General features: G+C 39.2%; 6 protein-coding genes and 2 long non-coding RNA genes across 10 annotated transcripts; 5 read left to right on the forward strand and 3 right to left on the reverse strand.

Annotated features, from left to right (window-relative positions):
- Positions 1-30,440: 30,440 nt before the first annotated feature.
- LOC121755642 (golgin candidate 6-like) lies at positions 30,441-39,070 on the forward strand. Of its 2 annotated transcripts, XM_042150966.1 has the most exons (20): positions 30,441-30,574; positions 30,693-30,764; positions 30,913-30,965; positions 31,346-31,473; positions 31,570-31,622; positions 32,565-32,711; positions 32,776-32,849; positions 32,932-33,001; positions 33,083-33,136; positions 33,244-33,339; positions 33,742-33,792; positions 33,888-33,974; positions 34,083-34,196; positions 34,311-34,382; positions 35,378-35,563; positions 35,807-35,910; positions 35,990-36,038; positions 37,180-37,245; positions 37,383-38,150; positions 38,366-39,070. In XM_042150966.1, the coding sequence occupies exons 2-20, from the start codon at positions 30,741-30,743 to the stop codon at positions 38,930-38,932; spliced, it is 2,763 nt and encodes a 920-aa protein (XP_042006900.1). In that variant the 5' UTR covers positions 30,441-30,574; positions 30,693-30,740; the 3' UTR covers positions 38,933-39,070. The 2 variants fall into 2 exon arrangements, with proteins under 2 accessions (XP_042006900.1, XP_042006901.1); XM_042150967.1 differs by lacking the exons at positions 30,441-30,574; positions 30,693-30,764; positions 30,913-30,965 and having other exon boundaries at positions 31,340-31,473; positions 31,565-31,622.
- Positions 39,071-39,303: 233 nt separating this feature from the next.
- LOC121754971 lies at positions 39,304-41,867 on the forward strand. 2 transcript variants are annotated; one of them, XM_042150256.1, is made up of 6 exons: positions 39,304-39,690; positions 39,771-39,891; positions 39,970-40,051; positions 40,133-40,184; positions 41,399-41,453; positions 41,528-41,867. In XM_042150256.1, the coding sequence occupies exons 1-6, from the start codon at positions 39,361-39,363 to the stop codon at positions 41,695-41,697; spliced, it is 810 nt and encodes a 269-aa protein (XP_042006190.1). In that variant the 5' UTR covers positions 39,304-39,360; the 3' UTR covers positions 41,698-41,867. The 2 variants fall into 2 exon arrangements, with proteins under 2 accessions (XP_042006190.1, XP_042006191.1); XM_042150257.1 differs by lacking the exon at positions 41,528-41,867 and having other exon boundaries at positions 41,337-41,412.
- Positions 41,868-47,678: 5,811 nt separating this feature from the next.
- LOC121755975 (putative RING-H2 finger protein ATL21B) lies at positions 47,679-54,095 on the forward strand. The gene is made up of 2 exons (XM_042151428.1): positions 47,679-48,468; positions 53,500-54,095. The coding sequence occupies exons 1-2, from the start codon at positions 47,757-47,759 to the stop codon at positions 53,961-53,963; spliced, it is 1,176 nt and encodes a 391-aa protein (XP_042007362.1). The 5' UTR covers positions 47,679-47,756; the 3' UTR covers positions 53,964-54,095.
- Positions 50,803-53,154, reverse strand: LOC121755976. The gene is made up of 2 exons (XR_006040887.1): positions 51,904-53,154; positions 50,803-51,810 (listed from the first exon to the last, which is right to left on the reverse strand). It is a non-coding gene; the product is annotated as an uncharacterized LOC121755976 (long non-coding RNA).
- Positions 54,096-63,105: 9,010 nt separating the features above from the next.
- On the forward strand, positions 63,106-92,541 carry LOC121755590 (mitochondrial inner membrane protein OXA1-like). Its single transcript, XM_042150912.1, has 7 exons — positions 63,106-63,357; positions 72,037-72,084; positions 72,278-72,336; positions 89,594-89,725; positions 91,488-91,586; positions 91,846-91,900; positions 92,001-92,541. The coding sequence occupies exons 4-7, from the start codon at positions 89,603-89,605 to the stop codon at positions 92,297-92,299; spliced, it is 576 nt and encodes a 191-aa protein (XP_042006846.1). The 5' UTR covers positions 63,106-63,357; positions 72,037-72,084; positions 72,278-72,336; positions 89,594-89,602; the 3' UTR covers positions 92,300-92,541.
- On the reverse strand, positions 64,554-66,749 carry LOC121754488. The gene is made up of 3 exons (XM_042149836.1): positions 66,581-66,749; positions 65,699-66,259; positions 64,554-65,623 (listed from the first exon to the last, which is right to left on the reverse strand). Exons 1-3 carry the CDS (start codon positions 66,747-66,749, stop codon positions 64,554-64,556), a joined length of 1,800 nt encoding a protein of 599 aa, XP_042005770.1.
- An 8,385-nt stretch (positions 92,542-100,926) lies between the features above and the next one.
- On the forward strand, positions 100,927-104,660 carry LOC121754489 (protein FAR1-RELATED SEQUENCE 5-like). The gene is made up of 3 exons (XM_042149837.1): positions 100,927-101,158; positions 102,679-103,405; positions 103,535-104,660. The coding sequence occupies exons 1-3, from the start codon at positions 100,927-100,929 to the stop codon at positions 104,658-104,660; spliced, it is 2,085 nt and encodes a 694-aa protein (XP_042005771.1).
- A 5,284-nt stretch (positions 104,661-109,944) lies between these two features.
- Positions 109,945-111,045, reverse strand: LOC121755499. Its single transcript, XR_006040760.1, has 3 exons — positions 110,760-111,045; positions 110,422-110,502; positions 109,945-110,012 (listed from the first exon to the last, which is right to left on the reverse strand). It is a non-coding gene; the product is annotated as an uncharacterized LOC121755499 (long non-coding RNA).
- Positions 111,046-129,074: the final 18,029 nt, after the last annotated feature.

Here is a 129,074-nt window from a genome sequence, read left to right on the forward strand (position 1 = left end):
GAGAGTCGACTGGGGTTGGTTGATAATGCGCCTGGGGATACCGCGGCCGGCAGCAGCGAGAGAGGAGGAGGAGGAGAAGAAGAAGAAGAAGAGGAAGACGACTCCGACACCGAGTAGACGGTGGCGGAGTTTTGTAGTTGTATTTTATTTTAATTATTCGTTGTATAATTTTACTTGTTTGCAATACAATGAATATTCGGCCCTAATTACCTCGTATTCTAGTTATTTACACTGCGATTATTTAAATTACACTTGATTGAAACTAAAAATACTTAAAAATGAAAATTGATTATAAAATTTGGGGGCTAATGGAGGTGTCCACTATAGTGGCGAAAATAGAATTTTGGGGCTATGGACAATAAAATTGGGGCTATGGACAAAAACTGGAGCGGGCCTATTGGGCGTGTCCGCCTTATAGTGAACACTCTTAGAGCAAGTAAACTCGAATCCTTTATTATTCATGCGATGATGAAAAATCGAAATGTGTTTTGCTGGAAGAATCAATGCCTCAAATCTTGTCCAACTTCTATCCGCTAGCAGGGAGGTACAACAAGGACCAACAACACATGGAATGCAACGACAAAGGCGCTCTCTTTTCGATGCGGATCTCTCTCTCTCTCTCTCATCCTGAGGAGCCACGTGGATCCCCATCAGCTGAACCAGCTCCTCCCATTAGACTTGGCTGTCGTCGATAGAAATCAAGGGGTTTGGAAATTGCTGGTGCATCCCACAGGTGATAGAAATCTCATTCTAAAAAGTTTTCTGACAGCAAAGCCATACAGAAACTCCGGTGGTGGTTGTCTCCACCTTCCTCTACTCCGTGCAGACATCAAGCGCCACGGGGAACCCCTAGCCGTCATCATCTGGCAGCTCATCAATATTCGGGAAAGAACTGTCCCGCCCGTCCAAAGCACGCTTTTTGCACGTGGATTACCGCTTCTTCCCTTGAGCTCTCCGCAAAACAAACCGCGGCAGACGCTCAAGGGTAGAACTTTCCCTGTGCAGGCCGACCACGACTGCGCGTGGGTGCTCGGGGACAAAGAGTTTGGTTGGAAACTCTGCTCGTTGGCAATTTCTTCGATGGCGACATGAAAGCCAATACCGACAAACGGCAATTATATGGTGATATGGATGACAGATCTCTCCAAAACCGGTGATTACTAGCTGGATTTTGGGTTCGGAAAGCCGGAAATGGGTCAGCTTCGCAATGCCAACGATGGTGAAGGAGACGGAGGATTATATAATTTTGCTCAACAACAGAAGCAACGACGGTATGGAATGGAAGCTTGTAAATTGATTGATTCTTTCATTACTATTCACTGCTATGGAAGCGTGTAAATTTTTTACCTTTTTCTAAGAATTCTTATTTTACCGAGTTTAATAAATTGATAGATTCTTTTATTACTATTCACTGTATTAGCTAAGTCACAACACCCACCATACTTTTCTCTATTTATATAGGTCTCACTATTCTATTATCTATACATATATAAAAGTTGAGTTTTGGTCTTGGTTTAGAATATTTATGAACTTTTGGATGTGAATTTAAATATTAATAAGTTTTGGACTAATTTGAGTATTTTCTTAATATTGTACCTGCCAATTACTCATAATTGTATTAATGATAATTCAATTAAAAGTTTGACTGTTGCAAGCAATCTATACATATATAAAAGTTGCGTTTTGGCCTTGGTTTAGAATATTTATGAACTTTTGGATGTGAATTTAAATATTAATAAGTTTTGGACTAATTTGAGTATTTTCTTAATATTGTACCTGCCAATTACTCATAATTGTATTAATGATAATTCAATTAAAAGTTTGACTGTTGCAAGCAATAGCATACGTTTAAGCGGTTTAACCATATTAATGTGGAAATCATAATATTTATGTTGATGGGTGCATAAAAATTTATATATAGAAAGAATCGTTTCAATTCCTTTGACAATGGAAAATGGATTCCTTCCTTTTAGCATCCATTTAAAATTTTGACAATTTAATATAAATTTCTTAACAATAATGACATACGTTGTCTAATAAAATTAATAAATTAGAAGATTTATAACTGCTATATTATTATGAATTGTAGTATTAATAATAATTCAATATCAATTTATGGCTGCACCATGCTATAGCTTCATTACATATTTTGTCTATAAATATGTTTGTAGCTAGCTTATTATTCATTTCTCTATTACTTTCTTCCGTTGGATCATTGAATTCTTTGAAGGAAAAAAATTTGTTTTCAATAGGTTTTTGCTCTTCACTAATGCCCAATAGTAGTATATTTATATTCATCTATTTTACACAAATTTTTTGTGTGATTGTTACGTTACTAATATTGTGATCTTCCTAGAAGACGAAAAATTCATCCTCCTCAATGATCTAATTAAGTTTTGGCCTTGGTTCTATACATATATAAAAGTTGAGTTTTGGCCTTGGTTTAGAATATTTATGAACTTTTGGATGTGAATTTAAATATTCATAAGTTTTGGACTAATTTGAGTATTTTCTTAATATTGTACCTGCCAGTTACTCATAATTGTATTAATGATAATTCAATTAAAAGTTTGACTGTTGCAAGCAATAGCATCCTCATACGTTTAAGCGGTTTAACCATATTACTGTGGAAATCATAATATTTATGTTGATGGGTGCATAAAAATTTATATATAGAAAGAATTGTTTCAATTCCTTTGACAATGGAAAATGGATTCCTTCCTTTTAGCATCCATTTAAAATTTTGACAATTTAATATAAATTTCTTAACAATAATGACATACGTTGTCTAATAAAATTAATAAATTAGAAGATTTGTAATTGCTATATTATTATGAATTATAGTATTAATAATAATTTAATATCAATTTCTGGCTGCACCATGCTATAGCTTCATTACATATTTTGTCTATAAATATGTTTGTTGCTAGCTTATTATTCATTTCTGTATTACTTTCTTCCGTTGGATCATTGAATTCTTTGAAGGAAAAAAATTTGTTTTCAATAGGTTTTTGCTCTTCACTAATGCCCAATAGTAGTATATTTATATTCATCTATTTTACACAAATTTTTTGTGTGATTGTTATGTTACTAATATTGTGATCTTCCTAGAAGAAGAAAAATTCATCCTCCTCAATGATCTACATACGGTCTAGCATAACTTCATCAATCATCAAATTTCGAGGCGTTTGTGTTTTTGAAATGACCAAACCTGGAGATAGATCAAATGTAAAATTGAAAGGGAAGATGAGTAGTGTTGGTGGTGCGAGTTTGTGTTTGTGTTTGTGTTTCTCATAGCCGTCGGTGAATTTTCTGGCAATTATGACGGAGGCGTTGGATTCTTCTTTTGGGTTTTTTTGGGGCAAGAATGGATGGTTGATTTAGTTTATTTGTATTGTATCATATTAATGTATTGATTTAATTATTGTATGTTTTTAGTAGGTTTATAACTTATGGTGGTTCATATTATATATGTGGAAAACAGATTTTAACCTAATTGAATTTATTGAAATTTTCATTTTCTTTCTAATCTATAATTTGTTGATTAAAATAGTTTATTAATAGTACTTTATTGTTAATTGATTTTCAATTAATGAAATTCTTAAATGGTAGTAATTGGATTTAGCTTAGAAAGTCTAATCTACAACCACATACTAATATAGTACTATTAATTACCACTTTCAATAATATTGATGTCAATGGGTAAATTTACGTCCTGATTGAAAGATTTAGATCATTCCTTATTCAAATATTGGATGTATAATAAAATATATATTATGCGAATTGTTTTTTTTCAATCAGCATAATGTATTAAAGTGGGATTGACTTTTCTAACTTATAATCACGAATTATTGATGAAAAGTGAGATTGCCTTTTTTTGTTGGGCATTAAAGTGTAATTCATGAGTTGTATTTTTAATTTTCAACATTATTAATAATAATCAATAATAGAATCACTTATGGAAAACTATTTTGAATTTTCAATATTACCAAAAATAATTAATAACATGATCAGTTATAGGATTGTATGGTACGTAATAAAATTGAATTGAGATTAATAATATGGATTGCTTAATAAAATTAATGAGTATGTTATGTGAAAATGCTTTTTATTTTTGTCATTACTTGATTCACAATAATTAAATAAATTTTTAAATATTTTGTTTAATTTTAACTAATTAATTAAAATTGATTCAAAAAGTATTATAATATGTAGTAATTTAATTTAATTTATAGTTTTAATCATATCATAAATACTGAAAAATGAAAAGAGTAATTATTTGTAGTACAATTGGTGGAAAGTTGTAAAATAAAATTTAGCAGTTGCGATTTTTATTTTTATTCAATGCGGCAGTTTCCAAAATAGAGAGTTACTATTATTTTCTAAAACATGAATGACATACATTTAATGAGGAAATTCAAAGGACATGCGTATATTAGTATAATTGTTTAAAGTTGTATAGAGATCAAAAAGTATTATAGTCAAAATATATCGGTGTATGTATTTGCATTATTTAAATGTCAAATTGATTGAGTTTTATGTTTTTTTAAAATTCTTATACATTTTCTTTAGAAGTGATAGTAAATTAATTTAAAAGATTTCTTCAGTTACAATATTATTAGTATTTGATTAAAATGACAAGCCAAAAGCTGAAAATCCCCAATTTAGTAGCATATGAAATGTACACTTAATTCACACAGATTTTTTTTTACATTTTAACGGCATCTCGACCTTCTCAATTCCAACAGTTCTCTTTCATAATTTCCAAAATAAATAATTACACAAGTTATGTAACTGAAGAAATCTTTTAAATAAATTTACTATCACTAAAAACCTTTTCATTTTAATGCTTGGATGAATGCAAGCAAGTTTTTTTTGTTTACCGTTCACATAGCCCTATTGTAAAGCACTTTCTTGATATGAGCATATAAGCAGATTTACAGACAAGATTCAGGTAAAAAACCTCCACTATCAGTAAGGATTATCAATTAGGCTGACCCAATGTAAGATATCAAATACAGATCTAAACCCCCCCCCCCCCCCCCCCAAAATAGAATAAGTGATTAACAAAGTACAATTGAATTGGAACAGAGGGAGAACTGTATTGATATTTGGCTCATTTGTTGGTCATGATGAGTATATTTTGAATAAGTGGTCAACAAAGTAAAATTGAACTGGGGCGGAGGGAGAATTTTATTGATATTTGACTCATTTGTTGGTCATGATGAGTATATTTTAAAGTTAAGGGTTTATGATTTAGGTTTCAAGGTTTGGGTTTTTAGTGTATAGGGTCACTATATTGCAATGAAATGAAGCTCGACTAGGAAGTGTCTCACCAGTGCAATCGTAAATTATTGCAACGTAAACTTGCTCATTCAGTTATAACTCAACGGTTAATTCATATTTTCACAGAATTAAAATGCTTTTTAATTTTAAGTCTGATATTTAAATGTCAAGACAATTTATTAAAATGTCAACATAAATATGTGTTGAAATTTTAATGTGATCGTGTTGATATTTTTAAGAAAAGTTAGCATTTAAACGCACTCTTGTGGCCATGTGGGGTTAATGTAATTGAAACAGTATAATCCAAAGGAAGAGGATGTCGAATATTCTTTTGTTTATCATTTCACAAATTTTATTTCACATAACGAAATAAATATAAAGAAATTAAAATGACCCGTGCAAGGCACGGGCGTGATACTAGTTCAATTTAAACACCACAGTTACTCAAAACATTTCATTAATAAAACTTCATTAAAAAAACCGAAAAAGGCTTTACAAATTCCTAAAAATTAAAACTTACATAATTTCAATCCTAAAAATTTTAAATTGCAAAATTTAAATCCTAAAAATTAAATAAAGGCAAAGAAATAGAAGAATGAGTTCTCTAATGATGATGATGTGCGTCTACCGAAATCAGTAACACTGGCTATCAATAAAATTTTAGGGGAACCGACTACTCGTTGCCGAATTTCGCCCAACTATGCTTGATTAGTTCTTCTTGTAGTTGAAAGTTGGCGTTGGTGCCGCACATCGTTGTTCTTATTTTTAGCCTCTTACGCACTGATGGATACGCACCTCGGCATGGGGGAGAGCTTGCTATTGAGGTTCTGGGGTTATCCTTGTCAAACTAGATTGCCGCATTCGGTCCTTCATCATCAACAATCATGTTGTGCAATATAATACATGCGTAAATGATGTCGGTGAGATTGTTTACGTACCCAATGTGTTATTGACGGCCATTGGCCTTGAAGTCAAATCCTAGTGCTACACCTCTTAAAACATCGTTGAAGAGGGGGAAGAGTGGAGCACGTTCAAGTCATTTTTCGATCCGGTTACACCGAAATATGCATGTCAAATCCATAGGCGGCAGTTGGCGACCGCCTCCATTATAAGTGACGGATGGCTGCCTTTGTGGCCTATTTGGTATGCCGTCGGACAATTCTTCCACTTTCAATACATGCAGTCAATGCTACCAAATATACCGGGAAAGTCATGATGTGCTTCATGAAGACGAAGCAAATTTTGTCAATATTCGGCGTTGGGCGACCCAGGGTATTTCTCGCCGAAAGCTTAGCGAATTCAAGTCCAAAACTTCTTGAGGCATTCGAGTCCATTAGTTTCCCCCACATGCAAATACTCATTGAAAGTATCCGACGTTTGCCAGGTAGCAAGCGTCGGACGACAGACGTACATTTCTACAAAGCCGCGAGACCTGGACGGTTGTTGAAGGGGTTGGCAGCGGAAGCATACATAAATCAATTACATAATAATTCTAATCTATTTAGCAGATTATTTACACAAATTCTATTCGCGCAATTATCACATGTATCATGCTCATAACTTGAATTAAATCATGCTTTAAGTATAATTGAAACCTAAAACATGCTTTCTACGGATTAGCCAATTTATCTTGGGGATTCTCCAAAGAATCGAAGATAACTAGCTCCTTCTCCACGTGAAGATCTTGAGTACTAAACCACAGATCTTCTTACTGGTTCTCGGACTGTATGCTGATATCAGTGTGGGCTGATCTCACTAGAAAACTAGGACTTAAATAAAGAAGATAGAAAAATCGATCTCACGGAGGAGAGTTGAAGAGAAATTTTCGTCCTCTTCTATGTGGAGAGGGGGACGAAATTTTAATGATAAAATTAAGTGTACTTTATGTCTCCTTTATTCTCCTATTTATATTAAGTCACATATTGGGCCCAGTCAGAGATCTATGGAAGGTTTTTGATATGGTCTCCCCCAATTAACTTTTTACTAATTAAATTGACCCCACAATTTAATACAAGCTTATATTGGAATATTACGAGCAGCCACTTCAGAAGTAATATTGCACTGCTCATTCAAATCCAAAATTATAAGCAATTCGGGTTTCCATTTGTTTGTCATTCATTTCCCGTGCTTAAGATCGAAACGTCGATTAATTAATTAGTGTCTGCTATGAACTTAATTAATTAACATCATATTAATTTCAAGAGTGGACTTAGCAAGAAACGCTTATTTATTATTCATAGAGTAATCAAACTCCAACTAACTAGGTTCCATATAATAAAGCCTTATTTCGAGCTCCTCTTGAGGACGTTATCAAACGAGACTCACCTCGCGCATGATTCAATATAATAGAAATCCTAGCACCACTAGATATAAATCACCACTACCCAATATACCATGATTATTGGGTTGCGAAAAACCCGCACCATTTGGTAAGTCAAAGTAGTGCATAACCAATATCGTATGCTCAATGCTAACGTACATTGATTAAGAAATAAATAATTTATCAAGACCTTCGTCTTTCAGTAGATAACATAAAGACTTGTCTCGCTGTTAGATCCAATTTAGTGCTCTATCACACTAATGTCATCTTATTTCAGTAAGGCTTAGAAATATGCAGACTGACATTGCAACTTTTCACGATAGGTAGTCTAGGCCTATCTGGGTTGTGAAATTCTTATTTTTCTTTATTCAGAACTGACCATGTTACCTTAAAGTGGACGACGCCCACAACCAGTCTACTAAAACAAAGACTTAGACTTTGTTAAGTTACTTATACATTTAAACATGCAATAAACATCCATTAAATATAAAACATAACAACATTATGACAAAAAATAATTTGTTTCATCCATTGGAAAATAAATAAAGAGTTTTACAGTATTCAATCACTCGAAAGGTGATTTCTAGTATACAAACTCGAACAATCTCCCACTTAGATTCAAAACAGCTTTCAAGTATACAAAATAAATGTGCACTACGTCTAATTCACCCACTTATACTGAAAGCGAGTTGAGGTCTTGAACGAGTCGAATTCCCATCCCTTCAACGTGACGCTCGAACGGTTTCACCGCCAATGCCTTTGTAAAAGGATGTGCCAGGTTGTTCTCTGATGCAATCTTGACCACTTGTATGTCTCATCTCTGTACTATGTCTCTAATGATATGATACTTCATCTCTATGTGTTTGCTCGCTTTGTGAGCCCGTGGTTTTTTCGAGTTTGCCACATCACCAGAATTGTCACAATAAATGGTGATGCTCTTGGGCAAATTCGTAACCACACCTAAGTCCATAAGGAAGTTTTTGAGCCATACTGCCTCCTTTGCAGCCTCCGAAGCGGCCACATATTCGGCTTCCATGGTACAGTCTGCGATGCATTTCTGCTTCACACTCTTCCAAATTACAGCACCACATCCTAAGGTGAACACATATCCAGAAGTAGATTTTCTCGAGTCCTGATCAGCTTGATAATCTGAGTCAGTATATCCCAAAGGACAGAGCTCGGCTGCATTATAAACTATAGCATAGTCCTTAGTCCGTTTAAAGTACTTGAGTATGTTCTTTACGGCAGTCCAATGTCCAAGGCCCGAATTCGACTGATATCTTGCCACCATGCCAACATCAAAGCAAATATAGGGCCTTTTACAAAGCATAGCATACATGAGACTACCAACTACCGAATCATATGGTATCCTTCTCATCTCTTCTATCTCAGATGGCGTCTTGGGACACATCTCTTGAGATAGATGGATGTCATGTCTAAAAGGTAAGAAACCTTTCTTGGCATCTTGCATGCTAAAGTGACTAAGTACAGTGTCGATGTAAGATTCTTGAGATAAACACAACGTTCTCTTCTCACGATTCCGAAGAACCATGATGCCTAGAATGTGTCCCGCATCTCCCATATCCTTCATCTCGAATTAGTTTGACAACCAAGTTCGTACTAATGACAACATCTTTTTATTGTTTCCAATTAGAAGAATGTCATCTACATATAAAACTAAGAACACAACATTTCCCTTTTCAACCTTCTTGTAGATGCAGCTTTCATTTGGGTACTTTTTGAATCCAAACTTATGAACAGTCTGATCGAAACACTGGTTCCATGACCTAGATGCTTGCTTGAGGCCATAAATGGCCTTCTTAAGCTTCCAAACCATGTATTACTTGCCCTTCACGGCATCTCCTTCGGGTTGTTCCATGTAGATGGTCTCCTCAAAACTAGCGTTCAAGAACGCAGTCATAACGTCCATCTGCCATACATCCCAATCCATGTAAGCTGCTATAGACAGAAGTATCTGGATCGATTTGAGCATGGCCACCGGGGAGAAGGTCTCGTCGTAATCGACACCATCCTTTTGGGTATACCCCTTAGCCACTAGTCTTTCCTTAAAGACTTTAACTCGTCCATCGGGTCCACGCTTACGTTTGTATATCCACTTGCTCCCAATGGCAGTACAGGCCTCGGGTAGGAATGATCCGTCGTAGACGTCTTTGTCTATCATTGATTGTAGTTCCGAATTCATTGCTTTCACCCATTTGCAATGATTGAAATCCGCCTGTGCCTCTGCAAAGTTCCAGGGATCTAATACATTGATGTCCGAGGAGTGATCCATAGATTCCCTCAAACCAATGTATCTATCGGGCTCATGTGAGACCCTTCCACTGCGACGCGGCACTACAACAATTGGAGTAGAAGTTGAAGTTACGGGAATTGTTTGTACACTTGGTACGGGTTTTTGGTTAATGGAACTTGTGACAGAAGTTAGCTCGTCAAGAGCCAATTCACTGCTGGGTTTATGATTCATTACAAAGTCTTCCTCTAATAATGTTGCGTGAGTGCTCACGATGACTTTCTTATCTCGGAGACTATAGAATTCATAATTTTTCGATCCTTTAGGGTATCCTATAAACATACATACCTCTGTCTTAGATTCCAGCTTAGTTCGATCATTTTCGAATACATGAGCCGGACAACCCCATATCTTGAGATGTCCTAGATTGGGCTTGCGCCCAGTCAATAACTCATACAGAGTAGTAGGAACGGATTTTGATGGTAAGTTGTATAAAATATGACTTGCAGAAAGCAAGGCATGTCCCCAAAAAGAAATAGGTAGTCGTGCATAACTCATCATCGATCGGACCATGTTTAACAAGGTCCCATCCCTTCTTTCAGCCACCCTATTCTGCTGGGGCATGGCCGGCGCAGTCAATTGGGATTCAATTCCCACTACCGATAAGTAGTCCAAAAACTCGGCACTAAGGTATTCGCCTCGGTGATCAGATCGCAGGCTTTTGATACTCTTTCCATGTCTCAACATATGTCTTGAATTCTTTGAACTTGTCAAAAGATTCATACTTGTAGTGCATCAAATAGATGTATCCAAATTTTGAGAAGTCATCAATAAAGGTGATGAAGTATTGAAAACTGCCTTTTGCCTCGGTTGACATTGGTCCACACACATCAGTATGAACGAGCTCAAGTACTTCCTTGCCCCTATTGCCTTTTGCCCTAAAAGGCCTCTTAGTCATATTGCCTTCTAAGCAGGATTTGCACGTTTGAAACGGATCCTTCTCTAGACCTTTAATAAGGTCTTGGTCCACAAGAGAATGAATCCTTCTTTCGTTGGCATGACCAAGTCTAAGGTGCCATAAGTACGTTTCGTTCATTGAACTTGAAGGTTCTTTCCTTTTCCTTGAAATTTTCGATATTGTATTGAGTTCTGATTTGCGATCATTAAATTGTGTAGATGTGATTGTGTACAGATCGTTTTCCATGATACTACGACAGAAATAAGAACCATATTTCTTAATAACGCAATTGTCATTAAAAGAAATCGAATATCCATCAAAAACTAATTTAGAAACAAAAATTAAATTTCTTCTAAAAGAAGGTATCAACAAAACATTCTTCAAAATCAAAAATCTATCACTACTAAAACTCAAATAAACGTCTCCCACTGCTATGGCTGCCACTTTAGTAGCGTCGCCCAGTTGGACCTCGATCTCACGATCATATAGCCGCCTTGTCACCTGCATTAAGTCAGGATCAAAACAAATATGATCAGTAGCTCCCGTGTCAATAACCCAAGTATGAATAGACGTCGAAGCCAAACATGACTCGACTACTAGAGCTTGGTGCATACCTGTAGCCTTGCCCTTTCTACGACAGTCTGGCATCCAATGCCCCTTTTGTCCACACTTGAAGCACTTGCTTGTTTGCTTTTTGTTTACCTTCGGACGTAAATCCAGCTGGCACGAGCTGAATATCATAGTATCTGCAGAATTCTTCCAGGAAAGCATACGGACATTCCTTCGAAAGGCCATAGAAATGGGACAAAACGGCCAGTACTCCTGATTTGATTGCGATGGTCCGCATTCCAGGAGTAGCAGCGATGGCATGTGTGGGCTCTCTCTCATCATGAGCGTGTAGAGAGCCAATTCCCGAGTCATCAGCGACAACGACCATCTCTGCTTCCGTTCGTTCTGGTGGTGGTGGTTGTGTTTTCTGCTAGGTGGCTGTTGCTGCTTCTAATGCAGCTCTGTGACGAGTGATGACAACGCCAGCTTCCTGGACTCTCCACTGAGTGTTAGTTCTTCTGTATATCAAGGGTTGATTCCAGTAATCGTCTTGGTGGTACCTTCTCATCAACAGCAGGAAAAACAAAAAAAATGAGAAACAAAATTATATACACCTACGCACTACGCACAAACATAAAATAACACCATGCTTCCCCGGCAACGGCGCCATTTTGGAAGGACTTGGAAAGAGGTCGAAAACACGAATAGAATGCGGATCAAGTTATATGGAATGATAACCGAACCGATTGGATCAGTTAGCAAATGTCGTTGCCACTTAATCAATGCAATCTAGCTCTCGCCCTTTCCGCCTTGCCAAGTAATTTATAACTCCTAATTTTGCACAACTTTAACAGTAAAGCGGCAAGTTCGGGGTCGATCCCATAGAGAAGTTGGTGTGTCGAGTGTGTGAGTAGTGAACAGGGGGTTGGCTACTGCCACGCTTTAACTTGGGAGTTTTTAACTACTGGTTTTAATCTAGACAGAATTAAACAAGCTAGCTTGATCAATGGAAATTTAACTACTGGATCAAGTGAATTGCAGGTAATAACATAAAAGTAAATGCGCGGATTAAAAGCGAAAATAACTTTAATTAAACTAAAAGCTGAGTACAACGTGAAAGTTAAACTAAGCTAACTCTTTGGAATCTAAGAAAGAGGTAAAAACTGAGAAAAATCTCAGCGGGAAACTTAAGATAACGCTAACAGAAATGAGTATTCTGCAGCGCTCCCTTTCGTTCGCCCTTTAAACTAAGCTAGAGAACTGAACTAAACTAAGTTAGAGAGCTGAACTAAACTAAGCTAGAGAGCTAACTACGCTAAATAACTAAGCTAAGCTAAACTAGACGAAAAGTAAAGTCGGATGCCTTCTTGTGGTGGCACACCCTCTATTTATAAGCTCGATTCGGCCACCAGCTGGATAACGATCTTGACAGGGAATATTCGCTCATTCTGAGAGTGAGCAACTCATTGATTGCTACGTGATGTTCTTCTAGAATGACGACGCTTTTTGGTAACAGATTCGTGACTCAGCTCCGTCCTTGCGTCTCATATTCCAGCACGTGTCCCTTTCTAGAACGTTGTCCTTGATAACAGAATGGTGCGCTATATCTAGCTCATTTCCTCACGTGTTCTTCTTCTAGAAGCCAGCGGTCCCCTCCTAACTGCTTGATCACTCCCCCTTGATCAACTCCCTCGATTCTTGGCCTTTTTTCACCGTTTATACTTGTTTGATCAGTTCGGCCTTGCTGCCTTGGTTAAGTGGTATTTCTACACATTTAACACTTGTTTTGCGCGATAAACCGATCAACTAGCATGTATTTCACCCTTAAACCGAGGCATGAAATGAGCCTTATCAAACTGCTCACACTTAAAACATACTTGTCCTCAAGTATAAAGAAAAATAAAAGAAAAAGATAAGGCATATTTCAAGCATGGTTTACTTATTTCACTAGTAAAGGAAAACGAAAAGAAATACAAAACTTTAAGATAAAAACACGTATTCACATGTATGCATTAGACCGAATAATTTTCCAACAATCATACCCGAGGTCGAGGTCAATCCATTTGTCAGTAGCTTGTGTTCCTTCTATTTCGCCTTTGCTTGATCAATGTGTCAGCTTGTCAAGATTGCTCAATTTAAAAACCACTGTTGGATTCACTCAGTCACTCCTTTCTCACCAAAGATGTTAGGACTGTTCACTCGGTGTTGCCACAAATTTAATACTTTGAATCGGACTACACAAGATAGTTCCTTAAGGTCTTTGTTTTGGGTTGTAACGGGCTCAAGGGTAGTAACGTGTTAGGTTAGGGTCCTAGGGGTTCTAAGTTTAAATATAAAATTTTTAAAGAAAAATCACATGAGTCGAAAGGCCAAAGATTTGACTAAACTCGCTGGATTAGAATTGGGATATTTATTTCTTGGTGCTCCCTCTTGGTCAGATTTCGACCTTTAGCCTCATAACCTTCGGCTTATTATTATTTTTACTTTTGATTTCCTGGGTTATGTTACAACTATTTCCTGCCCTTTCGTTTTTTTTTATTCTTTTCATATGATCAACTTGATTGTCTAACTTGATCAACCCGGCTACCCTTTATTCCGACCATTCTTATTGTTATCCCCCTTTTGTTTCCCTTGACAAACTTCATTTCTTTGACCACCTTTCCTCATGTGATATGAAACTTTGAATTTGGTTTTAAGGCTTCAAAGAAAGGGAAATAGTGTATGGTCTCGAATTTGCTACTAGGGGGTGCCTTGACTAATGAGGCGGGTTTGTGGAACGAAAGAAGAACACGGCTCAAATGGTTAAGTCCTAATGCCTTTAGTCATTACTACTTGTGCAATTTTCATCTCAATATTAAAAGTCAGCCTCTCGTAATTTTTTTCTTTTGTAAAAATAGTAGAAAGTGTTCTACTTTTGGCTTATAACTCACATATAGAGAGGCTTCACAGTTGGTTTAGAAATTGAGCGTTTCCATCATACTTGCGTCATTCAAATTGATCAAGTTTTTGCAATCAAGTTTTACATGTGAGCATACTGAATCCTTTTTCTAACTCTCCCAAAAAGTAATCAAGTCTTCCATTTATCCAATTTCATGCATATTGCATATCTATTACTACCTGGAATTTGTTATTTTTGAGAAAAATTTTAGCATGTATGATTTTATTGTAACTAACCCGTCCCCCCTCCCCAGTGCATATGAACTCGTCCTCGAGGGACTGGATGCAGTTGAAAGGAGGGTTAGGCACAGGTGATGGCATAACAACAATCAAGGGAACTTCTCACACTTAGACCAGACATTGGGCTAAGTGTAAGAGAACAAAAGAGCATGAGTATATACAAACCAACAAAAGAAAAATTGTTTGTAAACTTAAAACGAGCGGAGATATGGGGGGATGAACTTCAAAGTTTCCTAGGGGGTGGACTCGGAGACACTGAAGGTGGCCTGGAGGACTGTTAGGATTGGTATACTGAAAAGCACATTTCGAGCATGTTGCACGGATAGAATTGCTTGTATACAATAAACTCTACAATCCACTTTTAACCCAAGGCGAGAAGAAATAATTTTATCGCATTGGTGTTTGCTTATGCATTTATAAGATGTTTCTCAAACATTTAAATGTATAAGAAGCAAATAAGTCTAATTCTTCTGCATAGTAGACTGGTCGTGAACGACGTTCACAGAAGGTGACTCAGTCGGTCCTTTGTAGAAGAGAAATAGAATTTCACAACCTAGATAGGCTTTGGCTACCTATCGTGAAAGGTTGCAGTGTCAGTCTGCATGTTTCCTTACCTTAGGAAATAAACGACACTGGTGTGGTATAGCACTGAAGGATCTAACAGTTGAGATAAGTCTTTCTTGCTATTTACTGAAAGACGAGGTCTCGGTGATTGTTATTTCTTAATCATTATTGACATAACATTGAGCATACGATATTGATTATGCACTACTTTGATTTATCAAATGGTGCGGATTTTTCGCAATCCAAGAATCCTGGTATCTTGGGTAGTGGTGATCAATGTCTAGAGGTGCTAGTATTGTTATTGCAATGAATCGTGTGCTGGGTGAGTCCAGTTTGATAATATCCTCAAGAGGTGTTCGAAAAAGGTTTTATTATTCAGAAACCCGGTCGGTTGGAATTTATTCCAGAATAATAAATAAAGATTTTGAACTAGACAACTCTTGGAAAAAGATATTAATTAATTAAAGTCAAATAGCAGACTTAAATTAATTAATGTATATTTATATCTTAAACACGGGAAATAATAAATTAAAGAGGTAAAGCCCGGATTACTCGTAATTTAGGATTGGACGGGTAGTCAATATTATTATTCTATAGTGGATGATAATAATATTCTATTGGACTTGTATTAAATTGGGGCTCAATTTAATTAGTAAAAGTCCAACAGGTTTGGCCCAAGTCCAACCTCCATGGATCCCTAATCTGGCCCATCATAACTCTATATAAAGGAGACTAAATAGAAGACAAAATGAAGTGATTTGACTCTTAATTTTCGTGCTCCCCAGGGAGTGGACGAAAAATCGGTTTTTGAGAAAACTGATATTCTGTCTTCTTTCTAGTCAAGCCTTTTTCGATTATGACAAGCTTTGCCCACCCAAAGGTCATTATCTGAGTTCGGGATACAGATTAGAAGACTCGTGATTGAGTACGAAGAACATCACGTGGAGAAGGCGCAAGCAATCGTCGATTCTTTGGAGAATCAGATCGGTAATCCTAAACCGTAGAATATCATGAATTAGGATTTTAATTCCTTAAGCATGATTTTTGTGCGTTCTTGTATGCAATTCAATGTTTTACATGTGAATCAATTAATCCCATAATCGGTCAAATAGATCTGTATGTATGATTTATTTGTGAATGCATGACTTCCGCTGTGCAAGGGGCACCAAACCCCAGCAATTGGTATCAGAGCCAATTTTTGGCTCTGATTATGTGGATTAATTTCATGTTATGTGAATTGCTTGAATGTATGAGTTTCTTTGCTGGTTCGTGTGGATTATTTATCTTATCACAATAACGAAGAATGGTTATACGATGACGTTGCCGAATTGGCAAGCCACGCCGTCGAGAATAGCTGGGATGCGTTGGAAATTAATTCTCCACACACATCACTAATTAATGTAATCATTACTTGGTAATTAATACATGTTGAATCAATTCGTACACAATTGTACGTGATTTGAATCAAATCAGAATTCGATCGTTGTGTGGCCGAGGACGGTGGTTTGCACAATTGCACATGTGCATCGCCGGCGGCTGCAAATACGACAGGAACGGTAGCGGAGACCACCGGTGATCCGGCTCGGGGCGATGACGCAGCAGCGTTGTCAACATAGAGACGACGCAGCGTCAGGTGCGTCCTCGAGAGCAGACGGACAGCAACGCAGCAGCAAGGCGGCGGCGAAGTCGACTTCGCAGCAGCGATGACGTCTCAGCAGCAGCGCCAGAGATGCAGCAGCACGTTGATGATGATGGTCACGCAGGCAGCAGCGCCGATTTTCGAGTGGGAGCCCTTCTCGGGCAGTTTCCGGGCTCGGAGAAAGCTGTTGTCGCAGCCACTGCGAAGGCGACGTCGCACCAGCGATGACGCAGCAACAGCAGTTGCGCCGGAGAAGATGCAGCAGCGGCAGCGGCTGCGGGTTCAGTTGGAGTCCAGCCGAGCCATGCAAGGTTTGGTCAACAGTTAGGGTTTCCTAAATTCTTGGAACTAACTTTGGATTTAATTCAAGATATGATTTTGGAATAATATTTGAATATATCTTAGGTGGATTATCTAAAATTTAATTTTTAATTAAATTATGGATTAAATTTGGATTTTGTCCTTATTTTATGGATTTAGATATATTTAATTATATCTGGAGAAATCCTAGATAAATTTGGATAACAATTAATTTTATTGTCTTATGGATTTATATAGATTTAATTCTATGTGAATAAATCCTAGATAGACTAAGATAAACATTAATTAAGTTTATCCATATCTTGTAGATATTGATAGATTTATATCTATCTAGAATATATCTTAGTAGATTTGGATGATTAAAATCCATGTTTATCTTTATCTTGTGGATATTTATAGAATTAATTCTATTTAGAAAATATCCTATTAGATTTAGATAATTAAATGTATCTATATCTTATAGATATTGATAGATTTATATCTATCTAGAATATATCTTAGTAGATTTAGATAATTATTAATCCAGTATTGTAATTATCTTTTGGATTTAAGATAGATTTAGTTCTATCTAGTTAAATCTTAGTTGAATTAATTAATATTAATTCTAGTTTATCTTAATTTTATGGATATAAATAGATTTATTTCTATTTAGAAAATATCCTAGATAAATTTGGATAATACAAGATAATCTTTTTTTTTCTAATTGGATTTTTGATAAAATTAATTTTATATAGAATAAATCCTAATAGATATGATATATTCTAGGTTCTTATTCTAAATAATCTAAGATTTCTTTAAATCTTGGAATGATTGGGTTTTATCTTCGTCTTATGGATTTGGAGAAATTTGTTTTTATCCTGAAATATCCTGGTAAGATTTAGATAATGATAATATAAGGTCAGTTTTATCTTGAATTTTAGGATTTGATTTTATCCATGTAAAATCTAGAATAATCCTAAGAGGATTTAGATAGATTCAACTCTATCTAGATAAATCCTAAATTAATTTGGATAACCATTATCCAAGATAAATTTTAACAAATCTGAAATTCATATTTTGGATAAGATAAGGGATTAATTATTTAATTCCAATAATTATCCAGTGAGATTAATTACCATGAATTAAATGGACTTATCTGTTTATTTGGTGTTAATCTGGTTTAAGTGGATTATCTGCCTTTTCTGATAATTATGCAAAAACCATGTTTAAAATGACTAAGCGATAATTACAACAGTGCGTTGTATATGGTCTCCATAAATTGGTCTATATATGAAGCAGTTTCTATTATTATCGCGACCCACCTTAGTGGGAGCAATAATCCTACGAAATAGCAAGTTCATAAGATTATACTTCTTAATAGTAAATTGTTTAAACTAGAAGCGAGTTTCTAATATTATCGCGACCCACCCTAGTGGGAGCCATAATCCTGTGAAATTGCAAGTTCATATGTGTAAACATATTTATAAGATAGCTATGGAATTTTGTTAGTGGCGTACGACCTTCCCTAGAAGGAGTATCAAAACAGAAATGAAATTCCTAGATGCAAATATTTATGGTAAATGCTTAGGCAATATTTGGCGGCCATGCCACCTTAGTGGTCTCTGGACTATCCGTCGGTATTGTGACCAGGAAATTGTTGGAATCCGAATTTGTATGACCTCCCTAGAGGCGTACTTATTTTGGTTTTGGCAGCTGCGAGATACATAAATTGTTTTGTGGTTGTTTGCAATTATGTATTAAGCATAGTATGTGATAAATATTTTTATTTCTTCTTAGCCAAATTCTTAATAATGTCTGCGAACCTTAATGAAATCAAACTCGAAGGCCAAAATTATGTAGACTGGAAATATTAAATGGATAAGATTCTCATTGCTGAAAACTTAAAGTTTGTACTCACCAATTCATGTCCTCCATTTCCTCGACAAAATTCTATAAAGAAAGTCCAAGAATGCATTTCATGGATGTACTTGACAAGTTCTTTGAGATAGAAGGTCAAACTACTTTCTTTTAAGTAGTAAGACACGTCTTGGTTTATATTGATGAAAGAGGGATATCCAATGAGGACGTTGTCCAGATTCTGTTGAAACATCCAAAAGAGATAGAATGTTTTGAGGAATCTTCTGATTCAGTTACTCAAATAGTTTCTACACTCGGTTCATCGCCAAATATAATAGGAAGTGATTATATGAAGGTTAGTACTTAAAAGTTGGAAACCTTCTACATGATATTCACTTTATTACTAATAGAGGAAGATATCATGATAGATGAAAAATTCGTTAAAGCTGCATCTTTCCTATGTCTTAGTTCAATCGAACAAAAGACTAGTAATTGAAAGAGGGAAGAGCTGAATTGTCATCAATGTCTGCTCAAAACAAGAAAGACAAGAAAAATTTTGGTGAAAATGCAAAGAGAAGATGCATTGTGAGTCGGATTGACCTCTTCTACAGAAGGACAATGACTTAGATAACAATGCAATTTCTAAAAGAGAGATCTAGATCCAGTTGGGCAGTTGTTGCAGTGGGAGCTATTTATTTATGCTCACTTTATTGTTTTGTTTTGATGTTAGAGATTTTGTTTTATTGGTATAGTCTTGTTTAGAATGAATTTATATTCAGTTTCTAAACTCATTTATGATTCTACGATGTTCAATTTCATTTTATAATGCTTGCATTATTGAGAAATGTGGATTGAATATCAATCATGGTACCATAGAAAAACAAATTATACATCATAGTATCTAAACAATGTAATTGCAACAAGATTGAGTTTAACACAACAGTTCAACTTCTTATATAATGAACAATAAAGTATTTATGGCACTAAGACTTAAGGCCAAGAAAGTACTTAGTAATTGTTCAAACTGATTTTGTCTAACTCAAATGACTATCGAGATTTTAACAATTTGCTTGTTAAATAGCTTGAAGGTCAAGAAAGTCTGGTTGATGCACTAAAAGTTAGAATCCTTTGGTGGTTCAAGGGATTCAGAATACTTATAGAGATGCAACATAGAAAGACTAGTAAGTCTCAATGGTTTATACCATGGGAGACGAGCAAATGAGTTAAGATCAGTAGTGGGAGTTAAATCCTAGTTGACTACTCCAAGCATTCTTCTAAAGAATGGGATAGTCATATAAGAAGATATCGAAGTCTCTCGAAGACAAGTTCGATAAGTGAACAATTTTACTCAATAGCACCTTATCATTGATGGGATATACGTTGGAAACAACGAGTTATACCTTAAAGAAACTACCATAACATCACTACCTTCTACAACACACGAGTTGTGGACTAGAGGTAAGTTTAGTCCAGCACATCTCAAGGTGTGGAGTTATTCCAAGACATGTTTTGGAAAAGGTATCCAAGTAATTGGAGTTGTGTACTGAGGTATGTTTTAAGGTTGTCCCAAATGATAGAAAAGGTACAAGTTCTATAATCTTCCACGCAAGATAAGTGTTTGTTTACACGAATACTAGATTCTTTCATGAAGATTATGTGAAGAACTACAAGCCTAACAAGCATGATAATTCTCAAGATAATGAGAATATATATTTTCCATCTTAACCAAGAAGTCATACCATTAGAAACTTATGCACTAAGAAAATCAACTTTTGTACCTAAGATTGTAAGAGTCGTAGTGGGAGCGTTCTTTGCGAACATAATAAGTTCATGGGTCTAGAAGAGTCTTAAGACTCAGTCTTAGATCGACTTGAACATAATCCCTGTAACTACAAGGACGCAATGACTTATTCAGATAATCATTCTTGATAAGATGATAGATTTTGAATAACAATCTTAAATAGACAAGAATGTTTGCAAGACTTGCGATACTACCCATAGACTATTTCAGTCAGTGGGAGCTAGTGGACCTGCAAGTGTAAGCATGGATCTCAAAAGGCTAGAATAATGGCAAAGGGTTATACCCAGAGAGAATTATATTCTCGTCTGCTATTTTTGCCTAAGTCGATCTGTATATTGTCTATTGTAGCCTACATAAATTAGGATGTATGTACTATGATTGTCAAGACATGTTTCTTTGAGTAGAAGTCTTGAGGAGATCATCTGCATGGAACATCTTAATGGTTATGTAATACAGGGCAAGAAAGTTGAAAGTGCACTATATTTGGTATTCTTGGTACTCTACGATGATAACATCTATAAAAGTTGATAAACAACTAAGAGGGTTATCTAGCGTAGCAAACTGGTCGTCTACCCAGTTTAAGGATGATGGATTTAAGATAATCTAGTTACATTCTAAGCATCTATGTCATTAGATTGCTAGAAAAAGAATGTATGTTTTCTTAAAGAATCCTACATCTACACAATACTTAGACACTTTAGCATTGAAAATTCCAAGAAAAGGTTTTTCTTTTTTCTAGACGGAATTATTTTGTCTCTAGTCAAGTGTTTTTCGACATTGAATGAGATCAAGAAGAATGAGACAAGTTCCATAATCGGAAGTCTCATGTATGCTATGATGTGTATTAAGTTAGATATTAGTTTTGCCGTTGGCATAGAAGCATGATATCATTTTAACCATGGCCAAGGACATTGGATTGGGTAAAGAATATACTATAGTACTTGAAGAAGACTAAACGGTATGCTCTAGTTTACCAGATATCCATGTTATGTCCTTTAGGTTACATCGACTCGATTTTATAATTGATCGGTGATCGAGTCATCCTCTGACTATGTGTTCACTCTAGGAGTTGAATACTGAGACATGAAGGAGTGTTGATCAAATCATAGACTCTATCATGAAAATTACAAGTGTGGTTTCATCGGAAACTACTAAGGTAGTTGTTCATCTCAGTAATTTCCTAATAGCTTTGACCGTGATTCCGGGTATGTGTATGAGTATTATATTTTGTTATAATTACTCTAGTCATACGTCTAACTCGAAGGAAACACGATCTGATAAAGCTAAGCAATCACATAGAGATGAAGTATGAAATTAATTAAGGATTAAGTGCGCAGCAAGACGTTATGGTTTCCAAGATATCATCAGAGAACAACCTGGCAGAACTTTTCACAAAATGCCTATATGGTAACATGATTTACACATGAGGTGAAAAGTATGGTAGTTCGATGTATCATGGTTCGAGACCTGCTTAGAGTATAAGTGGGAGAGTTTTGGCAGTGGGTATACTCGAAAGCATGATTTTGAGTATAAGTGGGAGATTGTTAGGATTGGTATACTGAAAAGCACATTTCGAGCATGTTGCACGGATAGAATTGCTTGTATACAATAAACTCTACAATCCACTTTTAACCCAAGGCGAGAAGAAATAATTTTATCGCATTGGTGTTTGCTTATGCATTTATAAGATGTTTCTCAAACATTTAAATGTATAAGAAGCAAATAAGTCTAATTCTTCTGCATAGTAGACTGGTCGTGAACGACGTTCACAGAAGGTGACTCAGTCGGTCCTTTGTAGAAGAGAAATAGAATTTCACAACCTAGATAGGCTTTGGCTACCTATCGTGAAAGGTTGCAGTGTCAGTCTGCATGTTTCCTTACCTTAGGAAATAAACGACACTGGTGTGGTATAGCACTGAAGGATCTAACAGTTGAGATAAGTCTTTCTTGCTATTTACTGAAAGACGAGGTCTCGGTGATTGTTATTTCTTAATCATTGTTGACATAACATTGAGCATACGATATTGATTATGCACTACTTTGATTTATCAAATGGTGCGGATTTTTCGCAATCCAAGAATCCTGGTATCTTGGGTAGTGGTGATCAATGTCTAGAGGTGCTAGTATTGTTATTGCAATGAATCGTGTGCTGGGTGAGTCCAGTTTGATAATATCCTCAAGAGGTGTTCGAAAAAGGTTTTATTATTCAGAAACCCGGTCGGTTGGAATTTATTCCAGAATAAAAAATAAAGATTTTGAACTAGACAACTCTTGGAAAAAGATATTAATTAATTAAAGTCAAATAGCAGACTTAAATTAATTAATGGATATTTATATCTTAAACACGGGAAATAATAAATTAAAGAGGTAAAGCCCGGATTACTCGTAATTTGGGATTGGACGGGCAGTCAATATTATTATTCTATAGTGGATGATAATAATATTCTATTGGACTTGTATTAAATTGAGGCTCAATTTAATTAGTAAAAGTCCAACAGGTTTGGCCCAAGTCCAACCTCCATGGATCCCTAATCTGGCCCATCATAACTCTATATAAAGGAGACTAAATAGAAGACAAAAAGATGGTGATTTTACTCTTAATTTTCGTGCTCCCCAGTGGGAGTGGACGAAAAATCGGTTTTTGAGAAAACTGATATTCTGTCTTCTTTCTAGTCAAGCCTTTTTCGATTATGACAAGCTTTGCCCACCCAAAGGTCATTATCTGAGTTCGGGATACAGATTAGAAGATTCGTGATTGAGTACGAAGAACATTACGTGGAGAAGGCGCAAGCAATCGTCGATTCTTTGGAGAATCAGATCGGTAATCCTAAACCGTAGAATATCATGAATTAGGATTTTAATTCCTTAAGCATGATTTTTGTGCGTTCTTGTATGCAATTCAATGTTTTACATGTGAATCAATTAATCCCATAATCGGTCAAATAGATCCATATGTATGATTTATTTGTGAATGCATGTCTTCCGCTGTGCAAAGGGCACCAAACCCCAGACATTGGGCTCAGAGCCAACCTAACCCTCCTTTTCTATCATTTGGGACAACCTTAAAGGGAACTTCTCACACGTGATGGCATAGGTGAACTTCTCACACTTGTCCCAAATGATAGAAAAAGAGGGTTAGGCACAGGTGATGGCATAACAACAATCAAGGGAACTTCTCACACTTAGACCAGACATTGGGCTAAGTGTAAGAGAACAAAAGAGCATGAGTATATACAAACCAACAAAAGAAAAATTGTTTGTAAACTTAAAACGAGCGGAGATATGGGGGGATGAACTTCAAAGTTTCCTAGGGGGTGGACTCGGAGACACTGAAGGTGGCCTGGAGGACATCAGGTGCCGAGGTGGAGGAGAGCTTGTAGAGGGAGGTGGTTGCAAGACCCTGGATTGAGCGACCAGCTGGACATTTGAATTCTCCACCAGCTGCGTTAGCAACTGCTCCACGCGGAGCCTCCATTCGTTGATAGCGCGTGCAGCTGCATCTGGTTCTGTATGGTTGTTAGCTCCAACCTCTGCCGTGGTTGTCTGTCGGGGCTTGTGTTTGGGTGGTGGATGTGGGGTTTCGGGATATGGAGGCAACGGCCTTGTCCTTTGACAGGATCACTCCCATTTGGGCTTTTACAGCAGCGTAAACCGTCGCAACATCCACGTCAGAGGGGGAACTTCGGAGGATTCTTGTCAAGCGCAGTTGAGCTTCTTCGTCCACCTCGGGTAGTGGAGTGGCGGCGCTTGTTTGGGGTGGAACGGTGGTTGGTGTAGGTGGGCTAGGGTTTTCTATATGGGCTTGTGAGGAGGTTTCTTGGTTATCACTATCAGCACGGGTACTGGAAGAGGAGGATGAAGTCGAGAGTTGTTTAAGCTGTCACTGGTAATGTGGGTAGGTCTTGGTAGAGAAGATGATGTTCTTGAAAAAGGGATTTTAAAATTGGGGAGAATTCTTGATGAGAACAAAAGGCCTGATATGTAGGCGGCTTGGGTAAAAGTGATATACGAATCTGAAATCTGCTTTTTATAATGAAATCGCGGCTGTTGGAATCTTCTACAGTTGAGATCCCTTCAGCTGTTCAGATCTTTGCGACTCTTCAAGTACGGGCACGCCTTTTCAGAGTGCCAGCTGGTAAAGCTTTTCTGATACGTTTCGTCCTTTTAATGCAGCAGTTGGCGCTTCCTGGCACCTCTTAAGTGACTGCGCACTCCCTTTCATCACCTGCCCTGATCAACTCAATCACTGTACCACCAATTAAATTCGAATTGTACTGATCAAGTAGACAATAATTTTTTATGAAAAACTCCAATAGTTTCACTTGATCAGTTTCCTTCCTTACTTCTGACTTTTAATTTTAAATTAAGAAAATAAATTAACATGATAAAAACTATTTACACTAGCTACTTAAGAAGTTGACCAGGCTCTCTCGGGATGTCACTTGATTAAGTCTTTGTCGCCTGATCAAGCAGACTTCCCATAAGTGCCCAGTCAATCATTTTTACCTGTCTACTAGAGAGAGTTAGGCATTAGTAGTGGAATGTCGTCCACTACAAATGCCTCCATTCCTTCTCTGTATGGTTTAACCCTATGTCCATTCACTATGAAAGAAGGTGAATCAAGATCGCCTCCTTGGAGTTCGATTGCACCATTCGCTCGGATGGCGATAATGGTATAAGGACCTATCCACCTAGATCTGAGCTTTCCTGGCATCAATTTCAGTCTGGATTGAAACAACAAAACTTTCTGGCCTATCTTTAGTTCCTTCTTGCGAAGGTCCATGAGGGAATGCCACTTTATGGTCCCTGAGGGAATTGTCCTAGGGCACGTAGTCTTAGAAAGGGGGATACAGGTAGATCGAGCAAAGGTTGATGTGATCTCAAAATTGCCATACCCGACGAATCAGAAAGAAGTGAGAGGATTCCTAGGGCATGCGGGTTTCTATAGAAGATTCATTAAGGATTTCGCAAAGATTGCTCAGCCGCTTACTCATTTGCTGCATAATAAAGTGGAATTCGTTTTTGATGAAGAGTGCAAGAAAGCCTTTCAGCTACTGAAGGATAAACTGGTTTCTGCTCCCATCATTAGAGCGCCCGACTGGAATCTACCCTTTGAAATCATGTGTGAAGCAAGCGATTATGCAGTGGGAGCAGTGCTAGGTCAAAGAGTTGATGGGAAAAGCTATGTGATTTTTTATGCTTCTAAAACGCTCAACCAGGCCCAGAAAAATTATGACACCACGGAGAAGGAAATGCTGGCAGTCGTGTATTCCTTTGAGAAGTTCCGACCATATTTATTGGGGTCAAAGGTGATAGTTTTCACGGACCACGCAGCTATCAAGTACTTACTGGCAAAGAGAGAATCCAAACCGAGGTTAATCCGTTGGGTGTTACTTCTACAACAATTTGATTTGGAGGTTAAAGACAAGAAAGGAACAGAGAACAAGGTGGCTGACCACCTGAGTTGTATTTTCCAAGGGGAGACCGAGGAAGCAATACCAGATGCATTCCCCGAGGAACATTTGTACTATTTGAAAGCATTTCCTTGTCCTATCAGTTGGGAAGAGATTATGGCGTTAATAGGTCCAGGGGATGCCGAGAAAGGGAACTGCCGGATAAATGCTGAACCGTGATTCGCGGACCTAGCAAATTACTTAGTCACTAGAGAGGTGCCCAGTTCACAAGAAATCTCCCGGGCTCAGAAGATGAAACTCAAAAGTGAAGCCAAGTACTACTTTTGGGACCACCCGTATCTATGGAGAATGGGAGCCGATCAGGTAATTAGAAGGTGTATTTCAGAATGGGAACAGAGAGATGTGCTCAATCACTGTCATGCCCTAGCGTGTGGAGGTCACTTTGGGCCTAGGAAGACCGCGAGGAAAGTGTTAGACAGTGGTTTTTACTGGCCTACATTGCATAAAGATGCTTTCGAATGTCAAAATTGTGAAAGATGTCAACAAGTAGGGGGAATTTCCAAGAGGGACGAAATGCCGCAGGTCCTGTGATTGTTTGTGAGATCTTTGATGTATGGGGAATGGATTTCATGGGGCCATTTCCTTCTTCATACGGAAACACATATATCCTTGTGGCGGTGGATTATGTGTCGAAATGGATAGAGGCCAAGGCTACTACCTCTTGTGAAGCTGGTGAGGTGGCCAAATTTCTTAAGTCTAATATTTTTAGTAGGTATGGAGTGCCTAGGGCTGTTATTTCGGATCAAGGAACTCACTTCCGGAACCGAACGATTGAAGCTCTAATGAAAAAATAAGGAGTCCACCACAGGTTGTCCACACCATATCATCCTCAGTCTAACGGCCAGACGGAAATATCAAATAGGAAGATCAAAGCAATACTAGAGAAGACGGTGAACCCGTCAAGGAAAGACTGGAGTAAGAGGCTTGACGACGCACTATGGGCTTACAGAACAGCATATAAAATGCCCATTGGGATGTCTCCTTACAGGTTAGTGTTCTGCAAGATGTGCCACTTGCCGGTTGGACTGGAGCACAGGGCATACTGGGCGGTCAAGGAGATTAACATGAACCCTCAAGCTGGTGAGGAAGAAAGGAAACTGCAACTCCAGGAGCTGGAAGAATTGAGGCTTGAGTCTTACGAGTCCGCGATGTGGTACAAGGAAAAGATTAAGCTCTGGCATGATAAGAATCTCCGGACCAAGGAACTACAAGTTGGGCAGAAAGTTCTCCTATTCCAGTCCACGCTTAAGCTGATGCCTAGAAAGCTAAAGTCCAAGTGGATCGGACCATATACTATCGTTGGCCTTCGCGCAAATGGAGCAGTAGAGATCCAAGGAGGTGCCTCGAATTCTGTGTCTTTCCTCGTCAATGGTCATCGCGTGAAGGTATTTAGGGATAACTCGGAGCCGTGTGTAGTGGACGAAGTGCCTCTATGCGCACTCCCTGATATCGCCTAACCACTCTAGGAAGGAAGTGTTCTTGAAGAAATCCTGGGTCAAGTAAATTGAGAAGTTTTTTTATCCATACCCTGACCCAGGGAATCTTAAGAATACTTGAAAGAAAGTGTAAATATTTAATCGCTTTTCTTTAAACAAGAAAATCCCAAACAAAGTAAAAAATAATAATCTTCCAAAAATATTTTCGAAATACCAGACTCCGTAGGCAACTTGAGTTATCATTTTTTAAACCCTTGACCTGGGAGTCTGGCGTTTCAATTTCGTTTTTTTTTCTTTTCTTTTCTTCTAAGTGTGGAATTGCAGAGAGCATTTACATGGGGCAGGGAATTAAGGAACAAAAAATTTTGGAGGGAGGTGGCGCCGGTTCGAATTTCAAATGATGACTTTATGGGGAGACGTACGGTTGCTCGCGTCATGCCTGCAACCGCCTGCAAAACCGTCCCAGTCCATACCTACCGGCTATTTTCGTGCTTTCACTTTTATTTTCCATTTCATATTCACTCTCTATCTAAAAATTCCCAAAATCACTCTCTATCTAAAAAACACTCTCTCTCGCAATTTCAGTTTTTTTTTACTAACCCTAATCGGAGTATTTTTCTTCCAAGTTCTTGAGAAATTGTTCAGATCCCGATTATGGCCAACGCAGCAAACACAGGAAACTCTTCCACATCCGTTGATTCTGGTGCGGCCTCATTCATGGCCGATTTAATGGAGAAATTTGGCAGCCCAGAAGAGGCAATGAAGGCCTTCGCCATGTTTACGGCGATGATGTGGCAGACTAGGACACCCGCTGCAACAACCTCCGTACCACCGCCCATCTTTCCTGAAGTTTCAGCGACTCCAGGCGACATTATTCCTGCGATTAGAGAATCGGCCACCGCTGCAGTTGAGCAAGACGCCCTGAATGATGAAGGAGCAAGGGGTGAGGCAGATCTGACGGCTAGGCTGGAACAGTTGACGGTCGACGACCAGAGGTTAGCATCTGTGTTTGAGGGGGAAACCCCTGTTATTTCTGTTGGAGTTTCTGCGGGGGAAACCCCTGCTGGCGTAGAGGTTGTTGATGGGGAAGCCCCGAGTATTTCTGATGCTACTGTTGGTACGGGGGAAACCCCTAATTTGTCTGTTACTGGTACTGAAGAGGGGGCAACCCCTAGTGTTGATGTAGAGGGGGAAACCCCAGTTGGAGAGTTGGAGGGGGCGACCCCTGGTATTCTTGAAGAGTTTGCTGGGGAAGAAACCCTAGAAAGTGTTGAGGGCGGCGATGCCCTAACCTCAACTGAGGACGTTGCTGAGGGGAGCACCCCTGTGAAAACTGTGGGCCGCGAAGCCCAGGAGACACATGGACCGGTTGGGGTGGAAACCCCCATTTGTATCGAGGGGACAACCCCTAATTTGTCTGGGGATGCAGAAACCCCCATTACTGAAAACATACTAGAACCCGTTGAGGACGAGGCGAATTTGATTGTGGATTTAACCAAGGTCCCGGAGGAGACAGTTTCACCGGTAAATACCAGAGAAGCCCGAAGACAAGCTCGCCGGAGCTTATTAGATGAAATTGATGACTCCGTCCAGCAGACGGAACAAGGAGCGCTGGGTCCAGAGACCGCAGCAGCAGAGCAGGACAACTCTCCTAGACCTAGTGATGGGGAGAGTGACAAGGAGGCACGCCGCCAAGCGGTTGAGAGAAAAAAGAAGGGAAAGCATGCCGCTCCATCCTTGACCAAGAAACCAAAGGGCAAATCTGTTGAAGCCTCTCTTCCTCCACCCGCTAAAGTCCCTTATGCTGCTAAGTCCGACAGCCCTACTCGACCTAGCGAATCCGAAGAGGAACCTGAGGAGGAGCTCAATTTCGAACCCACTGAAATCTGGTTGACCAAGGAGTTGCTTGATGCAATGAGAAAGTTTGATGACCCCAAACGTGCAGCAACTTATAAAGAAAAGAGTACCCAAGGTAAATATGCAAAGTCGGGAAAACGATATGATCCCGAGGAATTGAGGGAAATAGCTTCCGACGGTGAATTCCGGGAGTACATAGATGCCATCAGTTTCGATTGGTTACTTAAGCATAGCTCTTTTGAAGTTCCAACGGCGTTAGCGCGAGAGTTCTTCTCGACCTTCCACCTGAAGTCAACTACTGATCTGGATGCTGATTCTATCACGTTCCGCATCTTCAACGAGGAGCAGGAAATGAGCATCCGGGAGTGGTCGCTCTGCATGGGACTGTTTACATGCACAGAGGATGATGATGGCCTATGGCATGATAGGATGGTTGGCCCGCCCATGTTTACCCCGGGATTCAAACCACAAGCAGCTTGGGAGTTCATAACCCACCCAAAGGCGGGTCAGTTTAAAACGAGTTGTTCGAAAGCCTCTCACATAGAGAATCGGATCCTGCGATTCGCTCAGACCTTCATCAGTTACAATCTGATGAGAACGGCAAATGCTGCCTTGACAACGTCATATCTCTACTTCACTTGGTGCATGGCCAAGGGAGTCAGAGTACACCTGGGCTACTGGTTAGCCCATGCATGCCATCAGATGACCGCCAACCCTTCCAGACACATGTATACATGCCATCTCCTAGGGGCCTATCTTCAACGCAACATAATACTAAAGATCGCCAAATCTTGCAGTGATGTGGAGATGTGCTTGCCACCGGAAGTTTTTAATGTCGATTATTTTTTCAACAAGGGGCTTTTATACATGCATGGGATAGTTGGGAAGGATGGAGTAAATTAAAAGTAATTAAACCAGACGTGACACTATAAGTCCAGATTTTGTGTCAAGCTCTCAGCCCAACCCAAATTGATTTTCTTGACCCGACCCATTTATATACCATCCCCTTCTCTCTCCGACGATCTCTATCTCTTTCATTCTCCTACTTCTCAAGTTGGGGCTTTTCTCCGGTCTTCACGTGTTTGCTTCTCTTCTTAAATTCTCGGTATACATTCGTGAATTGATGCCATTCTGTTTCCAAATTGGAAGTTTTTTCAAACATCTCTCTTAATGTTGCGATCAAAACCTTTGACTTGTGCAATTGGAATATTCGGTTTGTGCAGTGCATTGCTTGGAGCTCGGGAAGCTTCGATTCGTTCGGGGAGGGCAGGATGGATTTTGTATCGAAGTATCAGGTAATGTTTTGTTTTATAGTCGACTAATCTACTGTTAACCCCTATTTACTCTCTGTCTACGATCTTTTAAAACTAACTTAGGGTTTTTTTTTTGCTTAACTAATTTAGAGTTTTGGGTGCTATTATCTGCATTTGAATGTTGCTGCAGGGTGTGGTGGGGCGCGTTTTTGGGAATGATAATTCGACTTCGGATGATGACAGGTGATTTTATTCATAATGTGTATGTGATGTACTGTATGTCCCACTGAATATGCTAATAACTGCTTTACAATCTGAGTAACATTGATGGATCCTGTCTTTCTCGTTTTCTGCTCAACTTCATACTGAATGCCTCCCCTTAAGATTGGGGTTTCTTTTATTCTGCTTTTTTAGCCGGATTGGCGTTTATGTTCTCCAATTGCCACCTCAATAATCAAATTAGACTGATCAGAGATCATTTGATGAGGAAAATAAAATAGATGTTTTTTTTTCTATCTGTGCTCTCTTTATTATGTACCGTTTGGTTGAGCAGTTTGAAGTTTGTCTTGTTTTGTTTGGCCGCTTCGCAAATTTAATTTTTTCATGGCCATTTTTATTGACAGCTATGTGGAGCGCTTGCTTGATCGCATTAGCAATGGCACACTAGCTGACGACAGGAGGAATGCTATGGCTGAACTTCAGTCTATTGTGGCAGAAAGTTATGCTGCACAATTAGCTTTTGGTGCAATGGGTTAGTTCATTTTTTCTTAATGGAACAGCTAGCCCTCTGATTCTATGCTTTATCATGTAAAATGGGATTTATGCCCTAAGCTCAATTTTAGTGCAGGCTTTCCGGTACTGTTGAGTGTCTTAAAGGAGGAGCGTGATGATGTAGAAATGGTCTGAACTCTTTGCCCCTTGACTTGAGTTTTTCTAAATTCATCACTTTGTTACCTAGTATTTAGTGTTACATTCTGTAAAATATATCAATTGTTGGCAATTATCCATTATACTCAATTTGAACATGCATTTATTATTTGAATAGGACGTGGATACATATCTGTTCTTGAACCAAAGGCTTGACAACTACATATTACTCCCTCCGCCCACCAATAAACGTCCCATTTTGCCATTTCCGTCCACCAATAAATTTCCCATTTGCTTTTTAATGCTTTTGGTAATGGAGCCCACAATCCACTAACTTTATCTCACTCACATTTTATTATAAAACCAATATATAAAAGTATGATACACCTTCCACTATCTTTTTTCATTCCCTTTCTGTTACATTTCTTAAAACCCGTGCCCGGTCAAATTTGGCCTTATAATCGTGTACGAGTAGCTCTTAAAAGCAGTATTTGCAATGTCTTCAACTGATTCGTGGCAGTTTTTGACACCATTCTCAGATTTTTTAAGTACCTCATGTGTAATGGAGTGGCTGTGGACTCTAATATGATATTCTGTCCATAATGTTTTTATGTTAACTTCTATGGCCAATAGATACTGTCCCTAGCCATTAGCTGATACTCCCTCCGTCCACTGAAAATAGTCCCATTTGTGGACGACGCAGGTTTTAATGTGAAATTGGTAAAGTATGTGAGAGAAAGATATGAAGTAGGTAAAGTAGGAGAGAGAAAGAAAATGTGGATAAAGTATGAGAGAGATGAAAAATGAGTAATAAATTGGGAGTAACTTTTCATTTTTAGTATGAGACTAATTTTGGTGGACGAACGAAAATAAAAGGATAGACTATTTCTGCATTGTGTATTATCGATTGAGTATCCACTTTCGTACTGGATTTAAATTTATTATTTATCCTGATTCGGTACTGTATTTATGAAGTTACGGGCGGCTATCGAAACTCTTGTAAGTGCTGTAAGTCCTACTCAGCATCCAAAATTGTCGAAGAATGAGGTTCAGCCAGCTTTGATGAACAGTGACCTACTTTCTAGGGAAGTAGAAAACATCTCTCTTCTACTGTCTCTTCTGGTAAGAGTGCTTTTTACATTGAACTTGTATCTTATCATCAATGACTAATTTGACACTTTTGCAGTCTGAGGAGGATTTCTATATACGATATTACACATTGCAGTTGTTGACAGCGCTTCTAACAAAGTCTCCAACTAGGTATTTTATTTCTTTTTTGTTCATGAAAAGACATTGATCCTCTCAAGCTAGTCTAAGAGCATGCTGTTGGATATTTCCATAGGCTGCAGGAAGCTATTCTAACCATTCCCCGTGGTATAACAAGGCTTGTGGATATGCTCATGGATCGTGAGGTATATTTTTACTGGATTGAAACCTATTTGTTATTCACCATTCAGAATGATATCTAATTGCACCCGTCTGTGTATTTGAAGGTTATACGCAATGAGGCTTTGCTGCTTCTAACATACTTGACCCGTGAGGCTGAGGCAAGTTTGTTTCTATATTAAAATCCATAATATATATCATTGTTATAAGTCACTTTCTCTCTCTCTAATTCTTATTTCTGGCATTCATTGTGACATTTGAAATCCAGGAGATTCAAAAGATTCTGGTCTTTGAAGGCGCTTTTGAGAAGATATTTAGTATCATAATTGAGGAAGGTGGTTCTGAAGGAGGGGTTGTAGTACAGGTGTTCAGCACACTTATTACTGATTGTTTGTATATCTTTTATGATTTTCAATTAAGTATTTGTAGTTAACTATATACTCCTTCCGTCCCATTCAAGATGTCCACCTTTCTTTTTTAGTTTGTCCCATTTAAGATGTCCACTTTCTATATTTGAAAATAAATCTCTCTCACCTTTCTCCTCATTAAATATTCAACTATATTTTTCTCTCTACTTATTCTACCTAACAATTCCTCCTAAAATCTTGTGCCACTCAAGAATATGGACGTCTTGAGTGGGACGGAGGGAGTAAAGTTTTTGACAATCTAGTAAATTTTATCTGTGTGTTGCGACCTGTTTTTTGTTAGATAACATTGTATTTATAAGAGAATATGTAATCAATCTGGTCTTTGATCTTGCAAACAGGACTGTCTGGAACTGTTAAACAATCTTCTTCGAAATAACACCTCAAATCAGGTTCTGCCCAATTATAATTCACCTTTCTCATACGATTCTATATACAGCTATATGAATTTTCTTACTGCTTCTAAGGTGATTGAATTGTGCTATAGGTATTGCTTAGGGAGACAATTGGCTTTGATCCACTGGTATCAATCTTGAAGCTCAGAGGTACCACGTATAAGTTCACACAGCAAAAGGTTAATTCTTTTCTTACTGCCAGCTGGCTCATATTTTCTATTTCCAGCAAATGAGGTTGCTTAAGCGCTCATTCTAACTTTCTCTTGCATTCTACTCATTGCCAATAGACTATCAATCTACTCAGTGTATTGGATACGATAACTTTGTTGGTAAATGCTGATCTACAAACTGATACTGGAAGAGACTCCAACGGGTTGACAAATAGGACTGTCTTGGTGCAGGTTTGAGTTCGTTGTTTAAAATTTTACATTATGAATCTGGCAGATTCTACCTAATCTTATTTGAACTAGTTTTAGTCTCGCATATCTACTGATAACCTTTTTCTCTACTTTCAGAAAAAAGTGTTGGACTATCTTTTGATGCTTGGCGTAGAGAGTCAATGGGCTCCTGTTGCTCTTCGTTGTATGGTGAGATAGCCATTCCTTATGAATGAATTATTTCTCATACTCTGAGTCCATTCTTTATCCAGTGCTCTGTCATTTCTCTGCAATGTTGTTTTATTGAGAACAGTTATATGTTTTATAAACGCTGATGTAAATGGATTTTAATGTAAACATCCTCTTTTTTGTTTTAATTTCTTTTAGAATATATCTATGAGTTTTACTAGGAGCCATCACAGTGGTTCAAACTATAGAAAATTTCATTAGGCGTATTTCGAGTTTTTCCTGCAACAAAAACAAGTTGAAATGTCTGAAGTAAGAAACTTTTCAGAGGTCAAACGACATATATCAGAGAATACTATTATGATTAATCAAATCAGAATGAGTAAGAAGGGTAGATAAGATCCAAAGACAATTACGTATTACTTCGATTAAATAATAAGTGGTTGACATTTTACTCTATATCTTATGGTTTTCTCCGGAAGCAATGCACACCTCATAAGTTACAAGCAGAATATATGTGAGGAGAGGGAGGCCCGCATTGCCCGCACCTGACTGGCTCATTCTATGTTATGATTAGTTATTTTACTATGTATTTAGTTAGTTTTGCGATTTAATTGTTACTTTGGCAGTGGAACCCTTTCGTGGAGGGTTCTTCTTAAAGAAGTTGTCTAGGGTATTATTCTTGATCTAATCATGGTACCTGGCCCTTGGGCAGAAGAGAATTATGATGATTGCTTCGTATTTATTCGGGTATTGTTTATTCACTTGTAATCCTGCATGAGCTTCTATTTTGGTGTGAATCCCCTTTACTCTACATCAGATACAATATTGTATAACCACAATTTGACTCTACTTTGAGTAAAGAATGAGTTTTTCCCCACAATTCTACATGCTTCCTTTGGTGAACCAGTAGCTAAAAGTTGGTTGACATCACAAAATGTTGGAATTTCTAAGAGTGCATGGTATTCGTAATTTTCTTGAAGTGCATATTTTCATTTGGAGTGCTATAACCATTTCAGGCACTCAGATGCATTGCAGATCTGGTGATTGATCATGCAAAAAATCGTGATGTCCTTGCAAGTAAATTACTTGGAGAGGAGCCACAAGTTGAGCCTGCATTAAATTCTATCCTTAGAATTATCTTGCGTGCTTCTAGCACACAAGAGTTCGTTGCAGCTGACTATGTTCTTAAGAACTTCTGTGAGGTTTGTATTATTAGTCTTATCCAGCTATATTATTGTTGAGCAAGTAGACATAAATGTTGGATTACTTAAGTTATCCATATTTTATCAACAACTCTATGTTTCCTAAATTTGGTAAATTCTAATATCAACGCATGTAAGATGCCAATTTTCGAACTGTTTTATTACTCTTTTTTGTATGCACTCTCATATTTTATTTTTCTAATATGAGTCATTTTGTCCTTGTTATCTTCCAACTTGGAATAGAAAAATCCTGATGGCCAATCAATGCTTGTTTCAAGCTTACATCCTCAATCAAGCTCAACAGTTCGTTCTCCCTTTGAGGAGGATGTTAATGCATCATTCGGGAGGTTATATTTTTTTTCAGATGTCTATCTATTCTAACCTTTTAGCTGTTGATTAAATATCTGATATTACTTAATTTTGCAGCATGCTACTGCATGGCCTGACATCTAGTGAAAGTGATGATGACGTTGAGGTAATGCTAGAGATTTCATGTGAATTGCTCCTTTATGGGAAACTGATACGGATAACGGATGGAAGATTTACATGTGCGGGGATCGGGGAATTGTTTGGCCAAGCAACGACGTGGAGGACGAAGAGACAGTGGGTAGAGAAGGATCCGGAAGCAGTAATCTCGGCATTTGTTGTAGTTGTTATTTCAGTTCCTATCTTTCATTAGTTTGTTATAGTTATCATTTCAGCTCCTAATATATTGTGCTTGATCGTCTATAGATAGCGAGATAGATAGAAGGTAGAGGTATCTTGGAGAGATCAATTTATAGGATGACTCAGCGTAGGCCTCCTGCCCGAGGATTTATTTTCCTTGTGTTTATGTTCTTGTCTTCTATTCAATAAAGTGCCGAGAGTTTTGCCCTTTCAAATAGAAGACAAGAACATAACACAAGGATAATAAATCCTCGCGTAGGAAGCCTACGACTGAGTCGTCCTATAAACTGATCTCTCCGAGATACCTCCCTTCTATCTATCTCGCTATTTATAGACGATCAAGCACAATAAATTAGGAGCTGAAATAACAACTATAACAAACTAATGAAAGGAACTGAAATAACAACTATAACAAGTGCCGAGATTGCTGCTTCTGGACCCTTCTCTACCCGCTAGGTCTCTTCATCCTCCACGTTGTTGCTTGGGCAAACAATTCCCCGATCCCCGCGTTTGCAAATCTTCCATCCGTTATCCGTATCAGAAAGCATTTAGAAAAATATGTCCTCTTGAGCTGGATTGATTATCTATCTGCCCCATTGTATTTTTATGAATTTTGAATTAGGGAATATTTGCCATTTCATTGCATAGGAATATCTGATTTGTCCTTTATTTGTTTTCTTTCTGCAACCAGTAAATTCTGTGATCCTTAGGAATTAGGATACTGAATTTTATCTGACTTGGTCAGACATTTCATTGCACGGGAAAAATCTGATTTTGAGTTTTGCTTTTCGTCTCCAAAATTTTGATATAGTCAGGCACCTTCTATATAGTTGTGGTAATTCACTATCTGTAAAATCAAGGATACAATGTGAAAGAGGTTTTACTGTTTGGTGATGTTGATTTAATTTCATCAAGTATCCATTGTCATATCATCTCCCCGATTTGTACAGATTTGCTGCAGAGCTGCAAGTGTCCTATCTCATCTTTTGAAGGATAATATCCAGTGCAAGGAGACGGTATGAAATTTCATTTCATGTACATGTGTGTATTTCTTTTTTCAACATAAATATTCATATATCCTTGTTCTCTAAGAGTTGCTCGTTCTATCCAAGAGCCATAGAGACTCAGTCTGACTGACAATGGGGTGATGCAGGTTCTTCAAGTTGAACTTGAAGCTCCTACGCGATCATTGGGAGGTGCGGAGCCTTTGATGCACCGTTTGGTGAAGTACCTGGCACTTGTGTCGTCCAAGAAAAGTGAAGATGGAAAAGCTAGCACATTTGGATCTGTGTATAGTTATCCAGTTATCTTGAAATTGCTAATTATTTGGCTCTTCGACTGTCCACCTGCTGTTGAGTGCTTCCTCAATTCACATCCCCATCTAACATATCTGTTGGAGTTAACGTCCGATCAAACTGCGACTGTATGTGTAAGAGGATTGGCTGCTGTACTCTTAGGAGAGTGTATATCATACAATAAAACGATTGACAATGGAAAGAATGCTTTTAGCATTGTAGATGCCGTAAGTCAAAAAATCGGTCTCACATCATACTTTTCCAAGTTCAATGAAATGCAGAACAGCTCGCTTTTCACATCTGCAAAACCATCTCTGACTCGCAAGCCATTGAGTAGGTCAAATGCTGCTAGCATGTCTGAGATTGAGAATGTTGAAGAAGATGACAGCATTGATCCTAACAGTGATGACTATTCGATGCTTGCAATGGTCTTTGATTCACAGTTTGTTGACTTTGTGAAGAGATTAGATGCTAAGATCAGAGAGCAAATTGTGGAAATATATAGTCACCCAAAGACCCAAGTTGCTGTGGTACCAGCAGAACTTGAACAGAAATCTGGGGAAATTGACGAGGAGTATATCCAACGTCTAAAAAGATTTGTGGAGAAGCAATGCCTTGAAATACAGGTACTTCCATTGAACTAGTAATGAAAATTCTATATTTCGTGTATTGCTGCTAATATAGGAAGGTTATTAGTAAATTAGTTTTATCAAATTTAACCGTCAACTGTTTGTGCAAGTTCTACCTTTTGCTCATCATATGATCAACTTGAGGTCCCATTTCTGAGGAACTACTCTTTTTGCATTTTATCTTACATTCTTTGGATATAAATCTTCTGAAGGAACTTTTGAGTCGGAATGCTACTCTGGCTGAGGACCTGGCAAGAGTGGGGGGGAGTGAACCGTCCCAACTCGAACGTAAAGTTAGTGCTGGTTCAGAAAGAGTTCAAGTTGAAACTCTGCGTCGTGATCTTCATGAGACATCCCAAAGATTAGAAGCCCTCAAAGCAGAGAAAAGCAGAATTGAAGCTGAAGCATCAATGCACCAAAGTGCCGCGAGTAAAATGGAATCTGATCTAAAAAGTTTGTCTGCCGCATATAATAGCCTTGAAGAGGTTAATTTTCAACTAGAACGTGAAGTCAAAGCATTGAAGAGTGGTGGATCAGTCCCTGCCTCTGCTGACATCGAGGCTATAAAAGCTGAAGCAAGGGAAGAAGCCCAGAGGGAGAGCGAAGCTGAATTGAATGACTTGCTGGTCTGTCTTGGGCAAGAGCAGAGCAAGGTGGAGAAGCTTAGCGCGAGGCTGTCGGAGTTGGGGGTTGATGCCGCTGCATTGCTGGACGGCATCGGAGAAGATATGGGACTTGATGGAGACGATGATGACGAGGAGGAGGATGAAGAAGACTGATTCTCAAATTATTAATCTTTCTTTTATTTGTACATGAACATGATGTGGTCAACTGTACAGTGTTGTAATAATTTATCGAATGTTTGTTTCTGTGGTAAATACTAGCCGAGGACTAATTTGTCTCCCTCTTTCTGGTTCTATATTTGTTCATCTTCTTTCAAAATCCAATATATTTATATATGAAATGAAACTCAAGAATTATTATAAAAACAAACCAAACTGATAAATTCCTATATATTGATTCGCTAGAGGCAATTCCTAGTTTGCAATTCAAGGCATGGACATCTTAATCAAGCCAACTAAAAGGGTATTCCTTTTCCAACTACAAAGCAACTTAACATGTTTTTGTATTCCACAAATAATAGTATGTCTCATTGCATCAATGCAAAAATACTATTCTCACCTAAATCAGATAGCAATCTTCTACAATGGCATCTGCCATAGGATTCAACACTTCCATTTCTGTGCAGTTTATACCAACAAAAGGAACATCAAACCATTTCATTTGTAACATCCCACTGAGAAAATCAAGCCCAGTTCAACCACTTAAGCCTACAAGGAGAAAGCCATATGACCTATTTGTGGTTCCAACAAGCAGTCCTACCTCCGACACTAGTTCACTTTCTCCTGCAGCTCGAACAATTATGGAGTTCTACTCTTCCATTAATCAAAAGAACTTGACGAAACTGGAAGCGTTGATAGCTGATGATTGTTGCTTCCGGGACTATTTTTTCGCTAAACCGTTCCAAGGGAAAAAGGTCGAGTCTGTTTTCCTATAAGACATAACGCGACTTGTTCATTTCTTCCTAACCACTTTTCTCTTGCATGCTGAATTCAGGAAGTGATGCATTTCCTCGAACAGCTTACCACTTGCATGGGTGATCACAGAAACATGAGATTTAACGTGGAGCTCGTATGCGAAGGGAACGACTATACAGTTGCTTTCAATTGGCACTTGGGTATCTTTTCTAACATGTTCATTCATTATTGTTTAGTGATGCTTATCAAGTCCCAAACATTTTTCAATCTGATTGCAGACTGGAAAAAGATGGAGGTCCCTTTTACTAGAGGAAGCAGCTGTTTCTCACTATTAGTGAATGATGATAAACTACTTATCAAGTATCTTAGCTCAATTCTTTACCATCTCCTTTATAATGTTAACATAGAAACATAAATAACATTTTTCATAAACACCTGCAGGAAAGCTCAAGTTCTCATTGAATCACCTATCAAACTAGGAGTTGTGGCACTGGTACTAAAATCTATCTTTTCGAATAACATTCATAAACACAATACACAAGATTCATTGTAAAAATGAAAGAGTTAGCGTATTTGTCATTAGGCACGGTACAGTTTCTTCTTTTCTCCATGGAGAGAACTACATCTTTTGTCATTGAGCATTAAGCACTAATATCATCCGCGGTCCCTATTCTTTAAGGGGGTGTTTGGTAAGGATAGATAAGGCAAGATAGTTAAGTTATCGGCTTTAAATGGATGTTTGGTAGCCTAGATAAAATATAAGTGTGGCCAGTGTTAAATAGTCGGCCCGATCAAAGCAGCACAAAATAGTTATCTCATTTGGATAAATAATCATGCAAAAAAGGTGTGATTGTGTATCTCTTTAAATTTATGCTTTTAACTTTAGTAGCCCTCCTTCAAATTTTAATAATCTATTCCCCCTCTCTCTCTACCTGCTCAACGCCCCCCCAAAAACAAACACCCCCCACCTGCTATGCCTACCCCCACACAACGAACACGCCCTCTCTCTGTCTCACCCACCCCACTTCTTTCTCTCTCCTGCTACTCGTATCCCTCTCTCTACTACTATTATTTATTTTATACTACTATTTATATTATTAAATTTTTTCTTATGCTAAAATCATTAATCATGTTATAAGTAATTCAATTAATAAAAATAAATATTAGAAGGGCGTACATGTCTTTTCACACCTGTAACCAAATTATCTCCTTTCTTATCTTAGGCTACCAAATAATAAGATAAAAATGTGTTATCTTACAAACTTAAGATAAATCATCTCACTTTGAGTTATCACGATAAGTAATATAGCTTACCAAACACTCCCTAATAATATCACCGGATGTGTATGTCTATGGATATTGATATAGTACCGCTGGATGGACAATTGCACTATTTTTAGACTTTTTTGCCTCTTTGATATTTTTTTACTTGAGGGCATTTTTGTGTACATTAACCATTAAGAACTACATTTTTAGTCATTTTTTAGAAATATCTTTGCACATATGTGATGTAATTTCGCTAGAAGAAATTTTACACATATGGAATTTTTTTTCTTTCCAAAATGCAAGGCTAGTTTTTAAAAAAACTGGATGTTCTTACCAAAACATGTGGAAAGAATGGATGGATAATATCCTTTTAACACAGAGGTGTACATGTGACGATTGATTTCTTACTTGTGAGTGCTATTATTATTCACTGAAAATCAGGCTATATTCAAGAGTGTGACTTCAATATTCGATGCATTTCCAGCAGCTACAGAATGTAAGAAACCAATCCCCATTTCAGAATCCTTATTCCTGAACACACAATACATACTAACACAAGATCTCATACAGGGTTCTTAAAGAGTCCGCATACTATGTTTCGCGTACTAATAAAGGCTTACAGCATCGGCATACATCCCGTGATAAGCCCATTCCTTGCCTGGTACATCAATCTCACAGCTTGCATTCTAACCACTACTCTCAATATTCTTCATTACATAGCCAAGATTTTTCACAAATAATCCACCGACTCATCTACATTTCCTTGCATTTTGGAATCATTGTGCCAAAAACTATGATGAACCATTTATTATTCCTCTATATCCATGACTTTCCATTATATTAATTCATAGACACTGTAACGGCTTAACTCAACTGTTCCAAGACTATTTGTATAGTTTACTCTAAACTTTCAAGGAAACCAAATAGCTAAAAAAAGAGTTCCAAAATGTGACTTTCCCATCATTTTACGCAAACCAAACTCGTCCTAAAAATCCAACAAAAATAAGTTTTTAAATTTTTAAAATGCAAACAAAAGTGGACATGGAAAAGTTAGCTTAATTCCGATCCTGGATCCTATAGGACTTTGCCTACGTCTCTTTCGACGGAATACAGAAATGGGAACAAGAAAACGAAATTACAAGAGATCACACACACATCACTCTTGATGAAACTAGCAAGCTCCCACTTCCTCTTTTTCTTCTCTTCCGCTCTCTCTCTCTCATTCTTGTTGATTGTGTTGGTTGCTAATGAGGCAACAACCTCTCTTATATCCAACATGAAATCTCCCAAATTCAGTTATAACCGAATTTACTTTCTCATTTTCTACACCAAAACATACCAAAAGTGTATATTAAATCCAATTTAAGCTCAAAATGATCCAAAATAAAGTGCAACAAATACGCGCGATCAATGACTCATCAAATTCAATAGACTCATATTCAGAGAACGTTGCTAGTAATTTAATTACCCTTTTTGATTTCTACCTGACTTCATTCTGGGGCTGAGCTCCTGGGACTTGGTCTGTTGTAGGGAATTCCTTGTGGGTTTTCTCAGGCCTCAGGATCACTACTGCTTGTAGGCTCCACCTTCAGGTCTGACTAACTCTTATTTTCACTCAGATAGAGCATTAGTTTCTCATTGAAAACAACATCCCTACTCTACTAACTTCCCCTTTACTCACATTGTGCACCACAGCCTCAAAGCTTTAGACCCAGATTGATACCCCAAGAAAATGCATTTCATTACTCTGGGATCCAAATTTCCCTGCTTCACATTGGCATAGGCCCTACATGAAGGGGTTGGCAGCGGAAGCGTACATAAATCAATTACATAATAATTCTGATCTATTTAACAGATTATTTAGACAAATTCTATTAGTGCAATTATCTCATGTATCATGCTCATAACTTGAATTAAATCATGCTTTAGCGTAATGCAAACCTAAAACATGCTTTCTACGGATTAGTCAATTTACCTTGAAGATTCTCCAAAGAATCGAAGATAGCTCGAAGATAGCTAGCTCCTTCTCCCCGTGAAGATCTTGAGTACTAAACCACAGATCTTCTAACTAGTTCCCAGACTATATGCTGATATCAGTGTGGGCCGATCTCACCAGGATTCTAGGACTTCAATAAAGAAGACAAAATCTTATCTCACAGAGGAGAGGAAAAATCGTACCTCATAGGGAAGTAGAGGGGGACGAAAATTTGGAGTATAATTAAGTGTTTTCTATCTCCTTTATTCTCCTATTTATATTAAGTCACATATTGGGCCCAGTCAGAGATCTATGGAAGGTTTTGGATATGGTCTCCTCTAATTAGTTTTTTTACTAATTAAATTGAACCCAGAATTTAATACAAGCTTATATTGGAATATTACGAGCAGCCACTACAGAAGTAATATTGCACTGCTCATCCAAATCTGAAATTATAAGTAATCCAGGTTTCCATTTGTTTGTCATTTATTTTCCCGCACTTAAGATAGAAACGTCCATTAATTAATTAGTGTCTGCTATGAACTTAATTAATTAATATCTTATTAATTCCAAGAGTGGACTTAGCAAGAAACGCTTATTTATTATTCATAGAGTAATCAAACTCCAACTAGCTAGGTTCCGAATAATAAAGCCTTGTTTCGAGGTCCTCTTGAGGACGTTATCAAACGAGACTCACCTCGCGCACGATTCAGTATAATAGATGCTCTTGTGCAGATTCATAACCACACCTAAGTCCATAAGGAAGTTCTTAAGCCATACTGCCTCCTTTGCAGCCTCCGAAGCGGCCACATATTCGGCTTCCATGGTAGAGTCTGCGATGCATTTCTGCTTCACACTCTTCCAAATTACTCTCCACCTCCTAAGGGTGAACACATATCCAGAAGTAGATTTCCTCGACTGATCAGCTTGAAAATCTGAGTCAGTATATCCCAAAGGACAGAGCTCGGCTGCATTGTAAACTAGAGCATAGTCCTTAGTCCGTTTAAGGTACTTGTGTATGTTCTTTACGGTAGTCCAATGTCCTTGGCCCGGATTAAACTGCTATCTCGTTACCATGCCAACAACAAAGCAAATATCAGGCCTTGTACAAAGCATAGCATACATGAGACTACCAACTGCCTAAGCATATGGTATCCTTCTCATCTCTTCTATCTCAGACGGCGTCTTGGGACTTATCTCTTGAGATAGATGGATACCATGTCTAAAAGGTAAGAAACTTTTCTTGGCATCTTGCATGCTAAAGCGACTAAGTACAATGTCGATGTAGGGTTCCTGAGATAAGCACAGCGTTCTCTTCTCACGATTCCGAAGAACCTTGATGCCGAGAATGTGTCCCGCGTCTCCCATATCCTTCATCTCGAATTGGTTTGACAACCAAGTTCGTACTGATGACAACATCTTTTTATTGTTTCCAATTAGAAGAATGTCATCTACATATAAAACTAAGAACACAACATTTCCCTTTTCAACCTTCTTATGGACGCAATTTTCATTTGAGCACTTTTCGAATCCGAACTTATGAACAGTCTGATCGAAACACTGGTTCCATGATCTAGATGCTTACTTGAGGCCATAAATGGCTTTCTTAAGATTCCAAACCATGTGTTCCTTGCCCTTCACGGTGTATCCTTCGGGTTGTTCTATGTAGATGGTTCCTCAAGACTACCGTTCAAGAACGCAGTCTTAACGTCCATCTGCCATACATCCCAATCCATGTAAGCTGCTATAGACAGAAGTATCCGGATTGATTTGACCATGGCCACCGGGGAGAAGGTCTCGTCGTAATCGACACCTTCCTTTTGGGTATACCCCTTAGCCACTAGTCTTGCCTTAAAGACTTTAACTCATCCATCGGGTCCACGCTTACGTTGTATATCCACTTGCTCCCAATGACAGTACAGTCTTCGGGCAGGACGGACAAATCGTAGACGTCTTTGTCTATCATTGATTGTAGTTCCGAATCCATTGCTTTCACCCATTCGCAATGATCGACATCCGCATGCGCCTCTACAAAGTTCCAGAGATCTAGTACATTGTTGTCCGAAGAGTGATCCATAGATTCTCCCAAACCAATGTATCTATAGGGTTCATGTGAGACACTCCTACTGCGACGCGGCACTACGACAATTGGAGTAGAAGTTGAAGTTACGGGAATTGTTTGTACACTTGGTACTGGTTTTTGGTTAATGGAACTTGTGACAGAAGTTAGCTCGTCAAGAGCCACTTCACTGTTGGGTTTATGATCCATTACAAAGTCTTCCTCTAAGAATGTCGCTTGAGTGCTCAGAATGACTTTCTTGTCTCGGAGACTATAGAATTCATAAGCTTTCGATCCTCTAGGGTATCCTATAAACACACATACCTTCGTTGTTGATTCCAGCTTAGTTGGATCATTTTCCAATACATGAGCCGGGCAACCCCAAATCTTGAGATGTTCTAGATTGGACTTGCGCCCAGTCCACAACTCATATGAAGTAGTAAGTATGGATTTTGATGGTAAGTTGTCTAAAATATGACTTGCAGAAAGCAAGACATGTCCCCAAAACGAAATAGGTAGCCGTGCATAACTCATCATCGATCGAACCATGTTTAACAAGGTCCTATTCCTTCTTTTAGCCACACCGTTCTGCTGGGGCGTGCCCGGTGCAGTCAATTGGGATTCAATTCCCGCTACCGATAAGTAGTCCAAACACTCGGAACTAAGGTATTCGCCACTGTGATCAGATCGCAGGCTTTTGATAATCTTTCCATGATACGTCTCAACATATGCCTTGAAGCCAAGCATGACTCGATTACTAGAGCTTGGTGCATACTTGTAGCCTTGCCCTTTTTAGGACAGTCTAGCTTCCAATGCCCCTTTTATCCACACTTGAAGCACTTTCCAGTTTGCTTCTTGTTTACCTTCCTTTTCTTCTTTCCCTTAGCATCCTTAGCGGTAACCTGGTTCGACACTTTCTTCTTTCCTACGCCAGGCCTAGGGCCAGAGGAATGATGTGTCGAACTAACCATCACCGCCTTAGCCTTGATCATGAGATCCTCCGCCGACTGAAGTTCAGTCAACAATTCAGCCAAGGTATAGTCCCTTTTGTTCATATCGAAGTTGAGCTTGAACTGCTGAAAGCTAGGGGGTAGACTTTGAAAGATTATAGTGACTTGGGACTCGGGATCGATCGTCCCTCCCAAAACCTCAATTTGATTGAGGTTGCTCATCATCACGAGGACATGGTCCCGCACAGATGTGATCATTTGATTGAGGTGGCTCATCATCTCGAGGACATCTTGATATCACCTATACCTCTGATGGAGCACATTTGATCATTTCTAAAAGAATAGATCCTTGTGATGGCTCAAAAGTCTCAAACCATTATCTTGTGGAGGCTACACCCTGAATCGACTATCTAGCTTTCCCTTATATCATCCAACACGTTCATTATTCTTCTTTAACCACATAAGTGGAACCTTGATCAGGGGAGAAGAGCAGTTAAAGTAATGTTAGTGAATAGTGGGGCTCTTATTATTAGTAGTGTTTAATGGTAATATAAGTTGTAAATAAGTTGATGTATAGCAGTATAGGGGTGATAAATTGGGATAACTTTCCAAAAATGTTATGCACATATTTTTGTGGGACTGACGAAAATGAAAAATGCACATATTTTTATGGGACGATGAAGTATAAAAATGGGTCTCACATTCCATTAATTTTTTTTACTAACTTTCTTTTATAGTATTTCTTAAAATTTGTGTCGAACTCAAATGGACTCCTATTGATAATGACGGACGGAAGGAGTGCATAATATAAAGTTTAAAATAAAAATAAATAAAACCCATTTAGAAATCATGTAGATACATAAATACTAAGGACTAGTACAATAATACAAAATCGTTATATGTCAGTAGAGTCAACTACAGTAACTACTACAATTGAATATCAAAGAAGAATACGACCGTAATTTAAAGAAAATGGATGTGTAAGCTCTTCAAATTTTGATTTCAACAACTCTTATTATTTGTCAACATAAAAACTCATATTATAATAGTTATTGACAGAGTCAGACCACCAGAAATAAATATAATTCCAAGTTATAAGAATAGTATGATAGATTTAACAAAACTCAAACGTTGAATCTTAAGAGTTGTCTTTAAAAAAAACTAAACCTTTTACCAATATGTATATTATAGAACTAATCTGAAACGGAGTCTTGGAGATAGCAGCTTCCTCACTCCCATAAAAATAAGAACACGTTCCTTTTTCGTCTGTTTCATAAAAATATCTCATTTCATTTATAGAAAGTTCTTCCAAACTCATATGCATCAATTTATTTAGAAATTATATTATTGGGGCCCATGAACACTAATTATACATTAATTCTCGTGTTGTCTCAATATCCTTATTTTTTTGGGAGGGGGAATAATAATAATAATAGTAATTTTGTTATAAAATTTCCGAATGTAAGGTTAAAACAGTTTTACTTTATAACGATACCTAATCATATCATATATTGATTTACCGTTTGTATAGATTGCAGATTCTTAATATATGTAATTAAACAAAATAGTTAATACAAATTAGTATTCCAATCAACCAGACATTATCACAACACTGATATAATTTATATTGTTTTCCCTTTGTAGAGGTGAAAGATCATGATGTAAATCTACTGAATTTGAACATAAGAACAATAAATATATTATATCCTGTTCCAATAAGTAAGATAGAATGTGAATTTCATTCAAATAGAAATTCCTCCAACCACCCCAACTCCTCCATTAACAACCCAAAAATCACAAAAACCGCAAAACCAAATGGCAAAAGCAACACAACTCCTCCTCACAATCATATTCATAACCATAATCATCTCTCTCTTTACAAATCAAGCCGCGGCCCAATCCGCCGGTCCTTGCAAACCGGATTCATGCCACCCGACCCGCGGCCCCACAATCAGGTTCCCATTCCGGCTCGCCCGGCAGCCGGTCCGGTGCGGCTACCCGGGCTTTACCCTCCGATGCAACGCTCGGAACCAAACAATCCTCACCCTCCCTCGCGCGGGCGACTTCATCGTCCAGCACATCGACTACCAATCCTCGGCCATCTACGTAGGCGACCCGGGCTTCTGCCTCCCGGGCCGGGCCCTGAACTTCAGCGTTTCGGGCTCCCCGTACGACGCGACCTTCCTGAACCGGTTCGGCATCCTCAATTGCTCCGGGAGGTTGGAGGACAGCGCCGGGGCGGGGGGCTATTACATCGTGCTGCCTTGCGTGAGCACGGAAAATAGCACGGTGGTGGTGGTGGCCGACGACTTTCCGGCGGATATGGCGCCACCGAGTTGCCGGAGGGCCGGGAACGTGACTGTGCCGCCGTGGACCTTCTCGGAATTCTATTGGCGGCCGATAGGCCCGGAGGAGGTTTTCGAGCTGAGGTGGAGTAGGCCAGCATGCGGGAGGTGCGAGACCCAGGGCGGCCGATGCGGCTTTAAGGAGGATTCGGGGTTTGCAGTTGGATGCACCAGACCTTCCGGTAAGTTTGTTGCTTGATTTTTTCACCTACTCATACCTAATATTGGTTGAATTGTTGATTTAGGATCGATTTTATACATACTCCCTCCATCCTGGCCCATTTCTTGTTCGGCATATAATTTTATGTAGTGTTTTTTATGAGTAAAGCAGAGAAACTAAAGTAAGAGAGGGAAAAAGTAGAGAAAGTGATACATGGGCAGACGCATGAATTTTGGTTAGTAGAGGCTTCACTATATACCCTCATACGAAAAATAATCTTATGGACGAAACAAGTTTTAATGTTTATTGGTATCGTAAAAAGATAAATAGAAACACTGATAAAGTACAATAGGAGGGGAGAAATATTGGTGGAAATCTATCTATAAATAGAAACGATATTAAATTTGGTGAATATAACAAAAAAAGACTATTTTTGTAAACGAGCATATAATATTTATTTTATAATAAAAAATATACTAGTAAAAATACAAGAAGTTTTTGCATGATTAAGTTGAAAAGAAAAAAGTCTTAAAACTTAATTTATGGATTAAAGTCACTAAAAAATAAAATTTGTGTTTATATCGATTATTTAGAAAGAAAATTAAAATAATATTTTGTAGATTATGATTCTGGAAAAAGTTATAAAGGAGACAAAAAATTAGAATTCACTAATTGAAAACTAAGTGATTAAATTGAAATTTAGTGTACACTCCCTAAGTCCAAAGAAAGTTTAACTAAACACATTTTTAAAGAAATCCAAATATTTCCATCAAAACGAATAGACTTTAATTTAATTTAGTATCCAATAAATGAATCGGCAATTTTTAGAAAACCACCACATTTTACTAGGAATTTTATGATATTAATGGTAATCAAGTCATCTTCTTCCTCAAATTCATCTAAGTAAACCATTGTTCATCATTTTATTCACCTTAATTTTTTACTTCTTGATTCATTTCAGACCCTCTTACTATTATATTTTTGATGATTTAGTCTTTAATATCATGAATTTAGCGAGGGCTAGAGATAAATTTCAAAACTTTTAATCATTTTCAAAATAGAAAAAATCCCCAATTTTTTTTTTGGGTAGGGGCTTAAGCCCTCCCCCATTTGTACGTGTGTCCGCCAGTGAAGTGATATTTCTATATTTAGAAATATGTCATTTAAAATAGGACATCCCAAAAAAGAAATTGTGGAGTGGATTTCTTATTACTTAGTATTAGCATATACAGATATTATTTTATTGTAGTGATAAAAGAAACCACAATCATATTATAGAAACCACAATCATATTATATATTTATACTCCATAATAAGAGAATAAAGCTATTTACGGTCTCTATTTCTCACATTGGATAAGGAAGAGAGAGAGAGGATTAATGAACTCTTTTTTAGCGATTTGAATTAATTATTTTGGCATTGTAAAAAGTAAAAACAGATATGTGCTATCTTTACAATACAGATGTGAAGTAGTAGTTGCTAGCAAAAATAGGTTGCGTACAAAATCCATTTTGATTGTTGAGTAGTTTGTCACCTTTCTTAGTTAGAGTTTGATCTGAATTACGTATGTCTTTCTCTTTAATGCAGTATGTCCTACAGACACTAATTGAAATTGCAGTTAATCGGGTAGGTTCAGTTAGATACTTATATTTGTATTTGACTACACAAAATCTATTGAGCAGAAATAAGCTGTTGAGGTTATTGTGAACGTGTTTTACGATTGGTGAAAAAAATGCGATCCAGGCGTCCACTATTATCATCGAGTGGTTGTGGTTGGTGCGCCGACATGAAAGTCATTAGTGTGACAAATGAAATGGAAAACTGAAAATTAATGACGTGTTAAATTCTCTAAATTCTGTCCCACATCGACTTGGTCAAGATCCCTTCTAATCTATATAAGTGTGGATAACCCTCCCTCTTATGAGGCCTTTTAAGGGGTGAGTAGTCAATTTCTAATATGGTATCAGAGCGGGCCCAAGTCGATGATGGTTTTCTCTTTATCTCTTATCTACCTCACGAGTGGAAGACCGATGTCCTTTCCGGCCCACATCGATGATGGTTTCTCTTGCATTGCCTACCCACGTGATGGAAGACCGATGTCCTTTCCGGCCCACACGTGAGGGGGCGTGTTAAATTCTCTACCACATCGACTTGGTGAAGATCCCTTCTAATCTATATAAGTGTGGATAACCCTCCCACTTATGAGGCCTTTTAAGAGGTGAGTGGCCCATTTCTAATAAATGTGAAGTTTGGAGAATCGAATTGATGAACAAACATTGGAGAATCGAATTGACGGAGAAGATGAATTGATAAGAGAAAAGGGGGGAGAAACTGCCAATAAAAAAGAGGGGAGAAAAATCTCTAATGACTACATTTTTATTAATTGGTGACTACAAAAATACAATGAGATGCCTTATATAGGCTGAAAACTAAAGGCTAAACAAACTAATTAATCCTAAACAATACATTTTGATTTTCCAATTTTCACAGCCTCCCTCAAGATGGAGCATATCAAATGCAACAATCTTGACCAAAAAATCAATACAAAAGGAAAAGAGCTAACTAAAACTTATTCTAACTCCAAGTCAAGAGAAAAACCATCTTGAGTAAATCATATGCAAGACGAGCATCGATTTCAGTAGAAAACACGACCAGGCTCAAGCTTCGCAAGATCACCACCAACATTTATCAAAGCCTTGTCAAACAGAGGCTGAGATGGAAAGGGCAGGGATAGCTGTTCCTCAGAGTTCGGGCAAGCCTCTCCTGAATATACAACAAGCACTGAACAAAGCTCCTTCAAATCTTGGGGCTGAATGATGTCAGCTAACTCGTCTTTCATCCCCGGCCATGTTTGCAGAAAAGCAAGCAGAAGATTCCAGAGACTGCTCATCAGTTTCTTCAACGCAAGATCAGCCTCAAAGCCAAAAACATATTTCATATTTCAGCTGAGAGAGCTCAACCTCCTTCATCCGAAAGCTAGAGAGAGAGGACCAAGGCAGATGGCCAGGCTTCAACAATTAAGGCTCAACAACATCCAAGCCCCCTAGCTCAAGTGGTTGAGAAGGGTGCCAAGGATATGGCACCATCCTGGAGGTCTTGAGTTCGACTCCTGGATGGCGCGACTTTGGGATTAATTTCCCTGTGGGCCTATTCAAGGTTGTTTCCTTGGGGCTTGGCAAGCTTTCGAGCTTGGACGCGTCTGAGGGTGGCGGGTAGTCTACCGGGGCTGAACTCGTCGGAGGGAGTGCAGTCTACGAGCCAACATTGGCTAGTTCACGCCGGAACCCGTCGGAGGGAAGCTAAAGTATTCGAGCCACGAGGGGCTGTGGCGGGCTAGTTCGCTTGTCGAATGTATCTCGAACTCCTATGTATGAAAAAAAAAACAACAAGAAATTTGATTATGCAACTCCAATCTTGCAACCAAAATTCACCAATTGTTGCAATCACCAATATTAACCTCCAATCCCCCACCCAACGCAAGACCATCAACAACTACAAAGGTTTGCAGTTGCAACCATGTTTGTGAACAAAGCATCCTTCCACCAAATCCACTCCACAAGGATCTCCAATTCAACAACACACACACTAACACCAAATAGCCTTTCCTCCTCACCCAAACATTCACAAACCGAACCGAACAATCCAACATACAAATCCAACCAAACAATCGGTGAACAACAAAACAAACATCCGACATACAATAGGAAATACCGAACGATGTCAACAACAAAACAAACATCCGACATACAATCGGAAAATTAGAGACAAATCTGAAAACATATTCAGATTCAACAACAAATTTGAGAAAAACATATTCTCAAAACGAAAAACACTCGACCGAATACAATCGGAGGGATACAAACTTGGATCATACAAATCCAATGAACAAAGGATTGAGAAAAAAACGGAGCATACAACTCCATACATCAACATACTACACCAAACATAGAGATCTGAAGCAAATAGAACCGATTACAATCGGAATTGAAAGAAAAATTAAAAACTCAATTGAGATCAAAAGATAGAGAAATCACTGATCTGGAGCACATAGGCGATGAGGAGACGGAATCCGGTGAGAAGTAATAGACGAAATCTCCAGAGACTTGCGGAAGAACAATGACAGATTATCTCCGATAAAAAAACTGAATTCTAAGAACAAACCCTAACTATGATTCAAAAGAGAAAAATAGGATAGAGGTAATCAGAGGCGATAGATGCGCAGCGATTTGCGCTCTGATACCATGTGAAGTTTGGAGAATCGATTGATGAACAAACATTGGAGAATCGAATTGACGGAGAAGATGAATTGAAAAGAGAAAAGGGGGGAGAAACTGCCGATAAAAAAGAGGGGAGAAAAATCTCTAATGACTACATTTTTATTAATTGGGGACTACAAAAATACAATGAGATGCCTTATATAGGCAGAAAACTAAAGGCTAAACAAACTAATTAATCCTAAACAATACATTTTGATTTTCCAATTTTCAGAGACTGCCATCGAATAGGAAGAAATCATTCAAATGACGATAAGTCGTCATCAATTCAGAACTATGAGAATCAATTAGTTTTCTGATTTATTATTAATTAGCATTTCAAAATTTATCGGATGTTGTTTTTAATTTACAAAATCCTACAAATGATCATGAATCAGCGAACCGAACTGATATGTTTTGTGATACTAACTAATAATAATGAATTAACAAAATTGGTATGGTCTTATTTTAACAGCGATTTTAGAGGATTAAGACTCTATATATGTGTGTATAAAAAATGCTGTTGAAAATCATTTTTGGAGTTTGTTTACTTTCTTGCCTAACTAAAGTATGTAAGGATGGCATGACAGTTGACTCGAATGTGCGTATATTAAACAATGTTCTCATTTTAGGAATGTTCTGTTTTACTTAACTTTGAAGTGCAATAGGTAGTAAATGTAATAATATCCACTAAATCATCCCAAACTAGATATTTGCGTTTAAATTATAGGTATAGCATTGATGTATGTATGCATATTTAGTCGGAAAACATAATTAAATCTGTAAATTTTGATATGTAGGGCTTCCAAGAGGTGCGAAATATGCCGTTATAATTGGTGGCGGAGTACCAGGATTGTTATGTCTGATTGGACTAATATGTTATGGTTGTAGAAGGATGAAACTTGCTAGGCAGCAACGCCGGATAGACAGCGAGCTAGCGGTACCAACATTCGATCGACAATTAGTATTCCGGGCGAACATGGGGCTGGACGTATCCACCATAGAGTCGTACCCTAAGACCGTGCTAGGGCAAAGCCGTCGGCTCCCCAATCCGGTCGACAACATGTGTTCCATTTGTTTGTCTGATTATCAATCACAAGAGACTTTGAAAAGCATTCCAGAATGCAATCATTATTTTCATGCCAACTGCATAGACGAGTGGCTCAAGCTCAATGGCACATGCCCTTTGTGCAGAAACTCACCCGATGCCCCAAGTTCAACACCAACTCCTACTTCCTCATTGCCTGCATTAGATAATCAATGAACCATATAGTATCGTCACCATATATACATGTTTCATAAATTTCACAAATTAATTCTACTCCTCTTAGATGTATCATTCATATACGAAAATACAATATACCAATTACAACTGCATTGACTATCTTGGTTTTCAGTTGAGTTTATGTATATAAGTACATTTTTCATGTTGTAATATTGTGGTTCGATCTACACTATATTGCAGTTCATCAATAATTTGTAGGTTCATTTAAATTTGTAATACTCCCTCCGTCCCACAATTACACTTTGCTATTTTGGTCCGTCCCACAATAAAAGTGTCATAGATCATATTTACCATAAATGTTAGTAGGCTCACATTCCACTAACTCACTTCACTCACATTTTATTATAAAACCAATATAAAAAAAAGTTTCATATTCTACTAACTTTTCCAACCTATTATTCTTTACATTTCTTAAAACCCGTGCATACAATAAGAGTGACTTCTATTGTGAGACGGAGGGAGTATCATGTTACACAAACATGTATAGTTAGGCATCAACAAAAATAGTCTCATCTATCCACGGAATTAATCTAATACTAAAAGTGAAAAGTTACTTCCAATTTATTACTCAATCTTTTATATTTTCTCTTCAACTTTATCCATATTTTTTTCTTTCTATCTCCAAATTTAGCAATTTCACATTAAAATTCACAAGGGAGTGTTTTTTTTAGAGAATTAACTCTATATGCTGTTAATCAAAACCTCAATTGTGTTTTCAAATAGTGAAACAAGGCTAGTATTTGGTAGACAATTTTTAATAGCATTCTCTGTGTTCGATATCCTTGTGCTTACCATTAGCTATACTATCTCTGTTATGTAAAATTGCAAGTAGTTAGGCCACCCGCAATGCGTTACGCGGGTGGCTAGTAACCCGTCACGCCAGGACGAGACGGCGGCGAGACGCATTGTAGCGTCCCGTCTCGTCCCCAGCCCGCCGAGCGTCCCGCTGAGACAAATGGCGAGCCGTCTCACCACGCGCCAGCGCGACGTGGCACGCTTCAGCGCCATGCGTGACGCCCACTCGCCGGCCCGCGAGTGAGCATCGTCACGCTGATGCAATAAATCATTTTTAAATTCAAATTAAAAAAATAAAAACAAAAAATAAAAAATTGAAAATTGGTAATATTACCGTTAATATTACCGTTTTTTTACTCTATAAATACTCCTAATTCACCCTCATTTCACACACAAATACACATCTATTCTTCCCAAATCATCTCCATTTCCTCTCCAATTTTCATCTAACCTCTTATCACAAAATGTCCGGTGACGGAAACTCTGGCGGTGGCGGCTCCGGCGGGTTTGACATCAACGCGTTCGGCGACTGGGGGGCCATGTACAATGTCATGGGTGTTGGTTCCGGTTTGTCGACGCCGGGGGGGTACCAACCACCCCATTTTGATGTGGATTCATACGCTCGTCCCTCCGCCCCGAGGTATTCGAAGGGATTATCCCAGATTCGAGAGGATTATTCGGCTGAACCCACTCCGGAAGGAGGCCGAGGCGGTGGAAGCTCCAGGGCGGAGGCGGAGGATGAGGAGGATCTAGGCCGGCATCCGTACAGCCCCAAGGAAACGCTGGATGTGTACAACGCCTGGATCAGCGTCTCGTACGATCCCATCGACTTGAATCAACAATCCCAGAAGTGCTTCTAGGAAAAGGTCACCGAGGCCTACCATGAGATTAAGCCGAATGGGTCCCGCCGCCGCACATTTAAGATGCTCCGCGCTCACTTTGACCGAGTCGACAGAGAGGTCAAAAAATTCTGCGCCATCTACAAGAGTGAAGCGGCTCATTACCAAAGTGGAGCCACGGGAGCCGACATTCTGAGGTCGGCTTTGCGAGTCTACTTCGACGACACCGGCAAAAAATTCAAACATGTCGATGTTTGGGAGGTCGTCAAAGACAAGGAAAGGTGGGCCGGCGGTGTCCGGTCCAACTCGGGCTCGACCTCGAAGCGCACGAATCACAAGGTGGGTGGCCAATACTCGTCTAGTGAGGGAGGTTCGGGCAGCGCCGCACAAGAGTTTGCCTCGCAGGAGGTTGAGGGCACGAAAGACGATGCCGGGGGGTCCTCCCGTGGGCGCCGTCGGCCGCATGGGAGAAATGCGGCGAAGGCGGCTAGAGGGAGGAGGGGCCGAGCCGAATCAAGCCAGACGGGCTCGGGGGCACCCTCGAACTTCCTAATGTCCATGTACATGACCGCCACAATGGCGGACACTTCCCGTATGACGCCTCCCCAATACCAAACCTATCTTGCCTGAATTGAGTTTATGGCAAGACAACTTGATATTCCGCCTCCAGGTGGCTTCAGTGCACCTCCACCGCCTTCAGGGGATGATTCGCCGGTGGAGTAGTTTTTTTTATTTTCTATAAAATTGTATTTTAAATTATGTAATTTTTTATTTTATGTTGTAATTTTATTTTATTTAATGAAGTGTGTTTTTATTAATTGAATTTGTTGGAAATAAAAATAAAAAATGAAATTGAATGAATAATAATTTAAGAGACGGTTAAGGGATGGCTAAGAGATGGAGGGTTGCAGGTTCCGTCCCTTAGTTAAGAGATGGAGTAAAAAAGTACAGTGGGGCCTAAGAATAATAATTTAAGAGACGATTAAGGGACGGATAAGAGACAGCGTTGCAGATGACCTTATAATGCTAAAAATAGTGCATCAATCGAATTTAAAGTATTACATTATTAAATAAAATATATTTCATTAAGATGTTTTTTCTCTAACTAATAAGATGATGGTTGAATTTATTGTACAAGAAAGAAAAATGAGATAATCTAACAAACTTTTAAATAGCAATGTGTTTGTATTTATTAAGGTTCGGTTGATGCCATTAATTCCAACTAAATTTCATTACATTCATATGTTCCATTCTAAGTGAAATATATGTGTTTCGACCCGAAATTTTATTATATTATTCTCTTCGTCCGTGAAATGTTGTCCAGTTTTGCCATTTCGGTCCATCCGCGAAATATTGTCCACTTTGCTTTTTTACCTCACTTTCAACTAACTAATTACACTCACATTCTATTATAAAAATAATATATAAATGTGGGATCTATATTCCACCAACTTTTTCCACTCATTTTTCTTCACATTTCTTAAAACTCGTGCCAAGTCAAACTTAGACAACATTTCATGGACGGAGGGAGTATTATTTTAGGGTAAGAGGAAAAATTAAAATAATAGAAAAAAATTGTAGAAAAAGTAATGCTTCCATGTTAAAAAATAGAGTACAATGCCAAAATTGGTCCTGAATATATGCTCATTTTATGATTTTGATCACATACATTATGTTTTGAATTTTTGCATCTCAAACATTTCAACTCAGATCAAAATCATTCCAAAACTAAAGGATCCGTTAAATTTTAATGATCAACGTCTTTAATCGGATTTTGACCCAATTAATCATTTCTGTTAGGATCGTCGACTGCAACATTAGTTTGATATTGTCCGCTTTGGGTCAAGCCCGCACGGATTTATTTTTGGGTCACTCCCAAAAGGCCTCAAACTAATTGGGATTGGACAGGAATTATATACACCTTCCAACTTCCCTCACTCATCCGATGTGGGATAGGTTTGTAACCCAACAAACCTCCCCTCAAACCGAGACCACATCGGGAATGCAGTCAACACAAACATGGGTCGTTCCAACCCTGGCTCCTGGGTCATCTTTGGCCCGACTCTAACCCGAGTCCTTCAGGGCCCGACCCTAACCGGGGCTCATCCAGGCACAACCCATAGCCACTTGGGCTCTGATACCACTTGTTAGGATCGTCGACTGCAACATTAATTTGATATTGTCCGCTTTGGGTCAAGCCAACACAGATTTATTTTTGGGTCACTCCCAAAAGGCCTCAAACTAATTGGGGTTGGACAAGAATTATATACACCTTCCAACTTCTCTCACTCATCCGATGTGGGATAGGTTTGTAACCCAACAAACCTCCCCTCAAACCGAGACCACATCGGGAACGCAGTCAACACAAACATGGGTCGTTCCAACCCTGGCCCCTGGGTCATCCTGGGCCCGACTCTAACCCGAGTCCTTCAGGGCCCCGACCCTAACCGGGGCTCATCCAGGCACAACCCATAGCCACCTGGGCTCTGATACCATTTGTTAGGATCGTCGATTGCAACATTAGTTTGATATTGTCCGCTTTGGGTCAAACCCGCACGGATTTATTTTTGGGTCACTCCCAAAAGGCCTCAAACTAATTGGGGTTGGACAGGAATTATATACACCTTCCAACTTCCCTCACTCATCCGATGTGGGATAGGTTTGTAACCCAACAAACCTCCGTGCGGGCCTTTTGGGAGTGACCCCAATTACATTGAAGTTGGAAGGTGTATATAATCCTGTCCAACCCCAATTAGTTTGAGGCCTTTTGGGAGTGACCCCAATTACATTGAAGTTGGAAGGTGTATATAATTTCTGTCCAACCCCAATTAGTTTGAGGCCTTTTGGGAGTGACCCAAAAACAAATCCGTGCGGGCTTGACCCAAAGCGGATAATATCAAACTAATGTTGCAGTCGACGATCCTAACAATTTCGATCCTAATTTTTAGTTATTTAAAAAATAAAAAATTTAATATTATAAAATAAATTATGAGATTCATTTATATATTCAAAAAATAGGTCGTGCCCTAATTCATCTTCTTCATTTCTCTTCAGCAATAATGAATAGAAGTAAGACCATTAAATATCAGAAATCCTACATACTCCTAAATTTTCAATGACTCAATTCTCTGCGATTTAAGTTAGATTAGGAATTTACACACATTCAGAAAAAGGAACTTCAAGCAGATTTATTTCTAGAAGAAGATTATAGACTAAAATTATGAACACATACGTTCCACACATGGCTATATCAAATTATCAATCACACACCAAAATCATTTCCAGCTGTCGGAGTCCAGACAAACATATTCCGCAAGTATATATGAAAATGTACAATCGATGCGTGTGAGCTTTTCTATAACTACCTTTGTATCTAACATTTGCTTCAATTAGAGGAGCATTTTCGCAGCCGGGAGTGGGAATCCCACCACAGCAGGGCAGGGGATGTTGTGGCTATTAAACAGCATCGTATTGAGACAATTAAGCTTACAAATATTACTCCTTGTTGCGGTAGAATTAGTATTTATGTGATCAATTATCAGTATTGATATCAAGGTGCATCATCATGTCCGTATTTTTTGAATGTTAATTTTTAGTTATTAAACTTTTATCATTTTAAATTATAAATTTATGTAATATTAATAGATTACAATTTGAATCATAATTAGAGCTTATTGATTAAGGGAGTTATTGATTTCAATTCTAATTTTGTTTTTTACTACAAATTATATTTGGAAACTCATTTTATATTTAAATTTAGAGATAATCGTTATTAAATCATAATTTTTTGTTGAATTTTAGCTCATACCATAATTTTGAAACTCAATTATAACATTTTAATTTTCTCAATAGTCCTATGTGGGTAAAACTAATACTCCCTCCGTCTGTCATTACTTGTCACTAGTTTTTTTTTCGGTCTATCCGTCAATGTTTGTCACACCTACTACTTTTGGTAATATATAAAAGTATGACCCACATTTTATTACCTTTTTCAACCCACTTTCTAATACATTTCTTAAAATCGTGTCGGGTCAAAGTGTAACATTGAATGCCACACAGAGGGAGTATGACAAAATCAAAATATGATGCGGCAACACAACCACATCATTTTTAGGCATTGTGAGATAATCAAGGAAAATTAAAAGGTATACAGTATATTTTTATTTTAATATTAAAAATTATGGGATCAACAAGAAGTTAACAAAAAATTGTGATTTAAACTACAATTATTCCTTAAATTAACTCTCAATTATAATATAGTATCCCTCCGTCTCAGGCTACTCGCACTTTTTATTTTGACAACGTAAATTTAAATATGAGTAAGTAGTGTAATTAAATTAGAATTTTAAGTACTCCCTCCGTCCCCAAAGAATATGCACTTTGGGGACGGCACTGATTTTAATGTAAAATTGATAAAGTAGGAGAGATGTAGAGAGGAAAAGTAATTAGAGTATTGTTAGTAGAGAATGAGTCCCACCTTATTAGAGATAAAAGACTTTCCAAAATTAGAAAGTGCATATTCTTGTAGGACGGAGTAAAAAGAAAAGAGTGCATATTTTTGTGGGACAGAGGGAGTATAATAAAGCAACACTTAATTAGTAAACACTTAATTAACTCTAATATCTTAATTAAATACCATAATATTTACTTAACATAGAAATTGTGTAAATAGTTTGAGAGAATCCGAAAATGAATGTGCAAATAGCATAGAACGGAGGGAGTATTAATATTACACTAAAATAATTTTAAAATAATGTTTAGCTATGATTTTAAATAATGATTTATTGATATTAAATTAATTTATCATAATATTAAAACTTAAATAAAATTGAAATGAACATGTAACTAAATATAAAATTTTGAAATTTTAATTAGTAAACTAAATAAGCCATAAGTTTTAATGAGTAGTTCAATACTAATTAATCGTTATTTTAAAATTTATTGTACAACATAAATCACTAAAATAAAGTATACTATGGAATGGTTAGTGCATAATGAGTTAAAGCTATTTGGATAAATTAAAGTTGGTAAAAGTTAGACTCAATACGTCGCCGTTTAAATAGCACGGCTGGGGATCCATCCCCTTTCGCAGCCTCTTCCTTAACTGACACCATTTCTTGCTCTGTCTGCCGCGCTCTTAGCTCCGCCGCCATCACGCGTGCTACCGCCTCCTTCGCCGTGTTGATTCTTGAACCCCCTAAACTCATTTGTTTTAATTTCATTTTGTTTTTTAATATATTTGTTTTATTTTTTTAAATGATAACTTATAATATTAAGGATATAATTGGGAGTTAATAATCACACTTAACAGCTTAATTTTGTCACGACCGCATTTTGCTAAGGATAGCGAAAGCGGGTAAACCACGACTAATAAGAAGGATTAATGAAGCGGGGAAAGAAAATGGGTAGAACTTGAGAATTTGCACAAAGGCCAATTCGACTGATATCATAGAATATGAGCTAAGTATTCAATTAAATGGTCTTGAAAATAGAATAAACATCTTATCAAATAAATCAGAGTTCGATGGTGAGATTCTACAACTCTCACTTTACAAAAACACAACGGAATAAGTCCTTACTAAACGACTTCGTGTATGAAGACGCGAATCGTTGGAAGATCCACTTGATTATTTAATAACATTGACTCCGATCATTACTCCATCCTCTTGACGTTCAACCTGCACATTTATAAATACATGCAGGGCTGAGTACAAGAGTACTCAGTGGACACGTGCCGAAAATCAAAACATACATTATATAGTTGTCATCCATCTACAGTATCACACAAGGGTTTTTCTTAAAAGACTCGAGCATACTAAATTCTTTGTGATCTTAAAAGTCCGACTGTAGTCTAAGTTCTTCAAATTCATACCATATCTAAGAATCGTGTACCTTGAAGGTGGCCACCTCCCACGGACACCATGGCTGGCCAACCTCTCTAGGATGGCTCACAGCTCTAGCGCACATTATTCCGAACAGGATTTGCGGTTCCATTGGGAACAGAATTCGTTACATAGTTTTGGCGTCGCCAAAACCCACAGGCTTATAGCCCCAACAGATAGGACTCAAATACAAACATTTTATGGCATGACAACAACTTGAAAATAATCACAACTCCATTTTGAGAAAAAGATATTTCATAATTTCACAAGTATTTGCTTTATATACACACTAATGTGCTGGGTATTAAAAGAAAGTCCACCTAGTATGCTTATTCCTCAACTTAATTACTTGCTTTGGCCTCACTCGTCCTTTAGCAATTATCATTTGAAAATAAATAGCGTAGCAAGCTAATTAGTACTTGAACTATTTTTCTTGAGAAAAGAATGCATGCATCTTATTGGATAGCACCTTCACCTTAGTCTCGGCTTATAGGATTTTTCTTAATCCTAACTCGGGCTTCACTACTCTGTAGAATTATTTATTCACTTTACTAACTTTGGAGAAATTCTATTTTCTCTAGCGCAATTATTTGGGTACTTATTTTAAATTAAATATGGATTCTTGAAAAATCCATTTTCCCTAAAATCCTTTTGATTTTTCTTAACACTCCAAGATAACTAGATCAAGAATCAACTAATTAGGGAGGCATGTCCCAACTGCCCATTTCTTTTAATTCAGTTATGGCCCAAATGAAAATGATTAAGATTGGCCCAATTCCTTATTAAATTAGAATAGTCCAACACAATCAACTATACTCCTTCCCCATCGGTATTCCTTCTCCAATCCCACTTTCATTTCCAATTTTGAGATTTAGGGCAATCCAGCGGCGGCTTCTCCCCTCTTCTTCTCACAATTTCTCCCGCCGCCGTCCACTCCTTCCTCCGGCGAGGTCGCGCTCCGCCGTTTCGTCCACCCAAGAGTGGAGGCGTCGCCTCCTCCGTCACCAAATGTATCCTCAAATCGGAGAAATCCGACTCCTGCCGTCCCGTCTCGGATCCCGCCGTTTCCGTTACGTCATCATCGCCGGAGATCCGCCCTTTAAAACGGAAATCTTAAATTGAGAAGGCAGCGGCGTTTCTCCTCCGTCGAGCTCCCTCATACGCCGTCAGCCTCGGCGAGCTGCGCCGCCTCCGTCGTTCACCGCTCGCTGCTGCCTCCTTCGCGAGGCAGTCACGACACTCAGCGGTGTCTCACGCCGATTCAGCACCGTCGCCGGCGCTTCGAGCTCGGGAGGAGACGGCTGTTGCTCCGCGGCGGTCACGGCTCCGTCGCCAGTCATCTCCGGGCAGTCCCATCTCCAGCTAAGTTACCCTTCCCCACTTCCCCTTTACTTGCTCTGTTAAGTTTTAAAGGTTTTTTCTATTTCTGTTCTAGAATAAAGTTATCATTCCTCGTTTGTACTGGACTTTTTTTTGTTCCGGATTTGGGAGAGACGCATGACCCTCATGCGTCTCCTTTTAATGAGACGCATGACAATTATGCATCTTTCATAAAGACGCATGAGGGTCATGCGTCTCTTTTTTTTCGTTTTATTTTAACGACGCATGAGGGTCATGCGTCTTAGGGAGAGACACATCTCCCTCATGCGCCTTTTATATTTTTTAAATTTCACGAACGACGCATGAGCGTCATGCGTCTTAGAAAGAGACGCATGAGGCTCATGCGTCTCCAATTTCGAATTAAAGCAGCAGCGAAGGCAGTAGCCTCCTCATTCACGCAAACAGAAAGAGAGACGACGAACTTGGCGATTTTTCCTTTGTGATTCGGCGAAGAAGCCGATTTCCACTCGTGTTCTGGTAATTTTCGTTCAATCCTTCAACCTTCCTTCCTTAATTGTTGTTAATTTGCATAGTTTGTTTAGATTTCCCCTAATGTTTGTAAATTAGGGTTTATAACAAATAGCTCCATTTTGATCGATTTTTTTGTTGTTTAGTTAATTGTAATGGATTTTACTGGGTAAATTCATTGTATTGTATATTATTGGTATGTTTGAGATGATTGGTGTTGTGATTTTGGTTGTAATTTGGTTAAAATAAGTGAAGTTGGTTAAAATAAGTGAAGACTAACCAGAACAAAAAAATAAGATTAGGTGTGTACAAGTGAATTATCAGGCATTCTAAAAACTGTTCTACAACCTAACACATTGCACTTGCAACCCTCTATCACTTGTTGTTCTCTTGTTATATTATGTTATTTGTACATGCCATTGTGAGTTTGTAATTGTTGTTTTGTGAATATGTACTTAGATTATTAGATGGAGACTTCAAGTTCTAGCGGACATTTATTGTATGGACCCGAAGACCCGCCGGTCTTAAATATGCAAAAAAATCATATTTCAAATAAACTCATGAAAGAGGGAACAACCCAAGTATTTAAAGTCCGAAGGACTGAAAGTAAGACTTGGGACGTCGAAATTCACGAGAATGTTAGATATTGGCTTGACGTCTTTGGTTTCAAAGGCGTGATCGATTGTGGGAAGCCCATGAAGGTGGACAATGAGCTGATAACGGCGTTGATTGTTGACCCTCATGCGTCTTAGGTAGTGACGCATAATGCTCATGCGTCTCTAACTTGCAGGCAGGCAGAGTCCAGAGAGTTCGCCCGGTCGAGCGATTCCATCTTCTAATTTCGCCCGGTCGGGCGTTTTCGGTGAATTTTCAATCGAAAAATTGTTTTGAATTTTCAATTTGAACTTTAATTATATTTACATACTACTATTTTTCAGTGGAGTTGAGAGAAATACTTTCCATTTTCCAATAGTCCGAAACACAACCTTTCATTGAAACTAAACAAAAGAAATTAACTAAAGTGCTAGAGACAGATAAAACAAACTACATTTCATCATAACACATTTCTTCTCCTGCTAATTCCTCTTCGTCTCCAGCTCCTAAACAAAATAAAAACATACAAAGTTATCTTCTTACTCCATTCATACGATTGAGAAGGAAAAATACCTGCACTGCAGATGTCAACAATTTCGTCGGGGAGGATCCTACATAACACGACCGACTGTGCAATTTCTACGGTCATGCCCCTCTACGCCGCAATTCCTGCACTTGCGGGGAGCTCTCAGTTCATCTTCCTTGCGGACATCCATTTGATTAGGAATCCTCCTAGTTCTGCCTTGTCCGCGCTTTCGAGGAAGCAACTGCTCAGGTGTGATACGCAATTTCCATCCAGGATTTGCCCAATAGTCTTCGTGTCTTGGCGCTTGAAATGAGACACCATAGTACTGTGCTTCCCATGTAGCTTTGTGGTCGTGTTTATCAATGAGTTCAAACATAGAGTTACCTCGATCTCTGGCAACGGTGCACGCATGGGAACAAGGAACTCTCCACATCTGCCACTTTCCACAACTGCACTTTAAATCCATGAACTCGGCGTCTTGTCTATCATTGCCCTTTGCCTGTCCCTTTTCAACGCGTGGACGACTTCGAATTTGGTAATGACCTAATTCTCGGTCAAGTACTGAACAGTAATGCATTTGCCCCTTCGCATCATTCGCATCAAGTTTGTCCCTCGCCCACGGGGTCAACCGACCTTCGGTATGTTGTATTTCTGTCTTTCTATTTGCCCACCATTCCACTGTTCTCCAAAATGTCAGATCAACCAAAGCTCTAATTGGCAGCTCTCTTATACCTCTCAACACGTTGTTGTAGCTCTCTGACATGTTTGTTGAGGGCACCCCCCATCTCAGTTCATCATCGTAACAAAGAGACCAATTCTCTTTTTTGGCTTTGTTGAGCTCGTGTATCGCAACAAGACTTTCCTCCCGTAGTGCACGTCGCCTTCGCATGTACTTGCGTACTTGAGTTGTCACACCCAATGCCCATATCATGCCTTTCGCTTTACCGCCCTTACCCTTAAGTTTTGTTAAGATATTTTTCCTCACATGGATCAAACAAAATTTGTGGTGACATATCGGTGGCTTTTTCCATTCATCAGAACGCATAGCCTTAAGGATTCCTTTATGCCTATCCGAAATGATGCACACCTCCCTTTCGTACTTCACCACATGAATCCTGACATGATCCAAAAACCACTCCCAGCTGTCGCCAGTTTCTTCATCAACAACGGCATATGCAATAGGCAGACATTTCTTGTTAGCATCAACACCACAAGCAACAAGCAGCTTACCTTTAAATCTTCCTCGAAGGTGAGTCCCGTCTATTGTTAAAACAGGTTGGCACTCCTGGAAAGCATGTATAGCAGGCCCAAGTGCCCAGAACACGTAATAGAAGACTTTAGTACGACCCTGGCTCAACAACTCGTTATGCCTCCACTCAACGATTGTGCTTGGATTCCTATACTGCAGTTCAAGCATGTAGCTTGGCAAATCCCTAAATGACTCCTCCCATCCACCAAACACAATCTCTAAAGCCCTTCTCTGTGCATACCATGCCTTCTTATAACTAATTACCACATGAAATTTGTCATGAACAAAATTTCTTACGGCTGCGGCACTGAACTCGGCATTTTTTAGCAACTGATGGCGAATACACAAAGCAATCATTGGTGATGAAAAGTTAGCATGTCCTCTATCATTACGATGGCCTTCACGACTATGGCGTCCCCGCCACTTCCTATTCTCCCACATATCATCATGGGCCATGTATGTAACAGAAACTTCCCATCGACATTCATTCGCTTTTTCAGCGTCGGTCTCGCTGATAATAGCTGTCCCATCTTCTGTCCTCCCTGCTGGATATTTGCACACGGCATGCCACCTTCTTAATTTGCTCTCAACCACCCTAAATTGCCGGTGTTGCCTCAGACTCCACATAGTAATAGCAGTCTTCACATGCAGCTTGCTATCAAATTTTGTTCCCCCATTAATCCGATATGGGTGTTTTTCATCCCAGTACATGGTACTGCGTTCATTACCAACTTCAGGTGCCTCAGAAGGACCACTCGGCAGTTTGCGAAAATAGTTCAACCCAGTGTGCACGTATTCTGGAAGTGGTTGTTCACCTTGCACGACGGGTTTATACACTACCTCCTCATCACTAGAGTCAGCACCGGAATCATCACTTAAAATATCATCAGAAGATGATGACGACAATTCTGGATCATCAAGGTCTCCTCGTACAGCATGAACATCAGCATGCTCTTCTACAGTCTCTTGAGTATTCAATCCAACATCAGCAGCATCTGCAACATCTGTTTGCTCATTCATACCGCAATCCATGCTCAAAGGTTCAAACCTCTTAGATGATCCAACACCATGATCAACAATTGGTGGGATGAAGGCATTTCCAACAGACGAATACTCAACAAATAATTCAATATGCCGAGTAGAATTTAGAGCCGCATTGAACATAAAAAACACACTTTGATCACTGTCAACCGCAGTACATACATAACTCGTACCGGTACCCAAGAAACAATGCCTCCAAGATATTTCGATGAAGTGTTGGTTTGAATCTATTCTTATCTTAGCACATATCATTGCAACTAATTCAGATAATGAAACACATGAATCCAATACGATGGAAGCTCTCGCACGAGGAGGATCATAACAAATGCCCACTTGAGGAAGTTGATATATTCTACCACCCCAATATAAACTCACGAATACTTGCATGATTTCTGCAAAAATATATATACAAACCAACAACAATTAAAGATAATTTTTTTCAATAAACCCTAATATAGTAAGTATACAATAAATTTATCACAAACCCTAATAATATGCAAATAAACAACAAATACGGGAGCAATGTTGAAAGATTGAAGGAAACTTACCTAAATATGAAGGGAATCGCCAAGGAAATCGCAAGTTTTGTCTTCCTCCCTTTCTCTCGCGTATTCTGCCTATTCTGCCTTGGCTACTGATTTAAGCAAGTTAGAGACGCATGACGCTCATGCGTCTCTCCCTAAGACGCATGTCGCTCATGCATCGTTGGTGAAATTTAAAAAAAAAAGAAGACGCATGAGGGAGATGCGTCGTTAAAAAATAACGGAAAAAAATAGAGACGCATGACCCTCATGCGTCTTTATGAAAGACGCATAATCGTCATGCGTCTCATTAAAAGGAGACGCATGAGGGTCATGCGTCTCTCCCAAATCCGGAACAAAAAAAAAGTCCAGTACAAACGAGGAATGATAGTTGTGGTTTAGAACAAAAATAGAAAAAACCCTAAGTTTTAACTTCTTTGGGGCAGTGGCTATGTTCTAAGTCTCCAAGATTAAGTCTATTATACGTGCTCACTGGATTGAGCTAAAATCCTTGGTTATTAGTCAATTGTGATGGACTTATATTAGTTGATCGCTACTGTCGTTGTTGAGGCTCTTTCTACGTGATACTTGTACATGCTTTCGTTGAGGGAACCTAGTGAGCTTCTATGTTCTTGGCTATCTACTTGGTCTATATGATACGATGGTGTAGTGGGATTACCTAATTTTTGGCGATTCCTCTCGTTTGACTGCTGCCACTCCATGGCTCTTCTCCTCTCCCCTGTTGTGCTCCTTGATTATATGTGAAACTTTGGGGGTCGTAAAGTGGGGAGGAGATTGGAGGTTGTGGTCTCTTAGAGCATCCACATCGGTGCTCGATGCGGAGTACGGCGTCTGTGCCGCTGGCACGGCACTCCCTTGACTCCCTTGACTGCCGCTGGCACGGCTCTGCTCGATACATCGAGCACGTCCGTGCCGCTGAGTAGGCTGACGTGGTCCGACAGGATTGTCCAACGGCAAAGCCGTTGGCATTTTCAAATTTTGTTTTTTTTAAATTTTGAATTTAATTTAAAAAATCTTTTTTAAATAAAAAAAATATTTTCCCACTTCCCAATAAATTATATCCCTTTTCTCCCCACTTTTAATTTATTTTTCAATTTTTTCATTCGAAATTCACATTTTCATCTATAAATACCCTCACTTCCACACAAAAAATTTCCCACAACACTACACAATTTTCATCTAAATTCTCTTATCAATTCTCAATCTTTCACTCTTATAAAAAAAATATCCGGCTCCGGTGATCTCCCCTCCGACTCCCGCGGTTGGAACCACGAATGGTTCGGCTGACAACCATTCCCTAGCCTGGAAACGCAATTCTCGGCCCCTCCTCAAACCCAAGGTTCTCAAGTTCCGGGTGGCTACCGACCTTACCTGGTGGACGACCAAGATGCCCCCGGTGGGCGATACGAGTGGGCACCCGAACCCGGATCGGGAGGGAGTGGTGACTCTCGTACTCCTCCTACTCCTACTCCTACTCCTACTCCTACTCCTTGTAGTGTCCGCACCCCGTACACTCCGGCGGAGATGAATCAGTTATTCGAAGCCTATTTGATCATCTCCGAATATCGTGAGGTTGGCACGAACCAAAGCAGGAATAGGTTTTGGTGGCACGTCTCTCGCCGGTACAATGAAAACCCTCTCGGATGGAATCATTGAGCGCAATGAGAGTATGGTGCGCAATGCCATCTTCAGAGCCAACGAAGAAATCCAAAAGTTCCAGGGGTATTACCTCCAGGAAGAACGATCGGCGGGGAGCGGGAGGAGCGAGCTCGACATCATCAGTGCCGCGTTGGTGACCTACCAATCCCAACATTACAAACCGTTCAAGTACCTTAGCGCTTGGCAGGGGGTGCTCCATCATCCGAAGTATAAGGGAGGGTTATCATCCTCCTCCAGCTCTTCCAGCAAACGGTCGAGGTCGGTATCTCTGTCCGACGCCGGCGAGGATGAGGTGGCTAGCCAGCTTGCCGGAGCTAACTTGGGTAGCCCTGACGCCGGTTCGAACAGTTCCTAACGCCGGCCGCAAGGAAGGAAGAAGGCGATGACCAACCGTTGTCGCGCCGCGACTCCATCCGCCCCCGCTCCTGCTCCCTTTGTGCCACCTCAACCCCTCACCAACTCCTTGTGGACCCTTTTGGCTCAACTTAATTTGGCCGATAGGTCTCGGATGATTTCCGAGCAACTTGATTCACATTTGACAATGATACGGGAAACATATGGGATAGGGCCAGAGGACTAGTCTTCCACGAGGGTATTTTTTAGCCTTTAATAATGTAATTTTTAATTTGTAGGATTTTAATTATGTAATTTTTAATTTGTAGAATTTTAATTATGTATTTTTTATTTTTTAGGATTTAATTATGTAATTTTTATATTTTAATGTATTTTTAGTAATTGAAGTATTTAAATTAAATAATGGAATGGTGGGACCCTTGAGCATGTCTTTGCAGAAAAGTATGGATGCGTGTGTTGTGCTCTTAGGGAAGAGTAGAGAGTAAAAAATTAATAAAAGTGGGTCTGAGCCCATTTCCATGCTCTTTAGCAAGAGCATAGATGTGGATTACAACACCCTTTTGTCTCATTATCCTTCACTTGCCAAGATTAGCTTAGTCTTCAAGTGTTTAGGGTTAGAACCTTTAAAGTGAAGGTGTTGTATACCAAATTTGTGGCACCACATGATGTAAGCAAACCTAGTGTAGACTCTTTCAAAAGTAAAACTCTCTTTACAAAGTGTTGTATTAATCCATTCTCTTTTTCCTTTGCATCAATAAGAGCATCTCCAATGGCGGACGTCCGGTCGGACATCCGGTCGGACATCACGACGGGCGACCGGGACGTCCGCCATTGTGGCGTTTAGGTCGGATACGGACGTCCCGTGAGGACGTCGGGTGTCCTCGGACGTCCCGGCGACGGGCGGGCGGACGTCCGCCACTGTGGCAAGGGTCGGACGTCCCGGTCGGACGTCCGGAAATTTTTTTTTTTAAAAAAAACTCTATATATACGGCTCTTTGAACTTCATTTCAACGCGGAGTGAGCCGGGGATGTTGGATTATGTAGAGGTTTAGGATGAAACGTTGCATCCCTTCATTTCACAACCGAAAATAACTGATTGTTGGCGGGGTTATAAAATTGCAATTTGGTCCTTCAATTATCGAAAATTTCATTTCCGGATGAAGATTTCTGCACAGTTCGACCCCAGCCAGGGGCTGCCGCCCCTTGGACCCCGCTCTCGGGGGCGCTGCCCCCGAACCCCCGTCTAATCATAACGAATTCAAATAAGTGTGCACTCCGCACTTCCAACTTATTTGATGTCTCGTTATAATTATATTGATCAATCAAGTTAATCCAATTACACTAAAATATCCAACAGATTATGTATTTTTCTTTTTTCGAATGACTATGTATTTTTGCTTTTTTCTAACTATGTTTTTTTATGTTTTATGAATATGTATTTTTGCCCGTATTTTGCTTTCCCGTATTCCATGTCAAAATTATATTTCCGTTTTTACGTAATTAAATTATTGTGATTTTTTTAATTGCGGGATGTCCTAGTGGGAAGGGCGGACATAGGAGGGGATGTCCTAGTGACGTGGCAGTGGGATGGGAAGTCCTAGTGACGTGGCAGGAGGTGTTTTTGGGATGTCCTAGTGGATGTCCTAGTGGGATGTCCGTCCACTGGAGATGCTCTAAATTTCTTATTCCTTATTCTCCTAAATCGAGCACTTAAAATTTATAAAAGTCGGGATTACAATGAAGGTTCCATGATTACATGGCCTCTAATGGGAAATTAATTATGCTAATAAATTTTGATTAAATTTGACAAAAAGGGGGGCGAAATTCGGGGCGTCACAAATTTGGTCAAAATCTGATTTAAAGACGTTGATCGTTAAAATTTAACGGATTCAAAGTATAAGATTTGAGACCAAAATCGTAAAATGATCATATGTTCAGAACTAATTTTGGACTTTACTCTAAAAAAAATATGTTAATTTAGAATAGATAAGAAAAATGTGCGCGACTTCTCAGTGCTGCAACAACTTTTCATGAAACAGCCGAAAAAACAGGGGTAATTATATGTTTCATACAAAATGTTTTACTTTTGTTTCAATTTAGTACAAAAAGTATTAAGTTTACATATTTATACAAAAAGTTTACTTAGTGTTACAAAATAATACATTCCGTTAAGTCCCTACTAACACTAATATTTCTAATTACATCATACATACAAAAAGTTTCATCAATATTTCAAATTTGTACAAAAAGTTTAAAATTAAAACTTTCCATTAATTATATCAAACACAGTTATTTTTATTACTCACAAAAATGAAAAATCACATAGAAAAAAATCACCACTCTTCTAATTGCTACACTTGATTAAGAGTCACATGACAACTTTAGCTAATTTCATTCTTTTCATCAAATTGTGCAATTTTCTTCTATCATGTACATTCAAACATCTAGCATTTCCTCCCCTTCTCAAAAACATTGAGGGTAAATCATTAGGAATAGATATGCTAAATAGAAAAAAGTGAAGTGATGAATTGCTCTACTGTATAGTTTAGTTTCTCTAAGTTGTACGATGCAACTGTCTTCTGATAGCCCCCTTTCGGTTTTCTGTTTCTTCTTTTGTGAAATCCAAATCCCTAGGTTAGTATCATCTTTAACTCCATTTACTATGTGAATAATGTTTGGCCAGCTGCTTCCTTCTGATGCCAAAGTCATGTCTTGTGATGCAGCTTATAAGGCCACAGTTGGAAGAGATTGTGAAACAAGTGAAGAGTAAGGTAAGTGCATCAAACGATTATCGGCTGTTGTGATTTACTTATTGATTGCTTGATTGTCTCTCAAAAGGCGATATCCACTTGAATGATACTCTCTCTACAGGAGCATTATGCAACAGAAACCCCTTTTGTTGCTTTTCTACTTTATCGTATTGCTTTAGAAACTTGATGAATGTTCATTGGTTTTTTTTTCCAGGGTATGACTCCTGCTGCTGTACATGAAGGTCGGGTGCAAAAGTCAAAATTATATGATAAGTATGTAGCCTTTCTTAATTAAAAATTTATCATCATTTTACCTTTATTTATTTACATTTTCTATTGGGTTAAGTGGTCCAACTTTTTGACATAATTTATAAGACAGGCAGCTTTGCAATTTTGTAAGTCTTGATTGAACTTATTTCCGCCTTCAAATGAAAAATGGACACAAATACCTCATATTGTTACATTAGGCAATATACACAGATGAGATCTGCCTCTAGTTTTACTCTACTTGCATGCAATATGTCGGTATTATAGCATGCCATCCTATTTCTTGTTTCAGTACAACAATGTGGCAATGTGCCAATGAACTAAGAAGCACATTAAAGGAACTCCTGGTCCACTACTAAATTAAACCTAGGCGCATCTATACTTGCACCTTTTCCCTTCTGGCATGAAGTTGAGGCGTAACAGATTCAGCCTTCAACAAAGGCCGTTGTGCCTAGTCCTTCCGTATAGCTTATAGAGTGCCACCCCTTTTGCATTGTTTTACTGGTTTAAATTTGTTAGTGTTTGAGCTCATCAAGATCGGATTGAGCTGGTGGAAGAATCAAGTCAGGAAATAGCCGTTGGGAACCGAAACAGAAACTAGCCGTTGGAAACGGTTATAACCGTTTCGCCAAAAGGTGTTCGCCAGAAGGTGTTCGCCAAAAGGTGTTCGCCAGAAGGTGTTCGGCAAAAGGTGTTCGGCAGAAGGTGTTCGCCAAAAGGTGTTCGCCAAAAGGTGTTCGGCAAAAGGTGTTCGCCAAAAGGTGTTCGCCAAAAGGTGTTCGGACAAAAGGAAGCTGTTCGGCAAAGGAAGCTGTTCGGCAAAGGAAGCTGTTCGGAAAAGGAAGCTGTTCGGCAAAGGAAACTGTTCGGCGGTTTTTTCTTGATCGGTACTACTTAAGGAAGTTGCGATTCATTCCAGAAAAACAACAACAGAAATCAAAAGTGATAGAGAGAGAATTCAAGAGAGGAAGTGTTATCTTTCAGCTGTGCGTTTTTAGCTCTCGAAGCAAGAAGTTTTCGGGCGAGTTGAGGGTTTTCCATCTTGTAAATTCTTGAGAGTTTTGAGTGCTCTTGTGTTTGTAATCTCTCGAGTGATCAATAAAGAAACACACCAGATTCTGCCCGTGGATGTAGGCTTACGCCGAACCACGTAATTCGCTTGTGTTCTTCCTTGCATCTTGTCATTTCATTAATTTCCTTTTCGATCATCACAACCATAGGTTCGTTCTTCACAACGTGGCGCCGTCTGTGGGAACTTCACCCACTGAATTGATCGAGAAGGCACAAAGTTTTGGGAGTTCTTTCTTTGTCCTCAAGAAGGCGCTCAACCTGTTTGAATAATGGCTGTAGCAAGGTTTGATGTTGAAAAGTTCACAGGCCGAAATGATTTTGGTCTATGGAGGCTGAAGATGAAAGCAATCTTGATGCAACAGGGTTTATGGGAAACCCTAAATGGTGGAGGCAGTAATGAGGGGGAGAAGCCCGAGCCTGATGAAAAGGAGAAGGCAAAGGCTCAAGACAGAGAGTACAAGGCATATAGTACCTTGATACTCAACCTCAATGACAGAGTCCTCAGAGAAGTTTCAAAGGAGGAGACAGCGGCTGGAGTTTGGTCCAAGTTGGAGTCATTATACATGGCCAAATCTTTGGCAAATCGGCTGCACCTGAAGCAGAAACTTCTCACTTTCAAGATTGCTGATGGAAAAGGTGTGTTGGAACAGCTCGAAGAATTTGGGAAGTGCATCGATGATCTTGAGAACATTGATGAAGAGATTAAAGATGAGGAGAAGGCTCTGATGTTGTTGAATTCCTTGCCACCAAGTTATGAGCATTTCAAGGATGCTATACTTCTTGGTAGAGAGTCCAAGATTGGATATGAAGAGGTGTACTCTGCTCTAAAGCTCAAGGAAATCCAGAAATCTAATCCAAAGTCCACTGAAATGGTGTCTGAGAGTCTGAGTGTTACTGATCACAAGAAGAATGTGAAAAGAAAGTCACAGAAGAAGCCATGGAAAAACAAGACAGCTGACTGGAAAGAGACCAGATCATGCCATCACTGCAAGAAACCAGGCCACATAAAGAAGAATTGTTGGGTTTGGAAGAAGAAGCAGGCCGAGGAAGAGAATGGCAAGAACAATGCTGATATTGCAGAAGAGTTGGTGGTCCCGGAGGCTCTGTGTGTGACTGAGGACATGGAAGAACTTCCATGGATCATGGATTCTGGATGTAGCTTCCACATGTGTCCAACTAGAAGTCATTTTGAGGAAATCAAGAATGCAGCTGGATCAGTTTTGTTAGGAAATGACCAGATATGCAGAATCAGAGGAGTTGGGTCCATCAGGCTTAGACTTCATGATGGCTCCATCAGGTTACTCACTGGTGTGAGGTTTATTCCAGAGATTAAGAGGAATTTGATCTCTATTGGAGTGTTGGATGCAGCAGGATATAATTGCATATTGTCTGATGGGATTATGAACATCGTCAAGAATGGTGATGTTGTTATGATGGCTGAGAGAAAGAGAAGCCTATACTATCTAAAGGCAAGTGTGGTTACTGGATCTGTGAATCTGGTATTAGACTTAAGAATGTGGCATCTCAGACTCGGACACTTGGGAGAAAATGGAATCAAAGAATTGGCCAAGAAGGAGCTGATTAAGCTGGAAAATCCCAATGAGCAGTTGGGTTTGTGTGAGCAATGTGTGCTCGGAAAGAGTAAGAAACTGCCCTATGGGAGAGGAATTCACAGCTCAAGGTCACCACTAGACTATGCCCACAGTGACTTGTGGGGCCCAGCTACACCAGCTTCATTGGGTGGAGGTAGATACTTTCTATCCATTATTGATGATTTTTCTAGAAAATTATGGGTGTTTATCTTGAAGGAAAAGTCAGAGACATTCATGAAATTCAAGGAGTGGTGTAGGGAAGTGGAGGTGGAGAAAGGGTGTTCTTTGAAGTGTTTAAGAACTGATAATGGGCTGGAGTTTCTGAGTGGGGAGTTTGATTCTTTCTGCAAGCAGAAAGGTATGAAGAGGCATAGGACATCTCCATCTAATCCCCAACAGAATGGAGTCGCTGAGCGCATGAATAGAACCATCCTAGAGCGAGTTAGATGTATGCTCTTTGGCTCTGGAATGGCTAAGAGATTCTGGGGTGAGGCTGTGAGTATGGCAGCAGTTCTCATCAATAGAAGTCCTTCTTCAGCTATAGCTTTTGACACTCCTGATCAGAGATGGTATGGAAAGGCCATGGATTATTCGAATATGAAGATTTTTGGTTGCATGGCTTATGCACACGTCAGGCAAAGTAAGTTGGAGCCAAGGGCCTTGAGATGTGTGATGATTGGATACCAAAGGGGAGTGAAGGGCTACAGGCTGTGGTGCATAGAGCCAGGAAATCAGAAAGTTATTATCTCTAGAGATGTGCAATTTGAAGAAAGTAGGATGCCATTTCTGGAAAAGGCTCAAGAGAGCCAGAGGCCATCTCATTCTGAGAAAGAACCAGAGCCTGGGAGGATGGTGGAGATGGGTGTTCCAGAACCTGAGGAGGCTGAGGAATCAGTTCAGGTGGAGGTTTCTGGAGCAGATAGAACTGCTGAGCCTGAACAGCAGATGGGAAATCATAGTGAACAAGAAGAAGCAGGTGCTGATGTGTTGAACCCTGAGCAGCAGGATTTGGGTGACTATGTTCTAGCCAGAGATAGGGTCAGAAGAATCCCTAAACCATCTACAAGATACAGTGAAGAAGAATACTTGCTATATGCACTATGTGTTGCAGAAAACATAGAGTATGCAGAGCCTTCAAGCTTCAAGGAAGCTATGAGTTCTAAGGAGAGCAAGCAGTGGATGGAGGCTATGATAGATGAAATACAGTCCCTGATCAAAAACAAGACATGGGTGCTTGTGAAGAGACCTTCCACACAAAAACCAGTGAGTTGTAAGTGGATATACAAGAAAAAATTGGAGGTTGGGAACAAGATTAGGTTCAAGGCTAGGCTTGTAGCTCGGGGGTTCACACAAGAGGAGGGAATAGACTATAATGAAGTATTTTCTCCAGTGGTAAAGCATGCCTCAATCAGAATTTTGCTAGCTATAGTTACTCAAAGAAGTTGGTTTTTGGACCAACTTGATGTGAAGACAGCCTTTCTTCATGGAGAGCTTGAGGAAACTATATACATGAATCAGCCAGAGGGATTTGTGATACATGGGAGTGAAGATAAGGTTTGTCTACTAAAGAAAAGTCTATACGGTTTGAAGCAAGCAAGTAGACAATGGCATATCAAGTTTGATGAACATATGCAGAGTATGGGATTTATAAATTCCAGATATGATAGTTGTGTCTACTTCAAATCAAAGTCTGAGGGACCTGCTGTGTATTTGCTATTATATGTAGACGACATCTTGCTTGCTGGACCAGATAGACAGGAGCTAGATAGGGTGAAAGCCTTATTGAAAAAGGGATTTGAAATCAAGGATCTGGGGAGTGCTAGCAAGATTTTGGGAATGGATATATTCAGAAGTGCAGATAAGAGGGTGTTGTGGTTGTCCCAAGAAGGCTACATTCAGAAAGTACTGCACAAATATCAGATTGACAAGAGTAGAACAACCTCAGTTCCACTATCACAACAGACTAAGCTGTCCAAATCACAATGTCCCAGAAATCAGCAAGAAGAAAGAGAGATGAGCCAGATACCTTATTCCAACATAGTTGGGAGTGTGATGTATATGATGATATGCACAAGGCCTGATATTTCTCATGCGGTAAGCGTGGTGAGCAGATACATGTCCTGTCCGGGAAGAGAGCACTGGTTGGCTTTGAAAGGGATTCTCAAGTATCTTAAAGGAAGTAGTGATCTGGGAATAATGTTCAAATCAGAGAATGAAGGAGATAAGGATAGCATTATTGGGTTTTGCGATTCAGATTATGCAGCTAACCTTGATAATAGGCGCTCACAATCTGGGTACATATTTACCTTGTTCGGCTCCGCGGTGAGCTGGAAGTCTAATCTCCAATCCGTGGTGGCTCTATCGACGACGGAGGCAGAGTATATAGCTCTTGCTGAGGCAGTAAAGGAAAGCTTCTGGCTTAGGGGTATAGTTGGTGATTTTGGGGTGAAGCAAGAGAATGTTGTGATCAAGTGCGACAGCAATAGCGCGATTTGTCTTTCGAAACATCAGACATATCATGAACGCAGCAAACATATAGACGTGAGGCTGCATTTCATTCGAGATGAGGTTGAGAAGGGTGCGGTGAAGATTGAGAAGGTCAGCACCGAGCACAATGCGGCTGATGCACTTACTAAAGCCCTACCGAGATCCAAGTTCCGACATTGCTTGGATTTGGTTGGGGTGGTCCGAAATTTGTAAGTATGGGAAGGAAGGTGGAACTGGTGGTGATGGATCTTAGATTGCTCAAAGGTGGAGGATTTGTTAGTGTTTGAGCTCATCAAGATCGGATTGAGCTGGTGGAAGAATCAAGTCAGGAAATAGCCGTTGGGAACCGAAACAGAAACTAGCCGTTGGAAACGGTTATAACCGTTTTCGGCAAAAGGAAGCTGTTCGCCAAAAGGTGTTCGCCAGAAGGTGTTCGGCAAAAGGTGTTCGCCAGAAGGTGTTCGGCAAAAGGTGTTCGCCAAAAGGTGTTCGCCAAAAGGTGTTCGGCAAAAGGTGTTCGCGAAAAGGTGTTCGCCAAAAGGTGTTCGGACAAAAGGAAGCTGTTCGGCAAAGGAAGCTGTTCGGCAAAGGAAGCTGTTCGGAAAAAGAAGCTGTTCGGCAAAGGAAACTGTTCGGCGGTTTTTCTTGATCGGTACTACTTAAGGAAGTTGCGATTCATTCCAGAACTAACAACAACAGAAATCAAAAGTGATAGAGAGAGAATTCAAGAGAGGAAGTGTTATCTTTCAGCTGTGCGTTTTTAGCTCTCGAAGCAAGAAGTTTTCGGGCGAGTTGAGGGTTTTCCATCTTGTAAATTCTTGAGAGTTTTGAGTGCTCTTGTGTTTGTAATCTCTCGAGTGATCAATAAAGAAACACACCAGATTCTGCCCGTGGATGTAGGCTTACGCCGAACCACGTAATTCGCTTGTGTTCTTCCTTGCATCTTGTCATTTCATTAATTTCCTTTTCGATCATCACAACCATAGGTTCGTTCTTCACAAAATTGTTGGTGAGCTCAATAAGCTTTAATGCCCTTGGTTGATATGGTCATCACTCATCAGAGGTTTTGGATTGGGATGCCTCTTCGTTTCCTAATGCAAATTGTTTGGATGCCTGATTTATTTTTCTAGTGCTTGCCCTTCCACATCAGTTGGGCAACAATATCTGAGGTTGGGCTTGAAGCTTGAACCTACTGATACGGATAATCACGAATGTGGCAACAATAAGCGAGATGTGAGAGAATATAGACGAAGTTGTTTCCTGGTTTTCTGTAGCTCTTTACTTTTGATTGACGTCTTGTAGTCATGCATGTCTTTGTTAGTTTAGTTTCGTTGGGAGTCTTTAATTTTCGTATCTCTAATATTTGTTTTGGTTAAGAGTCTGGGCTATTTAAGCCCCCCCCGAGGTTTGACCCGGGGAGGGGGTCTGGAATTTTAGTTTGTATTAGCACTTGGCCAAGGCATCTCATAAGAGGAGTCTATAAATTAGTAAAGGGTGCAGAGGTATAGATGATTAAAGAATAAAGATTCTCCATGGTTTGATGCATTAATGACAGGTTTTTTCTTTTTTTGTTCTAGACCACGATTATCATTCCTCGATTGTACTGGATTTTTTTTTATTCCGGCTTTGGGAGAGACGCATGACCCTCATGCATCTCCTTTTAATGAAACGCATGACGGAGATGCGTCTTTCATAGAGACGCATGAGGGTCATGCGTCTCTCAATTTTTTCGGTTTTTTTGAACGACGCATGAGCGTCATGCGTCTTAGGGAGAGACGCATGAGGCTCATGCGTCTCTAATTTGATTCCAGGTTATTGCTCCGAAAGATCAAGAGCAGTATTGGAATTATGCAAATATAGATAAGTGTACATTAGAAATAGAGACTGAATAATAATTTTATTATTTCACGCAACGTGTAAGATGAAGCAGAGTTGAAATGCATGTTTTGTGGTGGTGAAGACACGTTTCACTGAATCATCTCTAACTTGACCCACCAAATAAGATTATATACAATGCATATATTGATCTATATAAATGATAATCAATCTCATAATGGAAGAGATGCAAAAATGATGGAGGCCAGAAAAGAGGAGTCGGAGAAGAAGCAGCAAAATGATGATGATGGTGATGAGATGGGTAAAGCTAGAGAGGTGATTCGAGATTCCTTCATTTCTGGAGCTGGCTGGAGATCATATATTTCTGGAGCTGGCTGGAGAAGTTGGTAAATAAAGTTCTTCAATAAATTAGAGACGCATGAGCCTCATGCGTCTCTCCCTAAGACGCATGACTCTGATGCGGGTCATGAGGGTCATGCGTCTCTCTCAAAGCCGGAATAAAAAAAGTCCAGTACAATCGAGGAATGATAATCGTGGTCTAGAACAAAAAAAGAAAAAAACCCCATTAATGACTAAAATAAATAAGTACACATTAATGACGCCTATGGTGGCAACCAGTTGGATATGAAGAAATAGAGATATTGGGATGACCAACTTTAAAATAGGGTGCTGATGGATCCGCGAATTTCTGATGTTAGTAAAAGCTGGTAGAGAATGAAAACTACAACACACAGAATTTACGTGGTTCGATTTACTGAGGTAAATCTACGTCCACGGGGAGAAATGGGGGCAGGTTTGTATTGCTTGATCTGGGATTACAGCTTACAGCACAGACTTGCTATATGATTTTATCTCTAGAGAGCTTAACCCTCTTCTATCTGATCTAAGTTCTATTTATATCTTGAACTCAGATCGTGGCTTGCATCACCACCCTAAGTCGTGGATGTCGTGTAGGTCATGGCCTAAGATCGTGGATGTAGCGTAGGTCATGGCCTACGATCGTGGCCTGAGTTGACACCACGTGGTAGTGGGTGTGTTGGACATCCTGTATGGGTCCACTAACTCCTTGTTCGGTCGAATACTGAGACCGAACTGCTTTGGTTGCCGATCTGAGAGTAGAGCTTGATGCCGACCTGAGAGCAGAGCTTGATTGGATGGCTTTTACCGAGCTGTAGGCTGAGGCCGAACTCTTTGGTAATGCCGAACTCATACTCCTGCTTTGGTTGCCGATCTGAGAGTAGAGCTTGATGCCGACCTGAGAGCAGAGCTTGATAGGTTGGCTTTTACCGAGCTGTAGGCTGAGGCCGATAATAAGGACTTAGAGTCCGATAAGAAGGATCTGGAGGCCGAGCTGAATACGACCGTTGCTGAGAGGACTGCGTACGAGGATTACATCCGTGTGCGCGGGGGATTGACCATATCAGATGTTCAGAGTCGAGTTGACGAACTGTGGGAGGAATATCATGTACTCCGGAGGAACAATGCGCTGGAGAGCTCGGCTTGCCACCAAGTTGTGAAATCATTACGGCGCTGGGCTTCTCGGTACGACATTGTTCTTTCTCGGCGCCCCTCCATAGAAAGATTCCTTCGGCATGTCGTGCCAACAGATGCTCGCACTCCAGATCAAGCCTCTGGTTCCCTTGTTCAAAATCCTACTTCCAGTCAACAACGAACTCCGGAACAGCCGGAAACGTCAAGACGAGAACGGGCTCAGGAGCAACCGGAATCGTCAAGACAGGGACGGACTGAAATTCGCCGAGGAGTTGTGACTATGAGCGAGCAAGATCAGCAGATGATTATTGCAGAGACTCTTCATCGCCGAGGTGTTAGGACTTCTCGGGCTCGGGGAAGAGGCGTTGGGTCGAGGATAGCATCTCGTCGACCTGCTTATTCTTCATCTGCTCGGAACAACCGAACTCGGCTTCCAGAGGATTTTGCAGATAGGTGGCTTAACTTCAGCAACCCTGGACAGTAGAATAGTCCTTTGTAATAGCGTAACGCCATTTTGTAGGGTAGCTGAGTTGTATGCCGAACAAGATTTGAAAAATGAAATTTTGTTTTCGCTTCTAACACTGTATTTACAGCTTAGCGAAAAAATTTCATCGTACTTGTCCTCGGTCTTATGAAGTAAACTTCTTTGACCGGACTCGTCTTTGGTCTGATGAAATAAACATCTTTGACCGGACTCGTCTTTGGTCTGATGAAATAAACATCTTTGACCGGACTCGTCTTTGGTCTGAGATGAAATAAACATCTTTGACCGGACTCGTCTTTGGTCTGATGAAATAAACATCTTTGACCGGACTCGTCTTTGGTCTGATGAAATAAACATCTTTGACCAGACTTGGTTTGTGTTCTAATTTGGCGATTTTTGTCGCCGGGATCGAACTTTCCCTTGTCCTAATTCGGCGAGTTTTATCGCGTGGATCGGACTTTCCCAGTTAACCGAAGTGGTCTTATGCAGTAAACCTCTTTGACCAGACATGGTCGTCCCCGGTCTTATGAGGTAAACTTCTTTGACCGAACTTGGTCGTCCTAATTCGGCGAGGTTTATCGCGTGGATCGGACTTTCCCTTATTGCAGTTCGTTTCAGACGAAGTGCTTGTTAAGCTGAATCGCGGTCTTGTATCCTCCTTGGAAGCTTGGACTCACAATCGTTGGCTTATTGCAGTTCGTTTCAGACGGACTGCTTGTTAAGCTGAATTGTGGTCCTATATCCTCCGTAGAAGCTTGGACTCACAATAGTCTTTAATAATCGATCTAAAAAGGAGATCAGTCTTTAAAGAACGATATACCTTGGTACCATTTGTAAGAGACGACAAGCACATAGAGACAAAACACATAGAGAAAAAATGAAAAGGACGAAGGAAAAAAACTTTAAACCCTTTTTTTTTTTAAAAACGACAAGTAAAAGGTACAAGTAAAAAACAAACAAATAAAAACACATACCCCTATGACCGAACTAGACACGAGACGGACTGACCGGACTTTTGTCTCTTACAAGTGGAACTTCTTGAGGTTGGAGATGTGCCATGTTCGGGGTACTTGTTCTCCTGACATGTGAGTCAATTTATAAGACCCTTTGCCGAGGACTTCTGACACCCGATATGGACCCTCCCATGTGGGTTCGAGTTTGCCCAGCTTTTCTGCTCGGCTTACTTCGTTGTTTCTCAAGACGAGATCTCCCACTTGAAATTGAAGCTTTTTCACCCTTTGGTTATAATACCGGGCTACTTGCTCCTTATACTTGGCTGCTTTTATGCACGCCAATTCTCTTCTTTCTTCGGCGAGATCTAGTTCTGCTCTCAGTCCGTCGTCATTCATTTCTGAGGAGAAATTTAGAGTTCGGGGACTGGGTACGCCGATCTCCACCGGAATTACGGCTTCAGTGCCGTACACCAGACTATACGGAGTTTCACCGTTGGAGGTTTTGGGTGTAGTTCGGTAGGACCATAGGACTTGAGGGAGATTTTCTACCCATTGTCCTTTGGCTTGTTCTAACCGAGCTTTTAACCCTTTCACCAGAATCCGGTTCGTTACTTCCGTTTGTCCGTTTGCTTGGGGATGGGAGACCGAAGTGAACCGCTGTTGAATGTTCAGCTCTTGGCACCAATTCTTGAACGTCTTGTCGGTGAACTGAGTCCCATTATCCGAGATGAGGATGTGGGGTATGCCAAATCGGCACACTATGTTCTTCCAGACGAAGTCCAATGCCTTTGAGCTCGTTATCGTAGCTAGTGGTTCGGCCTCCACCCACTTCGTGAAGTAGTCCACGGCAACGATAAGGAATTTCATTTGCCGAGGAGCTTGAGGAAGTGGTCCCACTATGTCTATGCCCCATTGCATGAAAGGCCAAGGGCTGTGCATAGTGTATAGATCGGTCTGCGGCATCCTTGGGACATTTGCATGAATTTGGCACTTCGTACACTTCTTGACGAGCTGCACTGCCTCTTGTACCATGGTTGGCCAATAATATCCCCATCTCAGAACTTTTGTAGCTAAAGCTCTGGCTCCGATGTGGCTACCGCACGATCCTTCATGAACTTCTCTGAGGATGTAGTCCGTCTCTTCTGGTCCTACGCACCGCAACAACGGCTGGAGGTAAGACTTTCTAAAGAGGACTCCTTCATGAAGTTCGTACCGAAGTGCTCGGCACGTGATCTTCCGAGCTTCTCTCTTATCCTCGGGCAATTGTCCTTGATCCAGATACCGCAAGATCGGCGTCATCCAGTTCGGCGAGCTGGATACTGAATGTACCTCGGCTTCATCAATGCTTCGATGCATTAATTCTTCCACCTTTGAGCTCGGATCTGAGGCCAACTTACTTAAGGTATCTGCTCGGCTATTTTCCGCTCTGGGAATGCGGATTATCCGAAAATAGGAGAAACTTCGGCTGATGCTTCGCGCTTTGTCCAAATACTTCTTCATTCTCTCGTCACGAGCTTCACTTGTACCCAACATGTGATTCACTATGACTTGTGAATCACAATGGACTTTGAGAGATTTGACGAGCAGACTTTGCGCTAACTGGAGTCCGGCCAGGAGGGCTTCGTACTCGGCTTCATTATTAGTAGTGGGGAATAGGAAACGAAGTGAGTAGGTTACCTCGTGTCCGTCGGGAGCGACAAGTAAAATACCAGCTCCACTTCCCATCTTGTTTGAAGCTCCATCTACGAATCCGCTCCAGCAGTCCGGCGGCTCTACTTCGGATTCCAAGGGCTGTGCTAGTTCGGCATTGGCAGAATTCTTCTGTTCGGCAATAACAGGAATTGCTTGATCGAACTTCGCTTCTGCAAGAAAATCCGCCAAGGCTTGTCCCTTGATGGCTTTCCGAGGTAGATATTCAATTGTGTGCTCTCCCAACTCTATAGCCCACTTGGCGATTCTGCCTGATGCTTCTGGTTTGGTCAACACTTGCCGAAGTGGCAGATCAGTTAAGACGCATACCTTGTGAGCATAGAAGTATGGCCGCAGTCTCCTTGCTGCATTTACTAATGCCAGAGCAATCTTTTCCAGAGGTTGATACCTGGTTTCTGGACCTCTTAATGCTCGGCTTGTAAAATAGATGGGAAGCTGCTTTAGGCCTTCTTCTCGTACAAGCACCGCGCTGATGGTTTGATCCGATGCCGCTAAGTATAAGAATATTTCTTTGGCTTCGGTTGGAGCAGAGAGAGTAGGAAGCTCGGCTAGACAACTTTTGAGCTCGTCAAAGGCCTTTTTTTGCTCGGCTCCCCATTCGAACTTTGGTGCCTTTTTCAACACCTTGAAGAACGGCAGTTGCTTTTCGGCTGCTTGGGAAAGGAATCGATTCAGTGCGGCTAGACATCCGGTTAGCCTTTGCACGTCATGTATTGACTTCGGCATTGCCATGTTCTGAACGACTTGAACTTTTGAGGGGTTTGCCTTGAGTCCGTCCTTTGAAACCCAACAACCCAGAAACTTTCCCGAATCTACCAAAAAGGTACACTTTTGGGGATTAAGTTTGAGGTTGGCTTTCTTGAGCACGTCGAGAGTGGACTTGAGGTTGTGCTCGTACTCCGAGGTGCTTTTGCTCTTGACGACTATATCGTCAACATACACTTCGACCTCCTTTCCAATCAGGTGCCGAAAAAGCTTGTCTACCATCCTTTGATAAGTGGCTCCGGCATTCTTCAAACCGAATGGCATCTTTTTATAAGCGAAAATGCCGAAATCAGTAATGAAGGCCGTTTTTGAAGCGTCAATCTCATCCATTAAAACCTGATGGTATCCTTTGTATAGATCAAGAAAACAAAAAATTTCAAAGCCTATCAGAGCTTCTACTTTTTTATCTATGTTCGGAAGGGGATAGCAATCTTTGGGACAGTGCTTATTTAGATCGGTGAAATCTATGCACATCCGCCATCCTCCTTCCTTTTTCTTGATCATGACAGGATTGGCTACCCACGAAGGATACTTCACTTCGAATAACACATCCGCCTTCAATAATTGACGGACTTCGTCATGGATGACTTGACTTCGTTCTGCCGCAAAGAGTCTTTGCTTCTGTTTTATCGGCCGGACCGAAGGATCAATATTTAAACGATGAGTGATTACCTCGGGGGGCACTCCGGTCATGTCCAACGGAGACCATGCAAAGACGTCTTTGTACTCCTTGAGGAGCTGGATGGTCTTTTCCCGGAGTAGAGGCGTTCCCGCGAAACCGATCTTGACCGTTCTGGATGGATCATCTTCGTATAACTGAACGGTCATTGAGTTCGGCTCTGGTGTGACTTCGGTAATTTCGCTTGCCTCTGACTCCGGCTGCTGTGATTGCTATGCTTGGTGGTGCCGATCTGACTGCTCGGCACTTCTAAGCGCAATTTGCAGACATTCCCTTGCTCTCTTTTGATCACCTCGGATGACCGCTATCCCCCCTTTAGTGGGGAGCTTGATGGTGAGATGATAAGTAGAGCAAACGGCCCGAACTGCGTTGAGCCAGTCTCTTCCCAGGATGATGTTGTACGGAGACCGAGCTTTTACCACAAAGAACTCAATCATCGTACTGGAGCTAGTAGGCGCTTTCCCCACCGTGATCGGAAGGCTGATAATACCTTCAGGGCGGGTGTCCTCCTGGGCGAAGCTCTTCAGGGGAAGCGGAGCCGGGCTGAGCCGAGCTGGGTCCACTTCTAGTTTGTCGAAGCACTCTTTAAAAAGAATGCTGACTGACGCTCCTGTATCCACAAACACCCTGTGGATCAGTTTGTTTGCCACTCCGGCTTGGATGACAATGGCGTCTTGGTGAGGAGAGATGGCCGGGACGGGATCAGCATCCGAGAACGTAATCACTTCGTCCTGCTTCAGCCTTTTATGCGTTGGCTCTTCTCGATTGGAGCCTCTGCGCTCTGACTTCAGGGACGACTTGGTCTTCCCGGCAGGGAGAGCGTCAATAGTCAGGATTACTCCATCATATTGCGGCTCGTCATCGTCTTCGGGATCCGGCTGCCTTTTCGGATCCTGAGGAGCGCAGTTCGCACCTCTCTGCTTCTTATTCTTCTTTGACTGCTTGCTTTGGTATTTTTTCAATGTCCCTGCCCTCACAAGAACATCGATACCTGCAGCCAAGTTTCTGCACTCCTCGGTATCGTGACCGTGGTCTTGATGGTAGGAGCAGTAGTTATCCTGGGGTCGGTGCGCGGCAGATTTCGTCATCCGCTTTGGCTTTTCGAACAGGTCAGAGTGTAGTTCGAAAATTTCCGCTCTCGGCTTGTTCAACGGTACGAACTGAGCGGGCGGCTTCTCGGGATTGAGACGGGGTCCCAATCTGTCTTGCACCGGAGTCCTTTGAATCCTTTCAAAAGGAGTTCGGCGAGGATGTCCCTGATCGCCAAAAGGAGTTCGGCGAGGATGTCCCTGATCGCTATGATCGGGCTTCCTCCTGTCTCCTCGGGACGATGAGCTGTCTAACGACCGTTTGCGACGGTCTGCCTCATCGGCCCGGGAGTACTGGTCCGCAATGTCCCACATTTCCTGAGCTGTCTGCGGACCGCACTCAACGAGCTTCCTGTAGAGAGCTCCGGGCAAGATTCCATTTTGGAATGCCGAGATGACAAGCAGATCGTTGAGATCGTCTACTTGCAGGCATTCCTTGTGGAATCTTGTCATAAAGTCGCTGATTTTTTCGTCGCGACCTTGACGAATGGAAAGCAGCTGAGCCGAAGTGATTCGGGCTTCCGCTTTCTGAAAGAACCTCCTGTGGAAGGCATCCATTAGATCTCGGTAAGATCTGATGCTGCCCTGGGGGAGGCTATCGAACCACCTTCTCGCGTTCCCGATGAGCAGCTCGGGAAACAGCTTGCACATGTGGACCTCGTTGAGACCCTGGTTCGCCATGTTATACTGATAGCGCCCCAAGAAATCGTGAGGGTCCACGAGCCCGTCGTAGGTTATCGACGGAGTTCGGTAGTTCTGTGGTAGGGGAGTTCGGGTAATATCGTCCGAGAACGGAGTCTTCAGTGCTCCGTACACGGCGAATCCGATATCTCGTCGGTATGGAGGAGATTGAGTTCTCCTGTGATTCCGGTACCGAGGAAGAACAGGAATATGTCGGGGTTGAGGATTCTTCTTCCTGGAAGACACGGCACTACTGCGGTAGTGACTTTCATGTCTGGATGAGGAAGGAGAATCCTCCGTTTTCGTCTTCGGCTCTTGGCTCTTTTGCAGGAAGGCTAAGAACTCATCCTGCTTCTCAGCCAAGAACAGCTTGACAGCCTCATTCAAATCAGGCTGCTGGGAAGACTCAGTGGGACGATTTTTGGAGCGGCCTGTTCCTTCGCCATGAGAACTGGTGGTGGATTTATCCCTAGGCTGTTTTCCAGACCTATGGGATGGATTGGCTTCCTCCTGGTTCTCACGGGCAGGAATACGGGTACTCTGCGATCTGGTATGCATTTTTTGGGTGGAAAAAAATGGATCAAAAATTCGCTTTATCACAAATTTTGTTCTCTGTTTCCCACAGACGGCGCCAGTGATGGATCCGCGAATTTCTGATGTTAGTAAAAGCTGGTAGAGAATGAAAACTACAACACACAGAATTTACGTGGTTCGATTTACTGAAGTAAATCTACGTCCACGGGAAGAAGGGAGGGCAAGATTGTATTGCTTGATCTGGGATTACAGCTTACAGCACAGACTTGCTATATGAGGTGCTAAGGTATAAATGCGTTTAGTGTCTCCATGGTCTGAAACAATGACGGTGGGAGACAGAGATTGGGAGGATTAACTATAACGGAGGGTCTGGGGTACTCCATAATTTGTTACAGCATCCCTGCCCCCCGCTGTGCCCCTGCACCTTGCTCACCTCAGCCACCTTAGGGCGATGGCGTCTGCTCCTTAGTGCTCCCCAGGTGTGCCCCTAACAACAATGCTTGCTGATGGTGAACACTCACGGTAATGATCCTCACCTAGACGGCCTTGAACAGACGGACGCAGCAGAAAAGAACAATATCACAGAAAACCATGGTAGAGTTTTTTGGCTAGGCAGTCGTCTGATTTTTCAGCGAGATTCAGTGTCTAAACTCAATGACCGCCCAAAAATGCAGATGCCATATACCATCGACACCAACTTCGCATCCTCATCTTATGCCACGGTGCAACCGCACATCTGCATACACACCTCCCTAGTTTACGCAAACGGATTTTGGGGCTGTGCAATAGGCTTTGCCCCTCCATCGGTTGATGGCACAAATGCACTAGCTTGGTTGGCTTAGGCGACCCAGGTGCTCATACAACAAAGCCCCCCTGCTTGATCAACATGTTCCTCTGTCTCCATCACCCTTTATGGACCCGCCTTATTTTGTGTTCAGTTGTTCCTTCGGCGCGATCCATCAATATCTTGGAATAGTTATTGAAGGAGTTTACTGGCTCGTTTTGGTGAGAACCAGGAAATCGATGATTACGAGGCACTACACATGAATCGACAAGAGGGTCATTATCGTTGTACTTTAACACTTTCAAAGCTCGTATTGCCCAAACCAACGATGTCCCAAATCATCAACATGTAGGCTTTTTTTCTCGGTGGGTTAAATTAAAACCTTCCATTCGCTTGCAACATAAGGATCCGAGCATCACGAGTTATCTAATACCGATTGATTGCTTGTTTTAACCACGTTCCAGTGACAATAGCATGTCTTCCAGCGACAATCCAGCCCCATTGTATCACCATGTCTTCCAGTGACAATCGCATATTAGTTTGTTTATTTCTAGTCTTTAACCTTGCCCACATTCAATCAGTGGTTTTTTCAGTCGCTGCTGTAAACACCTACCTGTCCTTCCCATAATTTGTATCTGCCTCATCATTGTATTTTTTACCGCATTGATTGACTGGTAGGATAAGCAGAGCCAAATATTCTCCACTATGCTACACCAACAAAATGTAAAAATGTACTTGACTGGCTCATGTGCTTATCATATTATCTCTGCGCACACATCAATGTCATCTTACTGACTTAAAATATTTTTTGTTACGATAGTGATGATCATTGTCACTAGTTGTATTTTTTTAAAACACTTGTATTAAGAATACGCCATTTACGGAGATGGTTGCATCTTGCTGTTACAGATATGGTGTCACACCGTTCACCCCTTTAAAGGGAATTCTAGTTGGCGGACCTGTCTTTTTCTGTTTCTGCTTCGCAATAAGATCACATTTCCTTTAATTCTTCTTGATGATTTTTGGCTTCCAGTAGATTTGTGTTTATCCCTTAAAGTTTTTCACTTTTGAACTATTTGACACTCTTGGCTCATCACTTCATGTTCAGATCAACAATATGGCACAAAATGTTCAATCTTTCAAGGAGGGAGGAGCATTCTGGTTTACTGATTTGACTACCCCGGATGCAATGTATATTTTGCCAGTTTTGACGGCATTGACATTTTGCAAAACAGTGGAGGTCAGCCACATTAACTGTGTCCTCGATTGCTTGATATCTATCAGTACATGTTATACTCTTTTAGGCTATGAAACAAAATGTCCAAATCATTCTACCTGATAATATGAAGTGATATTAATTTCTGTTTTATCTGCTGCTGCATCAGTGTTTTGTTAGTATGCTTTCTTATCATGATTGAAGCACCACCTATCTAGGGCACGGTTATACTATTGGAATTCCGAAAGTGATGTTGTTAAGGGGTTAGGATTTACTTGCAACTGAATAATTCACGTGTAACAAATTGAATATTTCATTATTTGACGTGTAAATTGTTTTGTATAAATACCATTCTCTCTTAATCAAGATCATGCATGAATTACAATTTACAACTAAGAAATTCTTAGGCAAATCACATCTGGAGGTCCTTGTACTGATACATTTTATTTCATTAGTCCATTCTACAAATTTTTCATTAGATCCTTGTACTTATGCATTTTGTTTCATTTTCGTCTCCAACCATTTTCACCAAACTCAATACCATTTTTGAGTATATGTCACATCAAAAAGTAGTTTTACTCCAACAATTTAACATCAAACTTAAATTTTACATCATTTTTTTAGTATATGTGTTGTAAATTTTTGCATTAGCTACAATAAACTCTCATATTTGGTGTTGTTCTGTAGAAAAACGCAAAATGGGTTTGAGTTTGTAGTATTTGGTGTTGATTCGTAGAAAAATGCAAAATGGCTTTGAGTTTGCAGCACGATTGGTGAAGTTTTCTACACCAAAAATGAGATTTGGTGTATGGTTGGGAAAGTTTTCTACACCAAAAATGATACTATTTCTGTCCCACTGAAGATGACCCATTTTCCCTTTTAGTTTGTCTCATCCAAGATGACCCATTACTAAAAATAGAAACTCCTTTATCTCTACTTTATTCCATCTCTCTTACTTTACTCTCTCCACCCAACACACAAAATAAAACTACATAAAAATCCGTGGCCCCCAAGGAAGTGGTCATCTTCCTTGGGACGGAGGGAGTAGTATTTAGTACTATATGGTTGGTGATGGCCAAGTCCTTTTACATTTCATTAGGCTCTTATACTAATGTATGTTGATTTAAGAGGTTCTTTGGTTGAATATTTATTTAACGGACTTCATAAGTAAATTAACTTTTCATGTGTTAATTATTTTTATTTATTTTTCTTTTTTCTCTTATTTATTTTGAAATTAATTTAGTTGCATTATCGGCTCTAGAATCATTGGAAAATGATAAATTTATAAATTGACAACGGGCAATATCAATAATTTTTGTCATTCCCCAATGATTATTGAGTTGATATTGCGACTGAATTAATTCAAAAATAAATATGAAAAAAAGAAAAATAAATAAATTTAATCAAATATAAAGTCCATTAATTAAAGATTCAACCAAATTAAAAATAAAATTATTAAAATCCCTTAAATCAAAATGCATGAATATAAGAACATAATGAAACAAATAATTTTTTAAAAGAATTTAACGAAACAAAATGCATTGGACAAGGACCAAATGAACCAACAATTTACAGAAGCACCTAATGCAATAAAATGTATTAGTACAAGGATCTTTAGATTTGTTTTTAGCCAAATTCTGTGGTATGTTAGTGTCTTAGGTGGTTGAAAGTGATGACTGGTAATAATATATTTCGCTATGTAGAAGGTTTTTGTCTGCTGTAAATATTATGGAAGTATACTGATGTTCTTGACCAGATAATAGTACTTATCCACATCCCTTTTTAGCACAACGCTCAGCAAGGTTTGGAAGGCGATCGACCTGCCAAGAACAGCTGTAGAATCGTTGCAGTATTATCGATCCCTATCATTGCTCAGTACCCGAAGGTATGTGTTATTGCCTTGAACTTGTGCCGAAATGCAGTTTCCAAGTTAATGGAAAAATAAAGAAATTGCTCTCCATGTACTGCAACTGTTCATACCCGGGATGATCATTTTTGGTAATTATATACCTTCGTTATGGAATTGGCTCATATAAAGAAGCCGTCATCTGATTGTCTCCACGGCCTGAAAAGAAATGTGAATCAATGCCTCTTAATAACTGCCATGTCTTTAACACTTGCCTACTTGCTCTCTTTCTCTTCAGGCTATATTTTGTTACTGGATTACATCAAACCTGTATACCGTCGCTTATGAATTGGGTGAGAGCCTTGTCTATGCATAATTGACTAGTGTTCAAATTTCCAGTTTTAAAATCAAGTTCTGTCAGTATGATTTTTCGAATGCTCCTCGACTTTGAAGTGATAAAGAAGCCTAAGGTGAAGCAGATGTTGGGATTACCGGATCTTCCACCACCGTCGACTAATCAGGATGCAACTCACCAGCTGCAGCTTATAGGTCTTTTTCCTCCACCACCACCAGAGCAGTCTCGATTATCACCGTCAGAGCAGTCTTTATCACCACCTCCTGCTAATGAATCGTCGAAGCCAGTAAATCGAAAATTGAATTCAATGCCAGCATCGGCACCCAGCCAGCGGATTAAGAACTTAGATAAAGAGGTCAAGGGAAGGAAGAAAGGGAACAAAAGGTCTTCCGGATGATGGAAAATTAGATGACTAAACAAATAAAGTTATTTTAGAGCATGCAAATTTGATATCGTTCATAGTAGTTCATTAGATTTTGGATTAAAAATGAAGTTAGTCAAAACTTAGCAGAGTTTTTGAACTTCTCTCTAGATGAGTTAGGAAATGAGAATGAACGTTTTGGCATCGTCCGATATGTTGATTTAACTTCTTATGTTTACAAATTGTCTTTGATAAATATAAAGGTTGTCTTTGATAAATATTATTCCCTCCGTCTCATAATAGATGTCACACTTTCCTTTTAGTTTGTCCCACAAAAGATGTCATATTTCCTTTTTTGAAAAAAGTTCTTCCACTAATATAAATATATTATTTTCTCTTTCCACTTAACACACGAAACAACATCTCCTAAAATCTCGTGCCAATACTCAAGTATGCCATCTTTTATGCAATCTCGTCCCATAATGATCTCCTAATCTAATAGCTAAGATTTGGTCTATGTTATGTGAGCTTCTTATTTCGATTTATATATTTAGTTTGATTCTAATATATTAAAAAATGTTATTAAATTTTTTAATTTTATAAAATTCATAAAAATCAAAACTTGATTTGATATTTTATTAATTTATTTGAAAATTATAGAGAAAATGAGTGAATCGAGCTTTGATTTTCATGAAGAGTACAGGTCAATTTTGGTCCTAAACATATGACCAAAATGCGAATTTTGTCCAAAACATTCATTTTTTGAAAAACATGTCCATAACAAATGAAAATGTCAATGAAGTAGTCCTTTTTCTGATGGTTCCGTCAAAAACCTAACTGTCAACCCTAATTGCACAGTAGCATGACTGTTCCTTTTTTGACGGAACCGTCAAAAAAGGACCATTTCGACAGGAATTTCATTTGTTATAGACCTGTTTTTCAAAAAGTAAATATTTTGGACCAAATTCGTATTTATGTTTCTCCCACTGTTCCATAGTAATAGAGTCATTTTGCTATTTTGGCACGTTCCATAGTAATAGGATCATTTCCATTTTTAGTAAAAGTCAACACATTTCTCCACACCTACTTTACTCTCTCTTACTTTATTCTCTCTTCATCTCTCTACCTTTTTCATTTTCCACTTTATTCTTCCTAACACAATTTTTTTAATCTCCGTACCGAAAAGAAACGCCTTCATTACTAAGGAATGGAGGGAGTATATGTTTATGACCAAAATTGACCTTTACTCTTTCATGAATTTTGTGAAATTAAAATTTTCAATTTGTTAGAATCAAATTAAATATATAAAAAGAAATAAAAACGTTAAACGTGCGTCGAACGAGAGTGATCACATTATAATCTCACATAAGGTATGTAGCATATGATTACTCTAAATTGTATGTATACATAACTAATAAGGGTTGTAATCAATTGCTACCAAATTAGCAATTCCAAATTAAGACCAAATCTTAGCTATTAGATTAGGAGATCTAATGTTTGAAATAATGTCACGTGGATTATATTTAAAATTAAAAAAATTATTAAATAAATTTAAAGGGTATATAGGTCAATTCTTATACTCCATCCGTCTCATGCAACTTGCACTGTTCCATTTCAGAATGTAATTAATATGTTAGATTAAGTTAAGAGTTCCTTTATTAAGTGATGTCTCGTTACACTTCAAATTCTAATTTAATTACACTAAAAAATCAATCCCAAATTTACGACCTAAATGAAAAGTGCAAGTAACATGGGACAGAGGGAGTATATGGTAGTTAAAATTAAACACTTTCTCTCTCCTCGAAATAATCTCAAAACTTGAAATTTACGTAACTATCTCGATTTAAATTATTTTTTCATAAAAAATACTCCCTCCGTCCCCAAAGAATATGCACTTTGAGTTCGGCACGAATTTTAATATAAAATTGGTGAAGTAAGAGAGAGGTAGAGAGAAAAAGTAATTAAAGTATTGTTAGTGGAGAATGAGTTCAACCTCATTAGAGAGAAAAGAATTTCTAAAATTAGAAAGTGCGTATTCTTGTGGGACGGACTAAAACAAGCTAGGAGTAGTCTTTCCTCTTTATTTTGTTTCTCTTGCATTTTGCTTTCTCGTTTAGTGCTTCACTCGTTTTCTCATTTAAAAACAAAAAATCAAACTAATTTACTGCTTTTAAGTTAGGTTTACTAGTTTAACAATTAATCTCCTCCCAAGTGGGTTCGACACCTTTTATACTGCGTTACACTTCTGTATACTTGCACAAGTAGCATTTTTAGGGATTCATTACTTGTTTTGTGTACTTAAATTGAACCTTAGAAATCACAACACGACTTTTCTGCAATTTGACTCCCTTTTACTCAATTTGCGTCTGCTCGACTAGCTGGCACAATCTAACTGATCCAGCAATCACCCTGCACACTTAAACTCATTGTTTGCGCATAATCTCCCCCCAAAAGCACGTAAAAATCGCCTAAAAATCAATGCATCAAATGAGGCTTATCAAACCGCTCTCACTTAAACCATACTTGGCCTCAAGTATAAAAGAACAAGATAAAAGAGATAAGGCTAGTTTCAATGCATGGTTCCCCTTTTTGACCGACACTAAAAAGACAAAAAAAAAACTAGACTGACTCAAACAAAACTCAAAAACACATACGAGACTAAAAAACACATAAAAACACACAAAAATGCAATAACACATATATTCATAAAATTGGCTTAACTTCTAGCAACCGTCCTCACAAGCTTAAGATCATTCCAATTGTCAACAATCTCAGATTCCTCCACTTCCCCTGTTCAATTTGATCAGTCTGTCAATTTGTCAAGATAGCCTTCATTTTTACCAACTGTTGGATTCAATCGATCACTCATTTCTCACCAGAGATGTTATGACCATTCTCTCATCATGTTGTACCATAGATGCTTTAAGTTCTACTAACATAAGATAATTCCTTAAGGTATTTCTTTGGGTTGTAATGGGGCTTGGGGGTTATAATGTATAGGCTAGAGTCCTAGGGGTTATAAGTTCTAAAATGTAAACAAAAATATATGAGAAACATGTGAATTTAGAGATAAAAATTGGAAACAACCTCCCTAAGATGATTCTGACTTCCCAAAACTTGGAGATATTCCCTGGCCATTTTGGCATTATTTCTATATCTTTTTTTTCTACTGTGTCAGGTTAACACATTCTTCCTATCGTTTCTTCTTCTCTTTTTTCTCTTCTCTTTTTTTCTAAACAACACTGTACTTCCCTTTTTTTCACTTTTCCTCTTTTTTTCTTTTTTTTTTCTCTGCCCTATTGACTATTTTTTACTGCCTTGTATGGCTAACCTATCTCCCCTACCCCAATTGGTTAGTTGCTCCACTTCTATCCCCTTACTCACATGTTTAAAAATATGGTATGTAGGATTATAGCTTCAAAGGATGGAAAAATTAAGCTCAATTTGGTTACTAGGGGTGCCTTTCCTCTGTGGCTGGTTCAACAGATTTGAAAGAATTAGGCTCAAAGTGATTATCCCTATTGCCTTTAGTCCCCACTGCCTCATGTCATTCTCCCTCTTAGCATCGTATGATAGCCTCTCTAATTTTTTGTAACTAGAAAGTGTTCTACTTTAGGCTTTAACTCACCTTTAGATGGCTTTCACAATTGACTTAAATTTAGGCTCTTCCATCATACTTACTTCCTCCAAACTGACTTCAATCTATAAGGGAGGAGTATCACACATTAACATGCTTTCTCTCTTCAATTATTCTTGCTAAGGGAATCATGCTTTTCATTTTGCCAGTTTATACACAAATACACAAATCCAAAAAAAAAACTAACAGACTTAGACACTCTAACTGAAACATATAAACACATACACACATATAATACTCAAATTTAACACATATTAATACTAACTGCACTAACCTCCCTCCCCCCACTTCATTTCAGCTTGCCCTTACGCTTGCTTGATGAAGTGAAAAAGAGGCTTCTCACACTTAGACCATGCAGGGGACTAAATGGAAGAGTACTCAACAAACAAACCATAAACATAAAAAAAAACATGCCATATCACATAAACTTCTCACACTTACACTATGTAATAATCTAAGTGGGAGATAATTTATGCACAAACACATAACCATAACAAATAAACTTGAAAAGAAAAGAAAAAAAGAACTGAACTTGGTCGATTTGGGAGGGGGGTGTGTTACTGCTTTCCCTGGCTCCTCTTGGAGCCAACCACCTTGGGGGCGCTAGTGGTGCCCGCCTTCTTCTTCTTCTTGCTTGGTCCGGGGGATACATCTTCTAAATGTAAAATAATTTTCCTTTTAGGTTGTCCCACTTAAAGTGATATATTTCCTAACATGGAAATAATATTATTTTCTTTATTTTTTCTTCACTTAAATCACAAAACAACATTATATAAAATCTCACATCAAAAAATAAATGTTCCACATTTAGTGAAACAAAGAGTTATTTATTTTAATATTCTATTAAAATCTCTTAAGTTATGAAACCTTTTAATGGGTATGTGAATCATTTGTAAAATGGTATCGATCCCAAGTTTGGTAAAAAAAACCCCTAAACCCTCAATTAATGTACGAATTTGTTTTAAAAAACCCTATACCCTCAATTAATGTACGAATTATATAACTATGAAGTTTGGTAAAAATTTTGTTCATATTATTTTTTCAATTTTCCCTAAATTAATTATGCAAAATAATACTAGTATAATTTAAAATAAATTTAATTATATCAAAAATAATTATTAATAGGATTTGTAATCTATACTCAAACAAAGGGTGACTTGTTTGGAAAATTTACAGAAATGCCACTGAGCCCGCATTTGGGTAGGAAACATCATAAAATTTTGCCAACATCGTAGCTTAATTTTTATTATCTTATTATAAAAGTTAGTTTGTTTAATGTGGATCTTATGTGTGATTAGTTTTATATGGACCGATAATTATATGTAGGGTTGCAACCTATTTCAGTTAGATTTGCATAGGCTTTATAAAAAACATCACTATTCTATTACAATATATATATATATACTAGTGATCTAGGGCAAATGTCCCTTAACCAAATAACTAGAGAACAAATCATAGCCACAAGATCAAAAAAATCAAGGGCTAGTATTAATTTTCGAATTTAATGAGATATTAGTTCCTTCAATCACAAATTTACTCCATAATAACAATGCAGGGGTATTATGGTCATTGCATAGCCAATTGAATTAACTCCAAAATCAGGTTAGGTGCGAAAAATTGAATTCATTTGAAAACCGCGTCTTCTTCTCTTTTCTCCTCTTCTCTGTTCGCCATCGTCATCGCCGATTAAACCGCATTCAAGCCATCGCCACCGTCGTCGCCGTCGGTATCGAGTCGTCAACATCCACTGCTTCGTCGAACAAATGGCTACAACATCGCGGCGAAGGGGGGCTCTGCGATGGAGTCGACGGAGGCAGGGATATGTGAATGAGGCAGCTCATCCACACCTTCTCACCTATAAACGCATTTGTCGTCATAATAGATATGAATGTGATGGATTTTACTGTGCATCGTGCAACTTCTTCATTTGTCTCGATTATTGCGGTGCAAAAATGATCCATGATGGAGACATGGAGGCCGTTGATTGATTGGGAGAAATTAGTATAGAATGATGATACACATAATACTATGTTGTTTACCTCTGTCCTCTTGTATTGTTATGTCTATTCTATGTGTGATTATTTCATTTGTTTTCCATTCAACATCAGAAAAAAATGACATTCATCTTTGAAATGGCTAATTATGATTTCCGTGTACTAACTTAATATTTCAATTTAGTAGTAGTAATTTGTTTTGCAAGTAGGAATTGCAAGTAAAATCATGCTAATAGTGATGTCTTTTATAAACAACAGTGAAGTAAGATTATGCTAAGAGTGATGTGTTTTGTAAACAACAATGAAGTAAAATAATGTTAAGAGTGATGTGTTTTGTAAACAACAGTGAAGTAAGATCATGCTAAGAGTGATGTGTTTTGTAAACAACAGTGAAGTAAGATAATGCTAAGAGTGATGTGTTTTGTAAACAACAGTGAAGTAAGATAATGCTAAGAGTGATGCGTTTTGTAAACAACAGTGAAGTAAAATCATGTTAATAGTGATGTGTTTTGTTAACAACAGTGAAGTAAAATAATGTTAAGAGTGATGTGTTTTGTAAACAAAAGTGAAGTAAAATCATGCTAAGAGTGATGATGTGTTTTGTAAACAACAGTGAAGTAAAATCATGCTAAGAGTGATGATGTGTTTTGTAAACAACAGTGAAGTAAAATCATGCTAAGAGTGATGTGTTTTGTTAACAACAGTGAAGTAAAATCATGCTAAGAGTGATGTGTTTTGTAAACAACAGTGAAGTAAGATAATGCTAAGAGTGATGTGTTTTGTAAACAACAGTGAAGTAAGATAATGCTAAGAGTGATGCGTTTTGTAAACAACAGTGAAGTAAAATCATGTTAATAGTGATGTGTTTTGTTAACAACAGTGAAGTAAAATTGTACACTTTGATCTATTTTGACCTATTTTGAAAACAAGGAAACATTATCCCATCCCACGATTTCATATCCAAATAAAAGTAAGAAAACTCAATTAAAACGTGCACTTTGATGATCTTAATTATTTAATTAATTAACTTGTTGATTAACATTAATAGTCGGCAATTATGACTTTTAAATTTAAAATTGTAATTGAATAAGAGAATGGAAATGCTGAGAGAGCCGAGCCGCCAGCAGCAAATATCACTCTCCGGCAGCCGTAGATAAGAGCATTTTGCAACACTCTCCCCATAGATAAGAGCTCCACCGCCGCGGACAAGCATCGGAGTTCTAGGTCAACCAGAAGCAATCATTCGACTCCTCCATTGCTTTGCAAAACGAATTGTAGTAAGAGTGTCGATGGTAACAACGAGATCGATTCGCCGAATTCGAAGTAAAATATAAATAGTTTTCAATCCTGCAGCTGAATTCACCAGTTTTGGAACTAGAGCTGCAGGTTTTGTTGGAGTAATTGTACGCATATTTAAATTTCATATTGTAATTACCAAAAATACCCTTGGCCTATTTTATATTATTAAAATAAATAATATTTGTTCCATTAACATGTGTGACTGAGATTTGTTCTCTAGTTATACACTTAACATTAGTTATATCTTGATCACTAACCTCTATATATAGAGAGAGAGAGCTGTGATCTAATACAAACCCTCTATAATACAAACTATACAAACTTTAGGCATTGATATTGTTGACATTCTCCCAGTGAAAGAATTTGTATTATGCGTTGACATTGACATTCCCCCTGTGACAGAATTTGTATTAGGCGTTGACATTGATCCTACATACTCCTTGTAAGCAGGGGTGGCAAATCGTGCGTGTCGGGTCGTTATCGTGTCGACACGATAACGACACGAACACGATAACAACAAACACGAACACGACCCGTTAAGAAAACCTCAAACACGAACACGAACACGACACGAAACCCTCAGACACGAACCCATTAACGACACGAACCAATTCGGGTCAACACGACACGACACGATAACAACACGTACACGAGATGACACGATAACGACTCGATAACAACACGACCTGATAACGGTTAAACCTATTAAAAATGAAAATAATAAGAATTAATAATATTAAAATATTATTTGTTAACGGTTAACACGAACACGACACGAACACGTATTGTTAACGGATAACACGAACCCGACACGAACACGACACGAACACGACACGAAATTTTCGTGTCCTTAACGGGTCGACCCGATAAGGACACGAACCCAATAAGCTCTGACGGTTCGTGTCGTGTTATCGTGTCGTGTCAAAAATTGCCAGCCCTACTTGTAAGTAATCAACGGTTATGTAACACCCCGACATTTCCTACCTTTATACTTTTGCTCTTGAAGACGTCGTTCGTACTGGATTTTTTTTAAAGCTCAAGTTCTTTGTACGTTTGAGAGACTCAATTTAAGACCGATAGGAAAGATGAAGCTGAAGAAACGAGACATGTAATATTGGCGATGAGAAAATTACAAAATATATTTTGGGCCAAAACAATTATATTTCTTTTTTAGTCTAATTGTTCCTTTTTAAATGGAGTCACTTTGAGGAGCCCAAAATTAGTTTTTCTTTTTATTTTAATTTGCAGCACTTCAAATCCTTCTATATTGCAACATCACGGTTATATTAACATCCCCACTACCTTAAAAATCTCCAACAAACAAAGCAAATCCTTATATCTCCTTCAACTCCACGATGAAATCAGTTTCCACAATTTTCACAATTTCTTTCATTCAATACCAAAGAAACGAAATACTATAGGACATACCGAGACTGGGAGAAAGAGAGAGTTGCCGTCTGTTCACTGGAACAGTCAGCGGCCGCGAACCGGGGCTGTCCAGTGATGGCTGGAGACGACGGCGTGAAACCGCGCGAGGGAGACGGAGGAGGCCGGAGGCTTCAACTGCACTGTGACTGCAGAATCTCCTGCTGCGTCGCGACATTGGCGGCAGTGGTGCTGTGTTTTCCGGCGACAACAAGTGAAGATGAAGGGAGATGTCGGTTGAGGGAGCAGCGGCGCTGGCATCCGGTGTGTGAACAGCAGCGGATACTCAAATCGGCGGCTATGCGGCGATGGCGGCGGCGGACAGCACCGGGCTGAACTCAGCAGCAGCAGGCGCGGCTGCTCGGCTGAACGGCGGTGACATTAGGCCGGAAACTATGGCAGCTAGACTTCGGCGGAGGAGTGGCGATGAGAGAGGGCGGAGGAGAGGAAGAGACAGGAGTTCGACAGAGAGATATCAGAGGAATTTGAGACTGCTTGGAGGCGGAGGATTTGGGAGAGAAAGATCAGGAGAAGAGATTGGCACTGCACCGTCGTGAAAAGGAGAGCAGCGGCGCCATCGAAAGAGAAGACAGAGAAGGTGCGACAGAGAGATGGGAATGGAGATTTCAGATTTGAGGAGACATGGGAGTGTTAAGGAGTTTGACAAAATTTTGGGCCAATTATTAATCAAATGAATAATGAGTCAGTTGGATTTTATTTAATAGTTGAAGTAATGGATTGCATACTTGATTAAGTGACGATCTGAAGCTTGATTCCTCTTGGGCAACTTCTTCAAATGTTTGGGGTTGATCATTACTTTTGCTTTGGGTCGTAATTTTAATTTGGTGGAGTTTGGGACAAAATAATTAAAGAATGAGTTGAAGATTAATAGGAAGATCGGGTGGCCTCGAAAATAAATGAAAGGAAAGAGAAGCATGGATTCAAGGAAGAAATTTCTCTGCGAACAAAATTGAAGTCGAAGTAAGGAATTCAAATTCAGGAAAATTAAACGAACGAGGTGGGCTTTCTTTTTAAATAAGGACTATGTCCTAAGTATATTTATTTTTGCCAAATATGTTTGTCATGCCATATTTTTGTGTTGCTATGGGACCTATCTGAAGTGGCTTTTGCCATGTATGGTTAATCGAATTCGGGTCTGACTAGGGGGTGGGTCCCTACTCAGGCTAGTGTACACCCCGTAGATCGTGCGCTATCTCTTTGAGTTGGCCGGTCTAGTGGCTTGGAATGTGGCCACATTCCTTGTCATGTATGTTCAGATATGGTATGGTGATGTTGATGATGTTGAGGTTGATGTTGATGATGATGTTGGTGAAATGTTTTAGTGACTCGGGCCCTTTCAAAGTTAAAACCCCGAGATCACTCGTTAATGACATGATAAATATTTTTATTGAAAATGTTTTCGGCATGAGTCCACTGAGTGCATCAAGTACTCAGCCCTGCATGTGTTTTCCCTATGTGCAGGTTGAGCGGTGACGAGCGCGGTGGGTGTTGAGCATAAAAGTGAAGAATGTCTTTTAAATGTTCAGAATATGTTATGTCTTCATACATAGCATTATTCTACTCTCGAATGCTTCCGCTAAAAGTTGTTATTTTGATTTCATGTATTGTATAGATAGTAATCCCTTTGAGTTGTCAATTGTTGAGATGATACTCTGATTTTTATTCGAGCTATTCCCATTTGTTTCGAGCTATGGTCGATTTGTGTTGTTTCCCCTTTCTTCCCTGCTTCTTTAATCCTCCCCTAGTCGCGATCAACCGTGTTTTCTATCCTTAGAAAAAGCGGGCGTGACAGGTTAGCAATGAGATTCAAATGTCAATGTCAACGCCTAATACAAATTCTGTCACTGGGAGAATGTCAATGTCAACGCATAATACAAATTCTGTCACTTGGGGGAATGTCAACAATGTCAACGCCTAAAGTTTGTATAGTTTGTATTATAGAGGGTTTGTAGATTATCATGACCATATATATATATATATATAGGGGCGCGTTATAATGATAACTCCAATTTGTGTTTTCTGATTATGATTTATTACAGATGTAAATACACCAGAATGCCCTATAGAACTTAAATCATTTGTTGGTCGTAGCTTCCCCACATTGGACAACGCAATTGAATTTTACGAGAACTATGGTCGAAGTGTTGGATTTGATACAAGGAAGAACGGTTCAAAGAAGGTTGATAATATCACCATATGGGTTTACATGGTGTGTAACAGAGAAGGTGAACAGAAATTTAGCGATCAACAACCCAAACGACGACGTAAATCGAAAAAATGTGGATGTAATGCTTGTGTTGCATTCAAATTCGATTCTGACCGTGGTTACGTCATTCAACATTTGAACGTAGAACGCAACCACCCCATGGTTGATATACAACACCAGGAGTTCATGAGATTAAATCGTCAACTTGAACTAGTTCACCAAAAATTTATTTTGGATTGTGCTGGTGCTAATATCGGTCCATCTCTCACTTTCAAGCTATTGACTGAATTGATGGGTGGATATGAGTCTGTTGGGTGTACTGTGTTGGACATTCGTAACTACACACGGGACATCAGAAGATACGCCGAAGGATATGATGCCCAAATGATAATAGACGAGATGAAGAAGAAGAAGGAAAATTGTGACGCCTTCATGTACGAGTATGAAGTTGATTCTCGTAGTCGACTGATGCATTTATTCTGGTGTGATCCTATTGCTAAGATGAATTTCATGCAATTTGGTGACATTGTCTCGTTTGACACTACGTACTCAACTAATAGGTAAATGTTGTCCACTTAAAATTGATGCATTTTTCTTTTATTCTATGATTTGAGTTTATTATGACCTATTAGTTGCTATATCAATATTCACTTGTAAATGTTGTAAACCTTTTTTATGTTTCTTTGAAGGTACTCAATTATTTTTGCTCCGTTCACTGGGAAGGACAACCATGGGCGCACAGTGTCCTTTGGAGCTGGTTTGCTTTGTAGTGAGAGCGCAGACTCTATCTCTTGGCTATTCAAGCAGTTTGTCAAGTGCATGGGCATAGCTCCCAAGTTGATAATTACTGATCAAGACTTGGGCATGAAAGTTTTTGTTGAAAAAGTTCTTGTGAATACACGTCACAGATGGTGTACGTGGCACATCATGGCAAAAGTGGCTGAAAAGGTTCCTAAGTCACTTCTGGGTAATCCTGATTTTAAAAAGGATTTGAATTCATGCGTTTGGTCTGAGTTGATTGAACCCACAGAGTTTGAAGACAAGTGGAAGACTGTGAAGGAGACATATGAACTTGAAGGCGCTGAACGGTTCAGTTCTATGTTCGAATCAAGAAAGTTTTGGGTTCCTGCATACTTTAGGGACTTCCCTAACAGTTCTTTGATAAAGACGACTTCTGTTTCGGAATCTCAGAACAGTTTTTTCAAGAGGTATACTCAATCTCAGACCAATTTCAACAATGATGTTGATGCCCAACGAAACTACTCCGCAAAGCTGGATTATATGGATTATAATACTACCGCAAAGATGAAAACAGAGTGGTCTCTTGAGAAGCATGCATCTACAATATTCACAGATGGTGCATTCAAGGAAATTCAAGAACAGATACAGGAGGCTTATAACCACTGCAGCCTTGTATCTATATCAAATGATTCAAGTCCAGAGGTTTACAAGGTTTTAGATCATTTTTCAAACACATGGACTGTCACATTCTCTGTGGAGGATTCTGTGTGTCAATGTGGTTGTAAGATGTTTTCTAGGACTGGTCTTGTATGCTGCCACATCTTCCTTGTGTTGAAGAACAAAAAGATGCGCTTGATTCCTGAGAATCTGATTAAAGGTCGATGGTTGAAATCTCCTCTGTTTAAGGCTGTTCATGTCGTCCAATGCCAAGATGTAGCAACACATGTTTATGTTGATGTGAAGAAGAAGGCACAAGCAATTTTGTTGGGAGAGATGTTGGGTCTATACCAGGCTGTATCTGTCGATATTGATCAAATTCATGAGCTAACATCTATAGTTCGTGAAGCAAGATAACAGATTTTTGCCGACGGCGTAGTAACGTCTACAGCCCAGAAGAAGAAAATAATGGAGGAATTTTATGGGGCTGAGGCACCCCAGGAAGTAGATGTACAACCTCCTGAAGTCGTCAGCACAAAGGGTAGTGGTAGTAGACTCCCCTCAAGAGCGGAGAAGGCTTTGAAGGTTAAGAGCAAGCCTTTGCGTCAATGTAAGAAATGTCAGGAGTGGGGTTACCACGATTCAAGGAATTGCAACAAATTCACAGAGAAAGAAAAGCTGCGGTCTAGAAGAAATTCTGATGTTTGATACAATGTATTCCGTTTTTTTAAGTAATACGTCGGTCTAAATTTATTTTTGGAGACCATTTTATTTGTGATGTTACGTTGTTAGAAATTACTGAGTTCATTAATAATTTTATTTGGCATTCTGTTTGTCAGTAGTTGTATGTCATGTATTGAACTTTGGTTTATTATGACTCAGTTTAACATTAATTTTGCATGGCCCATATATCCATCTAGTATGACCCAAGTGAATAAATTAAGTTTTTGGCGTATAAAACACTAGTTTTATATGATGACTCTAATGTTGCCTAAATATGACCCAATATACCCACATAATGATATGACATATAAAATCGTTTAGTATGACCCAAAAGCATAATTAATGTTCTTAAGAATTGTTTTTGCATGATTCAATCGTTATAGCTTTTTTAATATGTTAAAAACTTGCATAGAATCGTGTTTTTGTTTTTAAATATGTTCAAAACACGAGAATATTCTTCGTTCGTACTACTAATAAGTTTTTTGCATGCAAACATATATATCTAATAGAATGAGTCATTTTGGTTTTTTTGTAGTTTTACGCTATGCCTCATGTGTCGGTATATTATGACACAGATTTACCTAACAATTCTATGACACACATTCAATATATATTACAAGAAACAATAGGGTCATTTTGGTTTTTTGTAGTTTTACGCCATGCCTCATGTGTCGGTATATTATGACACAGATTTACCTAACAATTCTATGACACACATTCAATATACATTACAAGAAACAATAGGAAAGCATTTAAAGGTCATGTTAAGGGAATCAGCTTATAGATGAAACATTATGTTGTACCAATGACATCCACCCGCTGAATAAAACATGATTCAAAAACAAGAGAAATACTATCTTTGATGAAATTAACAAAATAATCCACTAATGTAAGTTACGACATAACCATTTGGAGAGATCCATAGTTTGCTATCATGTTTTCTACGTTGATTTTTTTTTCTTGTTCTCCTTTGCATAATGTTTAGATGCTGCCTCTTTATTCAGTAACGCGCTGTGATTATTTCCTGCCAACATCAACACACGGTTGTATTTTGCTCGTAAATACTGAAGCACACCTTTGTTTTTAGTCGATAGTCCACAATTCCATTGACCCTCTCTTTCACCCATGTAGACTTCTAGGTGTCTAAGCAAATACACCCCGTTGTCATCAACATTGTCTGTCGTTCTCCAACTCATTTTCAACCTCTGAATAGGTACGGTAATCACTGATTTGCATTGATGGTGACAACCAATTATTGCTAAATACTTACAAAAGAACGTCCTCTGTAAAACATGCAATGTGTTAGTATCTACAACAATTAAGTAGTACTGTGACGAGTAATGTGTCATCCATACCAATGCCTCTGGAATACAGCCGTAGGTGAATCGCAAGTCATGGTCTTCTCCATCTTTACAAGCATCAACCATGGTAAGTGGTCATCAACCAGTAATACATAACTCGTTCATCTGGAGTAAGCTTGTATGTGATGTATAAATATAATATACGTTCATCTTCAATTTTTGATGGTTGTCATGTAGCTACAATTAGACGATATAGGTCAGTTGTATGTGATGTATAAATATAATATATGTTCAGTTTAGGCAGTACACGCCCTACTACGAACAACTAAATAGATAATTACAACAAATCTTACTTGTTCGTTTGTATAGACGACCAATTCTTTGCCCAGTTTTGGTTCTGACTTTTTAGCGAAAGGTGTGACAAAATCCTCATCAACCTCATCACATTCCATGTACGCTTCCACTGCAGAATGTACAATGGCTTCCACATCGAGTTCCTTATCCTACATATTTATTACCAGAAAGGTACATAAGACGTCATACAAAACTGTAGTATTTCTTTGATAATGTAATTAAGGATAGACACATACATTAGTTTCATCCTTGCTTATAAGCTTATTATCCAAAATTGTTATTGATTTCATTCCCGAATCTTCCGAATAAAATTCATCAGCAGCATCATCTCCATCGCCTACCATGTAGTCAGCCATGGCTGATTTTACAATATCTTTCTCATTGATAGATCCTTCCTATTTATAATACAATGCACATTTAATCAGTGTAATAATATTTGGCTAACGTCGTTCTGCTTGATATTTGGTTCATAATGGATGCATACAAGAATATATTTCAAAGTTGGAAGTACCTTTTCTAAACCCGTCTGATGTGATGCATCGCTACCACCGTTAAATGATGTACCAATTATTGGGTTGTTGACCTGGTACTCACTCTGGAACAATCATATATGTTAAGTGTTATATATCACCTCAACAAACATGGCAGTACATATAGTTTTTGAATGACATTTTAACATTAACATTTACCTTTGATGCACACAAACGTGCTACTCCATAACCAACACTTATAACAGTTTTTTCAGTGTCCGAGCTTTGAATCCTTCCTATAGCCATGAAGCTACTAATCTCAGAAACAGACTAAAATAAATGGTAGTATTAATGAATGTTTACGTATGTCATAGATCTCCAAAAATAATTGCTACATATCATATGATAATATCATTATAGAGCCCTATTTATAGCGGTCTATATCAATAAGCGTAAAAAATTATTACACAACAATTACCTTGTTTACTCCAGCCTGTGGTGTAACAACACAATTCTGTAATTCATTTATGTTAGTTCTTTTTCCTTGTTTCACACCGATTCTTCTTGCCAGATCACCCTGCAATTCCGTTTGTTTGTCGAACAAAATACTTTGGATAATGGTATCAAAAATAAAACTAAAAGAGCAATTATATGATATATATATATAAGAAAAGCTTTGAAATAGGTTCCAAATATTAGTACGATCGGAGAATACACTAACAAGTACAACAAACATAAAATATGTGTTTTCGGTCATACTAATCGAATTTTTAAGTCATGAAAACATATGGTTAAATTGGGTCATAACAAGCTAGAACTTGGTTATATGACCAACGCATTCACTGACAATGACAAAAAAATTCAATGACGAATTTTGGGTCATAATAAACGGATTATAGAGTCATAATACATACGCTTAATTTGGGTTATAATAAGCAGGCCCTAGGTCATACGAATGGAGAATATGCGTTTGGGTCATATTAAACACATATTTGGTCATGGAAATAAAAGGTTACACATCGTGCCAAATGAGTATGGCCCTGGGTTCCACATTGTCACTGCATCATTACAGATTACAAAAGTCTTGTACACAACAGTGTTCAAATATTTAGTACAGGCAACTTGGTTCACCATAAAAAATTACATTGGTTTCGAGTTAGTCTTCAACTTACATTCTTTGGTACAAACGAAGGATGGATGTCAAACGGTGGCCCTTCCTCAGCAAGTTGTGTAAGTTGTGTCGTAACCTTGAACATGCTCTGCACAGCCTCTACAAGCTCTGGTACATTCAACTTGTCCTTCGCCAAAGCTGTCTTCACTGATGCCACCGTTTCCTCCTCATCCACCTCCACCTCGGGAATTACCCCAATCATATTGCAGGCAGTTGATCCAGCAATCTTCATTGCTTCAAAGTTCTGAATTACATTAGTTAAATCATTCATACTTATCAGCAAATTCTGCAGCCCCCTCACAGCATCTTCACTTGCTGCTGCAAATCCCTCGATTGCAATTTCCCACTGGTCCTTTTCCTCCGTTTCTTCCTCTTCAAAAACAAGTATGCTTGATGGACGCGACAGCTTGTCAGGGTCACCTCTGTCTACTAAACTTCCCCTTTCGATTGTATCGGCAGATTCAAGCTCCATTTTCTCTCTTTGCCTTAGTTTTTCGCTTATCCAGCCAAAAACTGTCGGGAAAACGCGTGACACCAGAAGTTTTTTGTGGAAAACCCTATCCACATAAAAAGCCTGAAATTGAAGTTTAAGTTTTAAGTAGTTATAAGTCATGCTTCATGATTTGACATTTCATACATAATGCAGATTTGTAAAAGGGAATATTCAAAAAAAACTGTTTCTAAACAAAGTGTATTAGAGATCATACCACCAAGAATGCTATAGGTCCTGTGAATGGTGTATTCTTGGTAGACCTCCAGTTTTTAACTGTCACAGCCAGTGTTTCGAGTACATAAGCACACCAATTGTACTATTTGACAACCGATATGTCTCTGAACACATAGTCTATATGCGTCCGACACTTTCCATCCCCACAAGGATTAATCAGAACCGTGTCTACTATCAGAATGAAAATCTTGCGAAACCATTCACCACTCGACTTATACTTTAAGACCTCTTTAATCAGGTCCTCCGGAAGAATACGGTTGACATTTTTTCCAATTCTTCGAGCAACCTCGTCAAAGAATGGCTTCTTTTTTTTTCCTATGGACGCGGTTGATCAATGTCCCCCCGATAGGAAGCCCTAAAGTCAAGTAAACATCTTCCGGGTAAATTGCAAGCCATTGGTTTTCCAGCTGAATAGTGCAGTCTACTTCCCCGAAACATTTTACCAGGTCATAGGACATTTTCCCTGGGACCTCAGCGATACCAAAATGCCTCAACTCTCCAAATCCCATTTCTATCACTTCATTCATCTGTTCTTTGTTTAGAGCTTGTATCATCTCGATTATTTTTCGAGGACTGGTTTTGAGCTTCAAAGTTTGGTGCCTTATTTTCTCCTCTTCTGTCTCTCCTTTTCCAACTCCCTCATGTACCTTCTCTTTCCCTTTATTCACCTTCTTTGTCCCAAGGGCCTTTTTGGGCATTTCTTCTGCTTGTACTTTGTCATTCTTGTCTACCGTTGAATCGTTTGTACGCATCACAGATTCTCTCCTGCGCTTTGAACCTGTAACCATAAAAACAAATCAAATAATATTCTTTATTGTTAATAGTATTAGTTGTCATACAGTAGAGGAATACCTTTTGCCATATCAGGCGAATCGGTAACAGCAATAGTCTCTTGGACATGGGAGGTATCAGCCTCATCACTTCCAGATGTTTCCAAGTTCATATTTTTTAGGCTCTCCTTAGCCCTGGCTCTTTTTCTGATAATGATTTCATTTCCCTTGTTTAAGGACAGACCAGTCCTACCTACAGCCACACATTTATTGGAAAAATTAAATAGTTTTCCAGTGTCATAATACTTGCACATTGTATTCATTATGAATGTCACTTTGGTCATGACGACATTAAACTCAAAAACATATTAAACCACATAGAGATAGGTCTTAATATGTGCAATAGTCATTATATCCACAAATCAGTCGTTTTATTTAAAAGTAGTGATTATTACATTACATTTGTAAAACTAGGAATTAAACATTTCAAGTGTAACATCAGTGGTTGAGTCAAATTTGGATTTAATTACATAATGTGCAATGTGCAATGTAAGCATAAGAAAGAGGTTAATATTGAGTCATAAGTGTCATAACAAAACTATTGTGTAATAGACAAATCATCACAATCATAGCAAGTTATTACTATTTCTTCATGTACATACCTTTTCCAGAATTGGATACATGTTTATCCGTCTCTTTCCCTTTAGCCCCTTCTTGAATGATTTTTGTATGAGTTCCCGTATCTGAAAGCATATTGCAGCTACGTGATACTTTTACAGAAACATATTACAAACATTAAACAAAAATGACATTTATATAACTCCAGCCTGTCACCAAAGATCACACTTTTTTTCCACAAACAATGGGTAGTACCTAACCAGCATAGAGAGGAATATATGACATGTTCCAACTTAATCCCAAGTATCATAACAAAACAAAAGTGAATTACAGATAGAATCACAATCATATCAAGTAAGTACTAGTTGGGAGCAGCATGCACCTTTTCCAGAAATGGGTAAATCACCTGCAGACTCTTTCTCTTTTTCAATATGTGGAATGACTTTGCTATGTGTTTCCATAACTGAAACATAAATAAATTATCGTATAACATTACAACAAACAAAGCATATAAATATTCATTTATTCCATAACTCTTTTCACATATATGGCATACTTATTCATCAGTAATTAAAGAGCAGAACTACAATAAGGTTAAAAATGTATAAATTTAACCTTGATTTATGTCATGGATATCAGGAATGGCTTCAGTTGAGGGTTCTGTTGAATTTTCGACTTTTGGTTATGTCACGACCGCCCATACCAGGGGTATCACAAATGCGGCGATCGTGACCGACATGCATGGACAACAGTTTAAAAGAACAACTTAAGACTTAAAGAAAGAAAACAACTTAGTTTAACGAAGGTTAAGGTCTTTTCTTTTAGACGTAAAGAAACATACTTTTATAAAGGGCACCGGAAAATTTTGACTTAAGAAATACAACTATATATAAAAAAACTAAGGTAGAACGGACATTTAACTTAAATCTCGGAAAACACCATTTTCAGAAAGACAACGTAAACACTCGTTTAAACCTAACACCACCATACATGTTCAAACACAACACGAAAAGATTAAGGTCTTAAGACATAATTTAAAACATAGCAGCGGATAAATAAGGTTCAGGGAGAGTCAATGATCACGCCTATGTATGACGACACAACGTATCCTAGGGTCTTTAGCCAGCTCAACATCCACCGCAACATCCCGCTCAACCTGCACATAAGAAAAATAATATGCAGGGCTGAGTACTTGTTGTACTCAATGGGCTCATGCCGAAAACATTTTATAACAGTTATGTCATCCATACCGGTGAACTCGAGTTTTTACGTTTATTTAAGAAATATCACGAGTATCACAAAAACACTTTTCACAGACCGGCCGGTCAAAACAGTCTCCCCACTGTCTCATCAATCAATCAATCACATCCTCTTACCATAGTGCGACGAAAGTGTGGCCACACTATTCGCCCACGAGACCGGCCGACTAGCAAGGACGGCTCACGATCCCCTCTGTGTACACAGCCTGATAGGGTTTGCGGCCCTACTCAGACCCGAATTCGTTTATCATAGCCCTATAGCCTAATGGAGTGAAATCACAAACTAGGCATCAAGCACAATCTCAACATAGCCCTATAGCCTAACGGAGCAAGCTCAAACGAACTAGGCATCAGGCAACAATCTCAACATCAAAACAATCACGGCATGACATAACACTTTAAACCACCCTTATAACACCACATCATATTTTCGAAAAAATAAAGAGGTTTGAAAAGAAAGCACACCTCATTCGCTTAACAATTCACAATCCAACTTATGGCAACTCTCGTTCCTCGAGTTCACGAATACAATCACCCTTGTCAACGACAACACAAGTCAGCCTTCCACAGAATCATATTACCATGCATGTCCTATCGTTTCTCTCTCATCGTTTTTACCCAACCCAACGTTCGTCACAAAGATGGAAAAACACACCATAATATATTTCAACGTATCTCACGTGATCACATCATTAAACACGTTCCTTGGACATACATGCATCATATAATACTTCTAAACTTGAAAATAAATATCCTTTTTATCAAAGCAGAAAACTGGCAGAACTGCGCGATCGTTTTATAAAAATCACTAAAAATTCACCCGACCTCATATGAAGCTAAATTTTGGTCACAACACAGAATACACATTCAAGTTCATCCAGACAAATTTTCACACTGAAATAACGTCTTTTAGTCAGTCAAAACAATAATTAAACTCTCTGGTCGGAACATAAAATTTCTAACAGCACTGCGCAGTTCATTTGAAAACTTTACCATAAATTCATCCAATTCCTAAAAAGGCTGAAAATTTTACACGAATTAGAAGACACTTCAAATTTTCATATAGTTCAAGAATCACATCAATCGGAGGTCATTTGGTCAGTCAAAAAGAAAACGAAACATTCTTGGCGAGAACACAGGTTTCTGGCAGATTTGCGCAGTCAACTTCAAAAATTTATTAAAAATTCATTTTTCGATAAAAAAGGCTGAAATTCACACGAGACACGGAAAACGCCTTGAAGTTTACTCAGTAAAAAGTTCATATCAAAATTCGTTCGTTTGATGAGTCAATTACAGATAAGAAGCTACTGGTCGTGCACCACAGATTTCAGGTTCATAGTTTCGAAAATAGGGTTTTCGTCTTCCATCAAACAAACCCCAACTTTTCATGCTGGAAAACACATAATCATGCTTAAAAGGTTCTCATAATCATGTTTGTCCATACTCTCACATCATTCACCAAAGATTCAAATCAAACTTCACAAAATTGCATTCAAAACGCATACATAAATGCAAACACAAATTCCCCACCGATTAAATCCTTAGATTTGAAATCCCTACACTCAGTAGATGCATGATGGAGTCGAAAGAATGTTTGGATGGAGAGGAATGAAGAATAGAGGTTTGATTGTACCTTTCTTGAACGAAACAATCGGTAGAAACGAATATAACTCTTGATTCTTCAACAAACTCTTGGCGAATCGAAAGGATCTTGAGTAGAGTAGAAAAACAAGTGTGGGAGAAGATGGAGCAAGGGGAGGGGCGTGTGATTTGAGAGGGAGGCGTGTGAGATGGGTTTAGGGTTAGGTTTTTGGTTTTATTTATAGAGTTAGGAAATAATTTATCCCACAATTAATTGAAGATTTGGGAGAATAAATCAAATAAAGATTTGAGAGATTTGGGGGGAGGGAGGCGTGAGTTATGGGGAGAAATAAGGGGAGGATTTTTTAAAATCATAGCTATTTAATTAGCTTATGATTTAATTTGGTATTTCACGGAGTAGAATAAAATAATACGGAGTAGAGAAATTTGTAAAATCCTCCAAAAATAATGAGAAGTAGGCGTGTGGTTTAAGGTTCCTCCCACCAGAAAAATTTCCAAATCTTTAATAGAATAAAGTAAGGCAAGATTGACTAGAATATTCCAATTCATTCATGGAAAGAAATAAGTAAGAAATCAATTATAGAATACTTAATTTCTCCTCTCCCAAAAATAGGAGATTTCGAAAATCATGGAAAAATAAATAAGAATATTTCGGTTTTGGATTCAATTTGGATAAATATCCCAAAATAATTAAATAAATCCAAGAAAGAAGATATTACTTCCAATAAATAGAAAGGCCGAAAAGAATTCGAATAAAGTGGCTGGCACAAATATGCATGATCCTATTTAATTAAATCCCCCCATTGGAAAACATATCATATTATTCCACATAACTCTCAACCATTAATTCCACATCGTTAACACAATCACATAGAAATCAATTTCCAAAAAAATGCATTTCCAAATCAACATCCACATTAATAAAACGAAACAAGTCACAAATTTTAGGGGTGTTACAGGTTATGAAACAAAAAAACACAATTAAATACCAAATTCCAAAATAGAATCAAAACTACATGCATCAAAATACCAGAATTTGGTATCGTATTTCCTGTCGGAGCTTTTGGGATCCTTGGTAGCTTTTTCTTCGAGAACGTTCTCTGATAAACTACGTGAACAACAAACTGAAGTTATTAATCGGCCTGATTTTGTCAACTTCAAGTCATGGGTTACAACATCTTACTTACTTTTTCCGTCATGAGTAGCGGATCCAGATGCTCTAGTGTTGACCATGGTTGAATTAGATGTTTTCTTCCCCTTCTTCGTCGAGTTTTGGATTCGGACTAGGTTTTTGGTCGAGGAAACAGTTTTTCTGGCAGAGGCGATTTTTGGTGCAGGCGACGATGAAATAGTGGAGGGGATGACTAATTTGTAGAGCTTTGTATGGTTTGGGCGATTCGGATGCCAAGAAGATTTGGATGTTTTTTAGAGCAGATTCAAGGGTTTGGGCTTTTTTGAGTTCAGATTTTGGTGAGAGAGACGAATTGAATGGCGCGGGAACCGAAGAATCAGATTAATAACGTGTGGAGTAATGATCCCAATTAATCCGCTCTTAAAAAATGGAAGGCAGTTGTTTATATTTTATATACCTAAATTACCCTTACATAACACAGAACACTCCTATTATGACCCAAAGAAATCGTTCACAACACCAGATGATGGCCATTCATTTCCAGATCTCACGGTCCATATTTGGTCTGTATTTCTTTACATAAGGGCTTCTTTTAGTAGATTAAAACCCTATATATATATATATATATATATATATATATATATATATTCCATTCTTCAAAAACTGTATGATTCACACTCTAGTTTCCAATGCATTGTCTCTTAAAACAAGAATCCTCATCTTTCCAATGCGGCCAAAAAGTAATCAAGGATGGGCATATGCATTAGAAACAAGAATTTCTCATGTTCCAAATGGATTACTTAATTGAAACATCAAAATATGCATAGTTAAAACATGTACTTTCTATTAAATGTGAATTGTATTGTGGAAGGCACGGTTTTAATACCTTCTTCTGGAAAATAATGAACCTTGAATTTGCCATCCTTCATTTTGGACCCTTGAATTTCCAAGGTTGCCAATGATTTAGTTGTTAAGATGAAATAATCAAAATAAGTATTTTGGAAACATCTAATATTGAAATTAAAAGCATCCACAACCGTGCTCTTGCCAACGAGCACAGATGTGGGCCCGGCCCCACTTTTTCTGCCTACTCTGAGGCAAGAGCACAACACCCACATCCGTCCTCTTCCGCAAGGACGAGCACAAGGATCCCACTATTCCATTAATCAATTTAAATAAAAACATTTCCACAAAATTAAAATGCATTAAAAACACCCCGAATAATGTTACAAAATACAATAAAAATTAAAAATTATATATTTAAAATCCTAAAAAATAAAAATTACATAATTAAAATCCTAAAAAATAAAAATTACATAATTAAAATCCTAAAAATTAAAAATTACATAATTAAACTCCTAATCAATAAAAAATACATAATTCAACTCCTAAAATAAAAAAAACCCACTACTTGTGGCCGAATTTCGCCCAAATGTGTTTGATTAGGTCTTCTTGTAGCTCAACGTGGGTTCGGGTATCGCGCATTGTGTGCCTTGTTTCGATCCTCTCACCCACCGTCGTATGCACACCTCGGCGTGGGGAAGACCTCGCGCTTGAGCTTCCGGCTTCATCCTCGTCGTAAAAGCTAGCCGCCCTCGGTCCTTCATCCGCTATAATCATGTTGTGTAAGATAATACACGTGTATATGATGTCAGCGATATTTTTCACGTACCACAGCCGAGACGGGGCCTTCACAATGTTGAATCGGGCTTGAAGGACCCCAAAGGCTCTTTCGATGTCTTTTCGCGCGGACTCTTGACGCTGCGCAAAAAGAACTCGTCTCGGGTCTTGCGGGTTGCTGAGCGTCTTCACGAAAGTTGACCACCTTGGGTAGATACCATCGGCGAGATAGTAACCCATGTGGTATACATTTCCGTTGACGGTGAAGTCAATCGCCGGTGCTACACCATTCAACACATCATTGAAGAGGGGTGAAGAATAGAGCACGTTCAAGTCGTTGTTGGATCCGGCAACACCGAAATATGCATGCCAAATCCATAGGTGGTAGTCGGCGACCGCTGCAAGGAAAAGTGTTGGGCCGCCGCCTCTGTGGCCGCTTAAGTGTTGCCCCCTCCAAGCAGTCGGGAAATTCTTCCACCTCCAATGCATGCAGTCAATACTGCCAAGCATACCGGAAAAGCCATAGGCTGTTTCGTGAAGAAAAAGAAACCGTTGGCAATCATCGGTGGTGGGTGCCCGAAGGAATTCATCACCGAAAGTTGTATGAACGCCCTCACAAAAATTTTTAAGACAAAGGTTTCCAGTGGACTCACCGACATGAGAATACTCGTCGAAGAGGTCGGCCGTTTGCCCAGTAGCGAGTTATGGGATGGCACACGTACACTTCTGCAACACCGAGAGACTTTGCCGACCGGCTGCATCTGGACCTGTTTGGAAGAATTCAACACGGGCGGACAATGTGTTGACAATACGCATAAACAAGCGCTTTGATATGCGAAAACGATGCCTAAAGTAATCTTCCGGAAACCGTGGCGGGTCGGCAAAATAGTCGGCAACGAGCCTTTCGTGGGCTCCCTCCCGGTCACGATGGATGTAGCGGCGAGTTGATCTAGTTGGTTGAGGAGGATGGGCGGGGGTATTCGCTGCGACATATGTTTCATAAGCGGCGAGATGTTGTTCGTAGTATTCTTGTTCTTCGCCCTCCGCTTCCGCAATGAGATGGGTGAAATCCATTTGAGGTTTTGAGTGAGAGGTGAAGATGTAGATATTAAATTGTATGAAAAATATGAATGAGAGATGAATGAGAGATGATTTGATGTGAAAAATGGACGATGAATGTGTGTATTTATAGATGATTTTGGGGGGAAAAAAACAAAAAAAAAATAGAAAAACAGGCAAAAAACAGTCATGTTTTGGGATTGGGAATTTTTTTTTATTTGTTGGTATTATTTTCGATTTAAAAAAAAATGATTTTCCAACGGATATGCATTTGGCCAATCACACGCTGCCAAGTCGCCTGCTCGCTGGCACGGACGTGCTCGATGCATCGAGCAGCGCCGTGCCAGCGGCAAGAGCGCAGCGACGGACAACTCCTCCACGCAGCTGGCACGGACGGACCGATGAGGACATACTCTCCGTTGTGGATGCTCTAAGCTGTATTGAATAATGCTCAAGCTTAATACCTTTTTTTCCAAAGCTGTCAAATACCTGAAACAAGCATTGAATATTCCACCCAAATGCCAAAAGCTTTTCCAATATCGAGATTGTCTAAATTCTGCGGCAAAAATTAACAGTATTGAATATTGGAAAGTATGATGAGATTGAAATATTTCCAAAAGAATATATATTTCCTCCTGCAGTGCACACATGAAATAAATTTAAAAGTTTAAAATAGGCAAAATACATTCTTAGGTCCTTATACTTTAGTCAAAATGTTCATTAGGTCCTTGTACAATTTTTTCGTTTTAATAGATCCTTATACTTTTCACAATATTTTTATCAGGTCCTCGTACAATTTTTCGTTTTAGTAGGTCCTTATACTTTTATCATAACTTTCATTAGGTCCTTGTACGATCTTTTATTTTAGGGACTTTTTTACATTTATCTTGGATAATAATCTAAATTTAATTAAACTTAATAAACATTTCATATTCCATTATTTAACTTAGCATAGTCTATAAAGATAATATCATCTTGTTATCCAATAATCTCAATAAGTTGTAGAGAATAATAAAAAGGTTAACCTTGATGATTGAAGATTAAAATAGAAGTTTTTTTAGAATAACTATCCGAATTTTCAATTGATTATTTATATTTATATTGAAAGATACATTTCCCTGAATATTTATAATCATAAGATAAGTTAAATAATAAAATTAAAAGGTTCATTAAATTTAATTGAATATAAATTATTATCTAAGATAAAATTAAACGAATATCTTAAAATAAAAAAATTGTATAAGGACCTTATAAAAGTTATAATCAAAGTATAAGGACCTACTAAAATGAAAAAATTGTACGAGGATGTGATGAAATTTATGAGAAAGGTATAAGGACCTATTAAAACGAAAAAATTGTACGAGGACCCAATGAACATTTTGATTAAAGTATAAGGATCTAAGAATGTGTTTTGCCTTTAAAATATTGTCATATCAAAAAAGAGATGGCATAAATGAAGTATAGTCGTAATAAAAAAGAGATGAGTATAAATCTAGAAAAATGAATAAAGAATTGGAGAAGGATAAAGAATAAAAAGAATAAGAAAAAGAAGCTAATCAATAACAATCAATAAAGGATATAAAAATGTAACAAAGGCTACTACACATAAATCATGACAAAAGTACAAAGGCTACTACACATAAAGGCCATTATCTGAAATGGTTCAGATTCATTTTAAAAATTTAGAAAAGCAATGTCCAAATTGACTTATCAAGGAAGTTTCGATTCTTTATAAATACCACTTTCAAACAAGGACTATTTGCACACTAAGTGCTCAAATGAAAACAAAAAACACCATATCAAAGATATTTGTTCATCAATCTGCATTCCATCAAGAAATGTTAATGGCAATCACTGTAAAAAAATCCAGGCTAGGATTGCTGAGGACTTAGGGAAGTAGCAACCATTACCTGAGCGGCAGCAGCAGGATAGTTTTTTTTTACAGTATCTTCTTGCTTCTACATATTCTTTCCATCTCATTCTTCTTCTTCTCTCTTCAATTAGATGTGCTTGTCAATGTCTATAATAAAGAGAACCATGTGATTGAAGTAGTTAGTTTCACATAAGGGAGAAGGTTGCAATGAAACCAGATGTTGTGCAACATTTCAGTTACTGTCATATCCTTGCCATTGGAGTAAGAATTTATTAGTGTAATGCTATCAGATACGCGACTCAATCTTGTTATCACAACGAGATCGATTCCGGAACGAGAAGAACGAATACTTGATATGAAAATGAATAAGCAAAAAAACAATTCTTGGAGAGTCAATGGAAATCTTGTGTTTTATTTGTGTGGAAGATTACAAAACTCTTGGATGAAAAAATTCTTTTTCTTTTTCCACAGCTCGGCTCTATTTAACTAACACTTATCTAACCACTAGTTCAAACCTAACGGCTTTCATTTAAAGCTAACTAACTAGTCGCATCCGACGACGTGCATCAGTTAATAACAACTGTCAACTCCGAACTCGTTTAAGTTCGGCCAACACCGAGCACCAACACCGAGCACTGAGCACCGAGCTCAACACCGAACATTGAGCTCGGTTAATCCCTGAGCACAACTACAAACTCGACCAATCACCGAGCATGATTGCAGTTCGTCAGATCACTGAACAGCATATCGGTCCCTAATCGCCGAACAGTATATTGGTAACCGAACTGAACTGATTGTGCAGTTTTGCCCCAATCCTCATAACAAATCTCCACCTTGGGACATAACTGGACAATCCATAGATTTCATCCATCTTCCACAATCACTCCAGCTGAATCAGATTCACCAAATCCATGCAATACTTCAACTTAAGTCCGGGCAACACCTTTGTTAGCATATCAGCTGCATTGTGCTCAGTAGCTACCTTTTCAATCTTCACTGAGCCCATTTCAACTTCATCCCTCACAAAATGAAGCTTAACATCCACATGCTTGCTCCTCTCATGGAATGTCTGATGTTTTGACAAACATATGGCACTATTTGAATCACATAATACAGTCACAGCTCCTTGATCAACTCCAAAATCCGAGCAGATTCCTTTCAGCCACATGCTCTCCTTTACGGCCTCAGCCATGGAAATATATTCTGCCTCAGTTGTTGAGAGTGCCACCACAGATTGCAAACTCGACTTCCAACTTACAGCAGCTCCATACATGCAGAAAACATAGCCGGATTGGGACTTCCTTGTGTCAATGTTAGTAGCAAAATCAGAATCACAATATCCCAATAGAGGCTGTGCATCAAAATTCTTACTTCCATCAAACAGTATGCCATAATCCTGAGTACCATTCAGATACCTTAGTATCCATTTTAAAGCATGCCAATGCTCCATACCTGGATCTGCCATGTATCTGCTCACAACACTTATGGCTTGGCTGATGTCTGGCCTTGTACACACCATGGTGTACATGATGCTTCCCACTATGTTTGCATATGGGATTTTATCCATCTCTCTTCTCTGACTATCATCTTTAGGGCACTGATTTACACTGAGCTTAAACTGCTGGCTCAGGGGCACACTCACTGGTTTGCTTTTATCCATCTGAAATTTCTTGATCACATTCCTGATGTAATCTTTCTGAGTTAGCCATATCCTTTTCTTGTCTCTATCCCTTATGATCTCCATTCCAAGGATCTTCTTTGCATCTCCAAGATCCTTCATATCAAATTCAGATTTCAGATCACCTTTCACTAACTCCACCTCTTCCTTATGCTCTGCAGAGATCAGCATATCATCTACATACAATAGTAGATATGCCACAGCAACTCCACCTCTTCTCTTGATGAAGACACAATGATCATACAAAGACTTCTCAAAACCGATCTTATGCATGAACTCATTGAACCTGAGATACCACTGTCTTGAACTTTGTTTTAGACCATACAAGCTTCTTTTCAGCAAACACACCTTTCCTTCATTTCCTGGTTGGACAAAACCAGGAGGCTGCTCCATGTAAATTTTCTCTTCGAGCTCTCCATGAAGAAAGGCTGTTTTGACATCGAGTTGCTGCAATTCCCAATTTCTCTGAGCAACAATGGCAAGTAGAATCCTGATGGAGCTATGCTTTACCACAGGGGAGAATATTTCATTATAATCTACTCCCTCCTTTTGTGTAAAGCCTTTGGCCACCAACCTGGCTTTAAATCTGATTTGATTGTTGTTGAAGGCCTCAATTTTCTTCTTAAAAATCCATTTACAACCAACTGTTTTCTGATCAGTTGGCCTCAACACCAAAATCCATGTGTGATTTTTGTACAAGCTATCAATCTCCTCCTGCATGGCTAATAGCCACTGATCCTTCTCCGGACTCCTTATTGCTTCCTTGTAATTTGAAGGCTCATGATAGTCCATCTCCTCAGCTATGGCCAGTGCATAGTGCATCATATCAAAATCCTGAAATCTGGAAGGGAGCTTGATCCTTCTTCTGGTTCTGTCTCTTGCAACCAGTCTCTGTGGAGTCTTGATGTTACTTTCATGTTCAGAGGATCCACCAACACTGGTTTCTTGTGAATTTCTCACAGTATCTGGTGGACTTCTTACAGCATCAGATGAGGATTCCCTCTGACCCTCCACCTCAAACTCAACAGTCTGAACTTGCTTCATGAAGAAAGGCATTTCAGATTCCCTGAAAATAACATCCCTACTGATGACAACCTTCTTATTCCCTTCCTCACAGCACCATAATCTGTAACCTTTAACTCCAACCTGATAGCCTATCATCACACATCTGAGAGCCCTTGGTTCCAGCTTTCCTTGTTTGATGTGAGCATATGCTCTACACCCAAATGGTCTTAATTTTGAATAGTCTCCATAAGATCCATACCATCTACTATCCGGAGTCTGATTTTCAATGGCAGCAGAGGGGCATTTGTTGATTAAAACAACAGCTGTGGAGGCTGCTTCTGCCCAAAATGGTTTTGACATTCCAGATGCTATCAACATGCATCTTACCCTTTCAAGAATGGTTCTATTTATTCTCTCGGCGACCCCATTTTGTTGTGGGTTGTGAGGCACCGTTCTATGCCTTTTAATTCCTTTTCTCTTGCAAAACTCATCAAACTCATGGGACAAAAATTCCAGCCCATTGTCAGTTCTTAGGCATCTCAAAGGCTTCCCCTTTTCTAGCTCAACTGCAGTACACCACTCCTGAAATTTCTTGAAGGTCTCTGACTTTTCTTTCATGATCATTATCCAAACCTTTCTTGAAAAATCATCAACAAATGATAAGAAATACCTGCCTCCTCCAATGCTATTTACTGGTGCAGGACCCCATATGTCACTGTGAACATATTGGAGAGGTTGTGTTGAGTTATGTTTGCCCACTCCATATGGCAGCTTCTTGTTTTTGCCAAGAATGCATTCTTCACACGATCCAATGGCTCTTTGTATCTCTGAATCAGCCATCTGAATAATGCCTTGCTTTACCAGCTGCATCAGCCCAGTGTCCCCCACATGGCCCAGCCTAGCATGCCAATTGATGGTCTTTTGTGTGTTGTTAGCTGTTCCAGCAACTGCCTCAGCTTTCAGATAATAGAGCACATTGTTTCTGACAGCCTTCATGATCATTTGGCCATCCTTTTTGACAAGCATCTCTCCACCAAAGAGAGTCATTTCGTAGCCATTCTTCTCAAGAAGACCCAAGGATATAAGATTCCTTTTAATGGATGGGATGTATCTCACATCAGTGAGAGTTCTGAAAATTCCATTGTCCATCCTCAAACATATGCTCCCAACACCCCTTACATCACACACATGGTCATCTCCCAGCAACACCGAGCCTTCAGATTCCTTTAAATCTTGGAACCAGTCGAGATTGGAGGACATATGGAAACTGCAGCCTGAGTCCATGATCCATAGCCTTGATAATGGGCTATCCTCCACCACATTGAGAGCTCTTGCCTCTTCAATTTCCTCAGTGATAGCTGCTGTACCATCTCCTTTGTGATTTTCAGATTGCTTTTTCTTCCAAGCAAAACAATTTTGCTTGATGTGTCCTGGTTTCTTACACCAGAAGCAGCTTCTAGATTCCTTTTGATCTCCTTCCTTAGATGATCTTGGCTTCCACTTGTCAGATGGGGGTTTCTTGAATTTGAATTGTTTCTTTGAAGTTGCCTTCACATTGAGGCTTTCAGCAGCTTGATCGATTGGCTTGCTGACACATTTCTGCATTGCCTTCAGCTTTAATGCAGAAAATACCTCCTCCAAAGTCACTTTCGAATCCCTTCCAAGAAGTATTGAGTCTTTGAATTGCTCAAAACTCTGAGGCAGAGCATTCAATAACATCAAAGCTTTATCCTCATCTTTCATGGGATCATCCACACCCTCAAGATCATCTATATACTTTCGAAAATCTTCCAGCTGATCCGCCAGATTCTTGGAGTCAGAAAATCTAAAGTTGAACAATCTTTGCTTGAGATGCAACCTATTGGAGATTGACTTCTCCATATATATTTTCTCCAATTTCTCCCACACTCCCGCGGCATCATCCTCTTTCTGAACCTCCCTCAAGACTCTATCGCTGAGGCACAAGACAATCGAGCTATACGCCTTGTATTCCAGTTCTTGACATTTCGCCGCATCCATCCCTTGAATCTCTTTCTTGTCCGTCTTGGATTTCACATAATCCCAGACGCCTTGCTGCATCAGAACAGCTCTCATCTTCAATCTCCACAGGCCGAAATCATTTTCGCCGGTGAATTTCTCAACGTCGAACTTTGCGGTAGACATTGTTGAATTCGTCGTCCTTCTTCGATTCCCACAGACGGCGCCAATTTGTAATGCTATCAGATACGCGACTCAATCTTGTTATCACAACGAGATCGATTCCGGAACGAGAAGAACGAATACTTGATATGAAAATGAATAAGCAAAAAAACAATTCTTGGAGAGTCAATGGAAATCTTGTGTTTTATTTGTGTGGAAGATTACAAAACTCTTGGATGAAAAAATTCTTTTTCTTTTTCCACAGCTCGGCTCTATTTAACTAACACTTATCTAACCACTAGTTCAAACCTAACGGCTTTCATTTAAAGCTAACTAACTAGTCGCATCCGACGACGTGCATCAGTTAATAACAACTGTCAACTCCGAACTCGTTTAAGTTCGGCCAACACCGAGCACCAACACCGAGCACTGAGCACTGAGCTCAACACCGAACATTGAGCTCGGTTAATCCCTGAGCACGACTACAAACTCGACCAATCACCGAGCATGATTGCAGTTCGTCAGATCACTGAACAGCATATCGGTCCCTAATCGCCGAACAGTATATTGGTAACCGAACTGAACTGATTGTGCAGTTTTGCCCCAATCCTCATAACAATTAGAACTCACTTCTTGCCTGAATGCATATAACATGTCATATTTGCAATAGTTCTTTGTTTTCTTTTTTGCTGATTCTATTACATGTACATCTTATGAAAATTTAGTTGAATGGGAACCTGGACAGAGGGTGATTGTTACAGCCAAGAAAAATCCGACCACTAAGATTCTTCTTCAACATTGACATATGATAACCAAAAGAAATCTACCAAAACTTAGAAGATTTGAGCAGATTCAATCCTAGGTAACTCTTGAAAACGATATATAAACTCTTTATTTATTGACCATCATACACACAGAAGACTAACAAAGTAGAAAACAATAATTTTTCGGACAATATTTACGCTTGCAATAAATATGTGAAAAATACTCAGGAGGTGTCTTAAACTGCAAATGAACCACATTCAGGCATGCAATTACTTAGAAAAGAGAAGGATAAATTTGTGAAGAAAACTTGACTTTTCGTGTAGATACGCCTGTAGGTCAGTAATCCAAGTGTCTTTTCTTCACTTTTGGACCGATTGGAAATTTCCAGTTGTTGTACTTACAAATTAAACCCAAAGTCATAGGGTTTTGTAGTGTTTTTTTCGTCTGTTGTCGGATCTGTTTGTAGCCCGAGAGGCGACGAACAGATCGTCGTTTGTTCGTCCTCTCCATCTTGAATCGTCTGAAGCGTTCCATTATTTCTTTGAATTTGCATGAAAAATGTTACAATATTCATAAATTTTGAAGATTGGCGAAAAATAGGTGAAATTTGTTTCGATTTTACCTTAAATTGATATGTCTTTGATCTAACCGAATAGCTTCTGAACACCTTGATTTGGGGCTAGGGTTTGCGATTCTATTCTTTCGTCGATTGAATCGAATAGCTTCTATTGGCCGTGGATAAGACTATGTTGGCTAGGTATTGTGCCGGCGAAGTCTGCGCTTCGATCGTTGCCTCTAGAAATCAACGGAATAGGGTGGAAGTTTTAGGGTTTATGGTGAGACGGCGAGGTTTGGGGAAGGAGGCGTCGCGATTCAGTCCGTTGTGGTGAGATGTCGCGGTTTACGCCTGTTGACGGCGGCGTTTCAGTCAGCGGAGCTGAAGATCGCGGAGTAGTCGAATTATTGGGGTTTGTGTGACGTCCCCAATAGCCTCGCACCCTTTTTTGTCCACAACCCCAGTTTTTTTGTCCACGCCCAAAAAAGAGGTTTCCGCCACTATAGGCGGACACTTCCAATAGCCCCGAAATTTTATAACCAATTTTAATTTTTTCCTTTAGTTTCAATCAATTATAGTTAAAATCATCGGAATTTAAATAATTAGAAAACGAGGTAATTGGGACCGAATATTCGTTGTATTGGAAACGGTAAAATTATACAACGAACATTTAAAACAAAGTACAAATAAAAACGCCGCCTCCGTCTAATCGGTGGCGGAGTCGGAATCCTCCTCTTCTTCTCCGTCTCTAGGAGCTCCAGCCTGCTCTTGCGCACAGATGGCCTTGAATGGAGAGTGTGTGAAAATGGTGTAAAATGGGGGTGGAGGAGTGGTACTTATAGGTATAATTTTCGAAAAAATAAATAAATAAATTTGGAAGGGGGCGGCCGGCGCGCCGATTGCCTGTGCACTATAGGCCGGCGCGCCTATAGTCGCGGCGAAAGGGCACCGGCGCGTCCTCGCACAAAAAACGCCGGAGGACCTTCCGCCCCGGAAATTTCGTCCGCCTCTGGGCGGATGTCCTCCACACTATAGCAAGGCGCGGAGGCGGGAAGGGGGCGGCCGGCGTGCCGCCCCTATAGTGGACCTCTTATATGTTGTTATAATCAAGCTTAGAAATCCTAAGTACGATTAATTTCATTAATTTCATTAGTTGTAAACTCTTATTATTTTAATCAGTTGCAAAGTGTAATTATTTTAATTGTTCTGTAAATGGACTCATGTTTTGGGCCATTTGTGAGTATAACGTTTGGCCCATTAGTATTATTTATTTGGGCTATTGTGTGTTTTTATATTTTTTGGCAGGCATGTTAACTTTTATTGGGCGTGTTTTTTTGGAGCTTTTTGGATATTCTATTTCTAATATAATTAGAATTAAATTCTTATATTAATTATTTTATTTTTGTAATATACATTTCTATTTATGCTTTAATTTACAAAAATTAAAATTTGAATTATATTTTATTTATCTCGGTAGTACTAATAATTATTTAATTTTTGTAGACTATGTGGGTGGATTCATTGAAAGTCCTATTATCTTAACCGATGTTGTTCGTGGTGAACATAATTCATGTATTTTAGCTCAAAAATTTTAAACATAGTATTTTAAGTTATTCATGTTATTTTATTTTATTTATCCTTTTTTATTTTATTTTTATTTTATAATTTTAATACCATCTAATTCAAGGTTGACATTCAAATTTCAACGATGACAATTTCTTTTGGCATGTTGTATGCAATGAAGATAAACAAAAGTAAAGGTCAATCTCTCTCTCATGTTGGATTATATTTTGAAGACATGAACAACTGCATGTTGTTGTATTTAGAGTCACAAGTCGTGAGAGTTCGAAGATTTTTGTTTGTGGAGTTGATGATGATAGTAGAGGTGATTTTACCGTTAATGTTATTTATACAAAAGTGTTTCAAAATTTATGAATTACAGGTTTGTTGTTATTTTTCTAAGTTTTTGTTCCTACTTATGAATATCTATGTTTTGTTGATCAAAACTGTTGAACTCTTTATTTATTCAAATTATATGTTTTTTTTCCTTTTTGATCCTTAGTCGCACATTTTAGCTTATTTGCAAATCTTATTCTAACTAACACATACTTTTTTATCCTTAGTCGTACATATCCTCTTTGTCATTTGTTTTATTTTATTTTACTCTACTTATATCATAAATTAAAATTGTATAAAATCGTTTGTCGAATTTGCAATGTTTCATTTAGAGTGAGATGAGAGAAATGCATTTCTCCTTTTGTTATTGTTTATAATATTTTTAATTGTTTATAGTGTTCTAAATACTTTATTGTAATTAACATATATTTTTATCAATAAATATTATTATATTCTCTTTATACCTCCTTTTTTTTAATCACTTATCTTCATTATTTGAAAATCTTATGCCCGGTGATAACACTAAAACGGATAGTAAGGTCTGGAGAGGATGAACGCAACATATCTTAATGTTGATATAATTGCAAGTAAGAGCATCTCCAATGGCGGCGAGCGGACAGACTAGCCGATTCCCGGCGCTGGCCGGTCCGCTCGCCGAACCATTGGAACCGGCGAGCGCCATTTCGGCGAAAAATCGGTGACCCAACGCCGATTTTCGGGTGCTGGCCGATCCGCTCGCCGGTCGGCTGGCCGCCATTGCAGGCTCCTGATCGGCCAGCTCAAATTTTTTTTTTCGAAACACTATATATACGTGATTTGCACGTCATTTTCATTCGCACCGCTTGTTTTAACGAGTTTTCTCTCTCACTTAATTTTTGTACAAGAGCAATAAAGTAAAATGGAGAACAACAATGAGTCTACTCCGGTGACGAGCGGGTCTCAAACTCCCACGGTACCCGTGGGAGGTGGATGGGGTCCGATGGCCGGGTACTACAACATGTACCATTGGCAGCAGATGATGCCTGGGATGGCAGCCGGGGGTAGTATGCCGGGATGGCAGGGGATGCAGGGCGGGCAGGGCCCTGGGATGCAACCCAGGATGCAGATGATGCCGGGGTGGCAGCCCGGGATGTAGGGGATGCCGGGGGGGACAATGTCACCCCGGCATGTAGGGGACGCCGGGGGGGGGGATGCAGCCCGACACGGAGGAAGTGGACGGATGCGGAGAACGTCGCGTTGTCCAAGGCTTGGGTGAGTGTTTGCGATGATCCCCTCCATTCGAACAATCAGATGATCATCAACTTGTGGGCTAAAATATCAGCAGCCTACAAGGCATTTTGCCCTGAGGGGAGGCCACACAGCGGGGAGGAGTGCCGGAAGGGGTGGGACCGAATCAGGGTTGCGGTCTCCCGATTTTCGGGCTTATACACCAACGCCCTCCGCATGCAGACTAGTGACCAAATTGACGAGGACTGCAGGAGGATAGCGGAGAAAGCCTTCCCCGTGCCCGGGCTTTATAAGGAGTTCACCTACTGGAACTGCTATGAGGTGCTGATGGACTCCGAGATGTTTCGGGCAGGTGTCGATGCTGGCTGGCCGAAGAAGCAGCGACTGAACTATGCCGGTGCTTACAGCGGCAGCAGCGGCGGTTCCCATGACCTCCCCGTGGATGTTCAGGAGTTCTCGTCCCCTCCATCGTTTACTCGTCGCACTCGCCCGGTTGGTCAAAGGCGGGCGCAACGGGTAGCGAGGGGGGTCGCCCAGGGGGCCCAGGAGGTCCAGTCGGCATCCCCCCTGTTGGAAAGTCGCCAACCGAGCTCGCCTTCTTCGCGCGTCAACAAACGCGGGCTCAGATGCACAAGATCTTAGCGGAATGGAGGGCGGCAACTGACCCCGTGGAGAAGAGGTTTCTTCACTAAATGCTCGAGAGTATGCGGGTCGATTTGGATGCCGCCTCAACACAGTTGGGGGCTCAAACGCGGGCTCAGATGCCGTAGATTTGGGGGTCCCGGATAGCGGCGACAACGACGGCGACGACGGCCACGAGGAGTGAGGCGGAGGCGGGGGCTCGTGTGTGGAAGAGGGTTTTTTTTTAAATTAATGTAATTTTTTT

This window comes from Salvia splendens, chromosome 11 (assembly GCF_004379255.2).
Source record: "Salvia splendens isolate huo1 chromosome 11, SspV2, whole genome shotgun sequence".
Classification (NCBI taxonomy): Eukaryota; Viridiplantae; Streptophyta; class Magnoliopsida; order Lamiales; family Lamiaceae; genus Salvia; species Salvia splendens.

Coding starts and splice junctions, on each gene's coding strand:
- LOC121755642 (XM_042150966.1), top strand. CDS start 30,741: ATGGATTTTGTATCGAAGTATCAG. Junction 30,966..31,345: donor TCGACTTCGGATGATGACAG/GTGATTTTATTC, acceptor TTTTATTGACAG/CTATGTGGAGCGCTTGCTTG. Junction 38,151..38,365: donor AGCAATGCCTTGAAATACAG/GTACTTCCATTG, acceptor AATCTTCTGAAG/GAACTTTTGAGTCGGAATGC.
- LOC121754971 (XM_042150256.1), top strand. CDS start 39,361: ATGGCATCTGCCATAGGATTCAACACTTCCATTTCTGTGCAGTTTATA. Junction 39,691..39,770: donor AACCGTTCCAAGGGAAAAAG/GTCGAGTCTGTT, acceptor TGCTGAATTCAG/GAAGTGATGCATTTCCTCGA. Junction 39,892..39,969: donor TGCTTTCAATTGGCACTTGG/GTATCTTTTCTA, acceptor ATCTGATTGCAG/ACTGGAAAAAGATGGAGGTC.
- LOC121755975 (XM_042151428.1), top strand. CDS start 47,757: ATGGCAAAAGCAACACAACTCCTCCTCACAATCATATTCATAACCATA. Junction 48,469..53,499: donor TGGATGCACCAGACCTTCCG/GTAAGTTTGTTG, acceptor TTTGATATGTAG/GGCTTCCAAGAGGTGCGAAA.
- LOC121754488 (XM_042149836.1), bottom strand. CDS start 66,749: ATGGATTGCGGTATGAATGAGCAAACAGATGTTGCAGATGCTGCTGAT. Junction 66,260..66,580: donor TATTTTAAGTGATGATTCCG/GTGCTGACTCTA, acceptor AATATCCAGCAG/GGAGGACAGAAGATGGGACA. Junction 65,624..65,698: donor CCTTCGAGGAAGATTTAAAG/GTAAGCTGCTTG, acceptor TTGTTGATGAAG/AAACTGGCGACAGCTGGGAG.
- LOC121755590 (XM_042150912.1), top strand. CDS start 89,603: ATGGCACAAAATGTTCAATCTTTCAAGGAGGGAGGAGCATTCTGGTTT. Junction 89,726..91,487: donor CATTTTGCAAAACAGTGGAG/GTCAGCCACATT, acceptor ATCCCTTTTTAG/CACAACGCTCAGCAAGGTTT. Junction 91,901..92,000: donor TACCGTCGCTTATGAATTGG/GTGAGAGCCTTG, acceptor TCGACTTTGAAG/TGATAAAGAAGCCTAAGGTG.
- LOC121754489 (XM_042149837.1), top strand. CDS start 100,927: ATGGCGGCGGCGGACAGCACCGGGCTGAACTCAGCAGCAGCAGGCGCG. Junction 101,159..102,678: donor AAGATCAGGAGAAGAGATTG/GCACTGCACCGT, acceptor GATTTATTACAG/ATGTAAATACACCAGAATGC. Junction 103,406..103,534: donor ACTACGTACTCAACTAATAG/GTAAATGTTGTC, acceptor GTTTCTTTGAAG/GTACTCAATTATTTTTGCTC.